At 41.1% G+C, this 143,126-nt stretch overlaps 7 protein-coding genes and 1 non-coding gene across 20 annotated transcripts; 3 read left to right on the forward strand and 5 right to left on the reverse strand.

The window, feature by feature from the left end:
• Positions 1-3,663: 3,663 nt before the first annotated feature.
• Positions 3,664-32,720, reverse strand: axin1 (axin 1). Of its 8 annotated transcripts, none has more exons than XM_069148756.1 (12): positions 31,590-32,720; positions 28,432-28,617; positions 22,898-23,869; positions 17,784-17,924; positions 16,064-16,160; positions 14,785-14,922; positions 10,745-11,193; positions 10,489-10,650; positions 10,083-10,313; positions 9,758-9,865; positions 7,203-7,352; positions 3,664-6,819 (listed from the first exon to the last, which is right to left on the reverse strand). In XM_069148756.1, the coding sequence occupies exons 3-12, from the start codon at positions 23,791-23,793 to the stop codon at positions 6,693-6,695; spliced, it is 2,499 nt and encodes an 832-aa protein (XP_069004857.1). In that variant the 5' UTR covers positions 23,794-23,869; positions 28,432-28,617; positions 31,590-32,720; the 3' UTR covers positions 3,664-6,692. The 8 variants fall into 8 exon arrangements, with proteins under 8 accessions (XP_069004857.1, XP_069004856.1, XP_069004853.1 ...); XM_069148755.1 differs by having other exon boundaries at positions 10,751-11,268; XM_069148752.1 differs by having other exon boundaries at positions 10,745-11,268; positions 32,539-32,719.
• A 4,773-nt stretch (positions 32,721-37,493) lies between these two features.
• Positions 37,494-37,565, forward strand: trnat-cgu (transfer RNA threonine (anticodon CGU)). Its single transcript has one exon. It is a non-coding gene; the product is annotated as a tRNA-Thr (tRNA).
• A 5,677-nt stretch (positions 37,566-43,242) lies between these two features.
• On the reverse strand, positions 43,243-45,701 carry pla2g10 (phospholipase A2 group X). Its single transcript, XM_069148496.1, has 4 exons — positions 45,493-45,701; positions 44,727-44,895; positions 43,949-44,055; positions 43,243-43,413 (listed from the first exon to the last, which is right to left on the reverse strand). Exons 1-4 carry the CDS (start codon positions 45,527-45,529, stop codon positions 43,265-43,267), a joined length of 462 nt encoding a protein of 153 aa, XP_069004597.1. The 5' UTR covers positions 45,530-45,701; the 3' UTR covers positions 43,243-43,264.
• Positions 45,702-49,094: 3,393 nt separating this feature from the next.
• On the forward strand, positions 49,095-65,004 carry zc3h7a (zinc finger CCCH-type containing 7A). Of its 3 annotated transcripts, none has more exons than XM_069148759.1 (23): positions 49,096-49,286; positions 50,601-50,707; positions 53,533-53,572; positions 53,778-53,981; positions 56,055-56,213; positions 56,726-56,806; positions 57,049-57,102; positions 57,180-57,219; positions 57,313-57,638; positions 57,742-57,994; positions 58,706-58,734; positions 58,843-58,987; positions 59,100-59,258; positions 59,546-59,751; positions 61,038-61,138; positions 61,426-61,607; positions 61,780-61,853; positions 62,375-62,511; positions 62,607-62,712; positions 62,826-62,934; positions 63,059-63,192; positions 64,035-64,198; positions 64,278-65,004. In XM_069148759.1, exons 2-23 carry the CDS (start codon positions 50,640-50,642, stop codon positions 64,465-64,467), a joined length of 2,961 nt encoding a protein of 986 aa, XP_069004860.1. In that variant the 5' UTR covers positions 49,096-49,286; positions 50,601-50,639; the 3' UTR covers positions 64,468-65,004. The 3 variants fall into 3 exon arrangements, with proteins under 3 accessions (XP_069004862.1, XP_069004860.1, XP_069004861.1); XM_069148760.1 differs by having other exon boundaries at positions 62,378-62,511; XM_069148761.1 differs by lacking the exon at positions 56,726-56,806 and having other exon boundaries at positions 49,095-49,286.
• A 771-nt stretch (positions 65,005-65,775) lies between these two features.
• Positions 65,776-68,135, reverse strand: rmi2 (RecQ mediated genome instability 2). Its single transcript, XM_069148762.1, has 2 exons — positions 67,757-68,135; positions 65,776-66,252 (listed from the first exon to the last, which is right to left on the reverse strand). Exons 1-2 carry the CDS (start codon positions 68,046-68,048, stop codon positions 66,101-66,103), a joined length of 444 nt encoding a protein of 147 aa, XP_069004863.1. The 5' UTR covers positions 68,049-68,135; the 3' UTR covers positions 65,776-66,100.
• An 857-nt stretch (positions 68,136-68,992) lies between these two features.
• ubfd1 (ubiquitin family domain containing 1) lies at positions 68,993-73,320 on the reverse strand. 3 transcript variants are annotated; one of them, XM_069148764.1, is made up of 7 exons: positions 73,257-73,320; positions 71,566-71,838; positions 71,249-71,457; positions 71,092-71,157; positions 70,841-70,946; positions 70,628-70,710; positions 68,993-69,446 (listed from the first exon to the last, which is right to left on the reverse strand). In XM_069148764.1, exons 1-7 carry the CDS (start codon positions 73,270-73,272, stop codon positions 69,336-69,338), a joined length of 864 nt encoding a protein of 287 aa, XP_069004865.1. In that variant the 5' UTR covers positions 73,273-73,320; the 3' UTR covers positions 68,993-69,335. The 3 variants fall into 3 exon arrangements, with proteins under 3 accessions (XP_069004865.1, XP_069004864.1, XP_069004866.1); XM_069148763.1 differs by lacking the exon at positions 73,257-73,320 and having other exon boundaries at positions 71,566-73,249; XM_069148765.1 differs by lacking the exons at positions 70,628-70,710; positions 73,257-73,320 and having other exon boundaries at positions 71,566-73,249.
• An 844-nt stretch (positions 73,321-74,164) lies between these two features.
• LOC138197818 (UNC93-like protein MFSD11) lies at positions 74,165-84,510 on the forward strand. The gene is made up of 13 exons (XM_069148767.1): positions 74,165-74,837; positions 75,357-75,412; positions 75,486-75,593; positions 75,662-75,741; positions 77,174-77,270; positions 79,575-79,633; positions 79,805-79,958; positions 80,738-80,787; positions 81,736-81,801; positions 81,899-82,024; positions 82,154-82,328; positions 82,448-82,583; positions 83,231-84,510. Exons 1-13 carry the CDS (start codon positions 74,748-74,750, stop codon positions 83,381-83,383), a joined length of 1,350 nt encoding a protein of 449 aa, XP_069004868.1. The 5' UTR covers positions 74,165-74,747; the 3' UTR covers positions 83,384-84,510.
• Positions 84,511-84,592: 82 nt separating this feature from the next.
• kdm8 (lysine (K)-specific demethylase 8) lies at positions 84,593-93,895 on the reverse strand. Of its 2 annotated transcripts, none has more exons than XM_069148769.1 (8): positions 93,808-93,895; positions 90,735-91,228; positions 89,768-89,940; positions 88,868-89,000; positions 88,718-88,768; positions 87,519-87,668; positions 87,328-87,420; positions 84,593-87,233 (listed from the first exon to the last, which is right to left on the reverse strand). In XM_069148769.1, the coding sequence occupies exons 2-8, from the start codon at positions 91,203-91,205 to the stop codon at positions 87,069-87,071; spliced, it is 1,236 nt and encodes a 411-aa protein (XP_069004870.1). In that variant the 5' UTR covers positions 91,206-91,228; positions 93,808-93,895; the 3' UTR covers positions 84,593-87,068. The 2 variants fall into 2 exon arrangements, with proteins under 2 accessions (XP_069004870.1, XP_069004869.1); XM_069148768.1 differs by lacking the exon at positions 93,808-93,895 and adding an exon at positions 93,288-93,384.
• Positions 93,896-143,126: the final 49,231 nt, after the last annotated feature.

Below are 143,126 nucleotides of genomic sequence, written 5' to 3' on the forward strand. Positions count from 1 at the left end.
TCACATCCTGTAGGTTTTATGACTATATACAGGCTATTTAAAAAAATTAATTTATCAACATGTTTTAGAACACAATGTAATACAGACTCAGATTACCAAATAAACAGTTTTCTGCTGTGAGACTGTAATTGGGGTTTGTTAAGTCCAAAATGTGCACCAAACCTACAGTGCAGAACTTTTGCCTCTCCCATTGAGATTAATTACAAAAACACTGTTAACTCATGATTATGTCATAGGTTCCTTGTAAGCCAACTCAGTTGCAGCTTTTGAGGCAGTAAAATTATGAATAACCTGTTTTGAGTGTCACAATCCCCTGAAAATTATTCAATTTACAATCAGAACTGGACACATTCTGTTTGATAGCATTTGAAAAGTCTTGCAGAGTCCCATGATTAAATATATTTATTCCCTTCTGCTTTATCCTGAACAGGGTCACAGGGGGCTGGGGCATATCCCAGCTCACTTTGGGAAAAGGCAGGGTCCACCCTGGACAGGTTGCCAGTCTATCACAGGGCCAACACATAGAGACAGACGGACACGAAGACCATTCACACCTAAGGGCAATTTGTAGAATCATCAGTTAACCTGAGATTAATGTTTTTTTGGTGGGAGGCCAGAGAACCCAGAGAGGACCCAGACAGAACGTGCACAATTCATACCCAGGCCCAAGGCCCAGGACAGAGATTGTACTCAGAATGTTTTCACTGTGGGGCGACAGTGATAACCAATGCACCACTGCATGTTATAAAAATAATAAGAAAAAAAAGTCATACTATAGAATGTCGTTCAAAATCAAACAAAAAAGTCATACTATCGCATGTCGTCCAAAATCGCAAAAAACGTAATAGTATAGCATGTCGTCCAACCTGTGAGAAAAATGTAATACTATGGCATGTCGTTCAAAGTATGGAAAAAAAGCCAAACTATAGCATGTCGTCCAAAATGTGAAAAAAAAGTAATACTACAGCACGTCGTACTAAAAGTCATACTTCGTTCAAAACGTCATGCTGCAGCTATAGTATCACATTGTTTTTGGCCCAAAAAAACCTGTACCACCACCACCCCTACCAGTGGGTCTGGGGGTGTGGCTGAAGGAGAAGGCAGAGGAGAGAGCAGCAGGGGTGGATGTGTTGTCCGGTGTGATCCAGGTCTCAGTGAGAGCAAGGAAGTCAAGCGATTGCTGGATAGCAAAGCCGGAGATGAAGTCTGTCTTGCGGGTAGCTGACTGGCAGTTCCAGAGTCCTCCTGTGACGAGGTGTTGGGTATGAGTGGAAACAGGTGGGATAGATAACAGAGGAAAGGTTACGGCGTTGGTGTGAACGAGTGTGAGGCCTGTAGTATCTACGAGTAGATATACGCACAGGTACGGAAAGTACACACATTCTCAGATGGCGGTAGTTCTACTCAGCTATACTCAGCCTCCCCCCTGTGACTCCAACAAAAGACTCCTCAGTCTTCATACGACGAGTCCTCGCTGACGCTTCAAACTCTTCCTGGTTTTACAACAGGATTGGCTACAGCTGGTCAGACCACACGCCTTGGTCGTTAGACCTCCCGTCACCGGGTGTTACAAATGGGCGGGAATGGAATCACACCACTGATTACTAAACAAAGAAAACTTTCGCAACAGTCTCTAGATTTTGTCCCTACTTCTCTTGGAGAAAGTCTTTTTTTACCTCAAACTGGTGGAAAGTCAAATACAACTTAGGCCTTTGTAGAATTGGAAATAAAAGACCAGCAGTTTAACTCTTAAACTTGTTCTCAAAGACTCATAGTTACTTGAGTGAAAACAAGAACCCAATCACAAACAATTCCAGCTACCAAAAAACAGACAAGCTTTAGCAGTCAAGATAGCCTAAAACAGCAGATGCAATAGTAAATTGTAGCAGAGAAGCGTATTTAAAGATTATACTTTGCCTTAGTTCAAGTGATCCGGCTGTACGTAGTCCTCCAAAAGTCAAAAATGCACAAAAATGCTTTGATTCCAAAAAATGTTCACTAAATTATGAATAGCATAGTGCTGCAGTAAGTCACGCAGGGTTTGAGGCAATTGACTGAACTTAAGAAGATAAACATCAAATTGAGTATATGCAATATGAATATGCAGCTGAGGGTGACAATAATTAAATTCCTCTTGTATCATCTGTGCCTTTTCCAAAATAATGACTTCATATCTACACATCTATCAAAATTAGATTAACAAGATAATTAAATATATTAATTCCGCAGTGGACCACAACACTAAAAAACAAAAGATTTAAAGTTACAGCTGAATTTAGCAACATGTCTTATATCTTGCAAGTCTGTATGCAAAAGGTTGACGTTCTCTCACTCCAGTTGCTTCATTCTCATATTTTAATTTGAAAAGACTTTGTTTGTTGAGGCCATCGATCCATAGCTGTCAAGTACCTAATATCAAGGACTTAAGCATGCTAACTGAAAATCAATACATGACATTTCCCTTCACATTTTGATGACACAAAACACATTTAATGACAAAGACATCAATATTCAGTATTCATCATGTTTGCTATGTATTTGCCAAACAACACTGTCAAATTGCAAAGCTAAAATCAACATAATTATCAGATAATGAAATGATTATGTATAATTTGAATGAGTTCAATGATCAGAAAATGAAAAGAAAAAAAAGAACACTTGAAAGAAAACAGTTTGTGTGCAGGGTCATGGCACCAGCCTTTTGCTTGTTATATTGTATAAAACAGTATATCTATTGCAGACCAAATAGCACACTTTCCCTTCATATTTGACCTGTAGACTCGTGAAGTGAGGTTACAAACTCAGGTCTCTTGACTCGAAGGCAGCAGTGAGTGTGTCTATATGTTGGTCTACATGTTGCAGAGATCCTCCCAAGAGTGATCACGCAGTGTCTTTCACAGGTGGGAAATTAAAATTGCACTGACGAAACATCACGTTAATATCACCCAAAAATGTTTTCTAATACGGGGGAGCATAATTAAGACAACATGGCCGCGGCATCCGTGTTTATTTACTCCCGGCATCCCGTTAATCATAGCATCTAACCAAAGTAAGAAACGTTGTTTGTGTCGCTGGTAGGAGTCCTGAAAAAAAGCAATGCAATTCTTTGTATCTCCACAGGAAACTGATTACTCCATGTTTTAATGCAATCAATATTTAAACAGCCAGAGAGAGAGCAGTGTTTGCATAATCCTGTGAGCTACTGGGTCAGTGCAGGTTATTCAACCAGATTTCACAGTGAGACTCTGCTCTTCATATCCAGAGGAAAACCTTCTCAGACCTGTATTTATATTCAACAAACACATCGATCCACAGCGCATTTTATTTTCTCTACATCATCCGATATGCTTCTTCCAACAGTTCCAGTGGACGGATCAGTGTGATGCGGCCATATGGTGCAGCTAACCGATTATTATCACTTAAAGAGTGCCATCTACAGTCCGCAGCAGGACACTGCAGCTCAAAACACAACCGCCGCCGTGGATATGGATGGTACGATTTCAGCACGCAATGGATTCTGGAAATCCTGCACAAACGTTATTTTGCCACGTGCGGAAAAGAATTCGTAAACGCTTCGGCGTGCTTCATCACGCATTTACAGCACGTCCTTCGACCGATGCAGGAACAAAAGATGAAGGCTGACCAATCAAACGAGACTCAAAGTGCTGGTTTATTGCATGTATTTATTGTCGCGGTACCTTTAAATGGTTACCATGCTAATTAGAGAACAGAAACAGGTCCAGGGTTCTGGATGTGATGACTGGGCTGTTGGACAATGACAATTGTACATATTTACATAAAAAAAAAAAAAAAAAAAAAAAAAAAAGGTGGAACAGTGACAAACACGGAAAAGGGACAACTTTTCAAAAATAAAAATAAAACGTCTCAAAAACAGCAAACAAATATATAAAGCTAGTCGCTGGTATTTATGTCCGCATCTCTGTCTGAAAGTTACACTGTCGACATCATTAGCATGGTAATAAAGGCACTCTGCTGTTTATTATACACATTTCATTCATTTTAAATAAAGAGGTTCACTTTTGGGGCTTTCACAGTAAGAATTATAACAGATTTGATACTCTATATTTAAAAATAAAACAAACAATAGAAATGGAAACACATTTAATGTGAACATGTACTCAAATAATGCATAATTTAACAGGCAAAGGATCACTGGAGGCTAAAGCACTATAAATATATTAAACTGATTCAAGTTAGAAATCTAAAAAAAAAAGCAGCATCTCATCATCAAAAAAAAAAGGAAAACAAAAAGAACAAAAAAAAGAAAAATTCCTTACACTGGATTTGTAAGCAACAGCTCATACAATACAGCCCTCTGGTCTATTGTAACGGATTTATTATATCACATTCTTCACTGCAGGCTGCAGCAGTGATGAGGAGCCGAATATGAAGAAAACATGGCAGCCCTGAATATTAAAGCCTCCCAGCTAACCCAGCTGACTTTGTGCTGTTACGTTCAGTTTCATTTCGTGGGCCATTCAAGCGCAAACGTATAATTTACACTGGCAAGTAAAGGAGACAACAAATGCAAACTGGCTTGAGAATTTTTTTTTTGTTGTTGTTTTTTTGTCAGTCTATATTTTTAAAGTTGATATCAAGAAACGTAAAATTATCTGAAAAAAAAAAAAAAAAAAAAAAAGTTTCAGGCTTTCTGAAGGAGAGTTTCCATGTTTTAATACAAAAAAAAAACATGCATTACAAGGATATGCAAGGAAGTGCTGCCAAAAAAAATGAAGATAAATGTGGATGTAAAAAGGGTGTTTTTAAGCGCGTACCTACCATCCACTTTAGTCTCTTTGGTGTAATGTGATCTATCACAAATAGATCATTTGCACTAAACAATTCCTGCCAGGCTCGAGATATATCCGTGATAAGATAGAGAAGGCTACAGATTAGACATCTGCTCTTAGTGCGGCCACCTCACAATTAGCGAGTAGCCCTCAGCAACTCCCAAGGATACGTTCTGTGTGCACGTCTTCGTGCGTGGTCAGTTCACAGGTGTGATCCAACATTTGATAGTACTCCGATCAGTCGAAGGATCTCTCTCCACACTGCGAGCAAAACCTTGAGCGTGAAAGCCCACAGGTTGAAAAGCTGCTTTTTCCGCTTCATGAACAACACTAATCTCTAATGCTCCACATAATGAAGCCCAAACAGGGACAGTCAATGTTAGACTAGAAATACCTCAAATAAAGATTGGCCTCCAAAGATAAAAAGTTTTCAAAAACTTTTCATTGGCGCAGACAATTTTACAAAAGGTCAAATTAATAATAATAATAATAATAATTCCTGATTCAAAATCAGGCTCCGTTACCGAAATTGTAAAACCTTATCTCGGTTGCAAGTTCACCGAAAAGCTGGTGAATCATAAACAATCACTTCATTTATTCAAATAGGTTTTTAATTGCCTGCAATTCCTTATTCTTCTTACGTTACTCACATATTGAGTTAATAAATACAAAGGCTTAATATCGTTTTCGGATTAGGGCGACAAAAATCGCACATCAACAAAGATATTCATCTTGTGATTTCCAATCGTATCTTTTTTTTTTTTTTTTTTTTTTTGACAGTATCATTGCACCTAAGATCGACTGTCACTCCAAAGCAAATTTCTTAAATCTAAAATCTGGGTTGGGGGGAAAAAAAACCCAACAACAACAACAATGCAGTGGATCAGCGCACGTGCACATACTGTAGCTAGCAGCTACACTGGCATGCAGCATACACCAAACCAGAACAACCAGGAACATGAAATAACTTGTACAATACCCAGGGATGCAACCCAATAAAACTGCAATACAACAGGTCATTTCCTTAAATGTCCGACGTCTAACTCATTTCGACGACATGTCAGCGAGGAAATAATTCTACTTAACGGAGGTTTTCTAAGTTAATGGCGGCGTGGGAATTCAGATTTCAGAGCGCTCGTTCCTTAAAACTGGGTCTCCATGTTCCTGGTCGCTCGTGGTCTGGTCCTACATTTGACATGTAGTCAGTGGTAAATAATACAGTGAACGAGCAGCCTGATCGAATGCCGCGAAATAAAGTTCTGGTAAGTGAAGTATTAAAAGCATTTAAAAAGGAGCACAAACATGAGTCCAGTGGAGCTCTTACAATGAATGAAAAAAAAACCAACAACAACAACATACAAATACCAGCCTTAAAAAGGATTTTGATCGTCTTCAACAGGGGCAACACTTCGATACGGTTGAAAATATTAAATACTTAAATAGATAAAAATGTTCTGTTATCTTTTAACACAAACTGTACACATCTGGTACCAATACATATAAAAAAATTACAAGTGTGGTTACTTTAGAAAGGAAACCTTCTGATAGGCCATTATCAAAAATATGTAGCTTTAGTAGCACTTTTGTTCTTCATTTATCTAGTAAACTTTACAATGCTACGTTACACTCCAAAGAAGTAAATGAGGTCTTTTTTTTAATTATTTCTTTTTTTTTTTTTTTTTTTTATTTCCTTCTAGTCCGACGTCACTGCAGCAGTGCTACTGACCTCAAAAGTCACAAGTCATTGACCACCGCTTTACTCCTCGACTCCAGAGCCACCTCTGCTCCCGTGACTTTCCTCTCAACTCTTCATCCTAAAACACTTCCTTTTCGCCGTCCAATCGATCCCTCGTCTTCTCTTCCTCGTTTTGAACGTGCACTTCAGTCAACTTTTTCCACTTTCCCGATTATCTTCTCCTCAAAGATTGGCAAGACGCCGTCATCCTCCCGCACCTCCTCGAACACCACCCCGCAGTCAAACTCATCGCTCACCTTCTTGAAATAATACCTAAGAAAGAAAAGGCAGAAGAGCAAGGCTCACTCGCGCGGTTACGACATGGGGAAACCGGTTTGAGATAATCGACGTAAAAGACCGATGAAGGATAAAATAAAGTCGTTTATAAATCAGCTGATCGTGCCGGAATTCATTGTGCGGCCACGGAGGCATCAAAATCGCCCGGGTGAAAATGTTGTCCTCTGGTCCTTCTGGCTGTCTGTTAACACCGATCGTGTTTGATTTGAAAGAAAATTGCACCGACTCATCTACTCGCAACCAATATCCATTTCCGATGCGTCCCGCAAGACAACGAAATCTCTAATAACACTGAAAATAATGCTGACATTTGGAATTTTTCAAGGCGTGCGGAGTTATCGACAAAAGGTAAATCCCACCTGTAACTTCCTTTCTTGGTGAGCAGTTCTTTGAACTGGCCCAGCGTGACAACCCTGCCTTTCACAGACGTCCTGTAGGGTATCAGCTCCTCACAGAAGTAGTACGCCACAGTGATGTTTTCACACGGCGGCTTCTTAGTGGCTTTATGTCTGCAAGCGGAAAAGAACAGAAGACCATTTCGAAAAATGCGACGCCGCCGTATCATTCATGTCTGAGTCAAATAAATGGAATAAACAGAATACATGTGCGCGTGTCTTGTTTCATTGATAACACAGAACAAACATCAAGTCTCCAAGACAAATGAACACAGAGAGGAATGAATTTGAATGTCCTGTAAACTGCGTTTTACAAAACGAGTCATAATTCTCAACTTTTCTAAATTCCTGACATCAACATGCAGCAGCCTCTAGCGGCAGTCAATCCTACCGTACTTAGCGTCGCGGCGAACAAGAAACTCGGCGTCAACAGAGCTGAAGTGATTCCCCACTTCAGCTAATGGCTTCACGATTGAATTACGGGGAAGGTGTGAAAAGGATAAATGGCGGGGGAGTAATGTTTTCCTGTTTTCTGGTTCGCATGCTGACTCCCAGTTTTGGATCAGAGCAGGCCAGTGAAACCAAAGCAGTGTCTTTTAATAATCAGCTCTGAAGGAAGCAGCACAGAAGCTATCGAAGAATTATGTATATAATGCAAAACAGAAATAACATGGTTCGCCATGCCTTACGCTGCAGAAAATAAAGAAAGAAATAAAGAAATGAACTGAAGTGGAGCTCGAAAACCAACATCCAGAGATGTTGCTGTGGACAGTTTTGACTACTTTCTTCCGCTGTAGAAAAAGAGCCGGAGGCGTGGGTGGACTCTCACGTTCGCAGTTTCCTCGGTCACTCGTCGAGGCCCTGAAATGACGATCTTACCAGCAGAACTTTGGGTGCGTCGCGACGTGCAATGAAATAATGTTTATCCTTTGGGTTCTTCACAGCATGACTTTTTTTTTTGGGGACAAACTTGAACAGCCATATACATGACTGCCTCTGTCACCGGCTAAAATTTCACTGACATCACCGGTCATACAGCAGATTAAAGCGCGTCCGTCGCAAATCGAAGCCGTCCAGTGACAGCTGTACGGTCTGCACACTCAAACACGCGTTCGTATTCATGCACGCTTCTCGCGCCGGAGAACACCCGGTCGCCGTCGCGCCGCAGTTAAGGTCGCTTGAACCGATTGTTTTCCTTCAGAGCATCACGCGCGATTTGGGAAGTTGCGCGAACCGAAGGTTTCAGTCGGTGCGCGCAGACCGCTGGGACTTCAAGCACACGCCGAGTCCTCGTCGGTCTGACAGGAGGATTCGCCCACTCGTCATCCGCCTTTCATCCGTCCCTTGCGCAGCCGGCGCTCCTGCTCCACTCCCGTCCGTCAAGCATCCGAGAGGGCGGTCCCGACATCGAAACAGAAGAAAAAAAAAAAAAGGTTTCTCTCAAAAACGGACCCTCTCTCCTCCAATACTCCGGCGAGTCCGCCTCTGCGGGGACGCGCAAAACATGCGCTTCCGTTTCCTCGGTCGTCCTATTTCCGCCCTTCGTGGGAAAATAACAAGCGAGGTGTTTTTGGCCTTCGAGCGTGATCAAAATGATTTATGACGGGCTGGGGGACGCAATGCGCTCTCGACAAAAAAAACATAAGCAGCGTTTTTGGTTTCGCTCCCAGTTTTCAAGAGTCAAAAGTAGAAAAATCAAAGATTCCTTCAAATGCGCACAAAAAGCGTATTTCTCTCAAATGAATCCGTGTTCATGATGATCCATCCCACCCTGGCAGGTTTTGACACACCGAGGTGTGAATATTACAAAAGGGTCTGCCGAGGACCGGTCACAATAAAAGGCCACTCGAAAATGTGCAGTTTTATCCACCAACGCTGGAGGACCGTGCAGTTCATCCATGATGGATCTGCACCTTTTAGAGTGGCTTTTTAAGGCCACCGTTCCAGGAACACTCGCGCAATAACCATAGTGTATAATCAGCATCTTCATATGCTGCACCTGTCAGGTGGATGGATTATCTTGGCAAATGTGAAGTGCTTATCTGCACAGATTTGGAAACAAAACTTGAGAGAAATAAAACTTTTGTACGGATAAAAGAAGTCATCTTTTCAAATCGTGAAAAATGGGAACAAAAGTAAAAGTTTTGCGTTTATATATTTTTTTTTGCCGGGTTGTAGTTTACAGTCACTGAAAATAACCTTTTCAACTGCAGGTAACCAAAGCAACAATACTTGGTGGCAAACAGGCCGTAGGATAGGAGCGACGGCGCAGCCGAGTATGTTCCGATTTCATGCCGGGACATTATTGCTTGCCAAAATGTCCTCCGACGACTCAACGTGCAACAAACAATGTCGAAACTTCCAGCTTCAGCTGATCATGAAATACAGGAGAAACTAGACAAAGACACCGAATGAAAAACAAACTCCAACAAATAAAATTGCGAGGCACTACATGGGACGTGATGTGGGTTACTGTGAACTATGAGGGACTTTGGAGGTACAAGACACAGAGGACGTACTCGGGCTCGGAGAGCTCGCTGTCTGAAACGGCCGGCACCACGCTGAGCGGAGGGAACAGTGCAGGCCTGACTGCGGTGCGACCTCTCTGGATCACCTCCATCACATACCTGAGGGACCGAACAACCCCAGCAGTTAAGACACAGACCGGCCCGGAGAGGCACGCAGGCTACAGAGCAAAAAGGACAACTGTTCTATTTTGACTTAAGAAAAGGGAACGATCTGGCTTCTCTTCCCTTGCAGCTAAAGTTCAACAGATTCTGTTGGGAAATTGCGCGTATTAACTGGACAGACAGCCTGCGGCAGACGGACGTTCGGTATTCGCACCTTTGCTTGGGCTGTAATGTCCCAGACTTGATCTTCTCTTCCTCGAGCCGCCGACAAACCTCCTCCAGCTGGATGAGGGGGCTGGGCGCTGGGTTGGGGGGCATGGTGGGGTCCTGGATGAAAGGGTGAGACGGCTGCACGTTGTTCCGCGTCTGGGCGCTGATGCACGGATGCATCGACGCTGATCGCTCTGAGCCGAGGCCCGTGGTCCTCTTGGACCCCGTGACACTCCTAAAATGTAAACAAAATATGAGCAATTAAAAGTCAAAAGGCAGCGTTCAAATGTTTACTTTGATTTGTGGAAGGGCACAAAACAAACAAAACTATTGCGTGCGCCTGTGCCGAAGATATTCTTTTAACCGTGACTATTTCGTGCACACGTATTAATTTAGCCGTGACCGCTGACCCGAACGGGCTCCTCTTGTGTTGAACCAGTTCCTTCTGTCCCTCCATCAGCCACAAAAGGATCTTCTGGTTTTTCTCCATCTCCTCGACAGGACCCGGCGTGTCATAGGGCTTCACTTCATCGCCTTTCTTGAACGATCTTTTAGACTGCGCGCCACTTTTGCTACGATGGATAAAAAAAAAAAAAAAAAGAAACACGTAAGCGGAAAAGCAAAAATCATTTTTGGAGTGTGTGAACGACAAGAAAGGTTCCTCACCCGTACCCCGCGTGCTCCACGGGGTTGGACCCCACGCCGTCCGCGTAGCTGCGGGACTTTGATCCATAATGACTCGTCTCCACGCCCGAGGGAAAGCCGCCGTGCGTACGCACGGACGCCTCCGCCTCCACCTGCTCCTTGGGCTTGCCGAGGCCCGCGTGGTGGATGTGGTGCAGGTGCTTGTGGTGATGCGGGTGGCTGGTCTCTCCCTTCGAGCCGTGCCTGGACGGATGTTTGCCCTGGCCCGACAGTCCGGCCCCTTTCCCGCCCGGGAACCCGTCCGGCGAGCGCGACTTGGGAGAATGGCGGCCGGTCCCCGGGGACTGGCAGCCGGGCGTCTTCATGACCCGCTGCACGTGGTCGTCCAAGATGCTCTCTGGGTTTTCTTCGTGGGCGTCTCGGAGAAAGGAACCGCTGCAGGCGTTGTCAGCATAGCGAGAGTTGTAATTCTGCGGAGAAGCACCGGGGGGGAACCTGTGACTGGATAATGATGACAGTGTGACGACTTCATCGCCTTCCTCTTCCTTCGGCACAAAACAACACAAACAAAGGCAGAAAATTCATTTAGATAAAAAATAAATTATAAATAAATAAATAAATAACAAAATAAATAAATCCAATTTATAAGTATAGTGTATTCAATTCTACGTTACAAGGAACACATAATTAAAACAAATACTTATTTGATCATTTTACCAGCTAATTTCCTTATGAACTATTGACAATTTTTTTCCATAGTGTTGCTCATGTTGTACTTTTTTTTTTTAACCTGCAGATGGCAGATTTTCACCACACGCCGACTCGTGTCCTCTCCCGCTCACTGCAGAGGTTTGGAGACAAACCTTGGATACGAATGCACACGTCACACGTCTGTTTGTTTTCGTGTCGTGATAAGTGCAAAGCGATACGGCCGCGGCTCTTGACTGACGGGGGACGAAATGGCACTCTTGACAGAATGTGCTCCCGGAGGGGGGGAGGGGCAGCGGACATGGAGACGCCGTGGGGAGTGGAGGACATGCAACGCGAGGAAAGACGACACGGCAGTGGATGGAGACTATAATCGGTCAAGTTGTAATCCTTACCGATACGAAACGATAAAAACACATTACTGGAACAAAACAAAACAAAAACCGGTCGGGTGCAGTTTATATTCGGCCCATTAAGATCCGAACCACAGGAAAATGTTTTGAATGCAGCTGGAGGAGCGAGCACCATACGGCACGGCTTCCATCTTTAAAGTTAGGAACATTTTGGCAGAGAGAGAAGGGAGAGCAGAGAACAAAGATATATAGTGGAGAGACAACAGTAGGTTGGGCTTTCACTTTTATTTTGCAGCCAGCAAAAGCCCAAACTTTTTATGTCAGTTCTGTTAATAATGAAATAAGCCTTCAATAAAGCCTCACTTGTAGACACGCCAAACCATCCGAGTTTGTTTCGGCCCTGCAATCACCGTCCATTTATTCTGACTGAATCAGAGGGATCCTCGGCCCGTTTCTACACGGACTTCGCTTCCCACTGCTTTCTCAGAATCGGCCGTACTGCAAAAGGTACGCAGCCAAATACTTTTTGGCATATTTTTAAATAAGTGGTGCATCTTCGCGCCCGATCCACGTATCAGTGTTAGGCGAGCCCACGAGTTCCACAAGGAAGCGTGGCATCTTCATTTTTCCACCGGCTGCCTCTTTTCTCCATTTGAAAATAAAAAAAATCCTTGGCAAACAGGAGCAGATATTTGACGTTCTGCAAGTTGTGTTACGGGGCGGATGGGGAGTTACTGATGCCAGTCGAGCTCACTTTTACAATACTGTGGCCTCTCCTCATGAGGGGGAACAGTGAACATGGCTGCTTGTTCTGTTATCTTGTTCGCACCAAATAAAAAATCAGATTCACCCTGATTACACGTCTTTTTGCCAATAATTTACATGTGAAGAGCTTTCTGCTGCTCCTGCGTCCATACTGTTCCCCAAAAAATGATGTTAAGTGGAGCCATAATTATATTCTTAGCAGACGGCTTCACTAGACCTCTTCCTTACGTCTTCATGAAAACAGATTGTGGACTTTTTCCTTACAGCAATAGAAGGATAACGTCTATTTTTAACCAGATGGCGGATTTTTTTCAATCTGATTTTATGCCACAGATGTTCCTCACATCTTACAACCATAGGATTTTTAATACCTCTGATATTGTAGGTAAAAACCTAGGTTCACATTTCCACTTCCAGATGCCCAGAGTGTTACTTGATGAAGGCAGCCATTTCATCCCAGTCTGCAGGTTTCATAAAGCAAACCTCTAGCTATGTGATGGCAGCTTCTCTCCGTTTGGGGCCAGCCACATAAATTGTCCGCCTTGAGACTTCGTACTTGGCTCTGTGTACTGAGGGAGATTTCATTTGTGGTAACAGCGACCATTTTATCACTGTTCAAGTGACATCAAACGGACGACTCGCTGTTCCAGGCTTACAAGTGGCCGAGCGCGCAGGTGCTCCATCTGATTCATCCACCAAGCCAGATTGCCGACAGGCCAAGGACAGAATTCTCCAAATGATTCATGACGTTTTTTTATTCCCCATTCAAATCGCTGGCCTCATTAATTTCATTAAGGCCAGGCGGATTCAAGTCTTCTTTGTTACTAAAACTTAAAGCCCACCGGCCGGGCACACATCTCGCCTTCTGGCTCAGAAACAAGCTTTGGTGGGTTCTATTGATACTCTTCAGCCAGCAGTCTGCTTTTCAATACACCTGTCTATGGTCACAATTTATCTAACCATTTTTTTTTTATTTTTTATTACAGTTAATCAAAGTTATTGAAGTGAAAAAAAATGAGCTTTGATACAAACTTTTGCCCTTTGTCAGATCATTATGACTATATCTTCACTCATAGCAACATAAAACCAGGAATTTATCACATATTCTGTCTACCAGAAATCTGAAGATGCAAAAAAATATATCGGGGTTTTAATTAAAGCCTGAGGAATATTTCAGCCGGCTGATTTATTGGCTGATATTGGCCTATCACAGATATGTCGCTATCTGTGTATATGTTGGCTGATACGAACATTTCTTTTACAGAATATAATGAAGAAAAAGATGCCTGGTTTAAATTAGACAATTTTTCATCTTGGTGTGTATGTGTGTGTGTTTTAATATATAATTATTAATAATAAATTAATTTGCAGAAGTTGATTGATGTCAATGTGGGCAATAACTGTAAGGTATCCTGCCTCCATTATGTGTCTTTGTCACAAGTGTCAAATGGGTTTGATAATCACATTTCAGAGATGTAACAAAAAAAGAAGTGTTCATGGATACATTTTATTTATCAGCTGATATATCGGTATCAGGTTTTTTTTTACTCCTTAATTTCCATATTGGCCCCAAAAATCCAGGATCAGTCAGGCTCTAATTCAACTCCCATATTGAAGTGTTAACGTTTCAGTACAACACAAACTGCTCTTTCTATGAAACATCTAGTAAATTAATTCATTCGTCAACTGACAGACAATTAACAGCTATTTTGATATCCAACTAAATATTTCAGTGCTTCTAATTTGTCAGATGTAAATATTTGATCCTGTTCTTTGTTGAACATCTTTAGGTTCCTGCGCTGCATTTTTCACTGTTTTTTTTTTTTTCTTTCATATATACAAATGATATATCAATATTTTCTGGTTGCAACCCTGAAGTATTTTTTTTACTTTAAGGATTCATACTTCAGTTGACTTCATTCCTTGGCCACTAATATTATTCAGTTGGTGTCACCAGAGGCTAACGCAGTGGCAGCAATATTCAGATCCGAGGAGTGCCTCGCATGACTTGAATGTGTAACAGTAACTCTGTGAAAGCAGCACAGAATCACGCTGAGTCGCCGAGACCCGCTTCATTTGTACGTTTTTATGTTGTATGTATGCGAGACAATGCACTTCAGTGTGAACCTCTGCAGCAGCTGCTGGAAGGTGCTTCCTCTTCACACAAAATGGAATTAGCACAGCGGTGGATCTGCACACAGCAGATGGTGGGTTCAGAAAATGAAGTGAACGTACCAATCGTACTCTCTTCAGTCGCTCCTCCAGCTTCTCCTGAGCCTCCCTCTCCCTCAGCACACCCTCCAGCCTCCTGATCAGCTCTGCAGCAAACCTCTCCGGCTCCACGTGGATATCCTTTGGAATCCGGTTTGTGCGCTGGAGGAGGAAAAAAGTCAAACTGTAAGCACTTTGCGAATTTTTTCTGTCACTGCTCCACTTCTGTCAAAGTCACATACATCGGCTGTTCAAGGACGTTTCTGTCCACCCTGACCCCTTACATCCCGTCAGTGTTCATATGAAAGAGCCGAAACACAAGCAGGAACCATTAAACTGGAAAGTGTCGAGTGTTCAACTTCCAAAGCGATCGTAAATTTACATTTAAAGTGAACCTGCAATGCGACTTTACCAGTGAGTATTTACTGAAGCTCATTTCTGTGCCTTCTGTTTGACTCCTAAAAAAGAAATTGGAATTTACCTTTACATCAAAAAATGACTCTCAAACAAGCTTCAATATCATAAATACATATTTGATGAGGGAGTCTTTGTTTGCCAGGACATCAACAAGAACTCAGCCTAGATTTTTTTTTCTTCTAGTTTACATTTTAAATGAATTATGTAACTGTGTATTAAGGGCAATAACAAGCACCTTCCATAATCTCCTTATTAAGGACATGAGAGACATTTATTTGCTCTCCTGCCAGCACCAGTTATTGTAATGCGATCATGTCTTTTCAAAGCCGTTAACCCCTGATTTGGAACCAGCTAGGAAGAAAAAAGTGACAAGCAAAACAAAATATTCCCAAGCCCTGTCATTTTTTTTCTATTGCTAAAAAAAATAAAAAGTCACAATTAATTTGCTGGGGCAGGAAAATGTGCGAATTATGCTTCAGCGATTTGTGCTTTACTATACAGTCAATTTATGCATCCTAATAGGATGCTGCGCGTGGAGTTATAATTTGACTCTTTACTCCGAGGCCTAATTAGGGGCCGGGGTTTTCCTACCAAAAGACAGCATAAGCTGAAGAGGGAGGCATCAGGCTGTCACAGGAGAGGATTCATGTCTGCTAGGCTTCAGCACGCACAGCTTAGGAAAGCATCAAGCTGCATTTAGACAGCCTTCTCTTTCACCATCAGCTATTCTTACACTCCATCACAAGCCCAGCGACACAGCACAGCTTAAATATGCACATCAGCAATGGTGGAGCAGGGAAAAATAAGGCCGAGACAGACAGTTAAAGAGAGAGAGGTGTAGAGGCGGAAAGTGAGAGGAAAGGGAACGAGCCCATGAATAACTCACCGGTATATGAGGTAGTGGCACTCGCCCATTTGCTTTGGCACTTTCGTGCATCTCCCGGCGATGCTGTTTGCGGCATCTGTAGGGTGGGACCCCATCTCTGGAATTAACAACAAAGACATTTTCCATAAAACATCCTCATGAATAAACAACAGCGGTAGCTTTGAAGTTCAGAGCTTTTCACAGCATTTTTTTTTGTTTTGTTTTTTGTTTTGCCTAAAAACGAAAACACCTAGTAAAGGTGTTGATTAATCAGTGCAGCCGGACAGGTATTCTCACAGGTTTATCGTGTCCCTGCTGCCCCGACAAGCGGTCTGGCAGATTACAGCTATCACGTGCGCGAGTCTGTAATTCCGTGTGGTATATTGGTCATACTGGGTTTCACACTCTCCTGCGCTGGAAGCTCTGGACCAATTAGCTGATAACAGCCTCTAATCCTGTCGACTTCAAAACACAAAAATGTCCAGTTGTGAGAGCTTTGAAGCCTTAATTCCCCGGTAACATCTCTGCACCTAGAAAAATACTATTTTTTTTAAAAAACTTCTTTCAACAGCACATGACTGATTCTGACTCGTGAAATGCTGCTTCAAGTGATTCAAGATGATAGAAAACATTCCCTTTGGTCTGCGAGCTTGTGAAGTAAGAAAGTTAACTGTGAAGGAAGACAAAAGTACTGTTTGATCAAAAATGACGACGACCACGTTTCATTCACTGTCACTTCAAACGGATTCTTGTGTCAGCAGGTGAGGACGGCCATTCACATACGTTCTACAACACATTTTAATGTTTGCTACCAGTGAGTTTTTGGGATTCCCTGTTAACATTAGAAATTAGTTCTCACAGATTTGACTGCAGATTGGACTTGAATTGCTCCTCCTGTTGTTCAAGCGCTGGTTAAATAGACATGAAGTGAAATGTTGAGGCCAAACAAACCTTAAATTTCTGACTTTTAACACTGCCGATGCCAAATCTGTCTTTTTAACAGGTGTGACTCTCTGACTCACTGTCTTTCACTTAATACATAGTTTATATTCCTTGTGGAATCCCATAATAAACAGTTTTCCCCATCATCTTCAAGTGGATACCTTTACAGAGTGAAACATCTTCTCAGCTTTTTAAAGTGTAATTATTGGAGGAAAAAAACAGAATATGGAACTTGTTTCTTTATTTCATGAAAAAAAAAAGACCACTTAAATCAAATTTTCTCAAATTGAATTTTCTGAAGTATCACAGATAATGTGATTCTCGCCATTACTAAAATTGTATAGACAACATCATACCAGTCCTCTATCTTGAAGTAATTTCTTTGAAAATACATTTTCTAGCAGCTACACTCAGTAAACCAAATAATTACTTTGCTTTAATATTTGTTGAATTTGTTGAATATAGAAGCCCAGTTTTGCGCCAATAAAACAACATTTCTCTCCATTACAACAAAAATAAATTGCTTTTGTGCCAGCAGCTGGTAGAGCTTGGAGTGGCGTGACAAAACATCTACTAATATATTTAGCAAACACTCCATTAAGTTGACCTGAACCTATTTTCTTCAGACCTCCTCTGAAATGCAACTGTTAGTTTGGACTGCCATGAAATACCCTTTATGACCTGATATAACAACTCTGTACAAAACGTGCACGTGTGTACGTACGTACGTGTGTGTGTGTGTGTGTGTGTGTGTGTGTGTGAGAGAGAGAGAGAGAGAGAGAGAAGACAAGATACATACACACTGCTGTCTGTGAGGGATATAGTGTCTGCGTCACTGGACATACTCTGCTGCTCACTGTCGTTGGCGCTGGTGGCGGGAGCCATAACGTGACCGGTGTTGACATAATACGGGTTGATGGGCTCCCGACACGGCACAGGCCTGGAAAAATACACAAACACGCTCACATGAACAAGGACAGTACACAGCTCTTGGGTACCAGAAAATAACCACGATTTTAGGTACAACAGCCAAATGTCTTTCCTTTCTGGCGTGTTTAGATACGTACTATCGAGGCAACGCTCGGATGTAGTTGCTGAATTCTCTGCGATGCACTCTAAAGCCATGAAAACAGTATCGTATATATAAAAAAAAAAATATTCAGATGATATGCAAGATTTGAACATGTCGTGAAACACCAGTCTTCTCAGCCAAGAGTTAGGCTGATGATATCCTTCCAAACAAGCATGGGATTGTCACTCCGTTGCTTCGACCGGTCAACATCTGACGGGAAGTCACTCCTCCTGCGACTGTTTGGCTTGATGTAAACAAAATGGACGTACAGCCAGAGGAAGTATTCTGCTCCCAGAGGAAGTATTCTGGCCTGCAACACCCTTTTTGAGAGCATTTTATCGCACTAAATTCAATACCGGAGCAGTGAACAGTGAAGTGTCGTCTTGACGCTCCTTCTTGACAGAACATCAACAGAGAGATGGGGAGACTTCATTTGACACCATTTACATTTTCAGTCATCGAGTTTGCTGAGCACACTTCTCAAAGGGCTTTGCACACATGAATTATAGATGTTAGGCATCATTACTTTATATTCAAATTGGAATTCCCTGAAGCATTTACCCGAGCTTTCTCCCTGTTTGGAATGCAGAAGCACCCAGAGTTCAAAATGAAACCTTTGTGACCGACGGATTTTCATTAGCATCTACATTCAACAGTGAATAATTACAGCACCGGTGAAAGTCGGTGAAAACACTGGGACAAATAACAAACGCAGTCTACAGAAAGTCACTTTACAGTTGTGATTATATTTGGTTCTGATGATGAGAAAAGTGATGACAAAGTTCTAATTCATTTGATGAAAGATCAGGTGCTACCTGCAAAACTGCACACACATGTAGCCAATCAAATCATTAATATTTATTTCCAAGGACTGATAAACAAGATGTAAAAACAGGCCTTCAATTTGATTAAATATTTTTTTTTTTTTTTTTATCCGTTAATGCATTCTGTTACTAATGTCCTTCTTGGAAAAAAAAACCCGGAAAAAACGATCTACATAGTGGCTACAATTAATAAATACCACCTAATCACAAATATATCAATAAACAATGCATGCAATGAAAATAGCAGCATCCTCATTATGAAATGAGCCAAATTAAATTTGTTTCCAGGCCCCAGGGACATATTAATCACATTTAAAAACTCGTAAAAGCTCTCCTTTTATTGCTTTTTCATCTGGGGGGAAATCTACATGCTGTAGCTTTGTGTGCATGGTTGAGCATCGGCCCTGAAGGCTCACAGTAATCACGATATGAGCCCAGCATCATGATGACTTCACCGATGTTGGAAATTATATTCTTTTATTTATTCAACTCGCAATTAGGAGAAGTTCATCTGGTTAAAAACTTTTCTTTTCTTTTTTTTTTTTTGTAAATATTGGCCATGATGTCATGTTGCCTTCCATGTGTGATAACAACATCTAGTCCCTGTTCTCCTGCCTGCTACTGTTGAATACATGCAAACACTATATATAAACTCAGTTCAAACCCCAAACTCAAAATTATTACTGATGCAGTTCAACTCTTAAAACTGAATACAGAACCTTTATCTTAGGCACACGATAATATTATTCCGTGTTTGTCTCAACTTTACTGTCGAGAGGCTCTTAATATTACTAAAAGGCAACAACAGCTTTCATTAAAATTACAGAGACGATGAAGTCGTGCCTTTGAAGTTCACGTCCAACTTGAATGAGAACAAAACTGAGCTGTTCACATTTCAAAAATCTCCCCAAACATTAATGAACATAAAGGCCATTCTCTTTCAAGTCATTTCACTTCTTAAAGCTGATCTGAGAGACTATTTAATGTCCTTTGTTGCCGGTCTCTGAAGAGATCCCACACAACTGCTGTAAAATTTTCACAGAACCCCAACGGGTGATGCTAAAAGGCTATTTAAAAATGAAGTGTGTCTTTCTATAATTCTAGCCAAATGCTTGATTGCTGAAATAATAATGTGAAAATAAGCTCTAAAGTGCGTTTCAGTCACAAATTAAAACATGCTTTTTATGGCCTGCCATGCAGATCTCCACATGGCTAAAACGCCTGTGGTGGTTCGTTGTGTAGGCTTTTCTCTTTTTTGCGCTGTATTTTGGACAAGATTTCAAACATCGAACTCCAATAAAATTAGCTGCTTTCAAAAAACTCGTACTTGTACGAGCAATCATTTTCATTCTGCAGATATCAACCACGGGAGCGATGCCCATACAGAGAGTGTAAAGAGACACAGCAAGACCTTGGAAATAGAGGGCAGAGGAAGTGTGCTGCTGCGGTCGGGTCATGGTATTTTAACTGACCAAACTGTTATCAAGATTGATTGTGTCCCCAGAACAAGTCTCTCTCTATGTTTTTGTCACATGGAGAGTTTTATCTGGAAGGTATTGTCTGTCTGTCTGTCAGCTGATGTGAATTCCTGTAATGACACTGGTGCTGCAGTAACAGAGGTCAAATGTGGGAAAGTTCCTGTCGTGTCTGGCAGTGACACAACTGACAATGATCGCGTTGAAGACCAACTTAAATGAAACAATCGCTGCCGTCAGCACATTAGGATCTCGCATGCTGCCGTTTAATTTGCAGCTTCGACAGCACTTAACGTTCCTTGTGACGTTTCAACGATGACGCTTGGCATGTTTTTGTCGGACTTGATCCTCTGTTGAAGACCTTATTGCATAATAAGCTTTACAAGCACACTCACTATCAGCACTGACAGCAGGTTAGTCGTGGTGGCATGAAATTACTAATGTTTTCATCCTGTCTTTCATCGTGACACTATCATTTCATCTCAAGACACTTACATTGTAAGTAAGCTCCTATTTCTAAGATACCTTGTTTGTTTAACAGTGTCTGTTTATATGTAATATATCACTCAAATGCTCCGACATTCAGTGTATCCAGCACATTCAGCAACACACTGAACTCTAAGCAAAAGTCTTCCCTCACAAAATCTTACTCTTTATACAAATCACAAAGCTATGAATTATTATCATTGTATTATATTTTTTTTTTAAATGAAGGAAATCTTTACCAGCAACCTTTGAAATCAAAGGTGGGCTCCATGAACTCTTTTTTTCTGCAGCAACCTGCTTCAGTCATTCAGATGTTACTAATATTATTTGTTGATAATAATATGAATTAAAGCTGATCAGGTGACAATGAGCCAGCAAGCACAATACCAGCACCTGAAAACTGAAGCAATGGAAATACCAAATCTTGCCATGAGATTATAATGAAACGTGTAGCCTCGCCCCCAATGAACACACATCGTTGCATGGTGTCAAAGTGTTTGAGTCAGTCCTGCCCAGCAGTTAAACATCACTTTGAACAATCTCTTTACCTTTATAAGTAACTTTACAAAAAGACAAGAAAGGATCAATTAAAACCAGCAGGTATGTTCAACTGTGAATGGAACTGTCTCAAAGATCAGTGTCCCAGTTAACATTTAGTGGAGACATTGAAATCTATCGGACTTATCAAATAAATACCTTAAAATATGGTTACATCATTTAAGGGCCATCACGCCCCTTTGTAGTAGAAAGTACTTCAGACTACACCATCAAACCCTGCGAACCTGAGAGTAAATACTAAGGTCTGTTCAGAACAACAACAACAAAAATGCATCACTGCTGTCAGTAAAGGTGTCAGTTATGCAAACCACTAACATTACGTTAAAAAGCCACAAAATAAAAGCAACTCTGCCACGCACACACAGGGACTGAACTAACTGAAAGCTAATGTTCTCAGCAGCAAACACCAGATCTGGTATTACAGAGATTATAACAACATCTGGATGAGTCTACTCAGACCCCCCCCCCCCCCCCCAACACACACACACACACACACACACACACACACACACACACACACACACACACACACACACACACACACAAAATCACAGGCATCAACTCTTGCATAAAATCCCCAAAACATTTCGAACCTTCTAAACATGCTGATAGGCTGAGCTATTTGCAAACGGGTATGAAGATGTTATACTTTAATTTATAGCAAATACAATATTGTCTTTGTATTGTATTATTAGATTTGGATGCAAAATAATATTCCTCTTTTACTTTGAAGACTGTCTTTGATTTCCAATAGTGCAAAAGGGAGTTCACAGCAGTTATATCTGTTAATGTAAACAGATAAAGTCAACTCAGAGGTGCACACTAAACTTTTCCATTGTTGCCAGGATTTTCATCTGTTATCAATCATTTTGTGACTTACAAATCCAAAATGAGCAGAAACAACAATCAATTTAAGTCAATGTCTGTGGCCGTGACTGGTTAACATTATAAAACAAGTTTGGGAGCTTGAGATTCAATAATAGAACATAACATTAACAGCACGTCATTCAGGAGAAACAAATAGTTGTCCCCAAAAACACAGACTTAATATCAAGACAAAAACCAGGATTAAAATGCCCTGGGAGAATGATTTCACAAAAACTTCTCTTTATATATATATATATATATATATATATATATATATATATATATATATAAAAAGAAATCTGTGTTTTCACTCCAAAGCCCTGTACAACGGGAAAACACACAATTCCCAGAGACACAAGAAGTGCAACGATTTCTGCTCCAAACAAGTGAAAATAGATTCTCTAACTTCTAACATTTTGTCATCGCGGTAGATGCAAACACTTGAAATCCCTCCGCGCACCGTCTTCGTCGCCTCCTAAGCTGCACTCAAGACTACGTTTTCATCTCAAACTAAGAGCAGAGTTCACCGTAGTGCGAGCGTTCACCTTCATTTCTAATTCAGCAGTTTACAGAGAAGAATCTTTGGAGAAAGAGCTGACGTGAAGCTTCCTAGATTGCTGGGAGGATTTACCTGTACTCGTGACTGTCCTGGAATCTCGCGCTGTTGGCAACTCGCTGCGGCGCCGTCTCCATCAGCAGCTTCTGGGTGAGCCGGCTGCTCGGCGTGGGGTCGCACTCGGCATGGTCCTCGGGCCCCCGGTCGCACCGCCACTCCTCGTATTCGTTTAGAGTCGGTAAATAACCCGACGGTCCCTTTCCATTCCCAGAAACAGAGCTCTGGTCGCCGTACAGCTTCGGGCTCTCTCCTCCTGTCCGCGTGTATTCCAAATATATGTCGGACTTCAGGAATAAAGGATAGGTGTTCTCCTCCGTCATAGTCTGTATCTCAGTCTGAGCCTGGTCGAACATTGCAGGATCAATGTGAAGCTTCATCACACAGTCTTTGATGAAGGACTTGGTGGCCGGTTTGATCTGTCTGGAGACAATCCCATTGTTGTCCAGGATGTATTTCTTATAAATAGCTTTCGCCAGTTTCACCTTCTTCTCCTCGTTCCCCTCGTTGGCTTCGAGTTTGCGAAAGCCGCTGCAGGCGAACCAGAAGTCCAACATATCTGCGCACTCCTCCTGCTTGAGGAACGTCCTGAACAGGTGGATGCCATCCTGGTCGTCCAGGAGCGAATGAAGAGACTCTGCCCACTTTAAGTAGGGGGGAGTCGGCGAAGCGCTGCCCTCTGGCTCGTAACCCAGGTCCAAGTCCGGTCGCCTGGGTGTCGCCCCGGACGCCTCGCATTTGAGGCTCTCATTCTTGGAGGAGAAGCCGGGGCTGCCGTGCTGGCGACCGTCGCTGCACACCAGCTCGCCTTCTTCCCCGGGGACTGGAGGTCTGGGAGCATCCTCAGTGAAGCTGCTTCCCAGGTCGGATAAGTAGCCCCTTTTGTCGCTTATGCTCATAGTCCCAGCATCCATGTACCACGTCCCCGAAGAGCCCACAGCGCACTACTATTCGATCCAGAGTTCTACTTATGCCACTCCAAAAAAACTCCTGCAAGGAGGAAGAATATATAATGAGATGCAGCTTCATCACATCACTAAAAGGCCGACCACTGCAAGCCTTGACAGGACACTATTATTACAAACATACAATGCTCATTTTTAAATTAATGAAAAAAAAAAAATTCTATGCAGTAATTTATCAATACTGATAAGAGCCATTAAATTCTGCCTGGTTACCAGATGACTGATACCTTTCGGGACATTTTTTTTTTTTAGAATTCAGCTCAGTTGGCATCTTTATCAGATTTTCATGAAATACTCACGTAGCCAGTTTCAGCAAACATTAAAATTAATACAAATTCTGTGGAAATCCAGAGGATTTGAAAAAAAACAACCAGAACGCCGCTTCTTTAGACGCGGACCGTCGTGTGCGGGTGGGTCGGTGCAGTCAGCTGTTTTTAAAGGAATATTTTACGACATTCTTTGGCAGCTAGAGCGCAGTTCTTGTCCAGTGAGCTTACGTTTCAATCAGTCAATCGATACAGTAGTAAAATGGTGAGGAACTGCCTCAAGAAAACATTAACTGGAAAAACTTTCATGCACATCACAGCATCTGCAGCCCTGAGCAAAAACCGACATCTGAAGTCATTAACCTTTTAATATGGCTTGATAGTCTAGGGGCATTTTCCTGCGATTATAACGTAGTTTTAATGCAGTACTCTGTAATTTCATACTGATTTATATGCACAGGCATTTCATTACTCCACACAGCTATTCCAGCATTATCCAAATTAGAATTAGCATGCCATCATAGAGATAAATTCACTGGAGGTTTACAGTATGAACTCAAAAAGGAAGCAGCCTTAGTCTCCTTACTATTAGCTGACACGATCAGCGCTGCAAATGATACTTTATAGATCCTTGTGTCATATTCTCATTATATTTCAGTCCCTTGCTATTAGTAAAGATGAGCTGCGGAATAGTGCACCGAATGATATTAAGGATTAGATGTCTCGATCAAGGACACATCTTGGTCCTCGTGTATTCTCACAGGGGCTTTTTTTTTTGCTGAGGGATGACAGCAGTGCCTCTATCTCCACCTCTGTACAGCTTATGTCATATAAGCCTCCCAGATACAGTTTCAATATTCAATTTAAGGCCTACGTAGCCAGAGCTGACTGCTTAAATTCACACATCCATGCAGCAGACACTATTTCCTGACAGCTGCAGACAGAGCAAAATCATGGAGAAGAAATTAGCCCAGACTTCACCGTTTCATTTTCAATCTAAATTACCGCTAGCCATGTGCACATTTTTGACCCTAATAGAATTAAAAAATGATAATAATAAATACAATATTATGATTTCATCAAGGTTGACAGCTGGGTTTAGCTGTGATTCCTTTAATAATATTGTTTAATGGTTGCCATCACCCTTCCCTTTAGGGCACACCCACTCTCTGTCTGGTCCAATACAGATTCAAATCATTTTCCTTATTGAACAAAGGCTGTATGAAGACAAAACTGGCAACAGTGTTTATTCGCTGCCCAAATTCTGACGTGTGGGCAGCACGTGCGCTGTGCATCAGGCCAGATGTGCAGGGATGAAAATGAGAAACGCAAAATTTGGCTGTGAAACAGGAACGTGTCACAGTTTAACATGCCCATACCACAAACATAGGAGATAAAAAAAAAAAAAAAAATGGGGCGGGAGGATTTAATCAGCTGCTACCTGTGAAGATGATGCATCGGCACTAGATGTTCGGTTAGCGCATCAATATATGAATGAGTGGTTCTGCGGTCACAGGTGTGCGCCTCGGCAGCGATGGAAGGAGGACATTGGACGTGATTTGCGCCGGTCGCTTCAGACAATGTCTTTTTTTTTTTCTCACTGAAACTGTCTCAGTTTGTTCCTTTGAAGTGAGCCTCTCATCACATTCATGTCTTGGCCTCTCCAGTGAGCAGCACAGCAGCGACGAGTGGGGGAGGGGAGCCAGAAACAAACTCCGTACACACACATAAACACACACACACATTCACAGAGAGCCAGGCCTTTCAGCAGCCGACCGACAAGTGCACAACTTTGTCACACTATTAATATCTGCACCGTATCCGCAAACAGCTGCGAAACTACACGAACAGAATGACGACCAAAACATTCCCCCCCTACCGTCAGAGGACACGCGGGGAATCCCGCACCGATTTCCGAACAGATTTACAACCAGCGAAGCGATGGCATATCTCCCGACTACCGCAATCCCAATCTCAGAGCAAGGGGAGGGGAAGGGAAGAAGAAGAAAAAAAAAAAAAAAAAAAAAGTGACATATACTTAACCGGTAAAAATCTTCTTGCTGCTTTCGGGTGCATCGGGCGTTTGGACCGACACGGGTCACAGCGAGCCGTGTCATAGTTGACGGAATTGCAGGACTTTAAGAATAACAAAGAAAACAGTCCGCTCTCCAGCTCTCCATGGCTGTCTCTCACTGTCTGAGCCGAGCTGAGGCTGCACAGCCGATGATGCACAGCGCCTCGCCCGTTCACTACACAAACTGCCACTGTTTAGTTTCGGTACATGTGGTACACTCACATTCTTTTCTTTTTTTTCTCCCTTCCTCCCATCCCTCTTTCTCAAGTGTTAAAATAACGACCTTAGAAAAGACACAGGAATATTCCACGGGTAGCTTTTTTCATTTACAATCACTACAAATATAGGCTAAAAAAAAAAGAAATACCACAAAACAACAAAATAAAAGAGTGTGACGTATTACCGGCCTTTTTAAATAACTTAAATCCAACTATTGACCTCATATGGGGGAATGAAATATTTTTGTCACCTCACTACATCAACATATAATATGGATTACAAACAAGTAAGTAAAGGCATCGTTGTGCATATACTGTTTAGCTGTATACAAATAATGAAGATGTTTGTGCTACTGAACATTTTATTAATGATCATATCAGATCGAAAGTCCACGTGACAATAAAAGTGCATCGTGAACTTTAAGGATAAAACTGATGCCCCAGAGGTGGAGGTGTCCAAATTGTAAATATGCAGCAGCTGCTCTATCCTACGTTGCCCATAATGCAACTGAATAGATTATTTTTGTTAGAGTCCCCCCTTTATGCTAAATGTCTTTCAGAAACTGACCCCCAGTCTGAAGTTGCTTTGATCAGTTAAATCAGCCCGCCGTGCCACGAAGTTTTACTTTTACATTCTTTCAGCCTTTGTCGTCAATTTTACCACCAGGAAGTTTCACTAGAACAGCTGATAAAGCAGTGGTAAACTCGAGTATATTTTTTTACTTCATCACATCATGGACAGCTGGCCAACAACACAACAGGTTAACGGTGAATGCACACACTAACGTGAATAATGACGAAGAAATGAACTACATTTCCTAACATGTTAACAATGTGCAAACATTTGAAACTTACATTTTACATCTTGGCTTTATTGATATTATTATGCGTCACATTTACCAATGACATGACCATTCAAAAACTAGGGATGCTTTCAATGCAAGAAAAAAAAAAAATCCACCAATTTGTAGCATTATTCTGTGTGTATGTTTTGTTTTCATTGCCCACAATTTTTCTCCATGTTCTGTAACAGCCGTTGTGATATACGTCTTCACGTTTGGTGCGTTTACAAATAAAACTAATACATCTCAAGGAAAACCACACTAAGGAATGACATACATCTATTGTATAAATGAGAATAAGTCACACAGAACAGCATTCATTAAGTTAAACAGTAGAACCACGAGTGCTGGAGCCGTAGAACAAATCATCCAAAGCACAACTGCTTCTATTCACCAGAACGCATCACTGTGTTCAGCAGCCCTGTTAGATGCACTTCATCGTCTCTTTTCTTTATGACTTCACACTACGAAGACTAAGCGATGAACTAAACGCAGTAATAAAAACGGTTGTCAATATGTGTGCTTTGATACGAGGCAATCACTGAGCAGTCACATGGTTTTAATGAGTCTGAAATGAAAGAGCGGCGGATCACCGTAAAAGCATCTTCTGATTATGTAATTAGATGAAACCATTTGAGAAGACTGAATGAACAGGAATATGAATTTCACACTCTCATCATAACACCTGAAACGCCTTCTCACACCTGGAAGTCTGTGTGAACTGTGCACAGTGCTTGCAATATTTATGCCAGCAACATAAAACATGAAAAGGATCCAATACTCTGCAGCTTCCTCGAGGCCAAATCGATTTTGTGCAGAAGCAATTTAAACATCCTGATTCTCAGGAGTTTCATTGTTTGACTATCTACTCTATTTCTAGTATTGTTATTTTCAAAAGCAAAATTCTTCACATTTTCACTGCTTCTCAGAGGGTAAAGTCCATTATCTAATAAAAAAAAAAAAAAAAAAAAAAAGCAGACTCTAAACATATATTATAAAGTCCAGCTGGGTGTGACCGTGTCTCCATCAACAGACTTCAGTGCTTCGTAAGTGTTCCAGAAAAGGCAGAAATGTTCGGTGTGTGTGTGCGTTTGCGTGTGAACAGGTTTTGGCTCCTTTTTTTGTAAATGGTAAACCTCGAGATGGTTGAGAAAAACAGGATTTGCATGCAAATCAACAAGTTTTACCTGCAGTTTGTTTGTCTTCCTCGCACATCCTCCGGCAGTACATCCTTCAACTGAAGATTCCATTGTATGGTTATTTAACGCACTGTGCTGCAGTGACGTTAAAGCCACTCTCAAATCCATGAAATAGAGAAATCTGGCTGGAGCAGAACGTCGCCATAACAGCTTGTCTTTGCCATCCATTTGTTCCTGAAAAGAAGGAAATATTTGTTAAGTCCAGTCCATAGAAGAAATGTATGGTTAAGAAATTACTGCATAATTGTATTTTTGAAAAATTGTAAGATTTCTCGTGCCAGATGTTTTAAAGTAAAATAAATATTTACAATAATCTATATTCCACAATAAATATGCGCAGAAAGTCATGTTGCAGCGAAACTTTCATCACAAAGCCTGTAACATAAGTCAGGTTTCCAAATATTTGAGGCCATAAACTGATGAGGTTGCATGGTGCTCTCTACTGAAACAAAGTTTTTCCAACATTGGCTTTGGGTAAATAAGGAGTTACAGAATGAACTACCTCTCATGAGCTCAGTCTTTTGCATCTACATATGACACGGCAGCCCAGTATCACCACAGCGTGTAATCCACTCATCAGTCCACTAGAGGAGATCGTGGTAGTGTCACGTTTTACCTTGTCTAGACACGAAAAGTACACGCAGGTATGAAAAAGGGGTGAAAGACAAGAGGTCATGTGACAGGTATACAGATTTGTATCATTTGAGTAGGTATGGATGGATGGACGGAACGAACACAGGACTTTTGAGCAGACTGTGTTTAACTAAGTAAGAAAGCAAATGTCAATGTGGATTTATTTTAAGTAACGCAAGTAAGAAATATTTAACTTGTATAACACGCATATCTGAACCCGAACCAAGAAGTTCTTACAGAATTGCAACTTTATCACATGTAACCCAAACCACGATCTTTTCCTAAACCTCGGGCACTTTACTTTGTACGCCTAAGCGAGACAAAACACGACACAGACATGGTTTCAACTAGTGGACTGACGAGTGCATTACATGCCGTGGCGTTATACCAGGTTGGACACCATCAATGTTAGAAATACACAAAAATCTAGACATAATCAAAGAGCAGTGAGGAGTATATTTTGCTTCACAGTATATTTTCTGTCTCGAAACAATACTGATGGAGACGAAAGCCGTTTAAAAATAGCACTTTCACCTCTGATAAGATATAAAACGTAAAGCTCCACCGTTCACAGTTGAAAGCTTTTAAAGAAGAAGTATTCAATGCATCCGCAGATATCATAAAACTTCAGCAGCCCAGTGTGATATAATGAGAATTAAAGAGCTGATTTCATTGGGAGAATTGTTGCTGTGCAGGAAGTGCTGACTCTGGCTTCGGTTTTACAAGTTGACATGCAAGAAAAGTGTAGGAGTCGGTCAGAAAGTCAACAGACAAGCAAATCAAATATCAAGTTCAGGTTCACAGGTTTTTGAAACTTTCCGAGCTGCATCGCTGCTATTTTAGACATCAAAACAGGCTCGATCACTGGAGTTCCTCAGGTATTTAAAAGAAGATGGCCATTAAAACTACATCAAGGACTGTAAACACAGAGCTGAAGAGGCTGACAGATGACTGACTACCAAGCATAAAATCTTGATCAAAGTTTGGATAACTTACAAACAGCGCACATATTTGTACAGTAAACTGCAGTGATGAAAGGTTTCAGCAACCCAACATCAAGAAGTTCTGTAACCAGAAGGCTTTTAAACTGAATCCCTCAGAAACAGCTGGGAGTAAAGGGTGAATGAAAAATACTCTTCCCTTCTTCAGTAACTACAAACAAGGAGCCCTTCAGCAACTGGCCCGTTCGAGCTGCTCAGCACTCAGAGGAACAATAGAGGAGGTGTTGCTGTTCATGAACAAGACCTGCTATTATTAAAATCAGTAAACCTTCTGTATTGCAGTGTTTTGTGTCCGAATCGTTAAAGAAACGCAGCCGTGAAAAGCCTTCAGGCAGAGATTATAGCTCATTAGATGATATTGACAATTCTTTTATGTGTTCATTCATCACTAATACTAGTTTCTGAAAATGCAAGTCCGTATTATGTTGCCCGACAGAGGAGTCATTACAATTCTGGCTTTTGAAGAATGAACTTCGTTTTTTTCAAGATTTAAAGCTTTTAAACATTATGCTCATGTTTTTAAACTATTTTCAAATTCTTGAACACTCAGCTGCAGTTAAGTGTTACCAGAGGACAACTTCATGTCTCCAAATCCAATCCTCTCAGCAGCCTTTTGTTCCACCTGTCGGTGTGGATTTAGACTCTCTTGTAGGCTTTGGCTGAAATAGGCTTATCTCTGCTGAAGACTCTCTGATGAACAAAGCCCATTAAGACATTTCAATGAATGCTCCCATTTTGAGAGCGCACAATAGAGAGTTCTAGTTTTTAAAAACTGGCTATCTTCAAAGAATTCACCAAAAGTTATAAAGGAGAAACAAGAAACCTCAAAATTAGAAAAGGAAAACACTCAAAAGGGTTTATTGAGTAAATTAAAACAGTCAAAACCTTTGATATGATGGACACAATTATTAAGATAAGGGTTTTAATAAATTGTGTCACAATTATTTGTTTTTAAATTCTGAAAATGATCTAAAGAGTAATATCAAAAGACTGTCAGAAAATGTATTCTGGAGTCCTGCTGATGTCCTTTGTCCAGGCTGAATAGATCATGACTAACAAGTCTTGGACTGGATTAGGCACAGAGGATTGAGCAATTTGCAGACTTGAGTTTATATTGCTGGATATTATAGTTTGTAGAGCAGCATATTCCCACAAGACGGGAAAAATCTTATTAAAAGGCCGACGTTTCCTACAGTGATATAATACCAAAGACATACACGCGGAAGCATGTACCAAAAGTACATTGTCAGAAATCTGCCGGCTTGAAGAAATTCTAATTAATTTGGGTGTTCAGTCTATCGTGTTCTTCGGCAGGCTGGTCATGGGACACACATTCAGTGGTCAAATCAAATGATGTGCTTTGTTTTGATGAGAGGGAGGACACAACAAAACAGTATGGCACCGACATGAAAAAAAAACGGTAACAGACGTAACAGAGCGATGCACAATACAATGGAAAGTTACCGGTAACAGCGGTTTTCATCCTGTCGGATTCAAAAGCAGACATCATACCTGCTGATTTACCTCACTGTGGGCTTCTCGGTTTTGTTGTGCTGAATCGCAGACTACTCCCACCGCTTTTCTGTGGATCGAGTATAGTCCTTCGTAATCTGCAGTGAAGACTGCCGCCATCTTTAATCACAACAGAGTCCATCTGTCGATGGTTCTTCCCTTTCTTGCCTCTCTTTCTCTGTTCCAGTCTCTCTGTTGCAGCCCTCTGTTTGTTGTGGGGGGTTCTTATTTTCCATCCAACATCAAACCACCATATCGACAGGCTCATGGGCCGCCCAGCAGGGGGGCAGCTTGAACATGCTGCATTGGCTGTTGTCCTTTTCCAAGCGGCAGATTAACTGACCAAATTATTTTTTCCCAGAGTGATACGGATAGCACGCAAAAAATATTTCCGCTCTCAGGCCTTTGATTTCAACAAGCCTGGCCTCATGGCTCTTCCATGATTGTCCCTGAACGCATCTTTTCCTTAGATGTTCCGACTGATGAGATTTGGAGCTCTCTTTGATTTTGAGGCCACATCTGTATAATTTAAGATTTGTAAATTCATTCACGACAGATTCTGATCATTTGAAAACATAAAACTGTTCTGATGCTTTTTTTTTTTTTTTCTATTTCCTGCTTTTCCATCACACATAACGTAAAAAAAAAAAAAGAACATCTTTAAAGCAAAGCTCAGCTTGAATTCTTTGATCCCACCAACTGAAACTAAATTCGACCTGGGCACCCTCGGACTACATTTTTAAGTACAAGCAGACTCTGTCCGTCTGCTTTTGTCCAGCTGATGCATTTCATTTAAAGTGACATCTCCTTTTTGTTCCCTCGGGTCCTCCTTTTGTTTTAAAAGCTTCAATGCGGAGGCGTAGCTTGTTTACCGTCACTGTTTCGTTCTGCCAAACTCTTTCAATGAACAATAAAATTAGTTGAATTTCAAAATGGTAGATGCTCTCACCTTCCTCTCCTGCTGTGTGGCTCGTCGGATCTTGTTTCTGTGGTCCGCCATGACTGGGCGCAGTCCCCTGTCTGCCACTCTGCAATACTTTCTGTTACTCATGAACCTGTTTCTCATTCATACGAGCGTGTTGCTGAAAAATGAGCATCTTTACTTTATATTACAGCTTTAGCCGTGCGACCCTATTGGAGGAAACGAGGACCAGATGATTGTCTGCACAATCGTATTGTAGCTATGGTAACAGACCCAACAGGCATGAGCACCTAATTGCGGCATACAAATTAAGCAACAACAAAAACAAAAAACAAAAAAAAAGCGAGACAGAAATTAAGCAGTTTTGTGCCGAATCAGATTTGTTTCTTAGAAAGGCTTTTTGAATCAATGGCATCAAAAGATGATTTGCTACCAAAACTTAACATCTATCTGCCGTATGAAGTTGCGAAAAGCATTTAATGAGCTGACGGATGCAAAGAAAAGGACCGAAAGATGGGTGAAAGGATAATTTGGGGAGAGGGGGAGAGATGATATTGCCTTTGTCATGTAGCTTTATCAGCTGCTTACCTTTCAACTGGATTTCACACTCGCATGTCTTGCTGTGACCAGGGTCACATCCAGCATACGCTTCTCACAATGACCAGTTTTCTCCTCAAACTGCACCAGCTAAGACTTGCAGTGTCGGTTGCCACTCGGAGTTCACTAAATTATGATGCATTTGAACTAATTTCATGTCCAGATCTTAACTCATAACACACATACTTGTAACCGAGGTTGTTGTCAGAAGTTAAATTTGTATTCTTAGTTGCAAGAAATCTTTTATAACTTCAATTATCTACTAAAACTAAAGTAGAGTGTATGGTATTCAGTCGAATATGGCAAACATATAACAATGCTTAATATTGTAGTATTTCTTGAGTAAGGTTTTAATTCATTATCACATTTTGGAAAAACTGTTACTGTTATAAAGATTATTTATGATTTACTTGCGTCATGGGGTTCAGCTTGATCTCGTGCTAGAATCCTTAGCAAACTATACATCAAGATACAGTATGATTTGTGTAGATTTGTAGAATTCTTTTCAGTTTATATGATAATCAAAAGACTCCAGAGAGTAAACGGAGCACGAGCAGGCTTAGACACCCGAGAGTAATTATTCCATGTTACGTTACTCGTTTAAAATCAGCAACTGAATTTTGTAAACAGCAGCATGCACGTGTTTGCCGTTTCACCACGGACTGTAGAAGGAGCGTACATCAAATTTAGGAAATCGGCAACACGGACCATCGAGATGCTTCAAAAAAAAAAAAAAAAAACATCTACGGCAGTGAATCGATGACTGGGGAGAAGTGTTTTGAGAAGATTTCATGTTCCTGGAGAGGCAGAACATCGCCGTCTAAGATCAAATAAATCGCGTCCGGGTAGGAGCACAAGCACGTGAACAACGGCAGGGAACGGTGCACAACCCTGACAGTTGTAAGGTTGCGCACCGTGACTTTACCCCCGAGGGTCATACTGTCAGAACTGAGTTCTACTGGGACATCTGAGGGGGAAACAAATTTCAGGGCAGACATCCCCAACTGTGGCGCAAAGGCACTTTGATCCTCAGACATGACAAGGTTGAACACTCGTGATTTTTTTTTTTTAGCCCCTAAATAACAGAGGCGTTGTTCCCACCGCCCCGACTCACCAGATTTAAGTCTCTGTGATTTCTTTCTGACAAAAATGTAACAAAATTTGATGTGTGCTTTCTGTTGAAGTTTCAGGTCCATGGTGAAATCACAAAAAAACGTGTGTAACTCAGGTGCTGGTGTTGATCAGGGGCTCCATGCAAAACACGTTGCTGCGCTTCGTTCACATGCAACCGGAGCGGTCTTTCTGATTTTTGGTTGCCCCTTATATAGGTAATGTTAGCGCTGTCTTTGTTATTACTACCTAGGCTACTCGGTTCTCTTAAGTTGCGATGGTCATTGCGTGAACTAACCATGTCGTTGCCACGGCGTCATAACCTTTTATACTCGGGCTTGAGGCGAGCTTAACTGGCTGCTCCATCCTAAACAGGTAGCGGTGCTGGGAAAAAAATATATATATATATAATCGTCACAACTGCTTGAATAGCAATAGAAGAGGTAAATGTAATGTGTAAAGTGGTTGCAGAGTTGTTTCAATAGCACGTCTCATCTCCTTTCATCGAGTCCTTGAAGGCTCCCACATAGATAGATGGTAGCGGTGCCTGTGGAGAAAGACCTGCTCACATGCCTCAAACCTCCAGCGTATCCACTTTGTAAATACACCAGACTACAAAAATGAGGAGATGCGCGACGAGCCGAAACAACAACAAAGCCCACTTAAGCGGCGTTGGCGGTGCCGCAGACCACAATGGTAATGACATGGCGACGATTTCTCCTTTCAAAATTCAATTAATTTCATCAAGCTGAGCGAAAATCATTGCTAAAAGAAGTACAGTGTGAAGCAGCCGGGAGATTAGCATAATTCTGCTGTCTGCTCGCTGTCAGTTATCAGAATTCAGACCAAGCAAATCTGCTAGTCTCAAAATGCAAACACAGTACAGGAAAAACAAGTGTCTCTTCAACCAAGAATAAATATTCTCACAGATTCAGGGCACAGGAGTATTCATTCTCAGACAGCACGGAAAAATAAAGCGCGTTTTCACAGCAACCCACCAATAAATAATTAAACAGACTGCTGCAGTAATACTTCTTATTCTCTCAGGGAGTGAGCTGCTTGGTGTTCCCCACATGAAGAAGAATGCCCCACAACCATGTGATCTCTGACTGGAACACATTGTATTTTTGTAGGTTATGATTGCGGGGGTTTATGATGATGAAAAAAAAAAAAAAAAAAAAAGAAGAGCAACAAAACAAAATAATCAATGACATGTGGCATCATAAAACAATCTATAAGCCTCTGCAATTTAAAATCCCTGACAGTCAAAATAGGATGTTTATCCGGTTTTATCTTTGAAGCTGCCATCCTGGGATCATTAAAATCTACCTCTCTATTTCTCTTTGAACTTGAGAGATTACAGAGCTAAATTATAAATAACAGAAACAACTAATATTAGTTCAATAGAAGGATTTCAACTGTAGCTAGTCAGCTTTCAAGCTTTCCTGAAGTGCTCGAAATCATCGAGTTCAAGTCAGCATAAGCACAAAATAATAAACTTATCAGCCATGTTTGTTAATGTTGTTAGACTTTGACGGTCCTCCCTCCGATATTTCCCGTGAAGGTTTGTTGCTTTGCGTATTTTAAAAGAAACGGTGTCACATTTCAAGGTGCTCCGAATTCAATTTATGCGATTTATTCAGGAGAAGGCCCCGTTTTTTGGTCGGTGTGCTGCTGACGATGTGCTATAAGCAGGTCAAGGTGAATACTCCACATCTGTGATTTTCCCTGCTAACTCATTCCCAATGGAAATGAGTCTTATTCATTTTTCAAACAGCCTCTAGGATATCTGATCCAAAAAAAAAGGGAGACAAAAAAAAAAAAGAAAAGCGGCACAGGCGAGCATTCATCTTTGATGTTTTGCAAAGAAAGACAGTGAAGCGCTGCAGTCTGGCTTCATGCATATTGTATTGCTTGGAGAAGAATTACAACCAGCTTACTGCTTCTTGGGAGTTATTAGTTATGCAAACTCGTCAGTTCAACGCAGATTCAGGAAAACTAGTCTGCGCAGATTGACATTCAATTTTGTTTGGATATTCACTGATTTCGGAAGATGCTTTCTGGTCATTTTTGGTGCCACTGTTAGGCCACATTTTGCCAACATTGCAATACATGAGGATGTTCTTCAGAGATGAGGACACCTGTTTATGCTCCACACGGGCATGTACTTAATGATGCAGCAGTGCTTCCCACTTTACCACCCTGAGAAGAAAACACATCGGCTAAAAGTTACCGAGAACATGTTGTTTAGTGGTGCTCGTTGGTACATGACTCTGCCTTTCTCAGATTTGGGTTTTTGTTATATCATAATTTGTTCAGTTCACAACCAACCGACAAAGTCTGCTTATTCTATAATCGCTTTTCATAGCTCAGTGCTGTGGCTTGATGATCAGTGAAGTCTTTTGTTTTCTGGTTGTTGTTTTATACAGTTTTCGTGCCCGTTGGTATCAAAGAGTTTGAGGAACATCCAGCAGGAAATAAAGTTCACACAGAGTCCATCACTGCAGTCCTGCGGAGGAGGAGGAGGTGGAGCAGGTGGAGCAGGTGGAGGCACGCGGAGGTTTGATATGATGAGGATTAACTTAATTCACAGTCGCCAAACAGGCTGTTTTCTGCAGGAACAGGTGAATCTGCAGGAACAGGTGAATCACACCTGACTGCAGGAACAGCTTCACGGTGAGTCCAGTGTTAGATGAGTTTAAGCTCAACAGAAAAAGAAGAAGCCTCCTTTAAGGTCCGGCTTGATAGTTCAAATTCTACCTTGCACTGTTGACCGTGAGAAATTGTGATTGACCAGACAAAGAAACAGTGATGTTTAACCCTGTGAGGGAAAACTATTTTTTTTTTTTTGGTGATAAACCTCAACCAACTGATGTTTCTGTTTCCTAACTCACACTCGACGGTTTTACAAGAAAGCAGCATTAAACTGAAACAGAATTAAAGAGTAAAAGTACAAACTCACCTTTTTTGTAGGTCTTTAGTAAACACGGGCTGTGGCAGAGCAGAGACCTCTCTGCCTGCTGAGTTCTGCTCCACACATGTTGTTCTCACATGGTAGATAACAGCCTCCCCTTGTGGCCGGATTGCAGCAATACATTCATCCCGGGGCCTTATTTGATCTCAGCGGCTCATATGGTTCCTTGTTTATTGGAGGCATGAAGTTAAACCTCGAAAGGTGAAACAAATGTACTGTCATCATTTGTAGCGTATACATAAAGACACAAGTGGTGTCATTATCACTTACTTGAAGCAAGTTCGAGGCCACGGTTGGCGCAGGCGCGGTGGCCAAGTGGTAAGGCGTCGGTCTCGTAAACCGAAGATCGCGGGTTCGAACCCCGTCCGTGCCTTTTCCTTCATGGTTGGTTTGGCTGTGGTATAGCCTACATGTGACTAAAATTGCAAATTGTAAATATCCATAATTGTTTTAAACGGTATCAGAAGATTACAAAGATATCAACAAAACCCAGACTGTTCAGACAAAAATGTACCAAACAAGTTAGCCCACCTATATTCTTGTAAAGCCATGGACAACTGTTTAGTTTACTCTAAAACAGAGGCTAATAATGATGACAAATTCCACTTCCCTATTACTATTCTAAATTCTGTAATTTATGCCAATAAGATTAATGACGTTTTCTTCAATTTAAGCTGTTAACTTTATTTCTACGATATAGCCTACTAGTAGTAAGTACGCATTAAATAGAGGGCTGCAAAATAAGACAAAAACAGCAACTTCAGGAAGATGCTAATCCCAAATAATGTCAAATTCTTTAACTTGAAATACTGCACTTTTTCCTGCAGGCATACACTCTTTACACCTGATATATAATCTGCTGTGCAATGCAATCTAATCAAACAGACTACATCTGAAGGTGGTCAACCAGGTGTAAATGCAATCTATACAATGTGGCCACATGTTTAAGAAAAAAAAAAATCTGTGAATTTTCACTTCTTCTTCCTAACTCCAGTAAGGCAGGTTATGCAGCTACTTGCAGGTAGTAACAGTAAAGTTGACTTAACTGTGGAAAAAACAGAAAAGCCATTTCTTCCCTTGACCTGGACACGCCAGTTGAAATAATTTACATGTTGAGATTGGATCAAATTGCTGGCACAATCTAGATAACAAGAACACATTTTAATACCAGGTGTGAACAGAAAGAGCCATGGATTAGATGTCAGTATCCAGATAATACATCCAGATGCAGATTGCGTGGCAAAACTAAAATGGGGCCTGTATTACATTTAATCTCCCCATATGTGTTGTTGGTTCTCTAGAGATCAACATCTTCTAAACTGAAGATAATTTTGGCCCCCACAAATATGATTTCATCATTTGTTTTTCATATCAATTTGTGATAATTTCACTCGTCTTGCCTACTCAGCTGACACAGAGCTAGCAGACTTGTGCGGTTTCCTGGGTAACGCTGCATGTTGCAGCATCAATGATTCATATCTGATTCGTGCTGCAGTATCATCATGTTCCATCTGTTGGAGTGACCCATTGTGAAATGATGTGTGATGAAACAACTGGAAACAGCCGCAGTGGTTTGAAAAAAACCTTAGTCAGCAGCGTCCACAGCACATCACTGGTGGTTGATGTGCAAACTCCCACTACAATCACTGTGAGATGAAATGCTGCATATAGCACAGACATCTACTTTGGTCATCGAAAATGAGATCCAGATGGCAGAAATCACCGGTTCTAAAGTATATTCAACATGATAGTGCAAAATAATCTGCTTTATGACTCTTGTAGCAGCATGCAAAACAAATGCTTCTTTTGGCTTCCCTCAAATAGGAATTTCTTGTGATGGTACAGATATTGAGCAGGTTGTTAATGTCTAAGCTCCTGCTGCTGTGCTAGCAGCTTGTTTCCATGGTAACGTCTATGATGTGTGTGTGTGTGTGTGTGTGTGTGTGTGTGTGTGTGTGTGTGCGTGTGTGTGTGTGTGTGTGTGTGTGTGTGTGTGTGTGTGTGTGTGTGTGTGTGTGTGTGTGTGTGTGTGTGTGTGTGTGTGTGTGTTCTCTGTGTAAATGCTATCAATAATAATATTACACTCTTTTTTTAAGTGTAGTATTATTATTGACAGGGGCGGAGGTCAATAATCTAAGAGAGTAACTAATATTAGACAATACAACTCTATCCCTTCTTTATTTGTGCTGTCATTGAGGTTTGTTTTTCAAATGTGGAGCTAGTTCAAAATAGATGCATGTCACCTCAGATGATGTAAAGACATACAATATACCCAATTAAGCATAATGACACAATCTCACTATAGTGGAAATGAGTGCGTCCTAAGTCATTTCCTGCTACAAGATGAGAAAAGCAATTCTCAGCCTCCTTCTAAATACTTTTGTCTTTCACAACTGCTATTTAAATTCCAGATATAGTAACAGACTAAGTGTCTGCATTCCTTATGTTTTACTGATCAGACGTTTGCTGCCTTTTTCCTTCATATTTTTACTTGCATCAGGTGGGAGCTGTGTGCTGCAGGATTGGAGAGAAATATTTGAACACGTATCCTCACTGAGACTCATTGAGTCTCATTCTTCTCCCTGCTGGTTAGAAAGGCAGAATACGAGCTGTCTTTCCAATTATGAAACACAGAGCAGGAAATGTACCGCCCCAAGCAAAATGAAATGAAACAGAACACTGTAGATTCAGCTTCCGGACGGAAAGCTTGGGTCATGATAAATGGTGACAACATCATACTGTATAAAGAGTTTTTTCATGGAAAGAGGATGTTAAATGCACAGATTCTGTGCACTATAGTTGTTGTTCTGTCATTATTCACAATAATTTGCTTGTGATTATCACATTTTTACCATCATAATCATAAAACTGTCACTACTATTAATTTGTGCAACACATTATGATCATTCAAAATATAATAAAACAACAGTGTGTAATATTCTTTTCAATTTTTCTAATGATTTACGAATGAATTACCTGATTTTCTGTATTTCTTTTCTGTCCTTTCCACTCTGCCACCTGCAAAACAAAGAACAGAGTGGACACAGAGTAAAGCAGGAGAACAAAAGAGTGAATAATATTCAGAGTTCTGGCAGCAGGTCCAGGCTGCTCTGATTTCCTCGTCTGTGTGGGCTGTATATTCTGAACTGAAAGAGAATACAGTAAATACAATGGATTGGTAACCCATTCAAGTTTTAAACTGCATGTAAGTTGGTATTTATACACTTTATATAGACTAAAAATACACTGCATTAGTAGAGAGTCAAAACAATGTGAACCAGCCTTAGAGACTCTCTGCAACCCCACATGATGTATGCATTGCATGTAAAAAAAAAAAAAGCATTACAGATCTCTTGCTGGTAGGAAGTCATACTTTTGTTTAAGCCAAGATTTCATTGTGTGCCGTCTGGCTCTCGGTTGGGGAGCCAAACAGTTGATTAAAGAACGCAATTAGCGTGGAACAGGTTCTGTCAAATCTCCCGGCAGGGATTAAAGAATGCGCTCATTCACTGTGACAACCACGCTGTCATGCGTATGTAGGATGGGCGACCGGCATTTCTCCAAACACAGGATTTCTTCAAGAGCGCCGGTGGCTCAACATGAGGTCAGTGGAGTCGATTTCAACCAGGATTTGAAGTTCAGCTGCAGACAGCCATAAGTAATGTGCTGGAGGAGACCGTAAAGTAACACTGGATTAATACGAAATGGCCAAATCCCAGCAGATGGATTTTAATTGCTACCTGAAACTGAAGAGCTTTAGCAATGTTCAAATTTAGGCGCATTTGAAATTTGTAGTGTTGCAATGAAAATGACTGAAACATCGAATAACACGTGTTCTGATGGAGAGTCTGCAAGTGAGCTGTGTGTGGGGTAAACGTTTTGCAGAACATTTTGATGTCGCAGTGAAGTTGACCTTTGACCTTGTGGACAAAATCTGATCAGTTCATGCTTGAGGCCGAGTGAATGTTTGTGCCAAATTTGAAGAAATTCCTTCGCGATGTTCTTCAGATGTTCACAAGAATGAAACAGTCGGATGGATGGACGGACAGACAGCTCAAAACATGAATGCGTCCGACTACAGCTGTCGACGGCACAACAGCGGCCTATAAAGACCGTCACAGATACAGACTGGGATGAAAGCAAATACCAACTAGTGATATTTTATTAACAAAGTCAAGACATGCAGGAATTCCCCGAAAGCCGGTTAAAGGCAGCAGGAAGCAGGTGGGTTCTGCTGCCAAAAGACCAGCTCAAGGAAAGAATTTGTCAACATTCACCAGAAGCAGGAAAAGGAAAAAAAAAACAGGATCAAGAATGCTTCCATAAAGTCTCAGGCATGAGGATGCTGCAACTGTGGAGCAATATTGAACTTTCCAATCTCATGAACTCAAAAATCGGTTATCTTTCTGACTAGAGCAAGGAAATTAATTTTCAATCTCAACACCACAAAAGCAAAGAAGAAATGGTTCAAATTAATTACACATCATGTTATCTGTAGCAAGCGCAGCCAGTGCAGCAAAAGCTTGATGTCGGAGCCATAACATGTGTCTTTTCATTTGCAGAGATTAGAAGACAAACAAAAGCGTGGTACTCTGCATCACTTTCTCTGCCTGTCACGTGGTGGATGGAGCGTATGACTTCTATAAGCTCAGAGTTCATAGCCAGCAAAGGTTGGACATAATCGGGCAAGTGTTTGTGGGCCATGACCCAGATACTTATTTCCAGTCCTAGACTTTGGGCGCTGCAACATGGCATCTTCTCCCGTTTCCCTCCACACTCATGAGCCGTGCACTCCTCCAACAAAGAGACTGTGTTTCCGGTGTGAACTCTGTGACGAGGCTGAAGGGTGTAAACGCTCCCTTCAGCAGCAACATCTGGGAGAGCTTTGGTTTCTATGATTACAGATGCCAAAACTGTTTACTGGCTATCAGAGAGGAAGTAAGACTTAACAGTTTGATCTCCAGGAACCAAACCCAGAATCAACTGCGGTGGACCAAAAATAGAGTCAAAACACATAAAACATTCAAAGCCACAGTCAATAGCAGGCCACTCATTTGTAGGAACTTCAACACATAAGATACAGCAGGTGTGTAACTGTAGGTGCTTGGTTGTGAATGTGGCACCATCTATAGGCGAATATCTAGACTTCACACATTGCAAACCAGTTGACGGCCTGCACTATTTAATTTCTGTAAAGGCATCCTACTATATAAAAGGTTGTAGACGTAAAATACTTTGCCGTCTGTGAAGAAAAGAACACATGTAGTCATTTTATAAAGAGTATACAAGATCACTTGATAGCTACTCAGTGAATGCAACTTAATCTGTAGACGTCAGGGGAAAGTTATCGTAAGCACAGCCTACTCAACCACATTGTGATAAACCTTAAAAGGAAATGAATACTTTGGAGTTGTCACACATTTCTATAGCAACAGTTTGACATTTGCTACTGAGATATGTCATATGTGGGTTACGGAAAAAGAAAAAGGAGGGGGGACGGGGGGAGAGTGAGAAAGTTGTCTTTGCAGACTTTAAATAGAAAACCACAGTTTACCAATTAGCTCACTAAATTTCCAAATGCTTTTTTTATAACTCGAATGAATGATGGGCAGTCAAAAACACTCCCAGCGCTGAGGAAGTAAAATGTGTGAGTTATAAAGCACCATTGTGAGGACCAGGCTATCTGATCTTTCCTTCGCTGACTTGACCTACTGGCTGAGCTTTACGCTCAAGATACCTTTTTCTGTAATCCTTGATGCTTCCCAGCAGTTACAACGCGTTTGTGAAAATGTTTGGTGTTCATTAACTGCAAATTCTTTCTTTCTTTCTTTCTTTCTTAGTTTTTTTATTTTATTAAAACAACTTTGATCTGTAAAAATGTACAATTTTACTTCATAAATTCTTCACAATTCCATGAAGAAGCTTGATGATATCATTTAAAAGCAGGTTGTTGTTGGTTTTTTAAACCACACAATATAAGTAACACATTTGTGTGTATTTATGAACACAACTATTACTGTAACATCTCGTATTTACAAAAGGCACACAGGAAATGAAGATGCATTTATTGTGTCAGTAAATATTACACATTGGGTGATCGTAGCCGCACATAAAATCGGGCCATAGGGCATATTTCCGGATGAAAGGTGCTTTTCTCAAGCATTTGGCAGCATCTCTGTCACACTTGCACAGCAGCTTTTGACATTCGTCCTCCAGATCATCTGCAATGAAGAACATAGATGTCTTTTCTTAGTGACAATTTGAAAAGAGGATTTTCACGATATGATTTTTGGTGTGAATTTTTCCTTCACATTAAAATTTGTTGTGTTTACTTATCATAATGCTTGCAAAGTCTGAGCTACTAATGATAGAGAGATGTTCATTTTGCTTGAAAATTTGAAGGAATTCCTCTGAAAATCGGATAAATTCATTCATTTTAAATATACTGAATTCATTTCACATTTATTTATTAAAAAAAAAAATCATAAACAAGCCACTATGTTTGGTATTTTAATATGTAAATATCATTATGGCTGTTGTTATTTATAATCAGTAAATACCGTGGTTTATGGGGACTTAAAATACCACCGTACGATGGAAATATTGTTTTATTTCTCTGTTTCACAAGTTTACTCCTGACGGTGTGTTACATGCTTCCTGTGGCATCATATTTACATATTCAACAACAACAAAAAGAGAAGCATCTATTTTATTTTTGAAATAACAAACAAGCAATACAAAAAAAAAATGCATTACCACACTCGGCTTTCTTGTCCTCACATGTCCACTGATACCGGTCTGTTTTGGTTTGGCAGCCAAGCTGCTCTGCTTTTCCGTAGCAGCAGTCATGCTTGTGGCAACACCTGTACGCAGAAAGATTAACAAGATGAACGTGTTATTGTCAAAGCTGACTGAGCTCAGTCTACAGGCGGGGTCAAGACAGCATTAAGTCACGGGGCTGTGGGTGCAATCACACCACGTCTATTTTAAAGGCAGGGCAGCATTAGCACATGAGCTCTCCCTACAGATAGTTAGCAGTTCACTGGTTTGAGTGGGTGAGATGTCTTGTGGCGAAGAAGGAAAAGACGGTAATCAGGATTTGGGTGTGGAAGTTTTAGGGCCTATTTTGAAATACCCATTGGACCCAGTGTGAGCCTGCTGAACTTGGACATCGTTCCCCTGCTTCCATCCCATCGCACGGCTTTTTGTGGTTCAGTCAACTCATTCAGAAATGGAAATTGTGCGCACACATCAGGATGACTGGGAGGAACCACAGAGAGGAAATAATGTGTCCACACCGTCCCGAGATGGGGAGGGCTAAACATCCCCGAGCCACTCTGAATGATATCCTTTGCAAAGCATAATGTATAGGTGGGTCACGCATAGTGCCAGCTTTTTATTTTGGAACACACTACCATGAGGCCGCGGCATAGTGTTTCACAGGAAAAACAAAATAAAACGCAGCCTTCACACATTTTCTCTCAGTTTTTTGTTTTTTTTTCTTACAGGAGTGGGATTACAGCTACTGCCTCACCAGTCGACCTTGTCCCTGGGCCAGCCTTGACCCCCCAGTCCACAGTAGCATCCGTACATCATGTAGGCCAAAGCAGATCTCCCCGTGCTGCATTTGATGACTCCTGCCAACTCCAGTAACCCTCTTTTTGTCCGCAGGGACCTGCGTGCTGCCACAAAGGCCACAGTCACTGCAAGGAGAAATAAACAACAGAAGAGGAGGGACAAACTTATCTTCTTGGACCAAGCTGAGTTGTACACTTCTGTTTTCAGAGTTTGATTTGAGGTTTTATATGCAGGATTTGACACAATAACAAGAACATTACAGTCGCTGACAAAGTTTCAATCTTAAATGGCCTTGCATATTTATTGGCTCGCTTTATACTGTAAAATGTTCCTGTACTTTAGTCTCAACTGCTACGCACTATCTTAATGGCTAAGATACATTAAATGCTTCTGTAGCAGTAATACAATCCACAGAGTCCTGAGTGGGACTCCGAGGACTGACTCTGCTCCTACACACATCTTGTAAATAGCAAAAAGCAACAACTTCCGACTAAAAATGCAGGGAAAGCATTTTAAGCCAATAGTGTTGTCAAGCAAGATCATTTGTTTGCACTTTTCCCTCAGAAAAACTTGAATGGAATCACTCAACATATGTAAACACAAGTTGTTTCCCTCCAAGGCTCTCACCTGCACCGACTCCCTCTGTTTGCTTTTCTGTAAATAACTCTGATGCTCTGCTTCACTACTCGGAGCTACACTTCAAAGTAAAATAATTAACTCACCAGATAACAGGAGAAATATCCGGTAAAACGCTGTCATGGCATGCAACAGGCGGCTACAACTCTCCACCTCTCTGAGTGTAGTGTGGACTGGAGAGCTTTTTTTAGAGGCTGTTTGAATAATCTCCTGAGCATCAGCATTGGCCAGAGGCTAATCCAGTGTTTGTCAAACTGTGCTTCCCCCTAGAGGAAACAGCCTGGAGGTTTCCACGGCTTCTTGGGATGGTTTTGTTTACATCTGCAGTTCTAGCATTAATAATACAGTATTGTGTTTAGTACAAAACTAAATATATGATTTTTTATTTTTTTTTGCCTTTTCTAGACGTATAAAACAACTGGGAGCTTTATAAAAATCAAATATAAAAACATGTTTTTCTAACATTTAGGATGTGTAAATGGGTGACAAAATAATGGGAAAACACGTCAGTCCAAAATAAGTTTTTCCTTCCATTCGTTTCCTTCATGTGTTTAATTTATTTAATTTCCTGCCTAAATATATTGTTTTGTTTGTGTTTGACCGAGGAAAACCTGGCACGTTGTACAGATCCTGAACCACAACACTCAGAATGAATTTTAGAAAACAGGCAGGAAATCAGTTGTTTTAGAACTAGAGACAATTTTACTTCTAGAATAACATTTAACACATAAAACGAATGTTTTTTTTTGACTTTTTAAACATCGTATATTCATGCAATATTGGGCAAAGAATATAATGGAAATGAATAAACAGGAAAATTTATGAAAATATGTATGAAGAGTACATTTTTGTGGGAAGAAGATTTCAGGTTGCTGAAGGGCAAATATCTGCTCACCCTGTGCATCTTTAGTTACTGTAAACAATATGGTGTTGTGTGAAGGCTCCAGTTCCTCACAACAAATACAACCAGACTACATAATTATGACAATTATAACTATACTAATTATGCTCTAATAATATATACTTTATTGCATAATTATAAAGATCGTGCCTGTCATCCATCTTCTCCTCTTGTAAATTTACAAGTCGGCGGTGAACAGAACGAGACCTTCTCTCCATAAAACAAGCACTCAGCACATATTGTAGCTGCCAGCATGATTTACTGAACAGCACTTCAAGTGTCTGAGTTTAACCGCTGAGATTGTTTAGTTGACAAATTTCAAACCTGATCTGGAAATGGCATGAATTGTGTCGTATCTTCCTTTTCATCTTTTTATTATGTTTTTTTTTTTTCCTTTTCTGAAAGCATATTCTCAGCTCTGTTGTCCTTGACTCTATTATCATCCATAATGTGGTAATGTCAGGCCAGCTAAATCATAAAAGACACACGCTTTGAGTTTTGATAACTGGGGACATATTTTTCAGGGTTTTTTTGTGCTTCAGTTCCTCAGTAATTATTCTGCACAACGTGAGATAAGCGCCTCCTCCTGGCAGTTATTATATCTGCCAGGATGACTGCGCTGCATCGAGGCGCATCCTTCAATCCCTGCATATCTGATCATTCACTTCTCAACAGATTCATTGCTGCATAACATCCAGCCAGCACTATAAGATCATATCGGTCTGAATGCACAAGGCTAAAAATGTTAATGTCAACGTGAAACCTGAATAAAATGTGCAATGAACTGAACAGAAGAGTACAATCCCAGATCATTCGTGACTTTCAGCGGTATTTCTTTCAACATTGGACTCCTTGAAGGAGGTGATATCTGAGAGAAACATTTGAGATGAACAAACAATCCAAAAGTTCATCTTTTTAATTAAATAAGAAAAAAGACAAGCTGAGATTCAATCTGAGAAACATTAAATTTATGTCCCATGCAGTGTCAAACATTGTTATTTTCCCAAATGTGATTTAAGCACAGAATGAAAAAGAGAAACCTTGAACTAATCTCTGCTGTTTTATAACGTATATGACATTTTATACATTACTCACTAAATGAGGAAGGTGCTGTCGTAGGTAACAGAAGATCATTTCCCTTGCCATTTCACTGTTATTATTATATATTTTTGAGGTGCTTGCTTCAAGTCTGGTGCTCTACTTACCTGAATGAAAGTCAGACTGTTGTTCCAACTGAATTTGGGAGAAAGAAAAACAAGTCAGAAAACCAAGAAACAGAAAAAGAAAGCAAGCAACAGGCAGTCAGCCTCCCCGAAGATATCTGAAGATCTACAGCATGTTTACTACTTTTATAAACCTACTCCTGAAACAAACATGACAACAGAATACATTATGGAAGAGAGGGTTTGAAAAAATTGTCAGTGCTTATCCTGCTTCTGACACCAGCACCAACACCAATGCTAGTATTACTAATACTGATAATAGTGTAGAAGCAATAAAATAATATGCAACATTTTATTACTGTCTTTTTCTCCTTGTATTTGTGTTCCACAAAAATACAAACACATTTAACATTGAAACTTTCTCCGAAACCGTGAAACACACCGTCCTTAGTTTACAGATTATCATGTCCTCTTTCTTTTACATAACTACACTATTCAGTGTTATAAAGCAGCATTTGTGTGTTTATGCCACCCAAGGCATCATGTTCAATGTTAGGTCAGAAAAACCTTTTAACTTTTTTTTTTTTTTTTCCATTTAAGTCATTTTGATCATTTAATGTCCTTTAGTCTAAAACTCTAGGTCCAGTATAGTAAAGTATGTGGCTAATAATTATGTATGTAGCTAATAATTAATAAGGGTACGTTCCTCTAGTTGAATGGAAAATTACCAGGAAACAAACAATGAAGAGGAAGATTTGCAGGAGAGTTGACAATTTTCATCATTTCAAAATGTCTTTGGTAGTTGTGAAGAACTGACAATTTTCAATTTGACAATTTTTGAGTCCCCAGTATTGGAGTTCAAAGTTTCCATTTAAATACATTGGGAGATGTGCTTTGGAAGTTGTCATAAATCAAACCAAATCAAATAAAAACATATTTATCATCTTCATCTTTGCAGCACAAAGGTGGAAAGTTTTTATCTCCAGCAAAAACAATCAAAACATATCACAAAAATAATTTTGGATGATTTGAAAATAATTCAAGACCAATTGAAGTAGCAAAGTGCCAGGAACATGTATTATAAATCATGGCAATTTACTGTCACATTTCACTTTTACTCAAATTTTTTCATTTGATAATAATAACAGCATATAAATACCTTCAAATCGCTCTGAACATAGCTATGCATTGTCTACCTCTGTAGCTAATTTACCAAGCATCTCAGCCAGAATTAAAGGGTATAATGAGTACAGTATGAACTTCAGCTTGATGTAGCAGTTCTCTATCACTTACCTGAAAAAAAAAGCACAAAACTACATTAAGCAGCTCAAAGGGGAAGGCCTAAACATTGTGACAAGTGAATCGAGCAGAACTGCAGGAATATAACAAGATAAATCACACATGAAATGTATTAACTAAAAAAAAAAAAAAAAAAAATAATAATAATATGAATTTATTTTGATGAAGTTTTAGAATCTATTTATTTCTCACGTGACCAACATATTTCCAAAACTACCGTGGCGAAAGTCCAACAGAAGTTGCATCGTTACTTTCACGTGTCAGGTTGCAATGTCCTTCCACCGCCCCGCGGCGGCGCTGCGGTCAACGCTGACGCCGCCTGACGTCACAGCAGCAGAAGAAGAAGAAGAAGCAAAGGGCGGCCTTCAGCGGCACAAGCACATTTAGCCCAAGCTTGTTCTAGCTAAAACGAAAAAAAATATATATATATATATATATATATTAAAAAAAAAAGAATCACTTTCCCTCCTTTTTACACAACCGGAGTTAGGTTTGTTTGGAATAAAGACCCATTCATGTAAGTGTGCACAGAAATTACTCTTTTTCGTAATGTCTACGTAATTTATTCGGTCTCGGTCTCGGGAGCTAAAACATCTTCCGCTTCGCTATTGTTTGCGTTAAGGGAACTAGTTTAACTTGGACGTGCCGACGCTTTGTTAGGTTCAGTCTACTTCCTAGAAAAAAAACTTAATAACCCCGGTGGGGGAGAGAAAAAAAAAAAAAACAACAACAAAAAAAGAAGCCGTGTTTTATCGGTTAAATTGTGTTTTTCATCCGGTGGCTATTAAAACTGTTCACGGTAGAAATCGCTAACGAGAAGTAATAAACGCGATGGTCCCCCCCCCCCCGGCCGCGGGGAACACACGTGTCCGATGCCCATTATCGGACATCTCCATGAACCGCTTCCTCTCTTTTTTTTTTTTTTTTAAACTGAATTTATCGGACGTCTGCGGAAGCAACAAACAAATGTTCCCCCCTCCAAAAAAAATAAATAAATAAAAGTTTAATTTGGGCTTGGTAGAAGACCAGTCGGCACAGAAAAGCTAACGTCGCTGTCATCCCGACTCCACAGATCTTCTTCCGATTACCAACCGGGTTTTTTTTTTTTTTTTTTTTTTTAATAAATGTAAAAGTGGACATTTTCATAACGACAACAACAGGTATCGGAGATTATAATATTGTGTGACCAGCCGGGGTTTGGCGTTTTTTTTTTTTTTTTTTTTTTTTAATGCGCTTTGACGTGCAATCGTTAGTTATACCGGACCATAAACATTATATGCGTCGGTATTAATTATGTGGCACTCGTGGTTAATAGCCTGTTGTTAATGCTCGAGTGAATTCTTTTAAAGTTTGGTTAAAAAAAAAAAAAAAACGACACAAGAAAGCAGAAATATTTTGGCAGCGAGCTGCTGTCCGATAATGGAACTCTCGCGCGCGTACGTCAAGTTGGAAACATTTCCCCCAGAAGAGGCTTTAATAACCGCTCATGTTTAGAGATAATAGTTGTTTTTTAAAAGTCTAACGTTTGTCATACCGACCGGCGAAACAATCGTTTTGTTTTAACGACACACACAAAAAAAAAATGTCAAAGCCTCCATTTCCGGAACTGCACGTTTCGTCACGAATAAATGCGGAAGCTGCAACCAGAAAGAAACTCCTGAAGAATTCCAGTTAATTTGAGGAACAGGAACTGTCGAGTCAACCAGTGGGACACGCTGCTGACGTTGACTGATGATAACACAGACGTTTTTGTTTTTGACGTCACCGCTGTTGTTGGTGTTTCATTGGAACTTTTTTCACCAGTTTAATAATAATATTGTACTTGTTTCAGGTGCTGACTGAGGAGAAAAAAAAAAAAGGCTACGCAAACATGTCCGGAGCGTGTCAGGACAGAAGAAGCCGCTGGCAGGAGATCCAGAAAGGCCTCCAGTTCATTCAGTAAGTCTTATCTGAAAGTAAGGGGGGGGGAGATTTGAAATGTGTATTGAACTTTTACACCCATGTTTGTTTGTTGTCCTGACCGACTAATCAATGAGTCAATCAACAGAAAATGAACCTCACAACATAACATTGATGGACTAGATATCGTCTTAGATCTTGCATATTGTAATATCGTGTTACGGTAGAAGTTTGGTCTCATACTGGTTTTTAAGGCTGCATTACCGTAAGATGATATAATTTTCTAAACTCTCCAGACTGTTCTTGCTGCTCTTGTTACTGGCCTCTACCCACTTAGTCGGAGCAACCGCATTACGGATGATTATCACAAATCTTACGCAACATCAATATCAAGCACGATTTTGACGCTCCTTAATGTCACACGGGGCAGTAAACTGACTCTGTTTTTGGGGATTTGGGGCTGTTGGTTGGACAAAACAAGCAATTTAAAGACTGGTAGAAATGATCTTTTCTTCTCTTTTTTTTTTTTAAACCCTCTCATATCTGTGCGACAGTAGGAATATTGGTTTTGTGCCATTCACAGTACCAAGTGTCAGTCATGTGTAGGTCAGGAGTCATCGGTTTCTTCACCTCATACGACCCGTTATGGCAGCACAGAGGCAGGTGTGTGTGGGTGGGGGGGGTTTGCATGTATTTTAATGACTGTGAATAAGACTCCTGAATAACATGTGATGACATGTGTCTTCCTTGGGACCTAAACAGCTTATGATGCAGTGCTTGACACTTCTACTTCAGTTACTCTCATGAGAACACGCGGCTTATCGAGACCCTTGATTTTTTAATAAATCTACATCGCATCAGACTCCGAAGGCCTCTCCCCCCCCCGCCTTTGATTTGAAATAGTACGAGTGGTGTGACGCGACCTGGTCGGTTAGTCCCCGGCGAGAAATTTCCAGAACTCCACCAGTCTAGACAATGAAAGTAATTGTTAGTTCTCCTATTAATATTAGAGTATAACTAAAACATCTGCTGGGGTTCCTTAAACTGAAAATTCTTATTAACTACAAGTGTTCGCCCGCTCATGAAAAAGTTTAAGCAGCTCTGTGGAACTGCATGACTCAGGAATGATTTACCATCATTGCATCATTCATGACCTTTTATTTTATTTTTTTTTTTTTTATCACTTCATTGCGTTTACTTCCAAATATCAGCTAAAATGTAAAGTCACAGTCCAAGATTGAAAAAGGAACAGGTAGAAGAAAAATCCTCTATTATTTTCCCTCCTTGTCGAAACAAACAAGAGGTCTACCGCAGGTGCAATGTTGCTGACACAGCTGATTGATTGATTGATTGATTGATAGATTGATTGATAGATTGATTGATAGATAGAGTGATAGATAGATAGATAGATAGACAGACAGACAGACAGACAGTCAGTCAGTCAGTCAGTCAGTCAGTTATTTTATTAATCCCACAAGGGGACATTTTTTTTTGCTACAGCAGCATTATAGGTACAGGACAGCAATAAAACAACAGTAAAATATTAAATATAAAAATGCACAGTATATACAATAAATAGAATAAAATAAAATAGAATAATTAAATAAAATTAAAACTAACTAAATTAGTTTTGGTTTCAATTTGGCATACCTGAGTTTTGTTTTCTGTGCATCGGACAGACTTTTTGGTTTGTCCACACATTGTTTCGGAGCGCGGCCTGGCAGCTTCGTGGTGTGTTTCACCTGACGTCCCGGGCCTCTCTACCCCTAAAACAAAACTGATACTTAAAATACTATGATGCATGTCATCGCTTTGTCAGGGTGTCTAAAGTTATCCACTTTAATTAGCTGCATTGTTTTAGCACATACTTTGATGTCCCTTAATGAACCTCAACACTGAAGACCGAGTGATGTTGCGATCACAAAGTGAAGACGCGTTAAAGGAATTCGACTCAACCTGTGGCTGTTTATTTGAAGTGTAATGAGTTGGTGGGCAGTTGAGCAAGCTGCTGGCTGTTGTCTGTCTGTCTGGTAAGGCTGTGATATCCAGACAGCTTTATGCTCCAGCTGTTTTCGCCATCTGTTGTAAGCAGGCACGCCTCGGTTAAAGTGTGACCATCTGAAATGTAGCTCTCTCGCAGCTCCCGTGTGCAAAACAGGAAATACAACTCGACATGCCAGGCGGCAGCTAAACAAAACCACGTTTTCAACAAACTCTTCCATCAATATTGGCGCTACCTTTGAGGTATACTGTCAGTTTTGAGTGCAACAAGTCGTCTGACCCGCTTAGCATTGCGTCCTGTGAGTGATGATTGCTGAGGATATTAATTGTAGTTCGCTGTCACCACGTAGACGTGGACAATTTACTTTGTTGTACTGAACGTCTCGGCCAATAATCGATATCATATCAGTCATGTGGAGACCTGGCACTTATTATCACGTCGTTTAACTGGACACACTAATCACATGCGTAATAGCAGTCTTTTTTTTGTTGTTGTTGAACTGGATTTTTGGAGGGTTGTTCACAGAGTGTCGTTTCTGCTGACTTGTTTGAACTGAACAACTGCACACACAGCAACCTCTTCAAACCAATGACATACACAAACCACAACCCTACACACCTTCCTGGCCCCGCGGCTTAGACTCAAGTCTGTGTTTTTATTATTGGAAGTCCGAAACAAGATATTCTGCAGAAATAAATAAATTAGTTGCTGTCAAAGGCCACGAGCTGTGAATCCTTTGCTGAACTGTAGTTAAGGTTGTTATTTCTCACTTGAATGTGTTATTTTTTTTAATTTTATTTATTTTATTTTTTTTTACAGCTTTGAAGGTTTCTAACGTCTTTTTTTTTTTTTTTGCTTTTAGATCAACCCTTCCATTTCCTGGAAGTCAAGAGCAGTATGAGGTAAGCTTCTATGTAAGTTGAATGTGGGTGTATTTCAGCTTTCATACTCTGCCCACACTTGCACTATTAGTTCAGCTAATTTCCGGGTCTTGGACCGGGTCGCATGAACCTTGTCATCTCCTGTTTCCCAAATAAAGGTCATCTCTACTTTTGTGCATCGTTTAGTTTTTTTTTTTTAATTTGTCTCTTTTTTTTTTATTGCCAGGTGTTCATAAAGGACCTCGTGTGGAATCTGTTCGGAGAAGGAAATGACGTGTTTAAAGAAGGGGAATGGACTAAATCTATTGAGATGTACACTGAAGCATTGAGTATAGCCGACTACGCCGACTCGGAAGAAATCTGTGTTCCAACAGGTTTACTGGAAAAATTGTACGCAAATCGAGCAGCGGCGTACCTAAATATCGTTCCGGTAAGTAGCCAGTCAAACTACTCACCATTTCCTTCTCCCTTTGTTTTGACACGTCACACACCCAGCTGTCCAAAAAACCCCCAAAAAACAGAAACAAAATGTTTGAATACAATCTGAATTAAATTCATAAATATGACTTCAGTTTCAATAGCACAGCTCCGTCTTCTACCACTTTCCTATTTGCCATTTCTCAAATATTCCCAAAACTTGTTGTGTTCTGCTGCTTCAGGCCCGGGAGGCAGCGTTTAACCATAACCTTGTTTTCTTGGCACATGTCCTTGACATATTTCCTAATGAATGCATATTAGTTCAGGGAAAGGCCATTAATGAACCAAAATAATTCAACAAAATTGACTTGCGGGACTTAATTGACATTGTGTCTCTGCGCTCTGATTCGTCAATCGCGATTCTCCTGCCCACCGTTCCTGAGTAGTTCTGGAGGGCGTAAATGTGTCCTCGGAATAGATCTTAGTCACCACACAAGCACACTGCATTTCCAGTTTGACTGTGTTATTCAGCCAGAGGACAGGCAGGTTAATATGACCTGATGGGGTGGGTGCAGCTGACTTTGATAACAAGATCGCTTTTGTTATTTCTTTCAACGAAACCACCCTGCACACATTATAGGATGCGTATTGTGGTAAAGGAAACGCTGGTTGTGGTGTTGAATGATGCTCGTTTTATCCTCTCGTCTGTAACAACACATCACAGGAGAGTTTAAGTTGTTGTGCTCAGGACTGTTGAAGCTAACAAACCGGGCTATGGTTCGCATTTTAAAACTAATTCATTGAAATGTAACTAAAGGAGAAGTGTAACAGTTTAGGAAACATGCTTATCTGCCTTTTTTTTTTTTTTTGTCCAGTGTCAAGTCTGTCTGTACACTGAACACCTACAGACCACAGGCAGTTAACTTATATCAGCACAAAGACCTTACACATGGGAAAATGGCTTGTCTGACTCTTAATAAAAATCCACATACAGTAAATCTAAAGCACACTAATTTGCATGCTATAAGTCATCTGGAAAATCCATGTAAAAAAACCAGTTTGAAAAAAAAAAATGTGGATTTAATCAGGGTTATTTGCAAGACTGTTTCTAGGCAGTGCACAACCTCTTCTCGGAGTTTCTGCTGATTGCCTGGCAACCTCAAGGTGACCAGACCCTATAAAACCATCGCTGTGAGCATCTGCAAACAAAGACCTTTTATCTAACTCCAGAACACGAAGCAAAAACAACGTATTTTCCCAAACACTTCTCTTAAAGCGACAGAGTGCTGTTGCTCTTTGTTTGTTGCTCGTACCGATGTTTCCCACGGGTCGTGGTGGCGTGCGCCCCGATGTGCGTGCGGAGACTCACGCAGATTTTAAGGGGAGGGTGTAAACCAGGATATTTTCTGTCGCCGCACTTTGGAAATATTCCCTAACGGCCTCAGCTGCAGAGTATTGGTAGACGCCAGCGAAGCCGGCTGCGCTCAGGGAAGCCTCAACCCTCCACTCCGTAACTGCCGGGCTCACAAATAAGACGGGGCGTGTGGCCAAAAATGATAATAAATAAGTTGTTCTAATGTAACATTTTGTAGAAACAGAGTGATCTGTCCCACGTCTGGGAAACGCCGCTTGTCCAAACCACGTTACTTTCGAGCCTCTTACTACGCAGAAGCATTCTAATCTGAAATCAGTGACAATATATGCATTGTTCATTTCTATAAATACGCCATAACTTACTGATGACCCGATGTTTCCGTCAAGATCAAATCTGCGCATTACTCTCTCTGAAAATGAGTTCGAGAAACTTGGCTCCAAATCGAGAGAAACGTCCGTTTGGGGATAACGTCTGCTTTCAGATGAACATCCTGTCCCTCTTTCCTGTCGGGTGTTTCTGCACCGAGTAACGTTCGCAACGGCGAAAACCACCGCCGCCTTTTCAGGGAAGTCGCAGCCACCGGTGGATAAAACGGTGGACGCTCGACTCGCTGAGCGCGCAAAGCCAATTTCGGATCAAAGGAAGGTTTCTTTGTTTTGTGAGCAAGTACAGCTGCCCCTAACTGTGCAACGTGTGGGTTTTCTTTCGTAGGGGCTGTACGACCAAGCACTAGAAGACTGTGAAAAGGCTCTCCAGTTGAACGAGGGGAACAACAGGGCGCTGTACAGAAAAGCAAAAGCCTTGAAAGAGATGGGGAGACATCAGGAAGCCTATGAGGCCGTTGCCAAATGTTCTCTAGCAGTGCCTCAGGTAAGGTGGAACTTGTCTCCCCCTTCTGCCAGCGAGAGCGGATTACAAAAACACTTTGTCGACAGGCGCTCGCGTCAGAACTGTTGCGGGTGCAAAACGGTGGATAAAATGTTTTCAGTGTCGCAACAACAATCAGAATTTGATCCCCGTGATTCGATCGCATTTGGGAAGTCGGAAAGAGCCGCTACAATTTAATCGTTTTTTTTTTTGTTTTGTTTTTTTATCCGATCAAAGTTAAGGTATTTCTATAACCGAAAGTTAGCTTCCTCCGCTCTGCTCGTAGAGCAAGCCCGGTATGTCACCCGGCCAGCGCGGGAATGTCACGCCAGACACCCACATTTAAAAGCTCTGCATACTGTCAGACACGTCAGGAGGCCTGCAAATAGTAGAATACCCGAGATTCTCAAATATTCGGATCAGTGGATTTTCCACAATTTGAACACAATGGAAATGCACAAAGATCAAAGGCAGCGACGGTCTGCTGACTCGGTGTGTTTGTGTTGTTTCTTCAGGATTCCAGTGTCACACAGCTGACTCAGGACCTTGCCAAAATTTTGGGATTGAAAATCCGTAAAGCCTATATAAGGAGTAAGGTGTGTAATTGTCCCCGGAATTCCTAGAAAGTCTCACCATTTCCTTTCTCCAAGAAATAATTACACATGATACGGTTAATGTCTTAAGTTTAAATTTAGTTGGTTTTTTTGTGTGGTTTTTTTTTTTTAAATAGACGGGTTTTTTTCTGCCAATGAGTTGATGGATGTCCAAAACCTATATATATATATATAAAAAAGAAAAAGTCATGTACAGAAGGTTATTTCTTCTTTCGTTTTAACAGCCTGCCTTGAATGTTTTGCGAGGATCAAGTTATCAAGATGCATCGTGTGAAAAAGTAAGCAACACAACATGAAGTCTGTATCCGTGCTCTCTCACGAAATACCGTGGTCACTAAGGATTCTTTGTTTTCAGTTTTCTCTTGGCTCGTCTTCAGTTGAAGATATAGAAATTGGTGAGTTTTGGATCTTTTGGGAAGCTTCGGTTTTGTAAAAGGGAGGCAGGACAAAAGTCACTTATCTTGTTTTTGTCCCTCTGTTTTTGTTAGAAGTGCCTCAGTTGACCCAGGATAACAGTGCTCTGGCTCCGGGCCCGTCTCCAATCCAGCCTGCGGTGATTGAAGCGGTCGTGGATGAAATTCCTCCAAACAACTGTGTCTCTTCCGTGACCCCGTCCGAGCCCCCCGGCTTCGAGTCTGTCCCTCTGTCGGTGTCCGCGTCCACGTCGGTCCCTCTCCCCGCGCTCACTTTTGTAAACGGGTGCCGAACCAGCAAGCCTTGCCCGATCCTCGAAACCAGTCAAGATTTCGACGCCGACATCATCGGGGACGACCTCGATGATCTACTGGACCAAGCCGGCCCCGAATCAGCCATGGTGAGCGAGCGGACGCGACCGCGGGGGACTCGGCGACGAATCGAATGTGACAATGTGTGGACGTCTGAACGGAGGTGTGACTCGTCTTTGTCTCTTCCGTCAGGTTATTCGCACGGTGAAGGGGCCTCTTCCTTTGCCGACCAGTATTGCCTCGGGCAGTTCCATGTCGAGTCCATTCCTGATGCCATCTCACATCAGCCCGTTCCTCCACAGCGGGTCCCAGCAGTGCACTGTAACTCTGCCGCCTTTGTATCACAAGTCAGGGTCAAGTGCGTATTTTGGTATGGACACTTTTGACTCTCTGGCTCCGCCACTGGACTCCCTGGATAGTCTCACAATATCGGACTATAAAACGGGTATGTCGCTTCCACCTTCCCGGCGTTGTCATCAGGGCTGGGTACTGAGCTTCGAAACCTTTACGGCACTTAAGCTGACATAAAAAGTCCTCATTCCGTACCAAACTGTTCCACCTGAACTGCAGCGATCGTTTTCATTTTTAAAAACGCAGAGCTTTTGCTTTGTCCACGTCTTGACTAAATCTCACCAGCGAGCCTCAACGTTAAGCACACATAGGCTCTACTCGGGCAACTTGCCCACGAGGATAAAAAAAAAAAAAAAAAAAAAATCACTCGCTTTCAACTTGTGCAGATGTTGTATTAGAAACATCTTATTTCACTATTCTCAAACACATCGTTGTCTTTACAGTAGACTGAAGGCTCTGCTCGCGTCTTCCAATAAGCACATGGAGGCGTTTAGGGATAACTGGCAAATTGTTACATTCAGGAATAGCTCGCGTATGAGGTGTTAAGGGGACGGCTGCGAAGACGATAAACCACCCGAGTTACATTCTCCCGTCTCTAAACTGCATGAAAAGTAAAGGTGTGTGCTGTAATCTTCATGCAATTTTCTTTTTCTTAAAATGGGTTTCATGAAATTGGCATTGAACTAAACATCGGCATTGAAGTCAAGATATAGGTACAAAAACAAATCTTTGAACGATACCCGGCCCGTATTACTTCATCAGTACCAAACTGAATAAGCGCTGATATTTGTCCTCCTCCTTTCAGATTTTGTTCCGAGTCCGTTCATTCCGCAGGTAATTACAGTTCATCAATATTGACGAGACAAAATCAGTTTAGAGTTGGTTACAGGCTTATACGGTGTCGTATGTCCTTTTTATTTATTTGTTTCTTTTTTAACACAGCTCAACAATAATGAAACCCCCATGGGGATGGCTGTTGGGATGCCCGATGTGAAGGGCCTCCCGGCCGCTGTGGATCTAGCGAAGAACCCCTTAGCTGAAACGCACGAATTCAAACAAGCCTGCTCGATGTGCTACGTCAAAACTGGTAAGGAAAATGTGACTGTCCACTTTTCTGCCTTTCGTCTTTCGGGAAGATGAGTTGGCGTTTGGTGTAACACGTTTCTTCTTCTTTTTTTTCTTTTTTTTTACATTCGCAGGGCCTGGAGTGTTGGATTACACACTTCATACTGAAGATCATAAATGTAAAAAGGATGTATTACTCGGCAGACTCAAGCATTCGCCAGACAAAACGTGGAAGCTCATTCGACCCAGACCGACAAAAACCCAATATGTTGGACCTTATTACATTTGCAAAGGTGATTTTTTTTTTGTTGTTGTTGAATTTCCTCCATTGTTCTTAGTAGGAATTTATTTAAGTCTTCAAAAGAATGTAGCTAATTCTGATTTTAAAGATTACAAAGTCAAGTCCTCAAGCGTGTTTAAATTTTCCTCACGACTACCTCTTTTGATGTATTTTTTTTTTCCAAATTTTAAACATGACCAGAGAAGCATTTATAACACTCGTACTCTTGCTTTTGTTGCACTCGCAAGTCATGTCTGCATCAAGAGGCTGGTATTAAAATGTGGCCTGGCCTGTTTCCAGAGGTGGCTGTTGGGAAAGAGTGCATGTACCCCGGCCACTGCACGTTTGCCTACTGCCAGGAAGAGATTGACGTTTGGACTCTGGAGCGGAAAGGCTTCATCTCCAGAGAACTGCTCTTCGATCCTTTTGGGACGAGCTCCAACGTCAGGTTGACCGTCCCCAAGATCTTACAGGAGCATCACGGGATATTCATGTTTCTCTGCGGGGTGAGTATTTCCGAGGCCGCGGTCGACGCGGCAGTCCGGCCGCGCACACCGTCAGCTTCACCGACTCGGCCCGCGGCGAGCTCGGGCGGTTTTTTGAATCTGCCGCGTTGGGACGTCGCACCTCTTCACCCCGAGAAGCTCGGCGCTTGTTTTGGCCGCGCGTCTGGGATGGTTGTCCCGCTGAACGATGAAACGCGACTTTTGATTCATTTGGCTGATTCCGAGCGCACGGAGCGCTCCCCATCTGCCTCCGCATTCATCCGGTTGCTTCTGTCAGCGGTGTAATTATCAATCAATGCCAGCGTGCCGCTTCCATTGGCAGCCGTAGAGGCGCGAACCGCCGCCGTGTTCGACAGCTCAGGTGGCGCTCTTCCTTTTTTTTTTTTTTTTTTTTTTTTTTTTTTGTCGCTACACCCTTTCCCTCTTCCACAGCTCTGCCGGTTTATTTGATATATTATTGTGAACCGGACCTTCCAGTGAATCGGTCACACGATTTTGAAGCCAAGTGTGCAATTACTTCTGAGCCGTCGTTATTTGGACACCGCGTGTTAAAAGGGCGACGCCTGACACCGTTTTGTTTTCAAAAATGAACGCATGCCGACTGAAATTACAGCTGAGACCCGGTATTTAATGCAGTATTCATCATTTTTATTTCATAATTCTACGTGCTGAAGCGAAGAGCCCGAAGAACGAAGAAGAAAAGTAGCTGTGCGTGTACTTACTGCTTGAACTGTAATGTCGGCGGTGAAGCAGCAGGAAGTCGGTGCGGTCGATGACGGTGGCGCTTTTAACAGAACAAAACAAAAAAACGACAAAAAAAGACGTCCCACCTTCAAGAGATCACACAATTTACAACAAATGAGCCACATCATTTATGAGCAATTATACAACACAATTAGAAAGTAAGGCGATAAATATTAAGTTATTAATGTGACAAATGAAATGCAAGATACACGTTTTGTCGTTACTTTAAATTTTTTTTCTTATGAAATCATTTTCTTTTTGCCTTTTTTCTCGTCTGTGTTTTAGTCTTCGTGTGCGTCGTGATCGGAAAGTCGGTCAGGACAACAGTTATTTTACACTCGAAATAGAATTGATTGATTTACGGCAGTGCAACAATTTATTTTGCATTTTCAGTTTACGTAAATGTTTCCTCCTCTATTGTTGATTTACTGCTCATCATAACAAAACCTACTCTCGTGGCAGAACTTCTAATGTGACTCCATAGAGATTGTGATAAACCTGCAGTATTTCTGTAGTTCAAAAGCTGTTTGTTTGTCCTGCAGGTGTGCTTTGACCACAAACCCAGAATAATCAGCAAAACCAACAAAGATGACTCTTCACTCTGTTCTCATCCTGTGACAAAGCATGACTTTGAGGATCATAAGTAAGTGACACGGCAGCTCACAACTCTGAAACCACCGTGTGCTTCAGTCCTTGGAAAAAGCACATTTACCTAAACAGTATTTATCGCCACGTGGGATCACATATTCTGGGAGGAATCTGGAGAGAAAAGTCGTATTATTCGCTCGGGGCAATTTGGGCAGACAACTTGACACAAAATACAAATATGTAACAATAAAAACAGAAAGATTAATACAAAAATGACACGGACAGATTAGAGATTAAGAGCGCAATTAAAATCCTGAGTGTTGTACCTGTTGTGTGTTTTAGGTGCCTGGTCCACATTTTGAAGGAGAACACCGTTCGGTATTCCAAAATCCGACCCCTGAGTCCTCAGTGCCAGCTGGATCTTTGTCGCCATGAAGTCCGCTACGGCTGCGTGAGGGAGGACGACTGCTTCTACGCCCACAGCCTCATCGAGCTGAAGGTCTGGATGATGCAGCACGAGCTCGGTGAGAACGGTCTATGAAAACAACACGGCAGCCGAGCGCCACCGATATCTGGAATATCCTCCGAAATGCTCTTTTCTCTCCCACGACGACGACGACCGTTGGGTGTAAACGGCAGATTTTGAAGCACGTTTTATTCATTTTTTTTTATTTTTTTATTCTGTGTCATATACAGGTATTACTCATGAAAGTATTGTTCAAGAGGCCAAGAAGTTTTGGAACGCCACAGCTTCGTTGCAGGGAGTGCAGGTAAAAGGGACATTACGGCTCAATGATTTCACACTTTTCCATTTTTTTTTATTTTTTTATTTTTTTCATATTTTTACAGCAATACAATCTGTATTTCTGCACAAAACATATATATATATATATAGATCTATATAAATAGATCTATATATATAGATATATCTATAGATATATATAGATCTAGATATATCTATATCTATATATATCTATCTATATCTATCTATAGATCTATCTATAGATCTATTGATAGATCTATCTAGATGTATAGATCTATATAGATATAGATATATATAGATTTTTTTATTTAAAAAAAAAAATCCATTTCATTTGCTTCAGCCTGGATCGAGGCTGACTAGTTGCATATGCCATCAGTGTAACGTTACATTTTGCAGCATGAATATCTGATCAAAGTCGGCGCTCCGCCAGCGGCCTCGCGTACTCTCCTTTAATCTGCTCCGGTCGTGTCACCGTTGCCGATTTGTATTCACGCCGTGTTTTTAAACAAGCGCTTCCAATCTCCTCAGCAGCTTTCCATCCCACAAAGGAGGTTCGGCCCCCCAAACCTGAAGATGATGTTTGTTTGTGGTCAGTGCTGGAGAAACGGCCAACTCAGCGAAGCTGACAAAAACAAGAAGTATTGCTCAGCCAAGGCGAGACACACGTAAGTACGGAGATATCCGAGTACGGTATTTAAAAAAAAAAAATAAATAAATAACGAGCCAATTACATAACCACTAATCTGCCTTTGTGTCTCAGGTGGGCGAAAGACAGACGGGTGGTGCTCGTAAGTTCCCATGAAAGAAAAAAGTGGACGACAGTAAGATCACTTCCGACCAAAAAACCCATCCCGTCTCAGTTTGAGGTTCGAGTCCCAACATTTTACCCTCCAAAAAAAAAAGAAAAAAAAAAAAATATATATATATCCTCCTGTGTATCTGATGAAAATGTATTTCTTTTTTCTTTTGTGTCTGTTAGATTTGCATGCATGTGACGGCTGGCAAGAAGTGTCAGTACATCGGGAATTGCACATTTGCTCATAGTGTTGAAGAAAGAGACCTTTGGACGTACATGAAGGAAAACAACAGTGAGTTCGGTCGAGGAGATTGGCTCTCTTCCTCGGTAGAATTGAATTGGCGCGCGCGTGTGTGTGTGTTTGTTTGTTTGTTTGTTTGTTTGTTGCAGCCCAGTCACTTTAACCCCTCATTTAGTTCCAGATATGGATCAGCTCTACGAGCAGTGGCTGCAGTCTCTGAAGCCGGGCTGGGGCGACGAGACGTCCAACAACTCGGTCAGGGAGAACGGCAAACAGATCCACATGCCGACGGACTACGCCGAGGAAGTGGTGAGTTCCACGAGCCGGCGGACGCGACACGCCGTCTTGGCTTATGTGTAAACCGGTTGGCGGAGGGAGTTTATGCTGAGCTACGATTAAGAGCCAGCAGCTCGACTTTGGCCGCACGCGGCACGAAGCTGCGAAATGAGCTTGGCGGTTTTGTTTTCCGTTTGGGATGTTTTAACGCCGTCGCGCGAGAGCAGCGTCCTTAACGACGGCGGCGTATCGCTTCTGTAGGTCATTTATAGTTGTCGGCATCTGTTGAGTAGTTCGAGCTGCTGATACGCGATGGTTCAAATAAAAACTCAAAACATTTTAATGGGATAAAAGGTGCGGTCAAAAAGTTCCGAGATGACCTTCAACAACCAAAAATCTGGCCGGCGTCCCGGTCCGTGTAATCCCCCCCCCTCTCCCCCCCCCCCCCCCCCCCCCCCCCGTGCAGTGAAGCACCGCTCTCGGCGCAGCTTACGGGAAGTCTCCTTCTCCCAAAGTGCGTCACACACCGTCTACAATCCAGAGATTGAAATTTGTTGTCAAAATGGCGACGTCTTGAATTCGACTTCATTTCGGGGGAACTAAATCCAGCGACGGGGGTGGGGGGGCGGAGGGGAGAGATGCACGACGCACCAGAGGTCACGAGAACACGTTCGACTCGACTGTCGATCAAGTCGCAAAACTAAATGAGTGAGAGCGCTCGTTCCCTTCTGCTCCACGCACAGCGGGGACCGTCTCGGACCTTTTGATCGCACCTCATATTGTTTTAATGACATGTTGTTGGTTGTTTTTTTTTGACCCGAGTGATTAAAATAAACGTCAATCAATCTGTACGGGTGCATTTTCGGTTTTCGCAGGCAGGCAATCATTGTTGGCTGTGCGGCAAGAACTGCAACAGCGAGAAGCAGTGGCAGCAGCACATCACCTCAGAAAAACACAAAGACAGAGTTTTCAACTCTGAGGACGATCAAAACTGCTGGCAGTATCGATTTCCCACGGGCACTTTCAAAGTTTGCGAGAGGTAAGGTGGTCGGACGCGGCGCACGGTCCTCGTCCAGGCGCTCTGCGATTGGTTGACGTTTGATCTTGTGCTTCGACAGATTCCTCAAAGGCACGTGCATAGAGGATGACTTGTGTAAGCTGGCGCACGGGGAGCAGGAGCTAAAGGAGTGGATGGAGCGCAGGGAATTCCTTTTGATGAAACTTGCCAAAGCCAGAAAAGACCATCTTATAGCACCCAATGACAATGACTTTGGAAAATACAGTTTTCTGCTTAAAGACATTAAATAAATATGACGACAGTACTCGCGCCTACTTAACAAATGATGCAGTATTCAGACAGTCTCGAGCAAGGTTGTCGTTGAGGGCCTCTGACGTGCGCAGGAAGTAGCCTGATCACAGCAATGATTTTAAAAAAGGAGGGACATTCAGGACCGGGCCCCTCTGATCGGTGGCTGGTTGTCTGTGATCAGAACCACGGCAGTGTTGACATTAAACAGCAGACACTGAGTGAGAGACACTTGAAAGCTTTGCTATGCACCATTCAGTAGACCGCCTGGAAATGGTGAGGAAAATGGCATGTAAACGTTGATCAGAGAGACGTGTTCAGATACTTACAGTTGACCTAAACAAAGTGATTTCTTTCCACGAGCAATTTTGTTATATGTTAATGACCTTTTAAGTACGGAAGACTTAAATTCAGAGTTCAGTTGACATTCGTTTCCTTTAAATCAGTCAGCACAGGTCATTTTCACTTTCCATTTATCTAATAGTGTTACCAGTGTAATGGGCACCAAACCAAATAAAGTTTCTTTTTTTTAATCTGTACTGAAACTGCTGTGTTTCCTGAAGTGTTCATCTGTGACCGACTGCTTAAGAGCCTCGTGTCGTCTTTGCAGAAAAGTATTTCGGGTATCCAAATGCCCCCAAAAATGTCACCCCGCTACCCGTTTGTGGGGAATGAATCTCTTTTTTTTTTTTTTCTAAATATTTTATAGATTGATCGCTAAAGTGATAGGCAGAAAATTGTCAACTACTTTGATGATACATTTATCATGAAGACATTTTTTTTTTTTTATGGAAAAGAAAATGCTATAATTCTCTGATTGCAGCTTTATAACAGATTTTTCTGGTTCCTTTAATCCCCCGGATAATAAACTGGTGATGTTTTGGTTTTGAACTGTTGGTCGGGACAAAACGAGACGTTTTAAGCTGCACTTTGGGACTCCGATTGACCTTTCTCACCGTGTTTGGACATTTTAAAGAACAAGCAACTAATCAATCATGAAAATAATGGTTGCAGCCCTATTCTTTTATCCACTGTAGTTCAATCTATAACCCTGGTTCATATTTTAAAAGCCTGTAGTTTTCTTATGATAACATCTCAACTTTTAAAAATAAAAACAGCCGTCTAATATTTGGAGTAAAAGCAATATTTACGAGCAAAATAAACAAGTACAGAACTTGCGTAAATGTCGTTATATTTCAGTTTGTCACTAATCTCGAAGACACTTTTAGTTTTTCAGTCCGAATGCGGTAGCCAGTGTTTAAAAATGTAAATTCAGTTATTCAGCAGAGAAAAACAGGCAGAGTAGAGGAACATCTGAATCTTTTAATATTTGTAGAGCCATCTGGCAAATTACAACTGCTCTAAATTGACAGAATATTTCTAATAACTTAAATGACACCGTTTCCAGGTGCGCGAGCATTTTCTCCTCCAATCATCTTGGCAGATGAGATAAAAGGAAGGCGGTCGGACGTTTCCTTCAGCCGGACAAGTTCCGTTTTCAACCCCGTTGTTTTTAACTGCGCGGGAGGTCTCCGTTGTTCTCGCGTCCTACCTGGCATCCGGGAAAACCTGGCGCTCGGTCCTACGAGGTAGTTTGGCATTCATGAAGGGAGTTCGGCGCTGCGGCTCCGCGTCTCAGGCCAGCACCCGCTGCAGGTCCTCCACCTCCAGCTTCCACATCCGTCTGTGAAGCGCGCCGAGCTCGGAGAGGTCCGCCATCTTCACCGCACAGATGACTGGCTCCGGGGAGACGGCCTGGATGACACCCATCACCATGACGTATTTGCCTGCAGCAACAACAACAGCGGCAGCAGGTCGATTGTTCACTGTCAGTGGAATCGAGGGACGGTAACGTGGAGATGTGGCCTGAGATCAAGATGTTCCTGTCCTGCCACTCTTTCAGCTGAAACTGTCTTTACTGACTGTAGTGTGGTTTCAACATTAAGCAGTTTTACAAAAAAACAAAAGGATATATATATTTATATATAAATATATATAAATAGATTATATAAAAATATATATAAATATGTACATATATATATTTATATATATATCCTTTTGTTAAATATATATTATACATATATATGTAAATATTTATATATATGTAAATATTTATATATTTTTATATATATTTATATAAATATATATGTAAATATTTATATAATCTATATATAAATATATATATATATCCTTTTGTATCATAAAACTGCTTAATGTTGAAACCACGCTACAGTCAGTAAAGACAGTTTCAGCTGAAAGTGGCAGGACATTATTTATATATATATATATATATATATATATATATATATATATATATATATATATATATATATAAAAACAGCCTTTAAATAAAGCAATGTTTCATATTAGAAGCTTTTGATTAGCACCCGTCTGAGACCGTTACAGCCTTAATAGACTTTTCTCATCAGATGTTTTTCAAAGCAGGTTTAACTACTAACATTAAAAAAAAAAAAAAAGGTTTACATACAAGTTTGTTTCACCAATTCTTGTTTTTTGTGCCGAAGTGCTCTGATACGCCTTACGGGACATGCTGTCAGTTGCACGGGTGCTTTTCATGCTACAAGTCAACAAAGGATTCCAGTCTTCTACCCCTTTTGCAGTTTCTTAATAGCACATTAAGGATGAAATTAAAAAAGAAATATTATTATCGTTGTTATAAATCATTTTCAGTTAACTGATGTTGTAAGAAAAGTCAAACGGCTGTTTCAGAATTTCTCATTTTAAAAAGTAAAAATGGGAAGTTCTGCTCTTTTTCTCGACATAAACAACACCAGAGCAGAAACATCACAGAAAATAAACTTGATAAAAAAAATGTGACAGATCTGATGGAGAATAGTACAGTCATGTTTAACTGGTTGAAATAAAGCAGCTGTTAATGTAAATGGATCTAGCTTATGCTGATTAAGAAGAAAAAAAAAAAACAAAACAGCTTTGGTTTTTCAGAGATGTAACAAACGAACCAAAACAAATGACAGAGTTAAAGTCTAAACTTCTGATTGGTTAATGAACTCGTTATTTATTTCCTAAATTGAATTAACATTCCGTTTTGTGCAAACAAAACTGGCACTTGGGTGAAAATTGAGGAAATGATGATTAATAACTACTTTAGAAAAACAAAAGATTCAACAGTCTATCCTGTAAGACCCGTAATGAAAACACGTGTTGGTTGAAAACCTCGTTAAAAACCTGACGCGTTGTTTTGTCGGGAAACAAACTCGGGAGACTCTCACGCCTGCAACTCATCACCTCAATCGGTCTGTGATTATTTACCCTGTGACAAACACGGTTTTCCTCTGGGGATGTTGTTGACGCCCCGGACGGTGAAAGTCCCCGTCTCGTCCATCAGCAGCGCCGCGTCTCTGTCCAGCCGGACCTCCATCACGGTGCCCTGCATCCACACCAGTGACGCCCGCAGGGAGCGACCCCGGCCCAGCCCGAGGACGAAGCCCTCCCCGCTGTCATCGGCGGAGCTCCGGTTTCCCGCCGCTCTCAGCTGACCGGAGAGAACTTTAACGGGCGGGGGACGTTTCCGTCCCGCGTCTGTTTTCTCCGGCTTCGACATTACCGACGGAAGGCACTGCTCACTTCTAAACGGGACGTCCCGCGGCTGGAGAAGTTTTCAGTTTTCCCGCGTCGACGAAAACGTTTAACCCGCCGGAAGTTGCGGCGGCAGTTTATTTCCGGTAGCAACAACTTCCGGCCCGGAATCTTTCAGAGTAAAAACGTCACGTCTGAATATCAATTCCTCCTTTCATATCATATTTAGGTTAAATTGCATCAAACCGTGTCTTTTAATTTGAACTTTAATTTTTTTTTTTTGGAAACAATTTATGGGCATTATAATGGTTTTGTAATTCAGTTCAATTTTGTCCACGTAGAACCAAACCATAACATCTGTCATGTTACAGTGCTTTACATAAAACTATGCCAAGACCTAACGATATTATAAAGAAGCCAAAACGTTTCCCTTGGTGACAATAAGAAGGAAAGGTGAGTAAAAACTGAATATCTGAGCCAGAAGGCAGCTCATCTGCTACAGAATAAAGTTTTTTTTTTAAAATTTTATATCAAATTTCAAGCATGCAATTATTAAAAGATGAACTATTCGCCGAAGACCGCCCAATGAGTCTGAACAGCTGTTTAAGATGCATATTACAGGGCAGACTGATGTTGACAGGGTGGCCGGGCAGCAAACACGCAGCCACGTCGATGAATACAGCTCTGGAAAATACTGCTTTAACAAACAAAATCAATGGCAATAACTTTCAACTAATTGAAAATACAAACAATGTCGATGTTCTTGTCTTAAAACACAAGGCTGCTTATTAATCTTGTCATGCCGTGTTGTAGTAATAAACTAACACCGTCTAATGCAGCTGTTGCCATGACAATAATCTCGATAAATGAGTAGAAACCGGGAAGGGACGTTGTTTAGAAGTGGAACACTAAAAAAAAAAAAAAAAATTCAATTTGTTTGGGTGGGAAAAACAACAATGAACCAGAGCATTCATTTCATTAAATAATTTTTTTTATTTCTTTAAGAATAACTGAAGAAAAGTGTTAGCAATTTCTGTACAATTATTTCATTGTTTTTCCCTTGGATTTGCTGAAAACCTTGAATGATCAACAGGGCTGAGAAATGTTATGCTGCCACAATAGTGCACTTGTAACCTAAAAAGAATATGATTAGTCCACAGGCATCCATCAGTTTCCTTCCAATATATTCCAAGAAGTTCCTTAAGCCTCGCCGTTGACTCCGGTTTCATTTTTAAATGGGCTGCTCCTCTCGATCCCAGTTCATCATTGTCAAAAAAAAAAGAAAAAAAAAAAAAAAAAAAAGAGAGGCACATTAGAAATACTGCCATTTTCCGAGGACTGTGTCTTTGATTGCATCAACAAACTGTGCAGGCACCCAGTAGACCCAATATTGAGAGGCTTCCGTCGGACCCAGCTGAAAAGCCTACGGAAGTGGAAGACAAGACCGGTCAGTAAGCGCATCCGACGGCGTCGCAGGCGCCGGCGCGCGCGCTCTTCGAAACGTCGCGGCTCGTATCGATTTCAAAATGTCGACGGAGGTTATTTTTGCAGATCTGAAAGTATCGAATGACTTCAGTGCGAATCAGATCACAACACGCGTCCGTCGGCTGGAATCGCACGTGAAACGCCAGATTCCTCCGGTGTTGCGTTAACGGGGGATATTTAGAAAGTCTGACGTGAACTAACGCACCATTTGCCCCTGGGAAGTCGTTTCAACACCAAAAGATCAATTCCTTTTGCAGGATATGAAAAGTCCACTAAATTACTCCCGCCGCTTCACCGTGATCAAAAAAAAAAAAAAAAAAAATCGAATATGACCGGTAATAAAACTCGTTAAAAAAAACCAACCCACCAAACCTTCACCTCGGAGCTTCTTTAACTTAAAAGCGAACAAGGCGGAGTATCAGCAGGAACGTCCGACCTGCACCCTTTGGGACAGGAGCTCCCCATTCGCACGTTTGAATCCTCGTCCTCGTCCTCTTCCGCTTCTTTCTAGTGACGCAAACTCCCGAGCGAAGCCGCCGGCGTCGCGTTTGATCTGAAGCGTTCTCGCGCGACGGCGAACGGCGGCCGATACCGACACCAAATAGAAAGACGCCGTCGACGGTTACGCGCGGCCTCCTTCGCGAACGCGTCCCGTTAAAAAAAAAACCAACAACAACACGTCGATACGAACGCGACGGCGCACGATTTCTCTTCTCGTACCGGAGAGAGAGAGAGAAAGAGAGAGAGAGAGAGATCTCCGTCTTCTCCCGGCGACCAGATTCACCGACGTCGGTCGTTCCGGAAACTTTCCCGATTCCAGACAAACAAGGCGCCGGAAGTGTCTTTACGAAATCAAACGCTTAATCTGCGGGAGTCGCCGGACATTCCCGGCTCGCGCTGCGGAGAACAAACCGGCCGGCCGGGGCTGCGTCGCGTCCTCCCGTCGCTTCGCCGAGCAGCGGAGCGGAGCGCCCGTTAAACACACGGCGTCGGCTCCGCTGCTCCGCTGCTCCGCTCCGTTTTCTCCGAGCCGAGGGATCGCGTGACGTTCGTCCGGCGGCGCGACGGGCGAGCGCGTCGGCTTCGGCCGGACGTGCGGCGAGCGGCGACAACACGTACCATCATCTGATAGTCCTCGTGGCCTTCGATGGGTTCAGACACTACGTTTTTAATGGAGCCCATCGGGACTTTCTCCGTTCTCTCTGCGGGACGACAAGCACGGTGAAATCGTAATCGTCAGTGCGTTTGTGTTTTTGCGGTGATTGATTGATTGATTGATTGATTTTTATTTTTGTGTGTGTGTGCGCTAAATCAGGCCGGCGGTGAGCTCACCTTTCGTTCCGATCCACAACTGATCCTGCTCCAGCTTGAAAGTGAGTCGAACTTTTCCTCCGGACTTGTTGTACATCCCGGATAAAGGCACCGTTGGTAATCGTTCCTGTTGGCGGGACAAGGGAGCCGTTACTCTGCCTCCGAATGAAATGATTGTCCGTTTAAACACCGTTCGCTTCGGATAATAAAAGCTAAAAGGCGGGGGAAGGGGGGAGGGGGGAGGGGACACACCGTTCTTCGTCTCCTCTCACCTTAGTTCCTTTTATCGCTGGCATGATGTCTTCTGGTTTACCTTTGTCCAAGACCTTCCTGTGTTGCTAAAAATGAAAGTGCAGGTTTAACGTCACCAAAAGTCAAAAGTCAACCAACCGTTTTGACGGGACCCGACAGGAATCGAGTACATCTCACCTTTTGCCTGCATAAAGGCTCCTTCTTGTTCTCTTCGGCTTTAACTTCCTGCTGAACGACCTCTTTGGGCGTGTTTACCGCCAGCACGTCATTAATCGTAGATCCTACCACCATTATTTTCGCACCGTTCGTGACCTTTATTTCGCGTAGCGTCTTGTCCTCCGGCAGCAGGCCTTTGTACATCACTTTCTGCATTGCCGGCGGAAGACCTGAACAGACGAAGGACTCATTGAGGTCTTACCGAATTTGTGAACGACCCGAAAACATCCGCCGTAGCGTGCGGTTTTGAGGCGTCCGTCTCGACGCGTTGCTCTTACCGGTGAGCGAGTGGATCCTCTCTTTTAGTTTGGCGCCGGTGCTGTCGACAGGGATTTTCAGGTCGTATTTGTTCTTGTTCCAGATGATCTTCAAGTCCACGGTTTCCTTATCGTCGTCTGCGTCGTCCCCGTTGCTAATGCTAGAGTCCTGAGTTGTGGCGTCTTCCGCGTCCGTGCGAGACGAAGTCTCCGCTTCGCCTTTCCCGGCGTCCTCGCCGAGCGGCCCGGCTTCTTTCGCCGGAGCCTCGGCTTCCATTACGACTTCTTCGCTTCCTGGAAGAGATTCACATCCATTCATAGTATTTCTGCCGAGCGCAACCTCGTTAGTTCTCAAAAAAAATGGCGCGTCTCCCGGACGAGACGCAAATACCCGGAAACCCGCACCCGACTGTTGACGCAAATAACAAGGCAACAACAATAGAAAGTCCAATAATGTCAACAAGACAACACTGCGGGAAACAATACAACCCGATAACCACGTCAGTGTTTTTTTGTTTGTTTTGTTTTTTAGGCTCTTCGCGGCTTTTCTTTTCGACAAAAGGACTTTTATCTGTTCCCGGGTCGCGGCGGAAAACTAGAGCGTTCGCTGTCGAGAGACCTGAAGTTACTTTAACAAGCTGCCTGAAGAAATCAGATCAGCGACGTCTTTTAAATCTCTTTTTAAAACACATTTTAAACACGGAGAGCCTTTCCTGGTTTTAGTGTCCCACTTTGATTTCTCCCTGTCGTACTACCTCTCACATTTTTTTGGCCGTCGTTCGCACTGTACATTTTGTGTTTGGTTACTTTATACGATCCTCGCGTTACCGGATTTCACAGCTTTTTACATTTTTAATAGCTCGTTTTCTGTTTTTTTTGTGAGAATCACGTTGTAATGTACGTTTAGAAAAGTCCTGTATAAATAAAAGGTTATTCTTTTATATCATTATTATAATTAATATGCAGTTCCCCGTACTTCCACACACTAAAGGAACTAAAGTACTAAGTTGAAACTATGAGTCAACATTACAACGTGCACATATGAAGTCTAGTTTCGCTTTTTCTTCTCACCCACTGTATTTCTATTTCTATTTCTTTTTTTTCCCTTCCTTCTCTACGGAGTAATTCACAGTTTGTGTTGGGTGAGGAGATAAATAAAAGCGAACCACGCCTGCACCAAAACAGACATGTTTTTTCATTTAAAAAAAAAAAAAAAATATATATATATATATAAAACCGCAAAACACCGGATCCTGTAAAACGGCTGGCCTTTCTGATTATAAAACAACCCGGCGTGTAACACAACACACCGGGACGCCGTCGTCCGTCGTCACCACTCTCAACTTAAAACCGTATTTTATTCCGCACTTTAGCAGCTGAAGTCGGCCGGTTTTTTGCTTTTTTTAATATTTCCTTTAAAATATTCCGTCGTTAAACTGAATCCTCCCACTTAAAAACAGCGGACTGTGCGTTAGCGGCCGTTAACGTTGGCTAAGCTACAACACCGGAGAGGAGGAGGAGGAGGAGGAGGAGGAAAAACACTTTTTTTTTGGAGATAAACGTTGCGGAGAAACGTCCATTTACGTTTCCAGTCTCGTAACGGCGTCGTGTGTTTCCGCGTCAATTAGAAGCGCGCCGCGTTTCGTTAACGCGGTTTAGTCTCAAATGGAAAGATATTAAAAGAAATACAGCTACAGTCTCTCAATACCCACCGTCCTGGGTCGCCATGATGATTGTGTACAATCTGCTGTAGGCTGTGGCGAAGAGATTACACCGGAAGCGGGATGAGTCCGACACTCAGGAAACAAAAGTCGAAGAACAAAACTCGAATTCCGCTCACGAGCCCCCACATTTAGGCGAAATAACATAGCAAATAAAATAAAAATAATTACGTTTAAAAAAAAAAAAAATGGTATTATAAAAATAACTTACACGACTATAAAAAAAAAAAAAGTTTGTAGTTTCAGTTAGGCAATGGAAAAGCCGACCGATAGAAAATGCGCATGCGCTGAGGAAAAAAAAAAAAAAAAAAAAAAAAAAACCCTACAATTACATTTGTGATTTTAATAAAAAAAAAAAAAAAAAACAGTGATTAAGTAAATATTATATAAATATAATGACGTCAAATACCTCTGTCGGAAAAGAAAGAGTTCCGCGGTTTCTATGAAAAAAACGAACGGCGTTAGATAGCTACATCCGGGGATGTTAGCAAACACGGAAGTGAGTAGCAGTGTTTCCTCTAAATTTGCTTCGCATCTTTGTTGTTGTGCCAGCGAAAACCGAGACCGAGATGTGGCACTTAATCAGTTGGTTAAGTTTTTCTTCTTTTTTTTATATATATATATTTAATTGGCTTGCGATTTAAAATAATTATCTATTGCCGAGTATTGAATTTTGGGAAAGATCTCCTGAAATTTCCTGTAAATGTCAGTAATTAAATGAGCCTATATTTAACACAGTATCCAATTTTAAATTTAGAGAGTGTGGGCTACTTTTAATTCCTGTTTTGATTGATCATAAATTACAGATTTGATATTAATCATATATTTAATCTGGCTTTTAAAATGTCAGTACTTTTTTTTTTTTTTTTTTTTTTAAATCAACTCTACATCTAATTATGTTTATATCAACTTGCGTTTTTATTATGTCTCATCTCTCTCTGTAAAGTAGCAGCGCTATGGAAACCAACTTTTCTTTTGACACCGATTTAAAGATGAAACGTCTTCCTTATCGTGGGGGGAATATTTCTCCCGGTCACCTCTGGAAGGCAGCAAAAAGCTAAATGAGTGTAAAACTACTGCAAAATGCCCACGGAGGAGAAGAAGAGAAGGGCAAAAGAAAGAGGGTGACGACAACCATGACGAAGAAGTCACAGCAGAAGGAAGACTGCAAAAAAAAAAAAAAAAAAAAAAAATCTTTTAATTAAAGTCACAAGTTGTCACGCGTACTTGGTGTAACAGGAGGGAAGTGTCCTCATGATAGTGCTGCACAAAAACTAACTGCAGACATCCCATCCTCTCCACCGCGTCTCTCTGCGTATTAAACTAACTCAAATAGGAAAAGTTGAGTTTACCGGCGCGACTTTGTTGACATGGACTTGTTCGAGTCCAGACGGGAGTCTTTCGATTCATAACCGAAATCAGTCGACGGTAGATTTTTTTTTTTTTTAAGATGCGCTGTTAGGATGATTTAATGAAGACACCATGGCAGACAGAAGGACTTTCAACGTTGTGATTTTGGGTGTGGGGTTTTTGTTCATCTTCACCGCCTTCACCACCTGTGGAAACGTAGAAGTAAGTTATAGTTTTTTTGTTGTTGTTGTTTTTTTTTGCTCATCAGAATAACCTACTTAATCAGGTCACATCTGCGCGGTCTGATTCCTTAAACTCATATTTCCAGTAAGCATGTAGAGGACTCTGCACTCGGATTTGAACTGAATAGATTTCCTGGTGCAGAGCTCATTAAAAAACAAACCAAAAAAACCCTCGGAGATAATCCAATGGTGCTCCCACACACCCGCAAGTGTGTAATTGTAAATATATTTTGGCAACATGTTTTTCTATAATTTATATATGCATATTTTTGGAAATAAATTAAACAACTCCGACCACAGTGTCTTAATGGGCAGGAGGAAACAGGCCAGACAGACGCATCTCGTGTTTCTAATTTTCTTCAATGGTCAGCGAAATGATCAAACCGGATGAATGACTTGAGGACCAAACCATGTCCCATTTTGTCTGTGCTTCTCAGAGTTGTTTGTGTGTGTGTGTGTGTGTGTGTGTGTGTGTGTGTGCGCCTTTTCTCAATTTCAGCAAACTGTAGTGAAAAGTCTGGAAAACACTACTTTCTCTGGAAGTGGGTACCACAGGTAAGTCGGCCCAGCGTGGAGACTTCTAAACTTTTCTTTTGAAAGAGTGGTTCACCCTGTTTTCTCTTCCCAGTCTGGGGATCATCTATGGGGTCTTTTCCTTCTCCAATCTCCTTGCGCCGACGGTTGTGACAGTAATTGGACCGAAGCTGACCATGTTTCTGAGTGGCCTGCTTTACAGGTAAATACATAAAGGGTGTGGACAACGGTGGTGAAACTTGTGGCTAACGACATGTGTTTTGTGTCCAGCGGTTACATTGCGGCGTTCATCTACCCCTCAACATGGTCCTTTTACTTGACCTCCGTGCTCATCGGCATTGGAGCAGCCAGTAAGTTCCCATCCAGATGTTCCAGGACATCTGGTCAGATGTTAAGTGTCTAAATACACATGCGTGTTTGCACTAGCATGCCCTATACTTAAGGCAGTGATTAGTCATTTTAACCCTTTAAGCCCCAGAGGCCCCCCAATTGGGGGCCGGGGAGAAGACTTGGCAAAAACTATTATTAAAATATGGGCATATATACTGATATTTACACATCTGAACAAATCTCACAAGTGTTCCCTTTATTATTCTTTTTTTTTTAATAATTTTTTTATTGTGGTTGAGAGATATACTCTTTTTTATTAATGGTATGAAATTTTCGAGCAGAGGCCTAAAAAAATAGGTGCGTTTTTAAAAGGTTAAATGACATTTAGAGACACCCATCCTCAAAGAAGAGTTGAGGATTACAGCGTATTAGTTAGTACACTGACTTATTTACAACGTATACCCTTCTATCACAGCAACAAACAAAAGGCAAAAAAAAATACCAAAATCCTAAATCTAGAAAATATTACTGTCTTTTAAAACAACTCTCTTTTAACTGTCTGTTAGTTTAGAAATATTGAAGCTGATCTCGCTCATTTTTTTTTTCCTTTCCAGCGTGGTCGCATGTGAGCGTTCACATTGTTGATTCATCGTTTGGTTATTTTCAGTTAACTGTTTTGTCCGTAAAATGCCAACAAACGGGGAAAAGTGGATCATAATTTACCGAAGCCGGAGATCTAAAGATCGCTTTGTCCGACTGATATATCATAAAAGCATCTATTCACCAGTTTTTGTTATTCAGAATTGGCTGTTTTCCAAGTTTTTGTTTGGCACATGCTCAGTCACATTCCTTTTAGTAGAATGTGCATATGACCAGTGGAGCAGGATGCTGCATATTAACAATAGCCCGAGATATTGAGGCACGTGAAGACTTCAACGTGGTCGCTTTGCAGTTTTTTGTTTTTTTTCTTTTCTTTTTTTCTTTTCTTCCAGCCCATGCAAGTTCAATTTCTGTGTTTAAAATCCAAATAGTATTTAATCATGCGTACGGAGGGGGATTATCATGGCTGGGATGCGATGATGCATATAAACAGCATTTCCCAAATTAGACCTTAAATGGGTTAGGGGCTGTTTTCTCCGAATAGAAAGCAGCACCTTGAGCTAGCTCATGAACGTCAGTGAAAATAAGAGGGAGCAGCTCTCTGCTGAGCGTTTACAAGAAGAACAAAAAACAACCAGGAAAAACGAATCAAGGCTGTTTTTAATGTGGCCTCAAATCACTGCAGTGTAATGAATTTTGATCATGTCCCAGGGCCGTACTGTATGTGTTAAGATACATTAGTTACCAACACAGAATGATAGTCTTTTTTCTTTTTTTTTTTTACTTAATGCGGGCAATTAAGCGACTGGTTAATTTTGATTTCCTCTCAAATGAACCCCGTCCCTCCTGCAGTGCTGTGGACCGCCCAAGGACACTTCCTGGTGGAAAACTCAGATGCTTCCACCATCAACAGGAACACCGGGATGTTCTGGGCTCTCCTACAGTGCAGGTAAGCTGCTATTCACACAGGAATAATACACTATTATTTCAGTCTATTCGGGGGTGATGCAGCCTTAAGACTTCACCTCCACGCGTTGGTTCATTTAAAATATCGAAGGTCCATTTGAACCGTACTGTGTTTTAAAAGCTTAGATTACACGCGAGTCTGATTTAATTGCTGCCTCCGGTAGATTAAGTATAGTTTTATTTATAAATCTAATAATCTTCCTACTCATCAGCACACTTTTAACCAACCCTCCATATCTCCTTATGTTTATATCAAAGTGGGCTTTTATTCGTTTGAATCCCTCTGTGAAGTAACGGCGCCATGGGAATGAAGTTCTTTTTGACACTAATTTATTAGATTTGTAATAATAATAATAACTTCTTTTTTTTTTTTTTCATCTGCTCACTAACCAAGTTGCTATTAAATTAGCCTGCATTTAGATTATTTCTTACCATCATTACATAACACTCAAATCCATCTTCATGTTTCTCTCTTTTTGTTTGATGCAGCTATTCCATCAGATCAAAGGTAAACGTTCACTGCAGCTGCCAAAACCTCGTCCCGTCTGTGTTTTCAGGTCGACAGCATATATTACTGCACGCCTGACTTTAAAAATAAATTTCATAAATCGTGTTACAAATTGTCACGTCCGTCAGTGAGTCATTAGTTTCTCTGCAAAATACCAGAGCCTCCTCGAACAAGAGAGCGTTTTTTTTTTGGCCTTTTCATTTCTTGTATCTGGCCCGTTGATCCTGCACACCGGCTTGGACAACTAATTTGTATTTGTTAAAATATGCAAATTGAATTAGTACAATAATTACGTTGGCTGTCACCTGCGCCAAAGCTCCCGGTGGAGCTAAACACTAATCTGACTGCGCGGCGGTGATCACCGCCACAGCAAACTTAGGAATCCCATCTTCACAGCCCGCAGACACAAACGCAGAATGCCGCCGAAAATCGCTTGTTATCTTTCATGAGCAACCCCTTTCATCCCTCGCTTGTGGCTCCGAGGCGGACTAATGGCTCATCTGCATTTTTTTTTTTTTTTTTTTTTTTTTTTTTAGTTTAGGTAGACATGCGATTAAAGACAGAAATAGATCGCCGTTTTTACAGAACTGAAACGGTAACCACGGAAGGCAAAAATAAACAGCTGGAGAAAATGAAAAAAAAAGAAAGAAACCCTCCTCAGACGCGGAGATCAGATGAGTACTGTAAAGCCGGTTGTTTGATCGAGCTGGGGGGGAGAAAAAACAAAACAAAATGAAGAATCCTAATCCACGTTTTCTGTCTATCAAACATCATTTCTCAAAACGACTCCGCTCACCCTGTTCGCGGACTTTTATTTTTAATTCCACTGATTGCCCAAATAGGAGCAGTTTAATTAAAGGTCACGGTTTTAAGCTGCGAAAGGCCCCACGAGGTTTGATACGCGTGAAACTCGATGTGCACAATAAAGTGCAGTGAGGCTCTTGTAATTAAATGTTCAAACAAAACGCTTTCCTGGACATCGCTGCGCTAATTATGATAATAAAAAAAAAAAAACCTGGAGTGCCTGATCTCGTCTCCGATTGGCCCGAGCTGTGTCGGCATCGTTTATCAGAAACTTTAACGCCACGCGTTTTCCATGCTGCCTTTTTTTTTATTTTTTTTTTTATATCGCGTTTACAAGAAGAGTCCATAAGAACGCAGCTCTCGTGTGGCACCCGCGACCTCTGACCTCGGAAGCTCACGGGTTTCCGACACACCCGCCGACGTCTACGGGAGCGGCGGACGACGCTGAAGTTCATTTTTCCCCCGGATCGGTCGGGCTAATTTAATAAAAGACGTCCGATGAAAACGTCGACGCGTCGTCTCGCTCCGCCGGCACGCCCGCCCCCCCCCCGCGTTAGGTCGCTCAGCTGTTTCGAGGCTTCCGGACGCCGTCCGCGTTACTGTTGCTTAGCAACGGCGTTCTCACGGTTTAACCAGATGAACGGGAAGCGGTACCTCGCACACCTGCTCCCTACATAACAAACAATCAGCAGTTTACTGTTTTTTTTTTTTTTAGTCGCTACGCATCCATTTCTAAGTCTGTGGATTTTAGTGTGAACGCTGTATTTGCCGTCGTCGGGTGAAAACCGCGCGCAACCAGAATGTCGCGTTTTTATATAACTGAGAAAGGTAGAGGAAAGTGCATTTAGGACTTAAATAAGGAGAGATGCAAGTTTTTCCACTTAGCGGCAATTACGGTGTAAAATATCCTTTTTTTTTTTTTTTTTTTAATACCATTAATGTTTTGTCTTGTTTTTTTTTGTTGTTTTTTTACAGCATGCTGTTCGGCAATCTTTACATTTACTTTGACTGGAACGGAAGAACAGAAATACCAGGTGGGGTCAAACTCGAGCGAGTACGACGATGAAAGTGAAATATCAAGAGGATTATGTGAGCGATTGGTTATTCTGAATGTTGCTCGAGCCTTAACGTCGTCAATATGCCCGGCGCATTTTAACGAGGCGGGTCTCCACTTTCACCCCCCCCCCACCCCACCCCCACCTCAGACAGCAGCAGGAGGAACATTTTCCTGTCCCTGCTGGTCGCCTCTGCCGTCGGCACGCTCTGCTTCCTGGCGCTGAGGGGGATCGGCCACGAGGGGGAGACGCTCGCCGAAGAAGAAGAAGAAGAAGGGCAGTCGCTGCTCTCGACTCGCGTGACGTAAGCCGACACTTTTCTTTGGACGCGATCGGCGTCGCCTCACAAGGAGAAGAAACGGGATGTTCTCGAAACGTCCGAACCGCCGCGCCAAAAGCCATCAAACGGATTCGAGATAACGCCAAAAGAAAAACTCGCTTTTTATCCAGTCGACCTCCTTGACTCGTTATTGAACCCCCGTGAAACGTTCATATTTTTCTTCAAATTACACACCTCGGGCTTCTGAAAGAGTTCTTGGGAGATGCCTACGGTTCTGTAAGGATTTTTAAAACCGCTCTTGTCCTTCACAGAAATAACACGGGCCGTTTTTCTCTCGATCAATGCAATTTTGACAGAGTCGGACTTAATCATAGCACTTCACACAAGTAGGGTGCAATCAGGGAGATCTGGGAGCTGCTGGGACGGAGACTTTGAGAGTGACAGCGGTTAAAGACCTCGGTCTCTCCAGGAACGGCCGTCAACGCTGCTGCGGGGACATTTTACATTTTTATGATTTGTTTGACTGTGTTTGAAACAGTTTTTCAATATCTGCTGGAAACAAGTGTAATGGACCTTTGCTAAGTTTGCTGACTAAACAACGACTTCAACAGAATAACGAGAAATCCCACGGGGAGGAGAGCCTCCTCTTTGATTTATGAATGACCGTTCTTTATTTCAGAGGAAGCGCCGCAGTCGTCAGCGCGTGCAGTTATTTTTTTTATTTATTTATTTTTTTTCTTCTATTGAATAATTTCCCGCGGGCGTTGGAAGTTAAATATTGATTTTCATTTTTTGTCGTTCAGGTACAAGCGCAGAGCGAACGCTGCCATGCAGGACACCAAGTCCGAATTCAGTAAGTTGTGTCTGTGTGTCTGGGTGAACAGCACGTTGCTTGAATATACAGCGTACATAATGAATACAGTGGACGCGTGCTGATGCAGAGTGTGCGTCGGCCGATCCCATACGCGTGGATGAATAATGAATCGTGCGCGGTAACGAGACTAATGAGACGACGTGGGTTTCTGGAAAGCGCTGCGGTATATTCCAACCAGACAAGTTTGCATGCTAAATACAGTTTCATAGATTTTTTTTTGATTTTTTTTAAGTCTGCGGTTGACGCTCTTTATTCGTCAACGATACAACGAAGTCACGAGCAGTTCTGTATTTCTTCCAAGTGAAAATTGCCTTCGTGTGGATCAAAAAAAAAAACCAAAAAAAAAACCTTCAAGCATCACGACAGAGTGCACAGAGTTTATTTAAGATTGCATCTCTTGTTTGTCAACCGGAAACTCCGCTGCGCTTCCACCTGCCTTCGGTGCAGCCCCCCCCCCCCCCCCCCCTCCTCCCCCCCCGAGTTCTTTGGATGATCAGATTGCTCTTTGTGTATCTGGTGCGCATGCAGACTTGTGTACGCCTGCCCTAAAGGTATCGGGGGTTTATCAAAGACGCGCGCCGATTCATGTCGAGAAAGTGCGTCGAGGTGCGCGCAAGCAAACCCGGTGGGACTTCTCCTTTTTAAAATCTGAAGTTCCCTCGCAGCCGGAGCGCAAGTCTCTCTCGGGTGAATTTCCGTCTGCGTTTAAACGTGGCTTTTTGGCCTCGATGCCGAATATTTTCCTCGTGTTCCACCTGCGCCGAACTTGAATCCGAGGAAAAAAGGGGGGGGGCCCTCAACGTCGGCGTCTCCCGCCGAGGTCCGCGCGGGGAGGTGGAGGGAGGCGTCTCGGCGCTCGAAATGTGGGAACGTATCGGCGATTTCAAAACCGGCGCGTGGCGTCTCCCCCCCCCCCCCCCTTTTCAGAAACCATCCTGCGGCTGCTGAAGACGAAAACCGTCCTGCTGCTGAGTCCCTGCATGGCGTACAGCGGTAAGTCAAAACGCATTTAAACGGAGCAGGTGTTTTGGCCTCCGGTAAAAAAAAAAAGGCGAGCAGCTGCAGCACGCGCCCCTCCCTTGTCCTCCAGGCCTGGAGCTGTCCTTCTACACCGGCGTGTACGGGACCTGCCTCGGAGCGACTGCGCACTTCGGAGGAGCAGCTAAAGGCCTGATCGGGATCTCTGGGATCGTGGTGGGCGTCGGGGAAATAGTGGGTAAGTTGACTTTCCGCCCTCGGTGGTCTGAGGTCACTGAAGGTGACCCGAGTTCTCACAGAATACGCCCTCTCTGTCTCTCTGTCTCTCTGTCTCTCCGTCTCTGTCTCCGTCTCCCTCCCCCGTCAGGCGGAGGCTTGTTCGGACTGCTGTGCAAGAACAACCGCTTCAGACGGACGTCGGTGGTGTTCCTGGGGATGGTTGTCCATTTCGTCGCTTTCTATTTGATCTTCCTCAACATCCCGGGCGACGCGCCCGTCGTCCTGGAAACCGCCACCCAAACGAACCCCTATCTGACCCCCAGGTAAGGCGACTCCTCTGACGAGTTGAGACGGCGAGAGCGTCGGGGAAAGGCCGGTCACGATTCTGCTTTGTTTTTTAACAAAGAGCCGTGTCTCCCCCCCCCCACCCCCCCCTTCTCAGCGTCTCCATCGCCCTGCTGTGCAGCTTCTTGCTCGGGCTCGGGGACAGCTGCTTCAACACGCAGCTCTACAGCATATTGGGCTGCATTTATGCTGAACAGAGCACGCCCGCTTTTGCCATCTTCAAATTCATCCAGGTAATCCCGAGCTTTCCGGTTCGCAGACGTCGCCGGCGGAGCCGAGCGAAGCTGGAGGTCAAAATGTCGTCCCGTCGGGTGTGAAATAAATTCACCTGAAGTCGCATTAGAAAGGACACGAGGAACGCAGATATGCCGCCTCTGACCCTGCTTCTCCGCTGCGAAACTGCTCTCTAACGAGAGCCAAATGGGAGAAATTGTGACATTTTCCTAACACCTTTTACACATTTTCAAATTATATATATATATATATATTTTTTTCAGTTTTGTCAAGGCTATTAAAAACACAGTGCTCTCAGTTAGTGTCACTCTGAGCCGGGTCACACCCGGCATTAACATGCAAGCCGGTGTGATCTCCCATCACAAGTGGACAGATCAAGGTGCGAGTGGACAGCACTAAGCTGCGACTTGGATTTTGGCTGTAAAGTCGATTTAAAAAAAAGAAAAGAAAAAAAAAGCACATGTTAAAAGAAAGTATCGGTAGGTTGAGAGTAAAACTTGTTACTTTCCAAAGACCAGCTGTCGGAGGCCATCTTGATTTTGCAGGGTCGCGGGAGCAACTTTAATGTTTAAAGATGTAATGTGGTTGAAAATTGCAGTGAAATGTGTGTGTGTGTGTGTGTGTGTGTGTGTGTGTCCCGTTCTAGTCCGTCTGTGCAGCAGTGGCGTTCTTCTACAGCGGCTCCCTGCTGCTGATGTGGCAGCTCCTGCTGATGGTCATCCTGGGCTTCGCTGGAACCCTCTGCTTCTTCGTGGTGGAGAGGATGCAGAACATCTCCGGAGATTTACAGGAATATTAGGAAGAAGTCGTTTATTGTTTCAGCATTGATTGCTTTTCTCAGACGGACACTTTTTTTTTTTTTTGGAAGGAAGGAAGGAAGCGATTCAGCAGAAAAACAATGCTGCGTCTTCTATTTCCCGAAGCAGTTATTTTAAAATCTCTTTCCACTACGATGCGCCGAAGGTCATGTGCATTTGGATAACGTGACTTCGTGCACAACTGAAACCGAGCTGCCTTAAGAAAACCTTTGAGTTGTATGTTTAACAATCAAGCTGGATTGTACTTTGTACACTTTCTGTCCGAATTACGCAACACTACACGGTGATCGTTGTTAATCTTTAACAGTCTGGTGCGGCTGGTCTTGCTGTACGACCTCAAAAATGTGACCAGTGGCCATATTATGGCAACAAAGGGGCACGCAAAGATAAATTTGTAGTTTTAATTACCCAAGCTTTAAATAACGTGTATTTTAATAAGTGAGCTCAATTTAAATGAGAAGAATAAGTACATATTAATAAAAGGAATGGTTAATGTGTTGTTAATGGGTTAATATAGCCCCAAAATATTTAGTAAATATAAAGCAATATTACGAGGACAATTCATATTCACTAAATATCTGGAGGTAATTGATTTAGATTTGCTCAATTAAAGAAAATTGATTTATATTTACTAATTATCGGTGAAATTGAGATAAGGTAACGAGTCTGGATACAAATTATTTAGATTCACTAAATTAATAAATTATATTAACATATTGTTGTTAATTGAACACATTAACACGACACTTTTTATTCACCTGTACCTAAATTCTGATTTTAATTGATGTTACAGGACAGAAAATCTATTCAGTAACACTGAGTGTCACTTTGTTGCCATTTTAGATTTCATTAATAACTCTTCTTGTGCTCCGCATTGCTTCCAGCTCAGGTTTGTAATAATATGCTGTCATTGTTGAAGATATTTTACACACCTAAACTTTTACTTTAGAACTTTTAAACCTGATAATATTATAGTGAGAAGAAGAGATGATACTAATTAATGCCTGACAATCACCATTTGTTCCTTCTTTGTACATTTTGCATAGTAATGTCGGTGTCTTTTCCCAGTCCTTTTGACTCTCTGGTTAATAAAGTTTTATGCATTTTGCACTAGGTGACCTTGACAGTATTGTTAAACATCATGTAGTAAACGTAAAAACAGCTATCAGTCACAGGAAACGGCTGCCAAAAGGTTCGATCTGTCGATAAATACTGACGCAGGGAATATTTACTGGGGTCATGCCTATTGATTAAACTACATATGAACTGTAAATCAGACAAATTGAGCAACTCGCTCTTTAATTTTATGTTTGTTCATTTCACCCACAGCATCGGCACTCTAAGCCCTTAAATTCTGGCCATAATACTTTAATATTGTGGCATAAAGAAGCAGATTGAACTGACTTATCTGGATAAGCTCACTGAAAAAAAAACCTGGAAAAAAAAATCTTTTTAGATCGGGCTGTGGTTCAGGTTTGAGGATGTTCCAGGTTTAAAGTATCACAAGTCAAATTTAATGGATTTATTTAATCCTAATTTGCCGGATTTATTTGAAAATCAATGAGGCCATTAATCAAAAAAAGAGAGCGGGCAAGGTCTAAGTTTAAGAGAAAGGGTTACAGGCCCAGAGGTCCCACATTACTTCACTGGTAATTGAGTATTGATTACGTTATAATGAGAGTAAGCACTTTTGTGCGATCTTAAGTCAATTGTGCCACTTACTTGACACCGATGAGCACTGAAGGGCTAAGTGAAGTATACAGCGTTTACTCACAGAATTACAAGATGCGAGGGTTCATATCATTGATTTAGAGAGATAACCTTGTAAGGAAAATAACTAGGTTTGGATGAGTCCATTACCTGAACACAGACATGTTAAACGCATTAACTACAGGAAGATTTGTGAAGTCACCTTTAGCTAAAGAAACAAGGAAGTTGAGACAAAAGAGGTTGAGCCAGACTGCGTTTCATCTTCTTGAATGTTGTTATTAAAACCTTTAGTTTAGCCTTTTTAAGCTTCTTACTGATCGTCGATGCTCTAAAACAGCAAAAGAGATTTCAGTGGCCTACTGCAGTCCATGTTATGACAATCTAAATAGTGGATAAACAATCTACAAGCAAAATCAAATCTTGGTTTTGGGGTTATGAGCTGCTTTATCTTTCATTAAACAAATTAAAATGAACAATTATAAAGTAGCATAACTACATGAAATTGAGGGAATTTCATAAATCAGGCTGCAGAAGAAACTACTGCTATTTTTTTTTTTTTTTTTTTTTTTTTTTTTTAATACTTTTCTTTTAGTAAGTAGATTTGTGGTATGACAAATTCAAAATGGAATTAAAAAAAAACAAACAAAAAAAACATCTTTTCAAATACAGGAAAACGTGGGGGGATTTACGGTAGCCATCTCAGCAGCTACCGGGAAAGCAATCACTGAAATGTATAGTTTTGTTTTTAAATCACAAAAAGCAGTAAATCGTATGGAATAATCAGTTTTAGAGAATAAGGTGCATCAAAACTGCCGATTCCTGAGGGGACGTGTGTGGGTCTTTGATTTGCAGCAAATTACTTCATTTTGTTTAGTAATTCCTTTGTAATCTTTTCCTAAATTGTCCTTTTCTAAAAAAAAAAAAAAGCGTCTTTAAGGTTTATGTCTGGCTCGGGTGAACCTGAATCATCCCCTCGTTAGGCTGTCAGGGTGATTTTACACTCTAAAATAAATAAAATTGAAAATTGAAATTGAATTCATGAGCTGTTGTGTTTTATTAAATTATTCCCACAGCTACACCGCCGTTGCACAGCTTTGATTTCCCAGAACTCTACTTTAGCCAACTGATCAAAACGTGCACATCAGGGCTGATGTGCTAAATTTGTGTCACATCCTCGCTGCAATACGCAGGTCTGATTGAACCGGACCTGCAGGAGTCACGACTGGGGGCTTTTTCACGGGTCCGAAGTCGGAACGGGCGCTGCCGTCTTTGTAGTTGGCGTGTTGTGTTTTCGGGTACTCGACGAGAGTTGTTCCGTCAGGTACTTAACCATGTCTATGCCCAGGGGATTAATTCATTTATTAATTTTCATCCGTGACCCGCGTGATTGCCTCCCGACTGTCAGTTTAACCAGAGAGCCGTGTCTATTGCCGCAGATCTGAACCTGCAGCTCCCTTGCTTATTAAATTTGAAGACTTGCCTCATTTCGATGAATTATGGAAATCAAACATCCGAGGATATTTGCAGGAATAAGGTTGAGAACACAATTAAATAAGCCAATTTGAAAGAGGAAACATATCCTATCAAATACGTTGACTAACAAGCCTCTGTAAATTATATGCAAAATGAAATGAGCACAAACAGTTATAACTGCTCATTTGTGATGACTTTTTTTTTTTTTTTTTTTTTTTTGCCGCTGGTAGCTTTCCACACAATGGATGCTGTTGCAATAATCAGCGGCGCAATTAAACTAATCATTCGGCAGTGTGTGTTCATTGTTCATGGATCAAAGGTTTGTGTGATCAGCGGTTGTCCCAACATTTGAGAATTAGCCTCACATTAGCTAAAAAAAAAAAACCTCTGCATTGATTTTTCTCCCCGTTGCAGCAGAAATAAAGCTGAACTCGAGTTTTATTCTCACAGACATTTTGTCATTTTTTTTTTTTTTAACTCCAATCATGACCACCAGAAGCTGACAGAGAAGCTGAGCTCTAAGGATCGGACGTAGTGCCAGTGTCGGACGGGGATGAACAGCACGTCTCCAGGCTGTAACACACATTCGAGATACGGAGCCGCGGCAAACTCCGGGAAGCGCTTTGCGTCTGGATTCTCCACCTCCACCTGCACGGAGGAAGTCAGAAATTGGAAATACTGCAAATATATATATATATTTGCCGGTTCAACATGTGTTATCTCCACGGACTGTCAATCCCACCTGACTGGTATTGTGAAGCAGCTGTGATTGATGAGGGTACAGCTTGTCTGTGTCCTCTGGGGAGTATAGGCGAATGTATTTGCTTCCCACCACCTGATGTATATATACAGGAAGGAAATCCCATGTGGTAAAGAAACCGCGAGCACGTGGCAGATCTTTTGACATGAACGAGATCCACAAGAGAAAGTCACCTGAGCCAGGAAGTTCTGCTGAGGATCGTGGTGAAGAGGAGACACGGTACCTCCGGGCCCGAACCAGGCGTTCACGGTGATATCGTCTTCATCTCCGTCGCCGAGACAGCAGTAGTCAGGGAGGCGGATGTCTTCCTTCAATTCTGGTATCTAAAGGATCCAACAAGATAACAGTATGAGGACAGTTAGAACTTTTTTTTTTTTTTTTTTACCAAAACGTCAGCCAACATTTCTAAGCAAGTATTCCCTAATTCTGTTACTTCCGTCTACTCCGCCGATCGATGCAATAAATGCGTGGCTCTTAAGTTCAGACCGCAAAATATGAAAAACTACAGAATGGATTGTCGTGAACTTTTGTGTAGAATACATATTCATTGTCCCCCGGAAGATGGAGCCTAATGACGTCGGTGACCCCCTCGGCTTATTGCGGCCTCGGAGAGCAACGAGCTCGGCTGCAGACTCTGGGCAACGTTTTGAAAGATTTAAGTGCCCGGTTTGAAAACGCACGGTACAAATGGTACAAACGATGTACACAGATAACAAGGGCTTTTGCTGCCTTTGTACTTCGTCGAACGACCCCCATCGCATGACTGACTCCAATACAAGCAGGGCGGCACTTTCAAGTCATCCGGGTCGTACTATGTGCCGTTACGCTTACACTTTAAAATAACAATTTCAGGCATATACTCGTCTCTTTAAGTAAATTATTATTACTCTATGATGTAAAAGATGTAAACGTTCCCTAAAAAGGACCATTTGAATTTAGCCATGCTAATCATCTTGAGAAACACTTCAAATGTGTCTTTTCTTTAGTTAGTAACGTGACATTATAACATGCTCAATACGCAAATAAAGAGATGATAATGAAAGATGAGGCTGTCGGGTGAAAAATCAGGATGAGTGATGACTTTGTTCGGCCTCATTCTGATCTATCAAACAGCCCAAAACAACCTAACTTCAGCTTGACAAGGTGCCCTTTTTGTAAAGTTCAATGCAGACAATGAACCGACTTCTACAGTAAAATTAGGGCTAAAGATTCAATATTGTCCAAAGCGATGCGGCGTGAGGATGACAGCTGGGGAAAACACAAATCCCATTCTTCATAGCGCTGAAAATGTCCCGTGAATACTAAACTGACAAAATTCACGTCTCGTTATTTTTTATAATCATTTTGTAATTTACAAAGTAAAATGCGGTACCTGATCGAACAGCTGGTGCTGAGCCAGATAACCAGAAGCTTTCGCTCCGTCCTGGGTGACAACACAGTGTTAGACATCACGCGGGGTGTCTCCACCGTTCTTTGTCGTTGTTCAGACTGCAAAACGGAGACTTGATGGGGACGCACTTACTTTATTCAAAATGTAGCGATCGATGAACTCACTGACGGTGAGCAGCGTTTGTGACCAGTCCTCGTCCGTGTACCTGGACCCCACCTCGACAGGAACGGTCCGACAACCGGCCACCGACCTCAGGTATTCTATGCTTTGCGGGAGGAAGACGGTTACCAGCACGACGCACCAAATAAAATCGGGTTATTCTGGACTCCGGCAAGGCTCCAAAATGCGTTATATATCCCCTTCTGGGTTGTGAATCAGATGCCGGGAGCTCGTGTGTCGGATGTCAGAGTGAATAGTCAGCTGTCAGGAGTCAGCGGTGAGAGGGAGGAGAGGGGAGCGCGTTCTTAAGTCGAGAGGAAGTTATGTCAGACTCTGGTGTCAAGACTTAAGAAGCAGGAATGGGAGCAGCGCAGACGGGTAAACCGACCTCGGCTCGGTTCATGTTGTTCCCATTTACCCACATTTTTTAAGGGAATTAAGGCTGAAGCTCAAGACTGTGAATCACATGACTGATTGTGGTTTCCGTGGCGGTTGTGCCCGTGCACCGCAGTCCTCCATGTTTTCTGTGCTCTCAGGGAGATGAGTGCACTCTGCTGTGTAAATCTGTCTGATTACAGTCTGGACAGAGCACATGTGGGGTTCTGGTATTTAACCATGTGGAGGACCACGTTCATGTGAATGCTAATAGTGTGAAGCTCATTTTTTTTATTTTTTTTTTTTATTTTTTTTTTTTATAGAGACAATGTACATTTTGCAAATTGGCTTTCTCATTTTAAATCGGATTATAGAAGGCAAAACAACGGACATCTGGACAAAAATAAGCAAAAACGGCACTGGTGTTTGATACCAAGTCATGTAATATAAATCGCAGTCTCACGCTGAACAAGAATAGATTCTGAAAAAGACACAAACCTCCAGAGGTGTTTGTTGAGGGCGGGCCAGTGGTCGATGATTCCTTCTAAAATCACTGGTTTGAGGGGGAGCAGAGAGTTCGTCTTGAAGCTTTCCAGTGAAGGACACTTTATCCTGGGAACTGCCAACTCCGCTTTGATCACAGGAACACATGGGCTCTCAATCTTTACTCTCTGTTAATAATGTCCAGGCAGAATAAAAGAAAGATTTCAAGTTCAACCTTTAAGGGGGGGAAATAACAAGAAAAACGAACGTGTCTGTGATCGTATTTCAATTGTAGCAGAGCTGGAATGATTAGTCGATCGGTTGGTCGATCATCAGACTAAACAACTTTGAATCGTTTTAAGTCTTTCCTCAGTTCTCAGTTGTAGGGAGATTATTTCCTTTATCTTTTGAGAAAGTGAAGTAGAGATCATTTTTGGACAGTTTCTGGGCAAAACAAGCAACGTGCCGGGCATTCGTCACGACTTTGACATTTGATTGTCCTGATTTACCAAGAAAATAAACAGCAGCTTGAAGGACACATGATAAATAGTTGTTAGTTGCAGCAGCGGTCGAATCACAGATGCAGTTTTTTTTTCTTCATATTTCCATTTCCGAAGAAAGTACCCGCTAGTCCTGCTGTGAACTCTCCACCTCAATTCTGATGTTGTCGAAACAAAGTGATCTGACATTAAGGATTTGTTGCACTTCATCGTCAGTGACATCTGATCTGAGTGCAACAAGATGAAGGACAGAGAGGGGAGTACTTTCATAAAACCTCCCACCAGCACATTGTCAAATGTCCTCACTTTGAATCACAGTGAGTCTGATGTAGAAGAACATTTTCTTGGTTGCGTCACAAAAAAAAAAAACTGCTTCCTCAAAACAACTACAAACCGTTTCCAGTGGGCAGGTGAGCACAGCTTTGATGTTAGTGAAAGGTACATCCGGCTATATATAAGGGAAGTAACTCACGAGTACTGACCTTGACCTCCGAATGCTCCCGTTCATCCTCTTCTTCAGCGGGTTTCCTTATTTCACTTTGCAGAATCCGAACGATCACCTGCAGGATGTCGTCCATGACGGCTGCGCCCATGAGCAAACCCATGTCACACGTCCTGACAGCCTGCAGCATCTCCTCTTCCGAAGGATTTTGCCGACACAGCGCGGCCGCTTTGAACAGGCAGCCGTAGGAGTAAACGCGCCTCCACTCTTTGTCCACGTGCCGCCACGTTCCCGTGTTGAGTCTCTCCCACGAAATGTCCAAAATGATCTGAGCGCTCAGTGTTCGGCCGCCGCCGCCGCCGCCGCTGCTCGCCGTGTCGCCGTACAGCTGCTTCCTGCACCGTTTCAGCGCTTCCACCACGCTGGACTCCACTCTGTCGCTGAACTGAAGCGGAAATTGTTCCTCATTGACGGGCAGGACAGCGGAGATTTTGGACCACGGTGACGCCATCGAGGAGAAGGTTTGTATTCATGCTGCGGGGGATGAACAACAGAGGTGAGAGTCCGACTGAAGCCCTGAAGACGGAGCTCTTCTCATTTGGAGCTGCATTTACTCAGTGATCGTCTGAAAATGCAACAATCCTCCGACATTTTCAGAGGCTGAAGTTGTTGAATCACTCCTGTGCTGGTCATGGGCCAGCCAATGCAACACACCCACCCACACACCCACCCACACCCACCCACACACACACACAGGACACTTGTTTACTCCACCACTGACGGCCTCTTTGCCACAGTGAAACAGATGTATACACCTAATTTCCAAACTGGCAGCCGCGGAACGCAGGTGAGGGCGCCCCGAGCCAGAAACCGCAAGTGTGGCAGAAGCACAATGACGACACTTTGTCGCACGGCTACTGGAGCTGTCAAGCTTGGCCTCCGTGTGACTCCATCCGTGTTTGGATGCTCTGTGTTGCCGCAGAGACGGTGCCAAAATACGAGGCGGCCAGGTTTGAGCATCTGATTCACCGGTGTGCAGAAACACAGGCTGCTGAAAGCCGAGGCAGACCGAGCTCAACAAAACCGAGCGAGCAGTCGCATTAAATCAGACACGCGGGCCCGAGGTTTGCCGTGACCCTAAAGTGCGCTCCGGCGGTACTCACGAAAACACCGATTTCCACGCAGTCACTCGAGCTGAGAGGTTTGTACAACAACACCGACCGAAACAAACAAACCGAAAAAAAACAAAAAAACAGACCGAATTTTCTGTTATTTTGGAAGTTTGGGGAATTACTGTCCTTCTGCCCAGTGTTGGGGAGTAACTAGTAACGGAGCGACGTAATTACGTAACAAAATAAACGTAATTGGAATCAGTTACAGGGACTGAGCGAAAACATGTAATTAAGATACAGTTACTATTGAAAATGCTGGTGATTACAAAGAGGGTTACATCTGAATATATTGTTTTGGGTCAAAAGTTTATACGTAGAATATAATATTCATTTTGTTGCTTTGGATCTTGTCGCCACACATGAATGTGTTCTTTTTCTGTGCAGACAGGATCCATTCATTTGGCCGTATGTGCTCAAATGTTGAGCCTTCTTTTTTAATTTTTTTTTTTTTTTTATTGCCATAGTCTGAGTTCTGACATTTTAAAGACAAATATCACCGACCTCCTGCCACTGTTGCACATACAATTGATAAGATTCACTCTTCTCATCTAATTTAATGACCTCCACGTTGACTGAAACAGCTTCGGGAAGGTCACGTTTAAAATGTAATTATTTACTGATTACTAGTTACTCTTTTAAAAAAAATGTTTTTTATAAGAAATGTAACTATTTTAATTACCTCATTACATTTGATCAGGTTGTCATTACTTTTCTAACGGATGGTTTAAAACGCGGCGTGAAGAAACAATAAAATAAAATAAAAAATGAAACGAGGCAGCGTAACCTCACAACATGTAGCTGGACTCCACATTGATCCATTGCTCAGAACCGTGTACATCGATTCGATTGGCAAACAAGAGAAACGATCCATTCTTTGGACTGCAACTGTGAAAGTCAACTCTTTTGTCCCACAATCTTAAAAACAAGAGCTGCACCGAAGAACCTGATGTCAGTTCAGTTTCTGAAAGGCTGTGTGATGTTTGTTAAGACCCAGAAGCAACTTATGACATCTGAATAAAAAATTAAAAAAAATGACACATATATATTTTTTAACACAAAACTGTACGTTACTAAATGTTGCCTAATTAATATATATATATATATATTTTTTTTTTTTTTTCATTTTATAGCGACTCAAACTGGTGAAGCCTCTTAAACGTCTCTGCTGTGAATCTATATTGGCTCTATGATATCAAATACAATAAGCAACGTTATGAAAAATGCATTCAGAAACAAACCACCACCTGATAACGTGAACAAAATATGTACAAATTATGTGTCAAATGTGTAGAAAAATCAGAAAAATAATGCAACTTTAAAAGCTACAACGTTGAACAAACCGCGTCCAAAAAAAAAAGTCCACTGATCTTTAAAATGCCGCCAGCTGAAGCTACATTAAATACCGTAAACGCCACATGTACCTGTCAACAGGACATTAACACAGTTAATCTCATAATATCTGTGAAATAACCAGAGTCGTCACCGCCAGCGAAGCTGCAACAACTCCGCGCACGACTCTCCTGCCACCGGTGGGACGACATAAACACACCGGACCGGAAACACGGATGAAGGAAAACATCGGTTCCGCGTTCCGTTCACGGCTATTTGTAGGAAAAAAAAAAAAAAAAAAGCCTAAAACTACGATAATTAATTACGCGAGTCGGATGTGAGTTCGATTGAAAGGGATTTCAAGGATGCTCGCTTTTTTTTTGTTTTGTTCTTTTATGAATAAAGCAGAAACTTTGTCCCGTTCACTCTGCGATCCAGTAGAGGGTAGTCGCATCTACGCGTGCTCTAAACTGCGAAAGCAAACACGTGCGAGGAGTGTCAGCCCAACGCTGGCACTGAATTTGAGTGACATCTTGATAACGCGACTGGACCGCGTGGGAGAACCCACCGTCCCCGACACGGACGGGCGCACTCAAAACGCTGTCAACACACCTGTTCAACAACACGAGTTGCCCGGTTTGCCTTCTCCGCCTACACCCTCCTACGCGCTACTCCTCCGCAGCTCCGACTTGCCCACAACCTCTCGGGTCTTGTAGCAACTCCAATAAAAAACAACAACAACAACAAAAAAACAACAACAACCCTGTTCCTCTCTCGTCCGAGCTCCCGTCTTTCCACGTTATCGACCGAGCACGGGCCTCATTTACATATTCAAGATACACACGTTGTTTAATGTATTTACATTATATATATATATAACTCTTTTCTCAACAGGTGAGCCACGGAAGTCCTTTCACTTGTCATAATAAATGATTGCACAATTGTTACACAAACACTTTTTTTTTCCTCTCTCTTATTTTCACTGCTCCGGAAAGTTATATGTAAATAGAGAAATCCTACGAGGCTGATTGATATGTATTTGCCGACTTTTTAGATGTCACGCGGAGATATTTGAGTTTTTCATGTTCAATTGCTTTTTTTTTTGGGTGGTGGTGGTGGTGGTGAGGAGGGGGGGGGATAGGTAGGTAGGTGGCCTGAACAAACATGATAGGAAACCTTCGGCAGAGAAGTCTAGACTCTATAAACGCACGGCGCCATTATCAAATGTCAAACACTCTATGAAATTCAAATAATCTCAGCGCAAACTGCCGAGCTGTTACTGTATGTAAAGCAGATGGAAACGAGAGAGGAGACAGCGTGCCTCTCCGGGAATCACAGGGGATTTAAACAAAACAACAACAACAACAACAACAACAACAACAAAAAATGTTTCAGGTCATTTCTATTCACTCTCACTGTGTAAACAGCAGAAATTCTCGAGACTCGATCTGTTGTTCGCTTACTTGCATGGAGGTGAGAAATTACTGTGATGGGCAAAATCGCATGTTTTTTTTGTTTTTTTTTAAAGATTTTGGAATAAAGGGATTACAAGAAATAAAAAGATGATTTAATGTAAAAATTAAAAAAAAAAAAAAAGCAGCAGTATTTGATTCTTTAGTAAGCCGCACAAGACATTGAATTAAGGATAAATCCTTGAGCACAACATAAAAAATTTTTAAAAATAAAATAAAAACCTGAATACTTATGCATTCATAATGTATGTGCTGTGAGATGCAGACACCAGCCGTCAGCTGGTCAAACACGCTGTTCATTATTGCAGGGGCTGCTGAGGGATGCTGTATGTCTGTGCTCGTGTGAGCGGTGAGGGAGGTCCCAGCAGGAGAGGCCGATGTATTATTCAGATGCGTCCTACTCTGTGGTTGTACGACAGAGGGGCCGCGCTGAAGGTCAGAGGCCCAGCGATGTTGTTCCTCCCCGTGCTGTCAGCGCTACACTTCACGTGCCGGCCGTCTTCTCCGACGCTTCGTCGGCGGAGGGGAGGGGGGGGGGGGTGTCGCTGACCTTTCCCACCCCACCCGGAGCGCCCAGTTAACTCGTGTCATTCAGAAAATATGTCAGGATTTCATTAGAGGCGTTGCGAGTGATGTTATCCACTTTGTTTTCATACATTTTATATGATATTTTAATGTCACCTCTAGTTGAATAAACATGATTGCCTTTAACCAAATGACATCGACCACCAAATGACCTACGTATGTTGTACATGGAAAAAAAAAAAAAAAAATGACGTCGTAAACCACACAGGGCCTCGACCAATGAGAGCAGAGGACAACGTCAGTAAACAACTACGGCAGAAAGACTTGTTAGGCATTCCTTTGCTCCGTCTTAAAATCTGCGAGCATTGCCACGACCGTCTGTATCAATTCATCAAGCTCGACCACGGCCATCGTCGAGGACACGACATGTTTGAACCAAACGCTCGACCTCAACCTCGTCGCACTTAAGACACGCCCCGCTGGTCCCCGATTGGGTCCCATGACGGTGGCTGAGCAAACCTTAATGCAAACAAGGTTCCTACACGGTAATCCCGAGCTGGGAGCAGTTGGTGGGCCCAGCCAGGCTTAAGGAACGAATTGGTAAATCAAATAATTTTGGGGATCCAAAACAAAGTCACGTGGATGCTGTTCAGGTCGTATCGCGTGATCTTCGTTAGCAGATGAAGTCGCCCGGGAAGACCGTGCGATGTGAACAGTCGCCGACTGAGCGGACCATTTGATGAGATTGTTTTGTGAACTTCTGTTCTCGACATGAATTATCTCAGTTCATTAATCTCAAACATTAATCATTTCTGACTCCCAAAATTTGCATTTTGTTTGTTACAGTGACTTTGTTTTAACACCTAAATCCCACTGAACCAGTTTACGCAACCATGTTAATATTTACTATAACTATAAGTAGTGTTTGTTTTTTTTTTTAAAATCAAGATTAAATTATTCTGCTGCATAACGGCTCTCTCCAAGTCGATTTTTTTTTTTTATAATCTAATTTCCCTTTTGAAGTAAACAACTTTAATTCTATGCCTCTGCAAATAGGAGTCTCTCCCGATACATTGTTTGGAATCTCAACTGTGTCTGAGTTTGTGCAGTAAACAATTAATTTGCTTTTGTATTATCATAATTCCCTTTGAACCTGGGCTTGTCTCAGCAGCGGGTGTAACGAAGAGTCTCAGCAGCTCCGGGGTCTGCCAGCAGTCGGAACAGGGCAGCACGGACCGTGACTGTGAGGAAGGCACATTCCCAGGAGCCTGCGAGGGCGGAACCACCGGGTCGCCGCAGGAGGGATGTAATCACCACCATTACGCTCCAGGTGCTGCTGAAATAAAAGATGGAAACAATCCTCCGGTGGCGTTGCCACGGATCGGAATCCAATTAAAACACCGTTTAGCTTGACGCAAGCTGCCAGTCGTAGCCTGTTGACTCATGAAATTAATGTATTGTCATGGCACAAAGGAAGTGCTGCCGCAGAGAGCACGACCTGAGGCAGTACCCATTTGAACCGCTGCGGCTTCCTCCTCAGGTCATGTAAATTTGCAATTGAAGTGTCAAAGAGAGAGAGACGGCACGACACCGCGTCTGCAATTCCATTAATGAGCTGTTATTTTTATTTTATTTTATTGTTTTGTTTTTTTTATTGTTTTTGTCACTGCTCGGTTTTGGCGGTCAGTCGCTTTAACCTTGCAACACAAACACGCAACATGTCCAGCACCTGCAAATTCGGGCGCCACGTCTGCGCCCGGGGCGATTTACGCACGCTAGCGGAGGTGAAGGGGGTTGCTGCGTTCCTCGAAACCTGGTAATGGATATTTGGAGAGACCCTAGGGAGGGTAACAAATGAGAGGTGTAAAGTTAAATGTCCTGTGAAATCATCAGGAGATCTGAAACAAGCTGCCTTCGCAGCCCCTCGGCTCAGCGTGACTACAGGTCAGCGTCGCACGTCCGCTCGCTTCCAGATGCTGCCGGTAAAGTCAGAGGCGCGGATGACGGAGCCGTCCCCCCCCCCCCCCCCCACCTCCCCCCGGGGTCACCGCGAAGACATGGGCTCGCCAGCTCGGCGCGCCTCCACAGGGCGGTGTTAGCGGAGCGCTCGCTCAGAACAGGTGCTCAGTTCCAGCGGCTTAATGCGGGACGCTGGAGTGCAGGAAGTCCGTCAAAACCACTTTGGATCAAATTAATGCAACCAGGTGTGTGCCCCTGCAGTTGGGGCTCAGGTGACACCTGCTACTTCCCTTTAATTAGAGCTCAAACAGCTGTTTCAGGATAGACAGAGGGGGAGGGGTCCCCAGGTTAGTCTGCCGCCTCAGTCGGCGCTTGATACTGGTCACATTTGATTATTGCTGCGAGCTTCGGGTAATGCTGATACATGAATCAATACCGGGCAGTTGGGAAATATACGGTTTCAACCTTTCGCAGGGAATTAAAAAAAAAAGAAATAATGACAGCGAATGCGTTTGACCGCTTGAATAATCCCGTTTTCAACTCTCCCTCGGTGCATTTAGAAGAAGATTACGGCACTTCTGGCCAAAAAGATTCACTTCTGACAAATATGACTCACTTCCTTAAGCAAGGTGAAGATAAAAGTGGAGGCTGTCTTCACCTCGTTATTCTAGTACTGTGAAGAATCTTCAGTGGGCTGCAAGCTCTGAGGGTAGTTTAGGTAGCTTTGATCTTTCTTGGATGCAGTAATAAGCATAGTGCAGATGAAGAGAGAGGGTATCATCTTGAAATATGATTTCCCTTTGGTTCTTTAACAAGGCTAAAAAGAGGTGGGTGGTCAGCTCCAGGGGCTCGGCAGGAAATTCTTAGCTCCTGACAAGGTGTGAGTCTGGAGCTCATACATACAACCGTAGCATCGGAACAAAGTGATATTACTTCAAATGTCTTGGAGGCCTCGACAGCAGGGGAGCCGGGGAATCATTGCTAAAACTGCCCCCGCTGCGCAGTCTATGAATTTGCAAGTCACCGGGTTGAGGATACAGATTCCCAAACATATGTGATCAGAAGGACGACTGTTTGTCTATGTTCTCGACAGCGCGTGGCTGACGTACCGTGCTTCTGAAGTGCAGAGGAAAAAGAGTTAATGACATCACAGTTGCATGATTTGTTTGTTTTTTTCCCTTCATGTTTATGCAAATATACAGGATGTGCATTTTCAATAATACGGTAACAGAACACAGTCATCCAAAAATTGAAATTTACTTCAAAAATAGATTTTTTTTTTTTTTTTTTTTTTTTTTAAATGGCACATCTTCTGCCTGCGTTTAACAAAGAGCACCTTGAATCCTTCTTTTCTCCATCCCGGTCCCGCGACTGTTCAAAGGTCAGTCTATTATGAGAAGTTCATTTACCAGCAGAGAGCAGTATTGTGGCAGCAAAGTGCTCCCCCATCACGGCTTAATAATTTAGCATGCAAAGAGGAAACAGAGATAGTTGCGTATGTCATGCTTCTTCTCATTGTTGACAGCTTTTGACTCCAAAGGCTTTGCATCAGGTCAGATTCATGAATGACATCCTCAACATTACAGAGAGCGGCTGTAAAATAGAGATTAAGACATCAAAACACAGTCGAGACAGGAAAATATATTCGCAATGTACACTGCAGAAAACTGATGTTTCCTAATGCTTTTCAATATACAGAACAATGATTTCATTCAGGTGAATAAAAGGTGTCTTAGAGCCACGGCTGCAAGCAAAACATTTTCTAATTAGAACTCATTTTTGAAAGAACCGAATTACATTTATTTCTAACAATAACTTAAATGCGTCCGATCCTATTGACAAAATCCAGACGGCCGATTTGTTTCTCCGTCTCCTGTTGCCTTAATAAAATCCCATCAAACTTGTGACGTACAGACATTCATTCCTTCGTGCCCTACGTGTTGCACATAACGTCGAGCTCCCTGCACGGCACGGAGGAATCAAATTGAAATTGAAATACGTTTCTTTGCGCCTATATTACATGCGCCTGCAGACACCCCTTCTCTTTGTTTAACAGAAGCTCACAAAAAGGTGACAAGAAAACTGCGAAAGACGCCCAGAATTGAAAATGAGCCCAAACGGCACGCAACAGGGCGCACACCTGAGTCAAGAATGGCTTTTAGTGGTTCGTGAGCAAATAAAAAGCAGTGGGTGTCCGACCTTGGCACACATTACCGACTTCAAACTGGGTCAGCAGTCACCTCCACTCGTGAAGAGGAGTCCGTTCTTCATCTGTGCACGAGTCGATACCGTAACGCGTCGGCTGGATGCGTCGGCAGGGTGGCGTGTCAGTAAGCGTGAACGTTCGCACTTGTTTGCAGCGGAGGGAAGAAGATGGTTCATTTTCGCGGCACCTGTGACCCGCCCGCCGTTCCCGTCACAAACAACCGTCTCGGTTAAATAAGGAGGACGAGGACGAAACGCGCGGCGGCAGATTCAGAGGCAGAGTCTCGTTTTGTGTCCCAACAGTCTCGGGCGGAAGTGCGCGGGGAGAGCTGCCAAAACACCGTCACGTGGTATTGATTCGGGAAACCCGAGGTGCTGATTGATGATTTCCACTCCGGACGGGACAGCGAGCCGTCCTCACTGGCTCTCGCTTCGGTTCTGCGACGGAGATGCTCCGTAGGGAAGGGAAATCTCCTGCTTTTCATCTTTATCAATGTTACCGTTTCTAATATTCGTCATCAGAATTAGGGATAATCCTTCCACAGGAAAAAAAAAACCCCACTTTGATATTTGCTGAAAAAAATATTCGACTATTAATTGACGATCCACCATCACTGCCACTGCATGTACACACACACACACACGCACGCACACGCGCACGCGCACACACACACACACACACACACACACACACACACACACACACACACACACACACACACACAGAGAGCGAGAGAGAGATTCAACAAAATCCCATCAAAGCTGATGAGAAGCATGTCTTTAGTTATCATCTTAGAGATGAGGGTTGGTGTTTGCGCTGCACGTCTCCCATCAAACTTACTTTGTCTGGTGACAAAGCCAGCCATTGACTGATGACCTGTGGATGGACCGTCTGCTTCATGCTTCTCTAGAAAACGACTGTACATAGACATGTGGTAGAGACCTGCGATATGGAAGCTCTACCCGGCAAGAGGGTTGCACTGCTCCTCTGCCTCGTGTATTCTTTCGGTGGTTGTAGACGTCTCCATTTTTGCCGTTTGTGCCGTAGCATTTCATCTCAAAGGGCAACGCGTCCTCCGTCAAAGCCTGCTAGTAACACACTCTTCTACTTCTCCTTTTGCCGTTTAATGGCGGTTGGCAAACAACTTTTAGGTGCATTATCGCCACCTTTTGGTAATACTTCAACTTTAATGTCAACCCACCATATGACATGCAGACACACAGATAGATCCAAACATTGTTTCCAGCAGTCCCACAGTGTGCAAAATAAAGCAAGAAAACTATAAATATGCAACAATAAAAAAAATAAAAATAAAACAGACAACAACCACAGTGACGCAAACACATTACTGGCAGGCACCGGAGGAAACAAGGACATTACAGAAGCTGACAGTCGTAAAATCAGTCAATTTTTTAATGAGCATTTTGAAAACGGAAATATTTTGATCTATTCCCACTTAAAAGTACGGATATATGTTCATTTCCTTGCAGTATATGATGTGTGTGGGAGCTGCAGCCTAACCATGAATAAAGCAGGGCAAAGTGATTCAGTTCTACAAGCACCTGCCTCCCTGATGAACAAATACAGAGACACATCCCTGAACATGCCCCAAGGGCTCTTATCACATCCAGCTGTCAAATGGGTGCTGATCCATCATCCAAGTTCTGTGTTCACAGTTTGACACTTTGACCCCTCTGAATAAATCTTTGATATATCTGAATGAGCTGGATGTCCACAGTTTTTGTGCAGAAATTTAGAGGGAAGAATTTCCAACAGACAAAACTTGTTTCTTTTTGAGTATCCATCCGCAACGCGCACGTATATGTTGTGCGAGTGTGCAGATGTCACCCTTTATAATGTGTTTATTGTCTCGCTGAGGGCAAGTTAGAAAGAACAGACCCAATGTGGCATATTTTTTCACCCATCACAGCAGACTTTTACAGATTTCCGATGAAAAAAATGTTCCTCTCCCTTTTGCTCCTCATCAAACACAAATGATGATCCATCCCCAAGTCCTGCTACATAAAAAAACAACAAAGCTGCATTACTGGTAACCTTGGAAACAGCAGCCTTGTTTGAAATGGCTGCAGCCCCGGGCTTTCCATAATTTCAGATTATTCAACGGTTCACAACTTTCAGGTTTTATGTTATGTTAAATCACCTTTTGCACATGTTCTCGCCTCGTCATATTTGTTAGGCCGCAGTACTAACTCTGTGAAACTATAAGTGGGACATCTTTAATCAAATGACAAATATGTTCCCTCTTGCTCTCTTTGCAAAAGTTGCTCAAAGGGGAATCAATGAAACAACACTTATAGGACACGAAGTTGAACTGGCTGAAGGACTGCTGTCCTCTGTAAGCTTCTTATATTCCCTTTGAAATCAAAACCCCAGCAATTCATAAGCCTCCTCCGTTAGTTCAGAGAAGATTTGCCTTAAGGGAGATTTGTCCTGCTTAGCCCGGAGGCCCCACAGCTGGTTTCATGTTTCATTTGATTGTATTTTTGACATTGACAACTGAAATCCTGATATGAGAAGTTAACTAATTCAACATCAATTTAACTCCCCACCAAAAAAATAAAAAAAAATACTTCTGCATTTAAACCCTGGTGGTCATTTCTCTAATTTAATTTAATTTTTTATTAATAAACTCAAAATTATTTGCGGCAAAGTAAAGATGATTTAGCAGTTCTGCAGTAATCAATAGTGTACTGCATGGACTGTTAAAATATGAGTGGGAAGACCCTTTGATTCTCTGTCTGGCCACAGAAAACACTTTCAGTTTTCATATTTCATGCTGTTGAAACATTGAGATGAATCCTTTGGTTGTAGGATGTGAAAGATTTGGCACTTCACTGACTCCAGGCAAACTTGGCAAGCCTGACTAGGTTATGTTTTTAGCTTGGATAGACTAGAGTCTCAAAACTCAAGCCTCTCCCAAGCCTCTAATCTTGATGGCATTGCTAAGTAAAACATAGAAATATTGGGATTTATTATGGTAATATTGCAGCAGAGAGTAGTCTGTGTGAAATCATGAAAAATGTTTCAAGCTGCTCACGTCATCTAATTTTTTTGTGCCGTTGGTGACTCTTCTTCCAGAACAGGAAAAATAGAAAAAACATGATCAAAATCATTATCATTATATCAATCCCTGCCATTACCACGCTAAATTTACAGTAACTGCAAAACCCCGTCAAACATGTGTGAACCATACAATACTAATCATACATAAAGAGGTATATGAACGCACATATGACCAATAACCTACATTAGCACACTTTTATGCATTAATACATATATAATGTACCTCCACATTTATGTATAAAAATAAAGGTCTGGAAAATGATCCAGAAATATGGGTAACATATTTAAAAGAAAAATAATAATACATTCAGGTTCTGTCGATAATTTTAGCACCAAGGAATCTTGCCTAAATTACCACTGTGCAAAAATATATTTTATTGGAATTCTCCTGAGACACCCTCTCAAAATTACATTCGGAGACCCTGAAACCTTGTTTGATTGGATCTGGAAATGCATAATGACTTCGACTCGAGAAAATATAAACAGTAGAATCTCAGATTTCATTTCTTCTTCTGAAATATTTCCTCTTAGATTCATTTATAAAAATGATTACATCTCAAAGATTATGGACAATAAGGCTCTTATTCATTATGTGTTCTTATTGTTGACAACATCTATCTTTCAATGTGACCTGTGTATATATACACATGTTGTGTAAACATTGGCTTGTTCAATGGTTGGCTCCATCAAACTTTGTTTAATCAGCACATTAATCGCTCATTGCAGCTTGGCTGCAACGGTCAAGCTGTCCTCAGAGTTGGTATCGTCACACGAAGGCTCAAGTTCCCATCTGAACATACATTTTCACAAAATAGGTTTGCAAGTATACGGTATAATTTAAATCATATTTTTTCTAAAACGCCCTAAATTTGTACTATTTTCATAATGTTTTTTGTGGATACATACGTATTTGGTTGCGCTTAAGTATTTGAGATGGTGTGGAACTGGCTCAAAATGAACTGCAGGGCGCATGTTCACTGAATTACAACAGTATGGGTCATAATGGGTATACAACGCCTCCAGCGTATCACTAAATCATTCATCAAAAATATATCTAAGAACTTTATATATACCATATATAGACATATATACACATTCATTTATATTTTGTACAAATCCACGTTCCGTAATTAAATATTTACTAAAACCCTCTTTGCACCCTTACACACCACTGCACTGTTTATATTGTTGTTTATAGTTCACTCAAACAGTTTGACCTTTATACAGACATTTCAATGTTGTTCTTTATTGTTGCATTTATCTTTTCACCTACTTTTATGAACATAACAGTTCTATGTTGGTGTTTCTCTTCATTTCTCATTTTTAGCTCTATTTCTGAGTTTTTTTATTTTATTTTTTACAGTTAACGCTGAAGTTAAATTCCTTGGATGCATCCAACATTTTTTCTGATTTGAATAGTTTTCAATAGTAGTTGGACAACAAAGGAGGTCTCCGCTGTGTGCCACAAAGGAATAATGTCAAGATTGTTATGGTTTTGGTCTTCTGATGGGATTCGTTGACCAAAACAAAAATACAGAATATCACCAGCCTTACTTTAACATTACTTCCATCTGCCCTAAAACTACATTATGTTTTCCATTACCCACACCACTGCCACATTTACCCTGCATTCATAAGTCCTGCTCACGATCCTGTTCGCACCACATCCTCACGTCCATATTTCAACAGAAAAGACACAAGCTTCAGACGATATTTACACCACAACTCAGACCAAAGTCCTGATCAGAGGTATTTCTGCCTCTCCTTCAATTTATAAGCTCTGCATTGTTGCCACACATTTCATTATTTGTTTCCCAGAGTACAGTACACAGGGGCATGATTGCCTCTCTACCTGTGTGATGGAGACATTTTCTCTGTGACTTGGGGTCCCTTCATGCTTTCATTACAACACAACCATACATCTTCCCTGTATCTTGATGGTGCTCCGGGAGTGCGGCGAACCATCTGGGGAAGCATACAGACATACAACACTGTATCATTTGTGGCAACCTATCAACAGCAGCCTCACCTTTTTAATTCTGATTTAGAGGGAGAAGCGAGCGGTTAGACGGTGGTGCTGATGATACAATCCCCTTCACACGGGGCCCGCTGAACAAAAAAGACCGTGGAGACCAACTCGCCTCCAAGAGACACATGAATCATCACTGACAAGGCTCCTCCCCCCATGGTGTTGCCGCCATGAATTATCTAACTCTGTAAAGGCCTTGATCAATTAGTCAATCTCTCAACTGCGGCCCTCAATTAACAAGGTGATTCCCAATGCTGCTGGCACCTAACATGTTGTGCATTATTTGACGCTGCCAATTAAAGCCGGGCTGCGCCACAGCTCTCCGATCCGATACGGGTAAGTATACTGAGGGATTCATCTATAACCACTCTGAGCCTGTGAAGCTGAAAATGAGGGGGTAGAGTGCATCTTTCTTGGATTGATGTGCTCAGGGATGCTGTTAGTGCATTGATTCTGTTATAAATTCAGAGAGAAGGTGCCAATCACCTGTGTTGGCAGCCAAAAACAGCCGGTCTGAACAGAATCTGAAACGAAAGCGGAGCTAAAAGGAGATGTCTGCGGGTTCAAACAGAATACAGATTGGCAGTGGGATGTGTGGGCCCCCAGTGCTCAAGAGCAACATGCCACTACCCTAAGTCCACTCCAATAGACCGCTGCATGTGTCAGGGGGACTCTGGTGCGTGAGGCTTGCTGTAATTGGAGCAATCTGTTCCCTTGGCCTGGAGCTGCAGAGGCTGTTACATGTTTGAAGTCATAACCCTGGCAAGATGTCCTCTATTTCCCACCACTGGTGAACTGCTGTGCTGCTTGTTCGAGAAGCTCCGGCATTTGCGTGCTCTTCACTGCACCTGAACGCCCTTTGACATTTGCACTATTGCACTGATAGACTGCTCCCATCATGTTTGAATGCTCGGTCTAGCCCAGTTCCCTCTTCTGCACATGATGAAGATAATTCAAGATAATAAAAAGTAGCTACGGAGCTTGAAAAGCTTATTGTGTGGTTTTCTTAATTTTTGGAACACAGACTTTGAATTATTATCAAACATAAATATATTACTGATAAAGTTCAACATTTGGGAAATACACCCATTCGCTTTCTTGTTGAGAGTTTGATGTGGCTCAGTGCTAAGTATCGATACTTTTATGGCATTGACTGAAAAGCATTGGCGGTACATACACACTGTCAAAAAATGCTTGTAAATAGGCTAAAAATTTCACATTTTTATTTGATAATGAATAACTTCTGTTCGCTTTAAAATTCTCCCTGGTAAATCTTATTTCATTTTTGGCCACGCGCATGTCTGAATTGTGTGCGCTGCCGTAACCGGTGGATTCTCTGTGTGCAACCGGTAAGCTACCATCCACTGACAGCATGTGAGACATTTACAGAACAGTGTACTGTCTTGCGATAGCTAAATAGATTCTATACATTTCGTATGGAAAACGATTGTTATGGAACCTGTAATGAAGTCAAGGCATCCATACCAGTATTGGAAATTCCTGGACGACACCTAGCCCGAGATTTCTATGAGACCAATACCACTCTTAGATATTTAGCCACAGCCATCAGGTGATTAAGATGAAGTAGAAGCAAGTGGAAACAGCACAACTTTGTGCAAAAGTAAGAGCATTTGCAAACTAGCAGCTGAAGCGTTTTAATTAACACGTCATATCTTATTTCTTCCAACGTGTAAAAACATCAGGGGAGCCTGGAGATACTAATAAAGCGCAGGAGTTTTTTATTTTTTTATTTTTCTTACCTTCCATGAGAGGTCGCTGTTTCCTCATTTCCGGTCTAATCTCTAAAGTCTACAGACACATGGAAGTGGTATTAATCTTCTTATCTAATGCTCGGCTATATAATAGAACAAAAAGTAGTACATTTAGTAAAAAAAAAATAAAAAAAAAAATGTCGGTAGCTTGTCTTTTAGTTAATAACCCGTTAGTATGTCTTTATTGGGGCTTGTGTGCGATAATTTATGTGTTGTTTGTTCCCATTAGCCGAGTTAACCGGCTCACGGCTCCAGCTACAAACTTACAGTACAAACGTGGGACTACTAATTTCTCATGCAATTCTTGGTAACAAATTGAAAAACATATTTCCTAAGATAAATTACAATGATACTTACTGTTTGGCAGAATTACTTTTTTTTCAAATGTAAATGAGCTTTATTTTATTGTACTGCTTTCAATATAAAAATAGCCCTGTATCATTTGCCACGTCTACAAATCAGTCTCCCATTCACTGGCTATATGAAAGAGCTCCTATAATTCGCCTCTCGATAATGTCACAAAAGCTCTTAAGTGAATCAAATAACAAACAGTATATCTGCCATTTCCAGTCTCATCTGCATACTGTAGGTGTTTCTGTTTGACTTCACTTCACTCGGCGCAGCAGTGACAATGCGAGAGAGGACATGGAGGGAAAATGTCCAGCAGGTCTCAGGTGATCCCCACAGAAGTGCTAATCCATGTAATATAACAACTGTGTTCTTTCTCAGCTGGAGAACACGACACATGAATGGCCACGCAAATCCTCACATTCATATTGGAGTTGATAGACTGCCATCAAAGCTGCTGGGCCAGATGCATTACATTTCCTGGCTCATTGAAATCGCTTCCCCCACCCCATTCATTCGTTTTCAAATTAGACATGCTTTGTTGGAAAAGTGTCTTCGCTCAGATGAGGGCTGTAGATCTTTTTGAGAGCCGACTTCTAAAACAATCCTGCCCATTGTGATACATCTGCCTGTATATTAAGTGGTTGTGATTCTTTGAAAAAGATCTGGATGTAATTTCAGGTATAATGGGCCAGCTCTGGCACCCCATGCTGCTACTTCAACCACATAAGCAAGAGGAATCCCAGACAGAAATGTTTGTCTTGTCTGGGTCCTACTCTCAGACACAGTGATCCATAGGGTGCCCAAAGAATCCAATTTAACTTCTAATTGCATCAAAATGCTTGGCTATTAAACCTACAATCTGTTGTAACTCATGCTGTGGTGCTGTTGGACGTATACGAATGCACTTTCCTCTTCTGATACTTTTACATCTGGAGCAGTTGTTGCTCCATGTGAGGCCATCTCAGTCATTCTGTACATGCATCCCCACGTGGCCTGAGCTCTCCCTGACAGCCTGTATAATTGCAGGACTCCTGCAGGTCTTACACGTTGACAGTAGCTGCAGATTATTTCATTAAAGGTGACTGTTACAGGTCTGTAATTACTTTTAATATATATATACATATGTTTTATATATTTTTGCCCTGAAGTGCTCACACTTGTAAAACAGAGCGGCACTCAGGCTTTGCTTTCTATCCACCTCATCTCAGGCTTGCCAAGCACTGATCATGTATGTCAAGTCTGAAACTGGCTTGTCAGATTTAGCTGTAACAAAGGCTCGATCACATAATGAAAGGGCTTAGAAATCAATGTCAAATTAAGTTGGACATCAGACAAGAAGACTCCATTGGAGACAGACCGAAAGCACGAAGTTAGATTTGACTTCAGATATTCTGTTCATTCATGTGTCTCTGGAACAATTGTACATTATATCTAATGCATTTAGAGCTGTCATGTCTCGAGTCATGTGACATTTTATCAATAAAGAATTAAGGAAGCAATAATGAAGGAGGAAAAAATAAAAATAATTTAACTGCTGCAGTGACATAATCAGGTCAAAAAAATTGATTCTATTTTACACAGATGCTATTAAGTGCATACAGCGATTAAACACACAGCAAATACATTAAAGTATTACATAATGTTATATGAACTCAATTCTGTCAAAATAATGAGTTATTATTTTGCTGAGTATGTCTGCAGGCTAAATTTGATTATGTCCATCGTTGTGTCCAAATAAACACAATAGTGTCATTTTTGTATGTTTTGGGTTATATTGATATGTGGCACCATTAAATAGCTATTTTTTTGTAACACATTACATAGTCAACAGTGAATAAACACCACGTTTTCTCACACTAAACTGCTTTAACAAAGTTCTCATTTCCTCCTATTTACGGTATATATTACATCCAGCTGTGCAAGACAACAGCATTAATTGCATAGCAGAACATCAACATTGTGTTAATATTTGAGTCTAATGTTGTTCGGGCTGCAGTTTGCAGCCACACAATAGAACAATCAACAAGCTAATTATAATTTACAGTTTTATCCAAACAAAAGATGGCATGAAAAATATGAATGAGATGCAGTTATTCTGTATTTTGCTGCTCTGAAAATTCCTGAAAAACCCTCTGTGATGAACAGCCATACATTGTTTGTCCTTACTCTTTGATACGACCCAGAGGAGGCTACTGCTGGAAGCATTGTTACAATCCGTGTTGGTTAAAAGAAATGTTGACTATTGGTTTGAAAGAGGAAATGAACAGCGGTCTCCACTGTTAAAATTTGAATGTTAAAGTTCAACCTCACGTCCTCCCCATCTGGACTTTGAAGCTCTGCAGCATCTTCCTCCTTGGCTCTCGACATAATTATTACGCCCACCAGAGGTGTTTTGTGACAGCAAAATGTAACTGTGGGTCATAATAAGATGCTTGTAAAACCGACCAATTTATTATCGAAGGACCGTCTCCTTTCTGCTTAATGACATAATTTACATAAACTGATGTGCCACTATCAGTTTAAAATCATCACAGTAATGATTGCTCATTAACAAAAACATTACCAAAGTTGAGAAAAACTAACATCTAACGGACTATTGCATTAATAATTACTGATACCTCAGGCTGTATCGCTTTCTGGAGTACATTAGAGTGACGCAAGGAAGTGTGATTAATAGTTGCCTAATTCTCAGGATTAGAATACATTTCCCCTGAACTGGTTTTGCTGTATTTTCCGGTCAACCGAGATGTGGTTTGTATTGATGATGAGAGGTTGATGAACCTTGCTGACTATAAATTGATGAAGCAGGTTCTGTTTGGAAAGGGTGTCTTTGTGGCATACGGCCTTCCGTAGATGTTCTACTGACTAACTTTTATCTATTATCTGTTACATCTCGCTATCCTTTTTTTGTTGTTGCCATTTTGTCTCTTGTAGTTTGTGTTGCACCCCAGCAGTCAGAAGAAGGGGAATGTCAAATTATTTCTCATGAGGTTTCTTCTTTTTTTTTTTTTTTTTATTGTTATCTTTTACTCGGATTTTCCTTTTCTTTTCTTAGAGAGTTTGGGCTGAGTTGGAAACTGCTGCTGTCGTGAGTCTGTGAAGCCCATTGAGACATCTTATGTGATATTGGGCCGTACAAATAAACTCAACTTGACTTCACAAGCCTCCTCCTCTGGGTGCTCCAGTTTTCTCCTGTAGTCCAAAGACATACAGGTCAGGTTGACTGCAGCCACTGACTTCCCCAGATGTGTGAATGTGAGTGTGAAATTGTGTTAGTCTGTGATAGACTGCTAAACTGTCCTGACTGTTTTCCTGCTTTTTGATCAATACATACTGGGATTCGCTCAAGACGGAATAGAGGACAGCAGGCACAGAGAATGGATGGACGGATGGACGGACGGACGGATGGACGGGGCACTAATTGCTGGTAACGTTCCTTTGTTACAAACTTGAAGAGATTGAAATCAGCCATATTTCATGTAACAGATGGTCAGACACATTAAATGGAGAATCTGTGAGCTGGAAAGCAAACAGATTTATTTTGTTTACAATGAAATGTCTGAACAAATCTAACTCACCGACTCAGTGGCTTGGTTCAGCAGACAGGCCTTAAAGGGGCATTATAGTTTAAAGAAACATTTCAGTGCTTTTTATTGTCTGCCACATATCTGTCACACAGTCGGTCATGAACTGAGTTTGCATAAACAACCCTGTCTTCCAGAAATGACTGTACACGTAAGATATTACATACAACTAATCTAAAATAGCAAATCAAGTTCAAGGAATTTTAATATTTAATATTTATTTAATAAAATATAAAGGAGATGTTGTTAATAGGGCCAAGTTTTGAAAATGCTTACAAATAACTTTTCAGTAAAATGGCCGAAATATTCAACATGGTAGAGATGTACAAAAATGTTGTGTCTGAACTGTGGAAAGAGTTCAGGCAGCAATTATGTTTGCTAGCACAAACAATTTTTTTTAATTCAGTTATGGAAGAAAGAATTGACATGCATGCACCTGTCTGCCGACTTTTCCTTGATTTGCTTTACAGTTTTGAATACAGAATTAAACCAATTTGATTAACAAACTTCATGTTTTTCTTCAGTTTCACAGGATTCTTTCTTGTTGTTTGTCTCCAAGTTCAAACCTTGAATTTATATCATGCAATAATGCCTAAAACAATTAAAGCTGTTTCAGTTTAGAAACTAAAGCCCCCTTGCTTCCTTAAAATGGACAGATGTGTATTTTCTCTCATTTTTATATAATATTACAATATAGGATGTATATATAAAATCTGGTCAAAGTTTCAAATAATGAGGTCAAAGTACGTAAAAGTACTTTAGTTGAGAATAAAAAAGCTCAGGCGTCTGACTGGTCTAAACGCTTCGCTCATGACAAGATGATTTTATGACATCATGGTGAACAGCTTTCCAGAAATTGACTAATAACAATCTAATAACTGACCTAAATTGTGGTTTACAACATTTTTTTATTTTTTTTTGTCACAAAAGAAGAAAGAACAAACATTACTTATCTTTACATTGGTAAAGATGAACAAAAATGTTCAATCATGCTTGTTTGTAGTCAAAACAAAGGGTCCTCGGGGAGTTGGAACTCCAAAGCAATGCATGCTGGGAAGTCTGCTAAAATGCTAATTGTGTTTTTTAAAAAAAAAACTAAATTCAATTAGTTATGTCAAAAATCTTGAAGTCAGAGGCTCTTATGCTAATACTTTCTGAAATTGTATGACGTAAGATGAAGACATTTTAGATTAAATGAACTTAAAATGATAACATGTATTTTTCGTTAATGAAAAAAGATGAGTTGATCCCATGACATTCTAGTGTTGTACAGCATACGCCTTATTTACTAATTTACAGTCGCTTCCCATTCTCCCTTTTCATTGTGTGGACCAATATTTCTTTTCCTTTACTGTATAGAGTTTTCATTTCAGCTTTGTCTTTGTCTCATTAATCACTGTGATTTATTGGAAACTTTATCTCAGGTTAGATGTTTAAATCCGCCCCTTTGTTTATGAACATCAGCCCTTGTAACCTCCGTGTCTATTGATGAGCTCCACCTGTGTGTGTGTACAAGTGTTTATAGAGATGTATGGAAGAAAGAAAACTTACTGCAACACCTTCCTCAAAAAGAAGTTGATTATTTTCACTTGAAGACCAATTTGTTCAGGTTTATGCTTCTATAAAACAGACTTACCAGATTTATTGACAATATAATAAGCCAGTAAATGGAAGGTGAAAAAAGATGGTCAAAGCTATAATCGAGAAGGCTGGCCTTTGAGGAAAATACTGTACAATAAAAGTGGATTTATATCTTCAAATATGATCCTTTACATAAATGTATCTTATGAAAGGATGAGTCATTGTGCCTGTAGCTGAGGCCTACCCTGAGCACAGGATCAGTCAGGATCAGCAGCTCTCTTTCTGATTCCTGAGGTGTGCAGCTACTCTAATAGTCACTATAACTACACCTGCATACTAAACAGACTCCTTTATTCATCCAAATTACTGTGCAGAGAAATTCAACAGCTCAAATTCGCAGTGAGTGATAAGCTTAATACGCCACCCAAAACATAACAGATTTTTCAGAAATCCATTTAACAGGCTAGACGAGATCCAAGGTGGTAGCGGATAGCATGACCAGCAAGTCCGATAAGAAATGTGTGCTGATCCTCAACCTTTATCCTCTTCAGAAAAATCCAAATATGTTCAGACTTGGTATGTTTACATTTTGCTGTCATTTTAACATGAGGGTCTCATATTTAGCTGAAAAAAAAGCACAGGACCAATGTTATTTTGAGCTAAAAACAACTCTTGTAATTCCCTCCTCGTTCTTCCTTATTAGCCGACAATGATTTCATGTCGTTTTTGCCATCATGTTGCCAGTGAACCCCTCCTGTATCATGGCATGAATTAAATCATTTTTCATATATGCAATCTCAATAATGGTCATATATACAGTATCTTTTCTTTAAAATGTTGTTGTATCTGAATACAGTCTTAATTAATAAATGAGTAATGTGATATGTTTATCTTTTGTTAGGCGACATTAGGTTTTCCCCTAAATTTGAAAGTAATCTTACATTTGTATTCACAGTGCTTGCATGTCTTCGTAACTTTGTGCTCTGCAGCTTGAAACAGTTCATTTAGGAATGTGTTCAAAGCTTTACGAGTCCCTGTGAATCAGCAGGTTGTGTCTTGTTGTCTAAGTATCAAAACGTCTGTGACTGGGAATTCTGCTTTTCAAAATGTATTTCTTCAACACTGTCAAAAACTGTTATTGTTTCAGTTTTGGCATAACAACCTTATTGTAGCTCACTTTATTCATGTGTCCTCTTTATCACATTGATATGTGGGCATGCTGGTGCACTTATGTTTACTAATGTATTTATGCTCTGGTGTTTGCACAATGGGGTGTTGTGACTGCAGAATTTTTCTGTCATGATCCAACAAACAACACAGTTCAGAGTATTATTTACAGGTCATGAAGCCTGAACAGTGAGCATGAATAATAACCACCAACACCATCTGGGGAACTTCAAAGTTTCACATTAACTCGTAATGACCATTTGCGTTACGTAGAGGGTCACTGAGCAAATCTCTCTCTCGGAGTGTTTTCCGTCATTCGATGCACTCTTGAAAAAAAAAAAAAAAAAGCACCAAATGTTGCAATAAACCAGTGAGAGAGTATCAGCTTTATAGCATATGGATAAAACAGCATCCATTATAAACATTATGGCTGCAGCTCCCTGTCCTGAACTTTCACTTTTGTGCCTAGAAATCCAAACAAATTGTTAAATGCTCTACTCCCAACATACATTATAAACAATAATCTGACAGCATATCCAGACTTGTTTTTTTAATAAATGTACAGAGAGCCGATGTACATTTATTTGTTTTAAAGTGAGCTGGAACGAAACGTTACGAATTTAAAAACACAGAACTTCAACCCTGCCAAATTTGTTCTCACTAAAAACAAGAACTCTTAACTTTTTCAAATTAGATGTGTGGAACTGTGATTAAGAATAGAGATTAACATAATACGACAAAACAAACCAGAGACACAAAAAAATAATGCAAAATAACCAGAGTGACACAAAAAGACCACAAGGAGACGCGACAAAAAGAAAAACCCACAAAAAAAGTACCAATCAGGGACCAGTGGGGCTGGCCAAACGCAATGACAGTGTAGTCAAATGTAGTTCCAACGATGACCAACTGCGATAGAGCTGGATGAAGCGATACCTCATATATCATACAGGGGTCAATGCCGATTGGTTAATGGCTACTCCAATTGTTTCAAGATCAAGCCAAAGTCTCTGCCCATTGGGACGCAACAAATGTAAACAATCCCCAATGGAGCGGGTAATTTGGCTACGGTAACACCAGGCTAAAAAAATTGACCCCAAAGACATGCTAACTGCTCAATAAATGACCTAAAATGATCAAAATAAATTACAAAATGAACCACAAAGGGACACGAGGACCACAAAGAGAGGCAAAATAACCACAGCTTTTGTAGTCTGGTTGACTTTACTTTTTTATTTTTTACTACTACTACGATGAAGAGATTTTTCTGTACGATGCCTGTATTGATGGCGTATTGATTCATTTCTGAAGTGAGAAGCAGGAAGGCTTTCTGTGAACACTTAGAAGCAAATTTGGACATAATGCATCCTACCGTTTCTGAGAACCGTTTTGTTTGAACTTGTTTGGTATCATAACTCCGACACAAGCCTCTTGCGCTGCAGCAGATGTGTGGAAATAGTCTCCATGTCGTAAGAGACGAGCAAGAAAAAGAACAAACTGTAATGTTTCTAATATGTCGAGTTTGCTTTTCGCTCCTCTCGCTGAGTGCTCTGCAACAACTCAAAACAATGTATTATTTATGTGTGTGTGATATTTTTTTCCCTCTCGATGAAGAAAGATGACTTTATGTACAAATGCTCGAGGGCAGTTCCAACACTTCTAACTCACACAAGCAAATCGTAGAAATATAATTGAAAATGCAGCTGTAGGTTTAGAAATATGATTAAAAAAATGCAATAAAATACCAATCAAAAATGTAATTACACATATGTCTGATGGCAATTTTCAAAAATTGAGGGAGGTAGAGAAGAATGTACCATGGTTGTCTGGTCATGTAAAATTTATTTTATAGTCATTGAACTGGTGATCTACAGGGCCCTAAAGACTCACCTCAGCGGGAAGATAAACATCAGCAAAACAAACTCATGGCTGTTGAAGATGGAAGTGTTTGAAGTGATTTTATTCATCATCCGTTCGATACTCTGACTTCAGTCTGCAGGATGAAGTATCCATCGTGAAGATTAGTTTGGTGTTAAAACCAATGCCAGTGAGGCAGCCTGGTATCACCACTATTGGGAATATATAGGTCTGTCCATTGGGGATAGTTTCCAATAGTTGCATCCTGATGGGTGTGAACCTCAGGTAAGTTTTGAAACCCTGGAGTAGCCATTGACCAATCGGTTTTGACCACCACGTACGTCGTGCCCCAAAACTCACCAAGCTCTAACCGACAGAGTGAGACCAGAGCGCAATGCCATGTCGGTAAATGACCACTGCAGACTTTGTTGAGTAAATTTAAGGATACAAGGAGCATTATTCTTGCACACGGTTCCAGTCCTCAACACTTTCTGGCCAACTGTTCGTATCGCTTCATCCAGCTCTACTACCGCTGCCATTGATGGAACAACAATTCAAATTTTTTTCCAGGATAGCTGAGAGGAAATCAGGACTTCTGAGTTCAAGACAAAAATCTGGCTGCAAAATACTGCTGTCTTCTGTTTAGGCAACTCACTGGAAGATCTAACGTGATGGCAGGGGCTAAATAAAGCTGCGTTGTCTGTTAATTTTGTGGTAATCTATGGAAGGACAGTTTTTCAGTGAAGAGAGTCGAGCCATCTGGGAATTAAGAGGAAGAAAGGGAGGAAGATGACAGTATGAGACTCAGCTACTGAGCCAGAGCCATCTGGATAGACAGGAAGCAGTAGTTCCACTGACAACTGGTCCAGGAGGAAGTGCCAGCAGCACTGCAGTTACACACCAATAAAATGGTGGGATTAAAGCAGGAAGGTGCATGGACATAATGGAAGCAGGCCGATAGACCATAGGCGCTCTTGTTTTTCGCGTCGATAGGCCAGGCCTCATTGTGTCAAGTTCAAATTTCACGTCAGGTTATATTGTCTTCTTCCGCCTCTCTTAACTTCTTCCGCTGAGCGACTATTATGCCCTCTGTGCCTCACAGGAGAAAGACTGTAAGACATCTTAAGCTCTAAGCGCTGGGAGGAGAGAGTCGTCACTGATGTGACAGCCAGGTGCTGAAGGCGAGATACTCCAACAAGCATGGCGTGGCTCCACTTTCATCAAAGCAGGGGAGAAGTCACAGCCGAGAGGCTCAACTGAGCAGTTAAAAACAGACGGTTCAAAGAGTAGGAGTATTTTCAGCTCAAATTCACATCACTGTGACCATGCTTAGACCAAACAACATGCTGCTGTCTAAAATACCCGCACAGGTACTTAAAGTGAGCTGACTTTGTCCCGGGAGAACCAGCCAGAGGAGTCCCGATGATGAGAAGATGACAAAGTATCAGAGCTTGATGGCACAGCCAGGAGTGATGTACACAGTGTGTGCTCATCAAGGAAGGTCACACGGATGTCTTTCCACAAACCCTACAGTTTCCTGGCAGGCCTCGATTAACTGAGCAGGCAGGCTGGACACCTCTCCCTGGGGAGGAGGACCACCAAGAAGGAGGTGGGTGTACAGGGCATTAGCTCAGGGATCTGTTGCAGGATCATTTGTGGAAGTCCCCTGGGGCACAAACAGATGTGCGCAAACTGCAGCAGGAGGCTGGAAAAGTGTGTGATGGTGTGTTTTGGATTAAGAGGAGTCATCCGTAGAGAAAACACATTGCCTGGACGCATTCCAAAGGCCTGATCAATCCTGCTCTTGTCCAGCTGAGAGTGGCTGATTTAAATAGAGTTGATAAACACTGATCCCCAGATTACACTGATTATGTACCGAACTGAATCAAAGTGCCGTTGCAAAAATCATGTGTCGCAGATGAAAAGAAATTAAGAAATGATTAGTTTTATCAACATTGAATACCTTATTAGCTAATAAGCGGGAATTAATAAAGATGCCGGAAGAAAGGAAATCAAATCTTTTTGTTCTGATGTGCAGGTCTTGTGAGTTCCCACACTTAACTACAAATTTGAGGTAACCGTGCTTCCCTCATTTTTATTTTATAAAAGCATTATACCTGACAGGCGGAGGAAAAAAGATTTTAGAACATAACATGACGCTTTTATGTTGTTGATGAACCAAAACTACCCAACAGTATATAACATATTTACAGCCTGACCAATACTGCATTTTTGGGGTCAATTCTGATACAGATTTTGGGGAGTAAAATAATTCAGATATTAAAATAAAAACTAATATAAAAAAAACGAATTATATATAACTGTTACAAAATAAATGTATCATAAGCATCTAATTTTGTAAAAAAAAAAAAAAACATTTCATATGAAGGCATGATATATGCACATACTGAGTATCTGGGATGGACCAATATCAGACAATACATCAGTCAGGCTCTAAAAATGATTAAATCTAGCTCCAAGTTGACCAACGAAATGAATACATCTGCAACAATAATCATTTATTAAATGACATAATAGTATTCATAGATTTATTTAACACTCATTAGTCTCACTTTTCTACAGTCAGTACTTTTACCTTGCGTACTGTTTTTTGTTGATGATAATTCATATATAAATAAATCTCAGCATATTTGACAAACGATGTAATATTTCTACCATATGTTGTTACTGTTGGATTCTGTTTCGACTGGCACTGACTACACTTAATCAGGACAGACTGCTCCCTTTGACTAAACACACGCTTTCTACCGTATTGCAGAAAGGGCCACTTTCATTACAAAATACACCTTTTATATCTTATTCCAAAACACGTGGGCGGACAGGGATACACATTCAGGAGCACATATTAAATAAACAGGAGAGGCCATCTCCTCGGCTGTATTGCTGCACGTTGCCAAAGTAACCGGGCACCTGCAGCTCTGCAGCTTGTGCGTCTTTACAATAACAGAATCTGCTCAAACCTCCTCCGGCTTAAAGCTTAAAGAAAAACAACAGTCCTCTGAGATGTCAGGCACAATGAAGTCTGCTAATACACATGTTTCAGCATTGTATTTTTGCCCTTGAGAGCAGGATGGAGTTACATTCATATTATTCACGGGGACAATGGCAGGTGCGCCGACTAAGGTCAGATTCCCTTTCAGCACTTTAAGAGGAAAAACTGTGAGGTTTCAGGCAAACATCTGTGAAGCCATCCACAGAGATGTGCACGTTTTCAGACAGTGCACATTAGGAGGTTTTTGGCCTGATTCTCTTCTTACTTTGACTGTGAAATGCGACTGTGATGTTAAGAGTTCATATTGTCAGCTTTGTGCGCTGGAGGGGATTTTCAGCCATATCAAATGAACTGTTAAAGAGTCACAGACCCTTTTGTACTTCTGCCAAAAGTATTTCCACAGAGTAAGATTTGATCTTGTTATCATTATTTGTCACCCTTTCTTGTCAATTGTTGTTGCCAACTGTTGGATAGTGAGATTAGAAAATTACCAGAATAACAACCCAGTTACACATCAAATGAACCTCAGTTCACAAGTACAACAAAGTCAACCCTCAGCAGGAAAGAGCAAGCTTCAATCAATACACGATATAGCATTATCAAGTATGAGGTAGCTGGATGCAGACAGTGTGGATCCAGAACACAATGTTCTGGTCGACAGATGAGTATTCAAACAACAATCAGTCTCGGTTGTCCGCTCCGTCTCTCTGGTTTATTTAACCCTTTGAACCACGAGCAGTTTCTCGATTGTTTTTTTCTTCTGTCACATGTTTGCTAAAGGTGAGTTAATTTTTCACTGCACTGGCAAGTCCTGCACTTCTATGGGAACAGCTCAATCATGAAGTAGGGAGAACTACAACATCTTTTTATGAAGTATAACATTGTTATAATATCATAAATCATTAAAGAAAAGACAAAAAAACAAGTTGAATTTCTTTGATATTTTTTTTTTTTTTTTTTTTTACAAAAATTTGAAACAAAAATGGAATCTATACAGGTGTTACAAATATTGGACAGGAACAGGCTCCACGTATATATATATATATATATATTTATATTGAATATATATATATTGAAATAGTTAACCTTTTTACAACCTCTACAAACCTCCAGCGTACAGTTCAGTTTAAAATTAGCGGAATTTTTGTCACATGATTGTTGTTCTAAGCCAACACATTCAACGTTTCTCAGTTGCTCTGATCATCGCAGAATTTTGAGTTTAAAAAAATCTAAGACTATTATTCATTTTTAATCAAATAAAAATTGGTAAACAGTGATTGCGATGAAATATCACAATTTTAAGCTTAGATTTGTTTTTCCTGACAAAAGCATCTGGTTGACATAATTAGTTCAAGGGCTGCTAAATATTTTAAAAACTAACAATAATTTAATGTTTTTTTTTTTACAATTTCTGGTTATGATAAATGGTGTGATTTATTTGTTTTATTTTTTTCCAAGAAAACATTTCTTTAACACCCACTTGCAGGTTGTGGACTTTAAAGGTTCGAGGATTTAGTGGCATCTAGCGGTGCACCCAACTGAACACCCCTTTGTCCCGCTCCACATGCAGATATGAATGTCATATGTTTGATCACTCCCTCGATGCAGATGTCACTGGAGGGGAAAGCTAAACACAGTGGCTTCAGGAGGGTGTGAATGACGAGCCCTGGAGGTGTTCTCCCCCCCGGCAATTTCAGCTCAAGGGTAGATCGTTTGATGATAAAAGAAGTTTCCGAGAAGCTCAAAATACTATCACACGGTCCACAGGTAACTATTCCAACTGTTGCTGTCAAACCGCATGCGTTTACAGTCAGAAAGAGTTTGCACAAATTTGAACACGTATAGGTGGCGTGCAAACTAACAAAATTCTGGCTGCATGTATAAACTTTTTTTTTTTTTTTTTTTTTTTTTTAACCAGATTGGGTTTGCTGAGCACTGCCTCTATTTTCCTGCGATTCCTAAAACCTCCACACAGTCACACCTGAGACATCATGGTACAACTACAGTCTCAACCTCAACCACTCAGCAGGATTTAGTTCCTCGCTCAAGGGCATCTTAACGGTAGGTAGTGAGTAACGGGCAACAAGTGTTCATTAACTTCACCCGCTGTTTTAACCTTTGGGCCACCTTAAGTTTCTGCTCATTACGCTGTATTTGACAAGTTAATGCTGAGTCAAGTAGATATGCAGTGAACAGTGCGTACTGTATGCAAATATTTGACAATAAACAACGACTATACATATTCATGTAAAAAACAAGAGTTAAATTCACTGTTAAGGAGACGAAAAATGGAATTTCGGGTTACATTGTTATAGTCATTGGCATCTAGAGCTCCAGTTGCAACTGTTTCTAATTTATTTATACCCGGAGACACACCGACAGGCGAACGTAGAGTCATCCGAAAACGCAGTAAAGGCCGCTGAATTAATAAAAGGCTATGAGCTTTTACCAGAGTTGTTGGAGGAGAAGGCTGTGTTTATTTTAGCTGGCTTTTTCAGCCAGATCACTGCTGCTCTGACAGAAAAAGTAGAGCCAGCACAGTCCCACGGCGACGCCAGTGCATTTTACAGTACATATGTTCCTGCATTGGGCTTGTTTGTTTTTGTGAGACTTTTGCGTTTCACACCATTGTCGCTGTCAGAAAAGGGTTTTTGCAGTTGCAGGAGTGAAGCACTGAATTATAGAACACCTTCAAGGTATGGAGCCACTGACAAAAGATACATCCTGTCATGTTGTTTTTTGGTCTCCCAGTATCAACATCCTTTCATTCCTACTTCAAATATGATTTTAATATAGAGTTTAAACAGACACTGGTCTGTCAAAAAAAAATTATTTTACATGATTTACAGTTTGCAAAAATGATAGCGTGAACAGTTTGTATTCTTTTATTCAGCCCTTTTTACCGTTGTTCAAACATTCACATCCCACATACTTGCAATCAAAACCCGACCGAGACACCGGCAGACCTTTGAAGTCATCGAGAAGGTTTTTACTATGCCGAGGACAGTCTCTGTCCCCGTGTCATCTCCACCCCTCCCCCCCACTCTGTGTCTTCACACCCTCACAGCGTTGGCTCATGGGTATCTCCGCGAGTCAGACCAGCGAACGCCCGGCCCGCAATGACAGAGGACTGAAAAAAAAAAAAATCATTTTGATGTTGGGGGAGAATAATGCAAACTTAATTACCGTGAGCTAATAACTTCAGGCAATCGAGCCAAACTCAGCTCGCTGTCTCCTTCTAATTGTGAGGGCGGCTAAAACCTTTTCTCGTTCATTTGGGGAGACGCTCAGCTGAAGTCTCGCTTCTGCAGCTCGAGCTGGTTTGAACGGGGTGATAAGGGCGCCGTCGATGGCAGCGGCACATAGGTTTTATTTTGTGGTTTGTCTCTTCAATGTTTAATAATTCCACTGAAAGTTGAGCAGGCATAAGATAAGAAGTGTGTACGGCTAATCCGATCGTTTCCAGTAGAGTGTAGAAATTATGGCTCTTGGACGACACTAAAACAAACGCTAAGTGCCGAACGTTTGAAGAGAAGCAGTTCACAGAAATCTCCCGCTTCTTTCTGTCTGCAACCTTCGCGAAAATAATTGTAAGTGTGGTGCGTGTGTGCGTGCGTGCGTGCGTGCGTGCGCGCTGACCAATCGTTTCGATCAAACAACTGGGGGGCTTTATTGTTTTCTACTGAGGGAAGATGTGTTGATGTTATCAAAAGGCCAGAATATTTACTGGTCTCAACCGGTGTTGATTAGGAAGCACGCATCTCAAAGGCTGCAAATCAGCCCCTTTGTTTTGCTTCTCAAAGAGACTAAAGGAAGAGGATTAAAGTCATTTCCAGGCCCTTGGGCAACATCTTAAAACAAGGTTCACAGAATTAGTCAATGTTTTGCCAAGACAGGGCTGAATAATTGGAAAAAAAAAGAGACCATTTCATGAGGGAAAAACTGCATTGTTTATAAAATAAAAATTTTGCCTCTTACGCTGATGTTTTGCTCATCTTTGTCAAAGACTCATTACAGCTTGCGAAAACTGCACCAGCGAGGACAAGTCACGATTCAGAGTTTAATGAACCACATTTTGTCGTGTCCATGTAAAATAAAATGTTAATAAGATGCAATTAGCATTACAATCTATGTCATTAACAAAAAAACTATTATTAGAATCACAAGCTGAATGTTAAGTCAAAATCTCAAGAATTACTTTGACGAGATGACATTTGCCACGGTAACAATACTACACACATGGTTAACATTGTGAAACTAAGATGTTTGTTTTGGGTTAAACAACAAAACTAGTTGGTCAGATTAAGGAAAAAGGGTAAAATAACTACATTATGTATGTGACGCATCTTAAATTCATTACGAAAGTTAAAATGAGTCAACGTTAACTTTTGCTTTTATATGTGACAGAAACAGAAGTCTTCAGGGCGAAAGTCCCAACGTGCCTCCCGATACACACTCTTGTCACTCTTTATACTCGGTCACCCGATTTCCTCCATTTCTCCTGTTATAATCACAATGATCTCTAGAGGTCCCTGTAAACGCAAATATAGGTTATTTCGAAACCCTTCAATGATTGACCAGTGTTGTTGTTGTTGTTGTTGTTTGTGGTAAGAGGACAAGCTTGTTAAAAATATGTTGCTTTCCACATGCAGATTGACCACAAGGCTTAATTTGCTGTATATTGTAGTAGCTGTTTATTTCATTAGCTGTGGTTTATTTCATACAAATTGCTTTTGTCCAAGAACAAACACCATGTTTGTGGAGGAGGGATGTCCAAAATTAAAAAGAAAATATAGATATATTAAACCCATCTTTGGTGTGCTAAAGACACTGAAATGTTTTTTTTTTTATACTTGAATAGGTCCAGTCAATCTGCCTGACCAGTCCACTAAATTCTTATGTTTCCCTGCATGTGTGATGTAGTTTTAAAAAGGTATGATATTAAAAGTCTAGGTCAACACATGGCAAATATGCTTTGTGGTTTTCTTATCAAGTGTTAGAGAGAAGATTAATACCGCTCATTTCTGTACAGGCTGTGAAGCTACAGCCAGAAGCTTGTTAGTTTAAGCAACAAAATTCACCTACGAGTGCCTAAAAAAAGTCACTAATTAATAAGTAATATCTTGGTAATTCAATCTAAAATCAAAGTGTAAAACTGACAAGTGAGTTTTTAAGATACTAGTAGACTAGAGATTACTTGTCCATTCAGTGCAGTTCCCCCCACAATCATTCACAACTCTGAATTTACTCCAATTTATTTGTATTCCACATGATTTAAAGAGTAAACCAGTTTTATTCTAAGTAAACACAGAACATCCAGGCTGCTTTGACTAATGCCATCATGCACCCTGTCATTTTTATGTAAATGTGCAGTGGCTGCAAATTTGAGCAAACATAATAAAAAGAGTAGGAAGAACAAAAAAACAGCCAAGATTTTAATAGTGACTTTTTGTGGAGCAGGTTGGGACATTCCTGTGCAGATGGACGTTTGGATGTGAGACTTGATTCTGGACTGATGGGGGGGATGTGTGTGTGTGTGTGTGTGTGTGTGGGTGGAGGGGTGGAGGGGAGGGGGGGGGGGAGAGCAGTTACATGGATGGATTCACAGAGTGACAAAACCAGGCAAAATTTGAGGATGTCAGAAACTACTAACTGCCAGGGCTCGTGGTAAAAGAAGCATGAATTATGACTGTTCAGCCTGAGGTTGCATTGCTACGAATCACACATCAGATGAAGGATCACATATGAAAGTGTCTGATATCATTATTGAAAATGTCTGATTTATTGGCACTCTTTGTGTTGTTATTGAAACAAATGAGGGAAAAGATACAAAAAAAAAAAAAAAAAAAAAGAGGGAAAAGATTTAAGCCAGCATCTCTTCCACTATATATTTGCACAACCTAGTGTCACACCAAAGAGTGCAACACATCTGCCACCACTACAGGACATCCGTTTCAGTGGAGTCATAGTCTGTATATAAATGTGGACGAAGCTACCGGCTCTAAAAAAAAAAAAAAATGAGTCCGATGGGAAGTGCTTTGAGCTGCAATACCGCGAGAGGTTGGCTCCAAAAAGCCACCGGCCCCATAATCCCATTCAACTTGTCTCATGGAATTGGAAGTCAGTACATTTTCTCCAAAGGTTATCGCAGTGTTGCGATCTTAAATCACTCCTTCTTATTCATTTTCTGCTGGTCCACCTGAAAATAATCCCGACAATAATTAGAAAATAAACCGTAAATACGAACTCGAGGCCTTGTAACGGCCATTCACAAACCAACCCCACCCCCCCCAAAAAAAACAAAAAAAACAACCAGTTGGTTGCCGCTTGGCGGACGTCCATTAAGCTGCCTTCAGATTTGGGCACCAAAACCACGTGGTCAGGCTTAGAAAAAAAGGAAAAGATAATGGTTTGAATGGCATTAACAAGTTCTTAGCGTACATCACGCAAGTTTAAAAAAATAGCTGTTATGTGAGGAATTTGTTTGTGTAACCAAAAATAAACCCATGTTGCTTTCTCACCGATTTGAACGCTTACACGCTTTGGTGTGACAGCGGGGGGATCTGAGGTTGGACTGTAACACTGGGATATAAAACGACAACTTGATCATCATTTAATCCCATTGCTTCAGTATTCCTCACTCTAATGCAGCAGGAATTACTCCTGACAAACCCTATATTAATGTAATTCAGCAACTTTTTATTTGTCAACCACAGTCCACTCCTGTGAGCCGGAGTTGGCGAATGATACCTTGCTCAAAGGCACCTCTCCAATATTTTTTGAGGCAGTTCCAAAGCACAAATCATTTCTAACCTGTCCCTCTTTCAAGTACCTGTTGCCCCCACCTCCACCACTAACACTTCCAGACTGTGCGCCAGAAAGTACAAAACAACAGCGACAACAAAGCATGATTCACTGTGGCAGTTTGGCAGGATTGAATGGAAAAAGAGTCAAGGGGAGGCTGGGACAAAGAGTATTCAAATTTTACAGAACGTACTGTAACACACGACTGTATTGATACAGATTCACAGAGTCAGCTTCTACAGGATAATAAATTGTACGCTCCCTGGAGGAATTTCTATAGATTCAAATTGCTTGTTCAATAACATCCTGAAGGAGTATTTTCAGAATTTACTGTTGTGTATTGACTGGACAAACTGATCCAAACTAATCCAATAGATGTTAAGTAAAGAGCCTCCTCCAAAGCCTTTGTCATTTTGTAACAGATACATTTATACCTTTTAATGTGTCTGAAATACGTATATGTCCCTATCATGCAAAATGCCAAAACATAAATTACATTAATGCAGTGGTACATTACATTCGCACCACTGCATCAATGCCAATTTGGAAATACAAGGTTTTGCAGACTGCTGCTGGCAACGACTGTGAGCAAAGTAAATCTGCATCCTAATTAATGATCGTCAGTGTGATTAATGGCATGCTGGGAATTCAATTTTTTGTAATTTAAGGTTGCTGGTAATTATCCTCTAACATCATTTCACACACACTGCAAAAAGAGTAAATTAATCAATAAGGAAATAAATCTTAAATTAACAGAATCCTATTAACACGATTCTGTTAATTTACAATGAAGTGAATCCCATTATCAGTTACCCCCATTCACTTTACTCTTATGTCCAGGGCAGAAAACGATTTCACCTCTTTGATGGCAAGCCCTTATGCTCAGTGTTATTGCACTCAGGAGGACTTGCACTGCACAGGAAAAAATATATAGCGCAGCCATTAATTTGCCATCTCCAGAAAAGGGCATCAGTGATCTGTGAAATCACTTTGTTCGTTTGAGATGGTTGCACTTTCTGTTCATTTACGTCTGATAATTACTTAGATTATGTGAATCTCCCTGTCTGCCTGTCTCTTTTTTGGCGTCTGCAGTATGTCAGACTGCAACGTTTCCATGACCCGCGCTGTCTGTCTAATTCTACTCCTGACAAAAGCTTAAACAGCCTCAGCTTTAAAGTAATCAAAAGAACATATTAGAAAATGGGAGCCGAGACACTCCCTCTGCTGAATGAGCCTCAGTTTTGTTTGCTGTGATCCATGAAATAATCTGTCAATGGGATAGGAAATGTGAAGCGCTCCCATCGATTCAATTTTTTATCGTCAGTGTTCAGTTCCACTCATGTGGTTTTATTGCACCATGGGAAGTCTCTCGCGCTGCTCTGCCATCTATTGTTTCTTAACTTCTGTTCTGTGTGGGAAGCTGTATATTTCTGTACAGTAACTGCTGCAGGATTCTGGTTTAGCATACGCAACCTCTTTGGCAAAACGCACGGGTCTCCGCAGATGCTACCTGGGCATGAAGTTAGAAGTCGTAAAAATGGAACGGCACTTTTACACCATCGAGCCGACAAGTGCTCAGAAAATGATGCCAATCCACTGTATGAAACCAGCAGTAATGTTCGGCTCTATGCAGTTTAATCTCAATGCTTGTTAACAAGCTGTTCACCACATCTTTGCATCATGGCTCCCGCTTGTTCTCAGTCCTCCATAAATCTCGCACGGTATCACGGCAAACCTCATCCACTATAGGGACACGCCTCGAATTGTCTACACGTGAACAGAGCACGTTCGTAAACATAGGCAGGTCACGTGACAGGCCGGGACAAAGCCTGCTGACATCAATGTAAGGAGGTAAGAGGGGTGTCTTGGGGGCATAAGTCACAGATTCGAGTTAGGGAGGTGACAAAGCTGTTTTTTGGAGTTATTTTTCTTACCTGTAACCACATGGTTTTTCCATTATCCTAACTAATGATTTTTTTGTTCTAACCCTAACCAGGTGGTTTTTCCCCAACACCAGCAAAGTTTTTTTGTTTTTTTTTCCTTATTCAAACAATGAGGTTTTCCACATGGTTTGGTTTTCCTAAAGCACATGACACTGATATTTCTCAAGGCAAAGATGTGAAATTGATACGCTTCCCTCTAGTGGTTGGGCGTGTGCATCGCATGCTTCGCAGTGAGACCGGGTAGCTAAATTAAAGTAACATTTTTCCTAAAGCTGCACTAAGTCATTAGGTCGAGGTCCAATAACTATGTGCAGTTTAAAACATGATGCTTACAGTAACCAACCGACAGAAAATAATCACTTTCTAATCAGACATTGAGCTAATAAATACTAAGTGTCTGCTTGATGTGTAAATAGGAAACTGCTATCAGGTTTTATTAAAGAGCTTTGTTTGTTTGAAGAAAATCTGTCTTGCTCCATTTTTAACATCATTATTTATTGACTGTCTTTGTACGTGCATTTTTTTAAGCACTTCTATTTCAGCTTTTTGTTGGAAATGCGCTATCTCAATGAAACTTTATCAGTGCTATTACAATTATATAGACCTATAACAAGATACACAATCTGGGGCGGTCCAGAACCTTTATTACCAGCTTTTGTAAGATAGTGAGTGTAAAATTATTGACTGCAACCATGGTTATATTTAGACTGGACGTCGGAAAAATTGCACCATTTTCTGCAGCTTTTGAAGGCAGGCAGAGGCCCTAAAATTCCATGACGGATATTTACAGTGAAGGCAGTACCTCACTCCATAAGGCCTACTTTTAATTAAATGAAATGTTTGTACCTTATCCACTAGCGCTGCAGCCTTAATGTCACCACTTCCCTTCAAACATATACAAACACTTTTCATCTCATTTCAGCTAATTTAAATGAAATAAAAATCACATCAAATATGTTAATTCCAAACTTCAGTGCGCTCCCAGAGGATGTCGGTGAGCCATAAAAATGTAAGAATGCTTTTTTTTTTTTTTAAACTGTAGAGCATCATATCCAATCTTGGAAAACATATTTTTTTACTTCCAAGCACATACTATTCAGTTGCATTGCCACCTGCTTTCATGTTGGAATAACAGCATGAAAGGTCGCATCTGTACCGCTCTCAGTGCCACTTGCAAAGATGTTTGCCTCAACCCTCCTCAACAGGAAATATGGTGAGAAGTAGAAGAGTGGAGAAGAAGAGGGTAAGGGAAAATGGAGGCCATCTTGGACAGTTTATTTACTACTCCATCATAGAAAATGGATGTGTGCTATTGATGAAGTCGCCCTACCGTAACTGAACCAATGTCGTATTCATTTTCCACTTTCAATGCCAATGGCAGGACAGCCTGATAATTAACACGGGCTGTTCAGCAGCTTTATGTGGTCCTAAAAAACAACAGGGATTTACTTTGTTACTCAGCTTATTGACAAACTCCGGTCATTTTCTTTGATGGACCTAATTTAAAGTATTTAAGAACAGCTTATTATTTATTTTCCTCTTAAAGTGGAAGAAATTAAACTGAACCTTAATGCAATTTTAACTCCGGATAAAAACATGTTCAAAAGCCATAGTAGAAATCGACCATCACTCATCCTAAAGTGATTTTACTGTAATGTTAGTTTGAAAGGAGCAGCGTGCAGGATTTAGTGGCGTCTAGCGGTGAGTTTCGGAAATGAGAAATCAAGTAACAGTTGGATTCCAGCGAGATCGGCTGCATCACGGACGCTGAGGCTGATCACGGCCATTCGAAGCAACGCTTTTGATTCCACCAGACGCCCCGCAGTGCGTTTCTCAAGTGTTCCAGAAGCAGCTCGACACGCCGCGCTGCTACAGCGAGGACCTGATCAGCCGGGCAGAAAGTGAAACACAGGCACCGCATCTGGTCAATTTTCTAAATAAGGCATGCTGTGCAGCCTCCCAAACATTATCGCATCACTACGTCAACATGTAGCACTCAGGCCTTTCAAGTGAGAAAAGAAATGCGTTGACGTATAAATATGAAACAATTATGAGAGTGGGTGTATTTTTAAACGACTAAAACACAGCCAACTATTAACTGTCTGTAGGCTGCAGATCAATTAGGATGAAAATTATAAGTATCGCAAAACAGACCAAAAATAAACCATTTTCTCATTTGGACTACTTATAGAAGCTTAAAAAAAAAAAAAAAATCAAGGAAAAATGGAAAAAAACAGGAAGTCATCAAAATCATCGTTAAGCCTGGATTTCACTGGGCACAAGTCTATGAAGTCGTGTATGCGACACTGTGTTGTTCCGCCCTCCATCAGCTTTCACTGCAGGCCACCACGAGTAGTTTGCTTTAGCTAATGATTTCTTTATCAAAAATGACATTGTTGGAATGTGAATGAGATGATGGTTGTATCTCGCAATTATGTTGCACCCGCAAATCTATAACCTAAATGGTCAGCAGTATGATGTAAAGTACACACGAGTTACTTAAACGTTTGGTTGATGACAGACAATCTGGTAAGACCAGTGAACGTTTTTCTGTGTGTCGATCAGGAGAAACACAAAATGTTCAATTGGTTGAGATTTTCAGCTCACCAATAAAATCATTTTTCCCTTTTTTTTTTTTTTTTTTTTCTTCTTTTCAATGCACTGTTGTTGGCGGACTGAAAGAAACCCAATTAACCCGAGTTAGAGACAGAGCAACACTTCCACCAGTACCCTTCTACAACACTCAGGAGATCACTCTACTATTAAAGTGAATGCACTCAGATGCACCGCACTTTTCTAATTGAAACCTCTGGGACTGCCTTTTGCGCTTTCAGAAAAAGCGTATAAATGTTGGGGAAGAGACAAAGAGCTCAAAGGATCAGGGCCTTTCTCTGGTGAAAAACAATATGTACTTGAGGGGAACAAAAATGTGTCAGACAGCTCCACCACTACACTGACTAATAAAAAGCCTGTTTCTTCTTTGGTTTCAAAAAAATTGGTGTTCAGGTTCAGATGAACATTTTTCGGTGTATTTGCCTGGAAACCGTAGCTGAAACGTCGTTCACAGAATTTCTCAAATGACTTAATTTAGTCACTTCTAACTAATCTCCACATCACTTCAGCTGCACACACACCGACTGTGTTCTCGCACACGCAGCATCAAGGGATAAAGCAAAGGAACATTTGTCAAATTAAGTGAAACCTGTGCTATTGATTTCTTCTAACCAAGGTAAATGAAAGAGAATTAATTAAAGAGGATTAATGGATAAATGAGAACCAGGCAGAAACATTTCCTAGGGAGCTATTAATGACCCAGAGGGCAGACGAGAGCCACCGCTCGCTTTGTCACTGCACAATGCCACCGGCAAACACCGTCACCAGCCATCTGAGCGTCTCATGATAACTGATGGATGGTACTTCACAGTAGATAAGTTTTAGAGCGACGACAGTCAGAGCAGTTTCTCTGCATCTCATCACACATTAATTATAACATATTCAGTCAATTGTGAATGCAATACAGAGAAGTTTCACCTTGTAAAGTGACCAGTGGTGGAAGAAGCACTCCAATCCTTTTCTAATTCAGCGAGGTAATGCTAGTTTTACACCTAATACTGCACGATTCTGGATAAAATGAGACTTTGTCATAATCTTGCTTGGAATTGTGATCACGATTCTTTTTTTCAAATATAAATGTGCCTTGCTCTCATTCACCAAGAATAAAACGCAACAAAAACTATGATGGTGCCTGGTACACGATCAGCACATCAACTTTGGATGACAGAAAGGGAACGCTTATTTTCTTATGGTCACCAGCTTCATGAATCGGATACTGAGCACCGGTTTAATCTTTATCAATATATTGCAATTGAGATGTACTTATAATGAGAGTTATGTTCTTAAATGTAAAATAAGTACAATATTTCCTGACGCAATATTTGAAGCAGTGTTAACATATTTGCATTAAATGGAGAAAAAAAATAATTCAAAAAACATTCAAAAATTGTACTTTGGTAAAGATACTGAGATCATTTTTATGACTTAAAGTCTGGAGATGTCATACATCCACATGTTAATCAAAGAGTGCTGTACATGTGTGTTACATTTAATTAGAGATTCAGTGAAACTGTGAGTGTCACTGAGGACAGTTTAAAGGTAGTGCAGTAACAAGATTTGAAAACTGTAATTATTTTTGTACAGTGTAGCTGGCACACAGTGTTAATAGCATTTCATTTCAGCTCTTCACATTCAACGTTCATCCTTCAGAGGCAGGTGTTCAATAGTGTTTGACTGTAAAGTTAATTCTTTCACACCATACCACCAAAGTGAAAGAGAAACATGTATGAAGTGCTTAGCTCTTATTATTGTGTCAAATTGAACAGTATGGAAAACAAGAATCCTCCATATATTTCTATTAATCTTGGAAACTGTAAAATAACTTTTAATAGATGAGCACACTGGATGGTTAGTGCCCTTTGAGAGTTTGTATAGTCAAGAGCCTTGTTAGCCGTCTATACAAGTCATATATCCTACCAGATTTTCTGCAGAATGCAAGAGCCGTTGATTGGCCTTTTTGTTAGTGTTCGAATCCAGCGCACAGATCAATGTGCACCACAGCAGCAGATTTAAAGCAGAGCGTGTTACGTCCAAACAAGCACGAGACGAAAGTCCAGGAAACGCTTAATAAAGCTGTCAAACTTCAGATCTGTTTAAGCGATGCTTTGAGACGCACTCAGTTCGCAGACTTTGGTGAGTTGTGAGATTCTCAGAGTTACAGGCTCGACCCGCAGCAGCTAAAGTTAGTGAGGAAGCAACGGGTTCCGGCACATTTTAAATAGATTTCATCAGCTATTATTATTATAAGAATTTTGGATTTGGAACAGTTCACACACTCACTCACTCACTCACACACACACACACACACACACACACACACACACACACACACACACACACACACACACACACACACACACACACACACACACACACACACACACATGGAGTGTTTATGTCTAGCACTCACATCGTGTGTAGGGACCGTGCAGCTTCCACCGGGATGCCACACCCATCTGTAGTGTCTTTATGGAAGTCATTGAGGACTCCTGCCAAGTATAAACTTCGTACCATTAGCTAATGAACGTTGGTATTTACGGTGCTTACTTTTGGGCGCTTGTTCCACTGCTGCTCGGGGGCGGGGGGGGGTAACAGTTGTACGCTAAATTATATTATATTATATTATATTATATTATATTATATTATATTATATTATATTATATTATATTATATTATATTATATTACATTATATTATATTATTCATATAGAAAAATAAAATAAAGCAGCAGTATCGATATGAGCGTTGTCAGAGAGAATTACTTTCTTGTATGTGACATAACTTCATTAATTATTTATCTACTAGTTATCCTCCACAGATACAGGAAGAGTAAGGCCTATGACACGGCATTTTTCTACCCTTTAAACAGTTGAACTGTCACACACAGTTATAAGCTACATTACAATTTTTGCATTGTGGTCATCCTCAAAATTGAAGCTCTTGTCTCTAAGTCAGGTTAAAATTGAAAGGCCTTAATCCTTTCCTAAACTGGTTGTTGAATAAATTAAAGAAAGGTACCATGGGTGACGGAGCCATAACATCCCATACTATCTGCCCTTCTACTCATCTTTTTTTTGGTGCTATTCAGGCTACACTATAATCCTTTTTAATATTCCCCTCATTGTCTGAAATCTTGAAGTTATTAGCCCACTGTGGAATAGCTACTGTCAATAGCTCTGTCAAATTTCCCATTGTCAGTGCACACCAAATTACAGTGATAAGGGAAAAGAACATGGGGGGTAGGAAGGAGAGGGGTGAGTGTGCCACATTTCAGTGGGAATTAAGTGGCCCAGGACCGTGTAGAGATTAACTGTCTTACTTGGCACTCAGGCAGACAGTTCCCGGGTGTTCCCCTGCTTTCAATTTGTCACCCAAAATGCAAGACGCTCCTCTCATGCTTGTTGCATTTCCATAAATTTTCAGTTCATTTGTGCATGCCGAATTTGACGGAAGCGCCAGGACAGCGGTACTTTAACTGGTCATTATTTATTTGTTCTCATTTTGTGTGATTTAAAGGTCGGACCAGAGGGTAATTAAGCTGAGTCAGCTCCCCGTCATGCCAATATCGAGGAGGTTCATTGATTTACAGAAGATAGCCACCTTTAAGAGAGATGTGAAGGCAGCAGAGTGGTTTGTGTATTCCAATGCTCCCTCTTTCCTCAAGCTATGTTGGTCAAGTGCGACATCCATTTATCTATGTCTTCCAAGTGCACAGAATAAAAGGAGATTTGAAAATGTACAGTTCCATGACAACCAAGCAAAATCCAATCTGCTGATGAAGATCATGTGATATGACTGAAAGCTCAAGAACAGCTAAGTCAAGAATTCATTTTAACACTGAATTAAATTGCTGTTGAAGCAATTTTTTTTTTTTACAAATATTTAGGGATTGAATTATGTTTTCAATATATAATATTTTTTTGGTGACTACGAAATGAAATCTTCACAATAAAAAAAAATATTTCCCAGCCTTCCCACATTGGTTGCGGGAAGGTGGTAAACAACTAAAAACTGTTTAGTTATGTTATACTCAGGTGGTTCTTTTTCCAGTGCTCTGTTGTATCTCCAAGCTTTACTGATGGTTCCACTATTGGCTCACCACTCTATAAACCTCCTTTATTTGCTCTATTGTATCAGCGTGGGATCAATCCAAGAAACACCTATTCCCACTCATCAACTCTTGGAGTTGAAAGAACTGTTGGAAGTGAAGAGACAATAGGGAATAGCTAAAAATATGTGTTTTTATGCGAGTGTATGTATACACCAGCGTGCTTGTGTTTTCTAAGAATGTGGGTCTGGGAATTCAACACTTTTGTTGATTGCGTTTAGGCAACACTTAGTAACTGTGTAATCTTGCAGCCCCGGAGTGAAACACGTTGGAAGTTAACAAAAAGTGACGTCAGAGAAATTGTGTGCTCGTTGTTGCTTGTGAGGGTTGAGGTATGGTGGGAAAAATGTCTTTTTGGCAGTAATATAGGCCCAGTTTGTGATTCCAGCTTTCTTCGAAGGGAGCGCTTCCTCTCTGCCGCTTAGAAGACAGTAAAGTTTCCAATCAGCTCATCGTCTGTGCCAAGAGGATATCTTGTCATTAACCATAGATGGGTTTCCGAGTGAGGCCATTTTGAGTCGTGTGTGCCGATACGGGGGAGCAAAACAGCCAAGGGGAGGGCTGTGATAAGAGCGTTAAAGAGGAGTTATAGTGCAGTAAACTGTGCTGTGAAGTCAAATGTTCAATATCCCAGGAGGGATCATCCCTTTCAGCACAGAGTACATAATTATATGCATCCAGTGATTTATAAGCACCCTGGCTTCAGATAGGTGTATAAATTGGCCACTTGGACAATAGCGGATCCATTTGCAACCAGAGAAATTGAACCCGCCCGGCTGGGCTGGTGCCCATGGACCTCTAGCTGGATAGTTTTCAAATATATATACAGACAGTGTGTGTGTGTGTGGGTGTGTGTGTGTGTGTGTGTGTGTGTGTGTGTGATATCTGCTGAGATACTCCCACCCCAAAGGAGGAATCAATGGGCCTGTGCAACTTATGTCAACCGCTGCAGCCTAATTAGCTGCACATTTTTCTCTAATACACTGAGTTTTAAAGCTCGCACTAGCCAGTCACAAATTGCAGGGCAGAGTGGATTCTTTTGCAAATTGGGACACTCAAATATTTAAATAACAAACAAGATAAGTCAGAGTGTCTCAGCTCCTTGTGTGTGTTAGACAATTTAGCAAAGAAGCAGGTGAATAAAAACAAGTGTTGTAAAATAGGCACCCGCTGCATCACTGTGGGAGCAATAGTTTGTGTTGCACTGACATCAGCGCTCATCAGTCGGTTTAGGATCGGGTGTGTAGCGCTTCAGTGTGCAACTTGGTCACAGCTGCCACTGAGTAATTCAAGTTTTAAAAGAGAAGATGTGCTGATGGCTTGTTTGGGATTTTTCTGAGGGGAAACTAAAGCTCACAAACAGATGTAGGACAGTGATTGATACAGGGTGTCTTTCAATGTTTCCCTGCAGCTGATGACTAATGTTTTTTTTTGTGTTAATCTCTATCATGATAGAGTTACATACAAGTGAAACTGCCTATATGCAGCAGTTTTATAGTATAGTCTCTTTTCTCTTAACATTTGGCAGGTTCTTCCACATTTGCTGGCAAGCACCGGCAGCTTTATTCAGGATACCAGAATTGAGGATAGCGGCTCCTGTGTTCTTAATCCATCCTGCCCATTTGGTCCGCAGTGCTGCAGGAATCAGGTCATTTTTCATCACATCCATGAGCTAACTTATGCAGTGCAGCTCAGTGTTTCCCTGCTGCTATCGCTCAAGAACGAGATGAAAAGTACTCGTGGTCCAAGGTGGGATCACATCTTGGCAGTGCAGAGTTTTAAAGGTGGTCTCTTAAAGCCCTCCTTGTCAATTAGCTTTGTGATTGACTTATGTCAGTAAAGCTCTGGCTGATAGGGTCTATCTAAACTTGACTGCATACTCCTTAGTTGTGTGCACTTCCTCATTTTTTGGAAATGGCAAACCTGTCTTCATGTTATAACCACAATTTAAAGGTACCCCCATGAGTTGTTGATGTTAATTGCGCTATATTCAGCAATTGTTTATGAATTGACCCTGTTTTGTGAATACATACATGGGTGACACAGTATGCAGTCATGCCACCATTTGGACCTACATCTCAATTTCACACTATTTCCACAGCTTATAGGTGGTGATAACATGATGAAAAATGCACCAATGCACGAGCAGCGGGAGGAAGGAAGAAGAAGACAGCTAGCAGCTAAACATTGATGAAAAAAACAATGCAGGTTTCCACCTCGGCTTTACAAATGTTTTAAGAGAATAAAAATCTCAAGAATGCACACAGTGAATTTTTCAGCACCAAACGAATGTAAACATACGTTTTTATTGAATAATAAAATAACTCAGCACAGTACCTTTAAGTTAGGGAAAAAGGACCAGAATAATACATGAAAATCATTTCTTGTGTTTTGTTGCAGCTCTCACTGAGGATTTTACATAAAACCTTTGTGTAACTTTAATCCAATAGACACCGAAGTCTGACAGCAGTAGCCTCGAGTAGGAAGGTTGTTACAATATGTCTATTTTTTTTTTTATAATTGAATAATCAACATTGTTGTTTGAGACATGAGTAATTTCACAGAGATTTTTGTAGTTTATTTCTTATTCATATTCATATTGCAATTCAAGCTGTCTTAGTCTTATCGTCTCATGAATAGCTTATATACACCTAGCAAATATAATTCATCTTCATAACTTCAACAAAAGTCAAATGAACTTTGAATGAACCATGAATTTGAATTAAAATGTTTCTCTTGCTGATTTCAGAACACAAGATAGTTACACACACTGTTCGTTCCACTGAGGGTATTTCCTTTTTTACAGCCACATCACAGTCGATTAAACTCTTAACATTTGGAAGAACATTTTATTCTTCTCACATTGTGATATTTTCATGTACTTTCATCATGCTTTTATGTGTGAGTTTGTTAAAATATTATTTTATGAAGCAACAATATGCATACAGCAAAACATTCGGGCAAGATGATGACAATATTTAACTTGCATGGTAAAGACATGATATATAAATATGGTGTTCAAATCTTTTTCTTCACTGTTATTTCTCTTTTGTCCTTTTGCACATTAGTGATTGTGAAAGACAAACCGAGAAACTTCATAATGAGGCTAAAATGTTGCAGTGTCCTATCATTATTTTTGACACGGCAGAAGCGACGCAGCCAGGACGCCACAGAGAGAGCGGAGCGATTTGCCAAAACACAGCGATGACTGACGAGCTTACAATGGAAGCTTGATTTGTGTCCCCTGAAGAGTGCAACATGCAGGGACACCACCCTGCAGTAAACACTGGTACAATGTCATCACACGGCACATGAATACATCTATCACACCCTCTCATCAGTACAGCAGACTAACAACTGCTGTTAAACACATATTTCTTCAAAACAGGGACGGAAACGGGTGAAGAAATTTATATAATTTGAATGTTTTCCAGTGGTAGGATTACTTTAAATGTCTCCTCTTATGTCAGTTTTTCAGTTTATTTCTAAGATCATATTTTAAAAGATACACTTTCATTTTCAGGGTTGACATAAATTCAGCCTTTTCCCAACTGTTTTTTTTTAGTTTTTACTTTCTACTAAAACCCATGTAATATGTAATGCTAGATACATTCATAATGATTCTCTTTTAAACTGTATTCTTGTATATTGCAGTCTAATAATCACCATGGGGAAAGCTTGAAAGTTTGTTTTTAACATCACGTTAATTCTGAGGAGTAACATCGAGATCCACTGACTTTTTTCACTTTATTTATTTATGACATTGTCAGTGAAAAGCCTCACTCTTACTGCGCTGGTCTTTGATACGATCACAGAGAGATACTCCACACGCACCGTGCCTGTGCAGAGTTTAGATCTCCAAAGCATTTCATGATAAACTGTTTACAATGTGGATAGCTCATTAGATGTAGGATGTGTCACAGAGTGATTAATTATGCCAGACTGTAAGACTTCTGTTTGTGTCAAGTTGATGTATATTCTGTTTTTTTTATTCTAATGAACAGAAGAATTGCAAGCTCTGCACTCGCATCAACAACTGTGATTATGCCTCATCTCAAGACTGGCACCATTTCTGTAGAATGCATATTATTTTCTAAAAGTCTGCATGACCTCACACAGAGGCCAGCCGTCTGCAGTTATTTTGCTGGAAAGGAAAACATTACCCATCAAAAGCTTGAACTCCAGATTCATGTGTAACCCTGTAGGTTGTAAACTGGAGGCTTACATCATTTTTAAATTGTTTAATGCTTCAGCAAACACTTGTTAAGCAGCTGCTTTTTCAGAAATACAACAGAAGAACAACTGTATCTGCAGCCAAACTAACTCATGTTATTTTAATTAAAAAGTTAGTTGAAAATAATTGAAATTTGATTTCATGCTACAAACAACTTGAGCAGTTTCCTACACGAGTCGGGAACAGAAAGGTTGGTTGACTCGCTCAGGATTGGGAGGTGTGCAGCTCTTCATCTAACAGCCCACATTGGCTGCTTTTTACCACCTGCACTATTTAAAGTTATTCCCTGATGACACAAATAAAGAAAATTGCTTTTCTTTTGTGCATCTGGTTTGTACATAAATGGATATTAGAAAGCTCTGGTTGCTTCACAACAAAATGCTCCTCGTTTTTCAGTAGTTCAACACTTTGCAGCAGCAGGAGGATGTTTTGTTTACATCAGCAGCATCTTAATATAGCTCTGATACGGTGTGAATAGAGCAAACAATAAACAGTGAGGCTGACATAATTAAGATCACGCATCGTTTTCCTGTGAAATGTCATGCTTTGGTGGGGAGTGTGAGTGCAGCATGGGATTAGCGGACACGGCCAATGAAAACTACAGACAGATAATGACTGAATGTCAACATACTTATGGCTTCTGCAGGAAAAAAAAAACATACTGCCTTTAAATAGTAATAAAATGTGGTTTGATTTCATAAAACTTTAAGATGTTGTATGCCAAATTCAAAAGTTCAAACGTTATCGACAAAGAAGTATGCAGCTAATGATTTAATGATGGAAACTTCAATATAATCTGTCATGGAAATCTTTGTAGTTTATTGCCTGGCTGGCATCAATTGAAATAGTACAATGGGACATATTAAACTTAAACAGAGGTTAAACATAAAGTTCAGCTGCAAATTATACATGTGAAAGAGGCCAGATTCGAGGGTTGTTGCAGGGGAAACACTCTGGATGATGTATGAGGATTCACTACGAGCCATTCCAGTGTAGAAAAACACTGCACAGCTTCTAACATTATAATTTCTTTTCACATTGTTGATTGATTTCTCATTCCAGACAGAATTATGGACTCATTAATGATGGCAATGAAACAGGTAGAGCATTTAGCATACAATCGCCACAATGGGCATGACACAACATAAGTGCTCTCCTGTCATTGAATAATGTAGCCCTTTTTAAATAAATTTGAATTGCCATATATCCCATAAGACTTTGAAATGTGCTGATATAAGTGATATGCAACGCCGCACTGACTTTGCACCATAATTAGTGATAGGTTGTGCTCATTAAGAATTTAATTTGTAGCTGTTGTGTTTTGTAGTCAGTGAGCAGACACTGCCAGTCAGCCAAGTTATTGATGAGGCAGTGCCAGGAGGATCCCTGAGGACAGACAGGTAGAGCTCTGCCCAGTGTTATTGGATGAGCAGTGCAGTATGCAACCAGTAAAAAAAAAAGTAATCTAATTTTAATACTGCTGCCTGTTATTAACACCAGAAAGCAGCCAGATTTGTATGGTTATTTAATCCATATTAAGTAAAGAATAAAGTCACATTAAAACACATATGACAGTCATAGATTTGTCTGAATTATCTCAGAAATATGAGGAATCATGTTACATACCAAACAGTAAGGCTATATAGAAGTAATGGTAAATATTAATACAGAGTGATATTACTACAATAGATGAGCTGATCAGTTTGACATTAATGATTTTCTGTCAGAGACTAGTGAGGGAACTGACCAGGAGTTGCAAAAGGATTTAGCAGAATATATTCTGCTCATGAACGGAGCTCACAAAGAATCCAAGCAGGTATCGAGCTTGTGCTGCTTAATATTTAATAACAGGAAGCAGGTGAGTCACCCAAAACACAACTGCTATTACAAATCTGTATTATTTGTGGACTTCATTGGTATATAACAGGCTTGTTGAAATGCACTGTGAGTGCTTGCAAAACCTTTCTGATTTGAGATGTAGAACAGAGAGTATTGCTATCTTCAGATAAACATGCTTCTACATTACATTACATTACATTTAGCTGACGCTTTTATCCAAAGCAATTTACAATAAGTGCATTTCAACCATGATGGTACAAAACCCAGAACAACAGGAATCAAGAAAATACAATTTCTTCAAGCCAAACTACAAAGTGCTATCAGTAAGTGTCATTTTAAGTGCTACTAAAGTTCTACTGTTCAACTTCTAAATACTTAAATTATCTTGATTCATGGAAAAATACAGACAAAATATTCAGTACCAAAAAGTATCAATACAGCAATGTACTCCATTACAAGTAAAATCCTTGCATGAAAAATCCTACTTAAGTTGAAAAATTAAAATAAAACTACCAGCAGCAAAATGCATTTAAGTTATTAAAGTATTCATATGACATCATGAGAGAGGAAAGAAGAAAAACAAAGTTCTGATCAACAAATCTGTTTTCAGTTTTTGGACTTTTTCTGTAATCTTTATACAGATATCGGATCATTTCAACATTTAATGAAATGAACCGAGAGTTTGAGAGGGAAAAAAATTCACTATTTGGTGGAGCTGTTAATAACTGTTAATAAGATATCCGAAATGTGACCCTGACTGCACACTGCTTTTTGTAAACTGTCAGAACACAAAAAGGTTTGAAACCACTAGTTTAATCTTTAACAATGTGTTATATGATCCGTTGCATCCCCTGAAATCGTCTTCATAAAAGTAATTACAGCTGTCAAATAAAAGGGGTGGAGTAGAAAGTACAATATTGAAGAAAATGTCCCCTCGGGGATTAATAAAGTAACTACCTACCTCCCTACCTACCTAATATTTCCCATGAAGTGGAAGTATAAACTAACACCAAACCGAAATACTCAAGTAAAGTAAAAGTATCTCAAAATTGTTCTTGTGAACAGTACTTCAGTAAATATACTTAGTTACTCTCCACCACTGGAAATAGTTACATACTGCCTGCATAAAACATAGCAATGGGCATGCTGATAGATTTCTCACCTGTCTGAAACTCACCAAATTAGTAATCACCTTTACTCCGTTTTTTCTGGATGTTTCCTATTTCTTCAATGGATGTAACCCCGCTAAATTCCGTTGTAGTTTTCAAAGTAGTCAGTAGGGGGCGTCTGTCTCGTGATGAAAGAGTCGCACTGTGCTTAGAGGGAGCGAGAAACACGGCAGTAAATAAGGAGGAGCGCCCCGGCCGGCATTCAAGCTAGCTAGAGTGAGAAGATAATGTTTTCCTACTTAGAAGTTGATGATAAAGTTATTTAAGACCGGGGAACCGTGTGTCGGTATTTTGTTGTTCCTTGTTTGTTGTGCTACTTTAAACTGCATGTGTTTATTTTAGCGACTTTGAAAGTACACAAAATAATATGCAGGTTGGTGTTTTGTGCGGTTGATTTTTGGGAGCGGACGACTGGGGATTATCAAGATTACTACTGCGGTGTGAGGAGAAGGAAAGGAGTTGCTTCATGGACACGCCAGATTCTCCACCTGAATTACAGATCAAACCGTTTTATTATTATTATGGATTATAGACACGACAGAAAAGTACTAAATGCAAAAGCAACACAAAGCAAGCACGATTGTTTAGACCATGAAGGCTGAAACCGTGCAGAGTGAGCTGTTGTTTACATAGTATGAGCAATGTGGAAGATCGGGTTGTAGAGGCTGTTTTGTTTACACATATGAATATGATGTTATCGCTTTACCTGAAGTGGCATCAAATGCATTTAAAAAAAAAATAAAAAAAATAAAAATATATATATATATATATATATGCGTTTACATGTAAAATGTACATGTAAAGGAACTCGGTCTAGCCTTTGATAACTGATGTACGGTGCGAAGATAATTCAGGGTAAATCGTGTAACCCGACAAACAAAAACTGGATTGTGTGACAGCCTGAGGTTGGCAGGCAGATCATCTGAAATGCTGTGTATCATGATGCCAAAGGCCGGCGATAGTTCTCAGCCCTGACCTTGGACCAGGTGAGCGCTTTCCCTGTGGCGCTGATGTCAATACAAGGTCGGCGATGTTGGCCAGTGCTAAACGCAAGGGAGACTGAGAGGTCAGGAAAAAAAGAGGATTTATTTTTTTAATTTTTTTTTTATCTTGAGGCTGCAGTTTGACCCTGGTAGTGATCAGGCGTCACTGCAGATGTGAAATAATTTATGTGTACAAGTTTTATACTACAGTGGAGCCATTCTTATATGTATATAATATATATTTCAGGGAATTTCCGCAACAATTCTTGACAATATGACGGGATACTGAAACATATTTTATTAATAATTTCAAGAACATAAAATAGCAACAAACAATATGTTGTGGTTTTCTATGCCAGCTTTAGTATAATAGTTTGTCTTCAAATATTCAGTAAAAACAAACATATTATTGTGGTTTATTATACATTTGCTTTTTTGTAACCAAACTACGTCCACATTACTGAAGTCGCTCCCCTTTTTGGAACTCACTCCTCCACCGTGGAGTGAGGCAACATTCATTGTTTTTATCGTTACGGGTATGTTAAAGATGATATAAATATCATCACAAAGGATCTGACATGCGGCATCCTTAATATGATTTATTTTTTCATGGTTGTAGTTGGAGCATAGCTGATCATACGGTAGGTGATTTCAATATATTGCGAAATAGTAGCAGCCCTAAAGTTTAAATCATTACTCAACAAATATCTCAGACAACCAGTGTTGTCTGAAGTGACTAAAGGGGATTGTCTCCAGTTTACTTCCATATTGTCTCTAAAGATGCACCGTCTTTTAAAGTCACTAGACTTGAAGATACTGATGCGTGTTTTGGAACTGTTTGGCCAATTAGAGCTACATACAGTGATAAAATAACCGTGACAAGGATGGACTCCTGAGGCACAGTGTTGGCTAATTTGAACCAGTGAGGCCACCACAACAGTCTGGAACCGCAGAAAAGGGAAAACTAATGAAAGCGGACCCAGTTCCCCTGCAGCCTTTTCTGTTTTCTGTTGGAAGTTTACAAAAAATGGTATTACCAGTAGCAACTATGATTGAGGAGAGTCAAGGGAAAAGAGCTCTCATTAAAAAAAAAAGAAAAAAAAAAGTGACGTTGTCTTTGTTAACAATTCCATTAACCATTAAACAATTTAGATTTTTTTTATTTGTTTTTTATTTGTTTTCAACACAAATATAATTTGTGATCAGATATATTTAGATTTATTTCACCCATCTCTGCCACTGAGCATTGTATTGACAACAAGAGAAATGAGGGTGTGACTGTGGACGAGCAGCATCATTTAACAGAGCCCGAGGCGCAGTCTTCTCTCTTCTTCCAGTAAGATACCTCTTCTGCAACTCTGACTGCTTGCTGTTTCATTATGATGAGGCTATGGGCTAAACGTAGCCAAGCATATCAAATATCCTGGAAGCACATACTAAATAAATCATTTTATTCATTCCATTAGTGGTGGATGTGCATCCCTTGTAAACCATCTTGCGACCATATTGGCAAACAAAAAGCTGTTGTGTCTCTGCCTGCCATCTCTGCTGCCAGAGATCAAGACAAAAACCACACTGAGCTTCATTTCTGCAAATTGCAACTGTTTCATCCATTTAGGATTCGTGCCTTTCTTGGCGT

Source organism: Embiotoca jacksoni, unplaced genomic scaffold (genome assembly GCF_022577435.1).
Source record: "Embiotoca jacksoni isolate LCO1_2020_lvr unplaced genomic scaffold, fEmbJac1.0.p SCAF_15, whole genome shotgun sequence".
In the NCBI taxonomy this organism is placed as follows: domain Eukaryota; kingdom Metazoa; phylum Chordata; class Actinopteri; family Embiotocidae; genus Embiotoca; species Embiotoca jacksoni.

Excerpts from the sequence above, each read along its gene's own strand:
- axin1 (XM_069148752.1), bottom strand. The coding sequence starts at position 23,793 with ATGGATGCTGGGACTATGAGCATAAGCGACAAAAGGGGCTACTTATCC. Across the intron at positions 10,651-10,744 it reads GTGGAGCACGCGGGGTACGG|CAAAAGTGGCGCGCAGTCTA; the intron begins GTGAGGAACCTT and ends TATCCATCGTAG. Across the intron at positions 9,866-10,082 it reads ACATTACAGCCCAAGCAAAG|GTATGTGATGGAGGTGATCC; the intron begins GTGCGAATACCG and ends TCGGTCCCTCAG.
- pla2g10 (XM_069148496.1), bottom strand. The coding sequence starts at position 45,529 with ATGACAGCGTTTTACCGGATATTTCTCCTGTTATCTG. Across the intron at positions 44,896-45,492 it reads GATATTTCTCCTGTTATCTG|TGACTGTGGCCTTTGTGGCA; the intron begins GTGAGTTAATTA and ends TTCTCCTTGCAG. Across the intron at positions 44,056-44,726 it reads CCCAGGGACAAGGTCGACTG|GTGTTGCCACAAGCATGACT; the intron begins GTGAGGCAGTAG and ends TTCTGCGTACAG.
- zc3h7a (XM_069148759.1), top strand. The coding sequence starts at position 50,640 with ATGTCCGGAGCGTGTCAGGACAGAAGAAGCCGCTGGCAGGAGATCCAG. Across the intron at positions 57,103-57,179 it reads AAGATGCATCGTGTGAAAAA|TTTTCTCTTGGCTCGTCTTC; the intron begins GTAAGCAACACA and ends CTTTGTTTTCAG. Across the intron at positions 57,220-57,312 it reads AGTTGAAGATATAGAAATTG|AAGTGCCTCAGTTGACCCAG; the intron begins GTGAGTTTTGGA and ends TGTTTTTGTTAG.
- rmi2 (XM_069148762.1), bottom strand. The coding sequence starts at position 68,048 with ATGTCGAAGCCGGAGAAAACAGACGCGGGACGGAAACGTCCCCCGCCC. Across the intron at positions 66,253-67,756 it reads AAAACCGTGTTTGTCACAGG|GCAAATACGTCATGGTGATG; the intron begins GTAAATAATCAC and ends TTGTTGCTGCAG.
- ubfd1 (XM_069148763.1), bottom strand. The coding sequence starts at position 71,863 with ATGAATGGATGTGAATCTCTTCCAGGAAGCGAAGAAGTCGTAATGGAA. Across the intron at positions 70,711-70,840 it reads GTTGTGGATCGGAACGAAAG|AGAGAACGGAGAAAGTCCCG; the intron begins GTGAGCTCACCG and ends GTCGTCCCGCAG. Across the intron at positions 69,447-70,627 it reads ACGAGGACTATCAGATGATG|GCTTTTCAGCTGGGTCCGAC; the intron begins GTACGTGTTGTC and ends CCACTTCCGTAG.
- LOC138197818 (XM_069148767.1), top strand. The coding sequence starts at position 74,748 with ATGGCAGACAGAAGGACTTTCAACGTTGTGATTTTGGGTGTGGGGTTT. Across the intron at positions 75,742-77,173 it reads CATCGGCATTGGAGCAGCCA|TGCTGTGGACCGCCCAAGGA; the intron begins GTAAGTTCCCAT and ends TCCCTCCTGCAG. Across the intron at positions 81,802-81,898 it reads TCCCTGCATGGCGTACAGCG|GCCTGGAGCTGTCCTTCTAC; the intron begins GTAAGTCAAAAC and ends CTTGTCCTCCAG.
- kdm8 (XM_069148769.1), bottom strand. The coding sequence starts at position 91,205 with ATGGCGTCACCGTGGTCCAAAATCTCCGCTGTCCTGCCCGTCAATGAG. Across the intron at positions 87,669-88,717 it reads AGCACCAGCTGTTCGATCAG|ATACCAGAATTGAAGGAAGA; the intron begins GTACCGCATTTT and ends TGGATCCTTTAG. Across the intron at positions 87,234-87,327 it reads TGCTTCACAATACCAGTCAG|GTGGAGGTGGAGAATCCAGA; the intron begins GTGGGATTGACA and ends TCCTCCGTGCAG.